General features: G+C 40.6%; 1 protein-coding gene across 3 annotated transcripts; it reads left to right on the plus strand.

Moving 5' to 3' along the window:
• The first annotated feature begins 24,361 nt into the window (after positions 1 to 24,361).
• On the plus strand, positions 24,362 to 106,098 carry MINDY4 (MINDY lysine 48 deubiquitinase 4). 3 transcript variants are annotated; one of them, XM_054192667.1, is made up of 18 exons: positions 24,362 to 24,569; positions 26,600 to 26,719; positions 27,900 to 28,108; positions 31,588 to 31,846; positions 32,927 to 33,345; positions 47,855 to 47,913; positions 48,267 to 48,376; positions 49,514 to 49,630; positions 54,934 to 55,022; positions 59,260 to 59,361; positions 60,339 to 60,402; positions 61,783 to 61,848; positions 62,110 to 62,177; positions 78,857 to 78,920; positions 81,255 to 81,416; positions 92,564 to 92,744; positions 97,043 to 97,115; positions 102,491 to 106,098. In XM_054192667.1, exons 1-18 carry the CDS (start codon positions 24,507 to 24,509, stop codon positions 102,537 to 102,539), a joined length of 2,274 nt encoding a protein of 757 aa, XP_054048642.1. In that variant the 5' UTR covers positions 24,362 to 24,506; the 3' UTR covers positions 102,540 to 106,098. The 3 variants fall into 3 exon arrangements, with proteins under 3 accessions (XP_054048642.1, XP_054048644.1, XP_054048645.1); XM_054192669.1 differs by having other exon boundaries at positions 24,362 to 24,545; XM_054192670.1 differs by lacking the exons at positions 81,255 to 81,416; positions 92,564 to 92,744; positions 97,043 to 97,115; positions 102,491 to 106,098 and adding an exon at positions 79,270 to 79,362.
• Positions 106,099 to 144,179: the final 38,081 nt, after the last annotated feature.

Genomic DNA, 144,179 nt, shown 5'->3' on the forward strand with positions numbered 1-144,179 from the left:
TGGCACGAATCACTCTCTACATGCCACCTTCCTCATGCATTGGCAAGCCAAGCAGAAACACCCAGAAGTTCAGCACATAGTTCAAAGTCAGATGATCCCTGTTTTGAGCATCCAGCTCCCATCCAGCTCCTTCAGTTATCTGATGTATTGTGATGCCCTCAATCCATTGGATTCACCTTGCAGAGAAACTGCAGCATTTGCTTTCAGGGTAGAAGCTCTTAGTATAAAAGCTCTCTTATTTTGGAGGCAGCTTGGTTTTGGTGCAGATTTAGTGGATGTGCAGAAAAGCCCATTATTAGCTCTCCCAGCATCTCCATTCTGCAAACAACATGAAAAAGTGCCTCTGAAGTGATTAAATGCAATAAAACTATAACAACACTGGCTCAAAGCTAAAATCGCCTGGCTCCAGAATCCATTTCGATGTGTGTGATAGCATTACTAAAGACTGTAAGAAATTTAGCTGGGTGCTATTCTGACTCGGTGTCATTGCTGGGTATCATTATTCTGGCTTGGTATCCTTGGTTTCCCAGGAAGGGACAGACAGGGCAAAGACTTGGTGTTTGATTTACAACTGCCATTATGACATTGTACAGTTGGGAGGAGAGCCAGAAAAATGCTTGAGCAGAACGAGACAATAGCAAGACACAAATTTCCTACAATTTTGTATTTTATTATTTTTTTCCAACATAGGTGCTTTTTCTAGACTACTCTAGAACTTTAACAGCCCAAAGGGGCCACCAGTCAACATGAGAGAGGACAAAGCGCCTTGCAGTAGCTGCAGTAGATTAAATTAATCTCAGGGTCAACACTGCTGGAATGAGCAGAGCTGTTTTGAATAACTGAAAGTGGAGAAAAAACCAAAAAAGAATCTGATTTAAACCCAGCTTGCTGACTGGCATGAAGGATTCATCAAAGCCCTTTCATCATTTTTCTGGACCCTCTTACTTGTGTCCCCCCAGTAGTCCTTCACTTCACCCAATTCCTTCTCTATGTACCAAGGGGTCTCATGCTTCATGCATCTCCAGTTCCTCTGTGCAGCTTCCCAGGAGCTGGGTTGGCCAGAGCTTCTTCCTCAGTGACAGGCTGGACTTCAGAGAGTGTATTTCTCAGCTGTTATTCAAACACATTCAGCAAGACTTTCCTTTTCAAGACATGATTTAGATCAAGTAATCTTTGTTTTCAGTAGTGCTGCACCATAAAAGTGGGCAATTACTCTTGTAAATCTGTCAGGGCTCTAAGTAATTATCTAATTTAGAACATTTAAAATAAAAAAAATGAAAAATTCCACTCTCTCGTATGCGTTGCTTAGAGGAATTAGCCTGGAGGGTACTGGGATGCTGATCAAGTCTGTTCTTTTGGGTGAGTTGGGTCAGCAGTCAAAAACGTCCATGAATATATGGTCATCTTAACATAAGTATTCCTTTGGCTGCATTCATCCTCCTTTTCTGTTCCAATTGCACCAACTGAGAAACGTTATTGCAAGGAATTGAATTTCTGCCTTCAGCTATTTAGTGGAAGGTTAAAGGGAAGACAAACCCAGACTGTCCTCAGAGGTGTATGCTGAAAGGACAAGAAGCAAAGGACACAAACTGCAGCCTTTTGGGAGGATGTGAAGGAATAGCTTTGTTCAACATGAGACTGGTGCAGCACTGGGACAGGTGCCTGGAGTGTTTGTGGAATCTCTGTCCTTGGGGATTTTCAGCACCCAGCTGATGAAAACCTCAAGCCACATGATCGGACTTTGAAGTGAATCCTGCTTGGGGCATAGGTTGGACTAGACACCTCCAGAGATCCCTTCCAACCTAAATGGTTCTATAATTCCAACAAGCAGAAACACAATTCTGTAATTCTGTATTTCTAACAACCTTGCCAAGCAGAGGCAAGGTTGACTCAAGCAAGATCCCTTCCCCCTGTCAAGCTGAAACCACCTGAACAGGGTCTCTACGTGCTGGGATCACAGAAGCTCCTTGAGCATCAAGTGGGTGTAACTGAGGCGAAGCTAATGTTGAATCAGAATTTATTAAAAACCTGGGTAGAGCAGCTCTCCAGTGACATTTTAGGCTTGAAGGCATTGTCCTCTTAAATCGCTAGAAAATGAGGAAGAATTACTAAAAAAATCCTTAAAACAAATTATGCACGCAAACACGTTCTGCTGTTCCCCCTCCCAGTGTTATATCACTCAGAGAGGACAACACCTGGGCTCAAATCTCACTGCGAATACAGCATCTGACATCACTCAGAGCTTGTCTTCAACAGCGAAGCCTGCTGTTGCAGGAAGGCTGCTTTCTCTCCCAATCTATCATGGAAGCACCATACCCAGCTCCACGCTAGCATCCACACATATCTCAAAACGTCCCCGTTTTTCACAAAGCAGATGTACCGTTTCCCAGCCAGTTCTACTTGAGAGAGTCCCTATACCCCCCTCCATCTGCTCCCCAAGCCTACGCAGGCAACAAACTGTGCAACCTTGTAATGATGATCTTGGCTTTATGCCTCCATAAAAAAAAAAAAATAAAAAAACCCCTCCACTTCAGCTAGTTTTAGTATCTATAATTAGCTTCTATCAAAAAACATGAACATAGGACCATAGATATTTTTGATAAAGTTTGAGTGCTGATCCTAAAGAGGGCACAGGAATATTTCAGAGCCACAAATGTTTCAAAGCAATCTTATGGACATTTGTAATTTATAACAAGCTTCTAATATCGAAGGCATGCCTTCAGTAAGAACGGAAACAGAAAGATAAATGCTTGCCAGGGCTGATGGAAAGGCAGGATACAATTTCCATTGGAATTTTACCTTTCCCTTCCCCCGGTGAAAAATTTTAATGTTTCTTCAGAATAGCAAACTCCAATACCTTTGATGGTTGGACAGACCTCAAGGTCTTCATTCAAATTAGATGAACATGAGAAGTAGGAACGGCCCTCAGGCATAAAACTTTTTAAATCCAAATTTTAAATACCTCCGAATTTTGAAAGAGATTCAAGGTTCAGGGACTGTCTGTTATGGGAGGGAAAAACCAAACTGACATCGGCAAAATAAAAGTTTGATATTACAGAAGATGAACACTCTTAATATCTGAAAGTTTTGACTGTAGGTTAACTGTAAACTACAGGCTGTCTGAAGTGGAAAGATTTAGCCTTACTTTTTCTACAGAGTCTCAATTAAAAATCATTTTTACTTCCCCCATGTTCTCCTGAATTTCACTGTGCCTAATTTCAATTGAACGTTCCTGTTTTAATCAATTATTTAATCCCTACTCCACTTTCCAATTCAGTGCCACTTCTATGACGGTTTTCACCAAACAATCCTGTAACACAAACAAAACCTCCCCACACATCTGCACGAATGCTGGGGGAAGCAGAGGCTCTAACAATTAGATATTATTGTTAAATGACATAACACTAATGAGTACAGTTGTTCAAAAAAGGAACAGCATTGTTAGAGGGAAACAAATGCCCCGAAAAACAGCGCAATCAAAAGAAATGACATTCAAAGATATGTTAGCAACAACTGTAACCTTACAGCCTTTTATCCATGCTGGAGTAAATAGATAATTGCTCATGCATAAACATAAGAAGGGCTTAGGTCTTAATAAATAAAGGATTAAACTTTGAGAACATCCAATAGGAGAAAATAAAAAGACTACAGACACCTCTTCGGGTGCAAGCACGCAGAATTACGCTCTGCCCTCCTGCCCTCACAGCCCACTTCTGTGAAGCATCTATCATTGAAAGCCACTAGGGTTTTTCCCTCAGTCTGATTTAAAACGTGAGGAAATTAATTGGTAAAATGCTAACAGCCAAACTAATCGTCTCTTCTTGAGGGTCACTTATGCAGCAAAACCTGCGTGACCCATGCTGATGCATGTGAGATGTAGACAAGCTGTAACTTGATTCTTCGACTCAAAACACTTGCCATTCATGGACTTCATTAAATTCACTCCTCACTCAATTTCTGTGAATCTTTCTTTTTAAACTCTTTTAGGCCTGGACAGATTTCCCCACCGTCATAACCGTTGTTAATATAAGACAGAATCCAATCAAAGTGAGGTCTGCTGCGTGCCATGAGAAGTATATTTAAGGACAGAAGTAAAGTTTTGACAGACCTGTCCACTGCAGATTTTCTTGTATCTCCTTTTGAAATATTCAGTATGGCCTGGACAGATCTAGTCTGAAAAACAACACAATTTTATCCTATTGGTACTCCAAATTATGGAATTACCTCCAAAGCTTGGACTCCAAACCCTGCATTAGGGTCTGGATCAGTTAATCCCATTCTGAGTCAAACGTATTTAACAGGACCGTTTGGCAGCCTGGCATAATCCAGGGTTGTGGCACAAATATACAGCACAGTTGCCTTATGTTTGATGTCAGCAATGCTGAGGACTGAAAAAAATGACCAGGATGGCAGCCAGAGAAACCATAGGATTGTTCTTTACATATGCACATACACATGACTCCGAGTAAATGCCTGCAAACTACGGCTAACTTCAGCCTTATTTTTCAATCCAAACATTAACCATTTTCAATTATTGTGTCGTTTCCACAGATCTCAACAAACTTAATTTTTCACACGGTCTGGGTACAAAACCCAACCAACTTTGTAAGCATCTGGACTGGAATTGATTCAAATTACAGCGTAACAAATGCAACTAGGCTTGAATTCCTGCAGGAGCTTGGGACAGAAATCCTTTTACATTGGCTCTCAGCAAATACCCGAGCATTCCTTTTTTAGCAGAAATACTTATAAGAAATTAGTTCCAAGATCTCCTGGGTGCATATTTGAGGCTCCAAAGACTATATCTGTACACACACAAGTATGTTACTCATGCCAGAACTGCTCATCCAATCAAGGAACGGAAATGCTACTACTGTTTGTGGTTCATTTACCCAAATGCTCCCGAATACCGCAACGGAAATTTAGAATAGTTGGGACCACTGTGACAGTGAAAATATTCAAAAAATGCATGATAAAAATTCTAACATTACACTAAAAATCCCGTGCTGCTCTCAAAGGGGGAAAAAAAAAAAAAAAAAGCCCACATCAAACAGGTTCCAAAACACCTGGAACTGTTACTGGCCAAACCCCTCCAGTTTTTGGATAAGAAGTGGATGGGGATCTGTGAAAAATAGAGTTTTGCTAATTCATTATTGAGAATATAATTTGTCTTGTATTAAATTACACTTCAACTTCAGGTAGCCAAAAAAAAATTTGCTACAATATGGAATATAAGGCAATATTTTGTTTAAAGTTTCTCCTTTATTTATGGTTAGGAGAACAGGAAGAGGCTTGGCTCCCCAGACAAGCTTCTGGAAAAAAAGAAACCATGAATCATGAGCTCGCCCTAGTGTTTTAAAGTAAGACTGCAGTGAGGAACTAAAAAATCCTTCATGTTATACTCAGCATTTCCATAAATCTTTTTAGTTGTGTACCTTTTCCATATTACAGCCAGAAATTACCTGCCTAAACTCTGATTTCTTTTGTTAGCATTTAACAAATGCTTACTTATCTGGACCTCCCATTCTGCAACAAACTGAACATACGAAAATGTTTTGACGTGCATTTTAAAGTCAGTTAATCAATCAAGGTCAGTGAGTAAACTACTGTTTATTTTGCAAGGTATAAGCATTGCAGCCTTTATCATGGAGAATCCCTCGCAAATTGTTAGTTAAAATTTTACTCTACGGCTTCAGCATAACACGCAAGAGAGAAAAAAGGAGAGGGAAAAAAAAGCAATACGTAAAAATCTGAAGCATTTCACATGGGATTTATAAGAAATTCTCAATTCATTCATGACCCGGTTTTCAGAAACTAGTCCGTTTACACAAATACAGTCTGCACGCAGCCACATGCTGTCTTTCTAATTTTTCCTGCTCTTCAGCCTTTTTTTCTTTTAATTCCCAATAAAACAGTACACTTCAAGCATACAGCCTGATGCCATTAACGATAACGCACTCCAGCTTAGAGGAAAACAAACAGACATGGGGTTTTTGCAAAGCAATACCTGTCACCTGTAAATTGGCAAAGTGACCCTCTTCAGGCTGCCTACGAATAGGAGGACAGAAAACACAAGGAGTGGGATGGCATGGGCTTCACTTTCAGCAGAAGCGTGCAGTGGGCTGTAAATTGTGGGAGAAAAAGAAAGGAAGGAGATGTCAAGCCTTTGAAAACTACAAACCAAGCCTTTCAAAACTGCAGCAGGAAAAGCTTTTCAAGGACAGATGCAAAACCTTCTGCAGTTTGCTCAGTGCTGAGAAAAAACCCAGCGAGCATGTTGCCCACAGCAGGTGAATTCCTTAATAGTTAGAAGCTGGTTGCGCATTTTAGGGGAAGAAAAGAGTGTTTGGCAGCATGTGGAGAATTGTTCTTAAACGGCCACCCTGCAGAGATGGCGGCGGGGAAACACTGTCATTTCCCTGAGATGGAATTGTGCTCCAAAAACATGCAGTTATTTATGGTATTTTCCCTTGGAAAAAGGGACAATAGGATGACACCAGGAAGAAAACCGCTTGACTGTGCCGATGCGTCAGGTAACTGTGGTTACCAATCACAGGTAACTTGTATAAATGAAACAGAATAGCACTGATTTGGTATGAGATGATGGTGATCACTTCATACCTGAAGTCAAAAACCACTGCAAACATACAGCAGGAGGAGAAGCTTGAGATGAACTGGGAAATTTGAGGGCAAAAAGGAAGTAGAGCACTTCTGTTTATTCTTAACAGCTTTAAAGGTGTCCGAAAGGAAGGTAAGGCAGGGCCTTCGGTTGCTCCACCATCTTCCGAACCCCTTCCTAAAATCCCCTCCCAAAGTAAAAAAAAAAAAGTAAAAAAGGGGATCTCAATTTCAAATCAAAATCTCTTATTTCTGTCTAAATCGGAACAACTAGATTCTGCAAGAAGTGACTACTCAAGCATAAAGATTTTAGAGAGGAGATATTACAGCAAGGCTAGTAGTCTGGAGAGGAAACCCTACAGAATCCATAAAAACAAGCAAAAGCGTGATACAGTCAAGGAAACAATTTATTTTACTGACAATGATGCTATGCACAGAAAAATGAAACATCTCCTGCATTTTTTTGATTCATGTTCTTGCATTAAACATATGTTGTATCTGAAGGGAAAAAATCTTAAAAGAGTAAAACAATTTTTGAAAACTGACTTAACAGTCAGAGCATGTATTTTGTGCTCGTAATTTTATTCTGCATTTTGTTTATTTCTCAGACTATGTGCCAAAGCATATTATTGTTTACTACTGGACTTGAGCTAATTATTTTCCTGACAACAGTGCCAATTCCTATTTAAATAACAAGATCTACTCTTGTTTTTTCACACAGTCATATTGCTGTTCCTAGGCATAATTTAGAAGGACTGATATCTTCCCACAAAGTTTATCAGTTTCTCTGGATCTTTGAGAGGTAGAACATTGTAGAAAAATGTTATTTGAGCCACTGAACTTGCAGGTGTGTCTGTTCGGGTGTACAGGTAGATGACTGGGCACTGGCCTGAGCTTTGCTTAACTGAACAGACCATAAAAAACTACTGGACACAACACCAGAAACTGCTGAAGGTAAGTAACAGAGTGAAAAGCTGAAAAAAATTATACAAAGCCCTGTGAGGGATGGCTGGGTTTCACACATGATGAAGGGGGGAGTTATGTGAGAGATGGCCACATTCCAGAGGGGTGCACTGGGGACCATTTGGGGACCAGGATCTCACAAAGCCAACATGACCCACATAAGGCCCAGATGACCTAGGTAAGAGTATCAGAAATACCAAATTTGCATGCAGATATAGGAAAATCATGACCATTGGAGAAAAGGTAATTAAAGATGGGTTGCTCATTTAGGAGTACATAGGACCGGAGAAAGGAAGGGATCAAAGTGCACGGGGAAAGGAAAAGCATGGGAGAATAGAGAGAAGGGGGAATAAATGGGGTTAGGCAAGTGTAAGTAGGTCAGAACCCTTGGCTAACTGACCCTGTGCCCGACCAATACAGTCTACCCTATCTCCTCGTTAAATCCTAATCTTCACTATTTTGCAGGAGATCTCACTCTGTTCCCTCTGTTTGTGGGTGACCTAAACGTCAGCAACTGAAGAGCAGACTGTCAGCCACAGGGGTCTGTAGGTCTTGGTGTAAGCAACTGGAGGCACGGGGGCTGTGGGTGGTCCACCAGGGAACATCAGTTCTCCATGCATGTTGAGTGAGACTTGCTAATGAACTTCAAGTCGGAATAGCTGGTGAGTAGAAGATCCACATCTGGTAAAGCCCAAGGTCTCAACTGACAACTTGTTACGGTCCTTGGGCAAAGCCCAGGCACGGATATTAGATGAAAGGGCCTGTGATAATACTTGAGAGCTCTGCCAAGGTGGTGTGCTTGTGAATCTAGAGAGGCAAGGCATGTAAATGTCTTTTCACTAGTGAACTTCAATCCACATCTGATGGAGAAGGGTAAAAGCACTGAGCCATCTACGTTTATGCTTATATGAATGCTGCTGGTGTTCCCACGGGTGCTCTTAGCAGCTCCTGTATGCTGTCTTAGGGTACCCTAAGATGCTCTGTGCTTATCACCTTCTGCCAGCTGCCCTCTTCTGCTGCCATTCTTCTCTTGATGGAATCCCAGAAGAGGAAATCCCTTATGAATACCGGAGTATGCCTTGGAGAAGAGCACCCTCACTGCTTCTTGTTGCTTAATCCCAGAAAGAATGTATGGATTTGTTCAGGAGACCTGGTGCCCTCTGTACAGTGGAGCAATTTGAGTCACAGCATCGGTCACAGCAGTCCATGAACTCCTGACCAAAAATAGGTGCCAGCAGCTTCACTTACTGCAATACTAGGAGGGACCAGATGCCTGCACCTTTTGGACACAAAGAGTAGCCCTGTTCTGATTATTTGACTTTTGGGATGTCGGCAGGTGGACTCAGCATAGGAAGAATGGGCATTACCAAAGCACTTCTATGCAGGAAAGTAGCAACAGTTCCTATGAAAGGTAGAGAGAGCACCGTGAGGCTTGCAAAGAGGTGTGAAAGATGCATTTACTGAGAATGCAGCAGCCACCTATATGAACATTCCCCCATAAGGACCAGAGGAATTGCTACCTTTATATGCGTTGTTCACACAGCCAAGAAAAATGGGCAATGCTTTAATGTAATGCACTTTGTAATGCGCTTGCAAACACTGCACAAGAGCGTGATGCTTTCAGGATCCTAAGCAAGCCACCTATGTTACAACAGTATCAAGCCAATGGAGCTTGTTTCCATGGTAGTATGGGCTCAGGAGTACTTCTACGGCCACACAACTGCTCCAGCAAACAAAGAATGCGTATCACAAAAAGGAGAAAAAAAAAAACCAAAACAACTTGGCTGAAGTACAGTCATCTAAAACAGACTGCAGTGAAGAGAGGTCGGCTGATAGGAAAGGCATCCATACATGGCCTCTGTCTTCTCCCTCTTCTCCTGCTTTATAAATTGTAGGACAACAAAGTTCTGTACAAATCAGGACATTCTGTACAGACATCAGGACAGTTATCCGGTAAGACAGGATCAAATAAAAAGGGGAGAATACAAGAAAAGCTATCAATACAATACAAGGCTATCGGCTACCATGGAAGAGCTGCACAAAGAATGAGCAACAAAACCTACTGTTATCAGATGCTGCATGAATCCTGCAAGTACAGTCCCGCTGTTAAGTTGTAGGTTTCCATATTTCCAACAGGATAATGATGAACATTTGTTTAGAACTATTTCGAAGCATTAAGGTAAAACTGCTGTCTCTTAACTCCTGCTGCTTAACATCTTGCATTAGCAAATAGTCCCAGAGATTTTGACTAAATTAGTTTTTAACTATTTAAAATGCAATATTCACAGGAGTATGACAACCTGGTATTAGAAAACTAATAGCAGCGTTGTACCCAAAAGACACACGTGTCATTACACACATGCATACAGTTAACAGTGAAGCATCCTTAAGGATATCCAGCAGTCTCTTAACAGCAGGGCTGATGAAGAACAAGGCATCCATCACATTTCTATATGAAATATTACAACAATGTTAAAAATTACACAGCTGCTTACTCTCAAGGCCTCAGATGCAATTATAAAACTCAGTGGCAGAAAAGTGCATAGCGTTTGCTTTCATTAGTGTGCTTCTAAGGAAATTAATTCTTACCTGTTTCATACCTTTTCTATAACAGAAAGTTGAGGTTCCCAATAAACCAGTACTCCTTTCTCAGAGAAGCAAGACAAAAAGACGGATGAAGTTCCGGATTGAAACAATGCCATAACTCACGCTCCATGAGTTATACAAAGGATTACATTAACTATATTTCAAACTGCATCTGGCACCTCTGTGATTACTTGCTCTCTGTTTCTAACTCTGAAATACACAGTACTTCACAGACCTTTAGAGAAACAGCCAAGGCTACCATGCAGTACAGAAATAAAGGCTTTTTTGAAGCCTTATCCTTTGTTCCCAATCCTCTTTAAATTGATGGGGAGTGAAGAATGCTGGGAAAAAGGCATGGTGCTGTGCCTTTTCTTTTTACAAAATGAAACACCTTTTCAATCCCACATCAAAAAAGTTCTTTAGAAAATATTAGCGGAACCACATTGGAGGAATCTAAACCATCTCCAACGGTTATTAAAACAATTCTTTTGATTTAATATACTTGTTAAAAAATACATAGCAAGACGTATAGCAAGGGAAAATGTGGGCCCTCTCCATAAGGAAATGGGAGATCTGGTCACCCGGGATATGGAGAAGAGTGAGGTACTCAATGGCTTTTTGGCTTCAGTCTTCACCAGCAAGTGCTCTAGCCCCACCGCCCAAGTCACAGAAGGCAAAGGCAGGGACTGGGAGAATGAAGAACTGCCCACTGTAGGATAAGATCAGGTTCGAGACCATCTAAGGAACCTGAAGGTGCACAAATCCATGGGACCTCATGAAATCCAACCAAGAGTCCTGAGAGAACTGGTGGATGAAGTTGCTAAGCCACTAGCCATCATATTTGAGAAGTCATGGCAGTCCAGTGAAGTTGTTGTTGACTGGAAAAGAGGAAACATAACCCCCATTTTTTAAAAGGGAAAAAAGGAAGACCCAGGGAACTACAGGCCAGCCAGTCTCACCTCTGTGCCCAGCAAGATCATGGAACAGATCCTCCTGCAAACTATGCTAAGGCACATGGAAAATAAGGAGGTGATCAGCCACAGACAACATGGCTTCACCAAGGGCAAACTGTGCCTGACGAATCTGGTGGCCTTCTATGACAGGGTTACAGCATTGGTAGATAAGGGAAGAGCAACAGATCATCTGCCTGGACTTGTGCACAGCATTTGACACTGTCCTGTTAGGGCACATGGGTTAGACAGATGGACCACTTGGTAGACATGCAATTGGCTGGATGGCTGCACTCAAAAGAGTTGCTGTCAACAGCTCAATGTCCAACTGGCAACCAGTGACGAGTGGCATTCCTCAAGGGTCAGTATTGGGACTGGTGCTGTTTAATATCTTTGTCAGTGACATGGACAGTTGGATAGGGTGCACAGTCAGCAAGTTTGATGATGACACCAAGCTGTGTGGCATGGTCAACACACTGAAGCACTGAAGGGAAGGGATGCCATCCACGGGACCTGGACAGGTTTGAGAGGCGAGTCCATGCAAACCTCATGAAGTTCAACCGCGAAAGGAAACCACATCCTGGGCTGGATCTAAACCAGCATGGCCAGCGGATTGAAGGACATGATTCTCCCCCTCTACTCTGCTCTTGTGAGATACCACCTGTAGTACCATGTCCAGCTCTGGGGCCTCCAACATAAGAAAGACATGGACCTGCTTGAGTGGGTCCAGAGGAGCCTACAAAGATGATCAGAGGGCTGGAGCACCTCTCCTGTGAGGACAGGCTGAGAGAGTTGGGGTTGTTCAGCCTGGAGAAGAGAAGGCGCCAGGGAGACCTTATAGCAGCCTTCCAGTACCTAAAGGGGGTCTACAGGAAAGACAGGGAGGGACTTTGTGCAAGGGCATGTGCTGACAGGATGAGGGGTAATGGCTTCAAACTAGAAGAGGGTAGATTTAGATTAGATATTGGGAAGAAATTCTTTACCATGAGGGTGGTGAGGCACCGGAGCAGGTTGCCCACCGAAGCTGCAGATGCCCCATCTGTGGAGGTGTTCAAGGCCAGGCTGGATGGGGCTTTGAGCAGCCTGGTCTAGTGGGAGGTGTCCCTGCCCATGGCAGGGGCATTGGAACAGGATGATCTTTAAGGTCCGTTCCAATTCTAACCATTCTATGATTCTATGATTCTAAGGTAAACAGAATCCACTTGTGGACCAGGCAGATTCTGCTGGTTTCAGTCAACAAAACATCAGAGAGCTACCTTGATACTGAGGTGTTCAGAGGGTGGTATTTTAGTGTGTTTTTTTTTAAGAATGCATTCTTCGTGTATCATTTTTGACAGGCTAATTTTTGCAGCACTGATTTACAGCAGTAGTCTTGAGCAGTGTAACAGCTTTTAAGCAGCAGAATTTAACATCTCATCCTTGAAAAGCTTTTCAAAATTTTGTGCCATTATTGTTTTACTCTTCCAGTTATTTCTGCCTTTGATTTCTAACAGTTAAATGAAGATAGTTTCGATAAACACAGGTAACAAGATGAATGCTTATTTCAAATCTCCTTCTCAAATGACAGATACTCAATTCTCAGGAGAGAGATGCCAGAGCAGAATCCCATCAGACCTGTTACTTAACTTATACCCACAACTACAAAATGGCCAGGGTTTGCAAACAGGGACTAACTGGTTAACATAGCAGGTGGCCCAGAGGTGCACCCCAAGAAGGTATGTCAGTGCAACGGTGATGTTCTACCTGAGTCATAGAGGTCTTGACCTAGACAGGAAAGATGTGACTGCAAGGAGTGCCAGGTCCCTCTGCCTGCAACAGCTTCCATCCGTCAGGTGTGCTCCGGTCTAACTACTGAATCTGGAGACCTGGTAGGGGGTGAAATGCAATGCTGGACATCTAATAACCACCCTAATAGCAACACAGTTTTCACAGGCCCAGTGAAAACAGGGTCTTTCAACAATGGGATGACTAATACTAAGTTATCAACTTTGCAAGAGTAACAGAGCCACATGTATGGGTGGGTGTGTTCTAATATAATTAAGGAATTATATATGTTTGTAGTGCAACAGCATGAAGATGTTATAGGAGAAGAGAAGCACGTAAGAATCCTTGAGGTTAGGAATCTCATAATCTAATTCCAGTTTAGCACTGGAACTGGACACTACTGACTCCCATCAGGGCAATGACAGTGATCATGAAATGCTGAGCACGGAAACTGTAAATTTTTGACTGGTAGTAATAGGAGGAGTTAAATTAGCTACATACAGAAAGGGTCGGCAATTCACCAAGATGAGAGGCAGAAACAAAACTCCAGGAGAACCTGTATAGGAATCCACATGACAGATGCTATTTTGGATTTAGACTCAAGTGGTGCTTGTGAGCCAGTTCAAGTGGAATCACTGGCGGAGTTGTTCTTTAGAGGTGATCACAATACAATTAGGTTACTATAGAAAAGAGCAGGTGAGTGAAGAAAGCACTAGATAAAAAATGTGAAGAAATGGAACAATGTAAAAACAAGGCTATTAGTCAAGAAAAAGATGAAAAGAACAGCCCCCAAAGCAGGAACAATCAAATCTACAAAGAATCTAAGAACAATACAGAATACTGGATTAGAAGCCAAGATAAAACATGGACCAAAAGGGAAAAAAGGAGAAAAAAATCCAACCAATTAATTCTTGCTTGGCTCAACAGGGAGTTGAGTAGGCTGTCAGAAGAAAAAGGTCAGAATTTTAAGAAATGAAAAGTTTGCCCACATGTAGAGAACAGAAAAGCCATACAACATGGCAGGTCAAATGTAAACAAAAAATTAAGAGGATGGAAATTAATCTGAACAGCATCTTACCCAACTTCATAGTAAAAAGTTATTTAAAAACATTAAGAGTAGGAGGCCAGCTAAGGAATCAACAGGATTGCTTAATAGGAGCACTCGAGGGTAGGCAAAGACACTCAGTGAATTTCTTGCATTGATTTCTTCTGATGAAGACCTTGGGAAGATTCCCACACCTTCAACATCCTTTATAGTCAATCAACTCCAATACACAAGAAATATTGAACTAAACCGATAATGCTAATAATACACCAGAACTGGGTAGCAGTCCCTCAAATGTGAATCTGCAAATCTGCTGGCAAAGGCATGCTGCCCACCCTTACAAACAGCTGCTCTGCCGGAGGCCTGCAGCGCTGCTAACACAACTCCCATCTACAAGAAGACCTCCAGAAGGTATCTGGGCTCATGAGTGACCTCCTTGACAGTGACAGAGTCCATAATAAGGAATAAATTCTGAGCACATGGACAAATACACTCTATTTTGAAAGAACTGTTACAGATTCGTAAAGGGAAATCCAGCCTCAGTAGGGAATCCCGTGGACTTGATGTATTTGTATTTTGAAATAACTGCTCATCAGTAAGCTACATTGCCTCAGGGTCAGAAAGAAGATGCCACATCCAGGACATGACCAAAGAGCATCCGCGGTCAGCAACATGCTAATACCACCTCCAGGTGATGATCAAAGCGCGGTACCGTGTTTTCTAGAGTACCCCCAACCACCCTGGGGGCATTTCAAACACCTTTCAAGTTTCCTTGTGCAATACTGTTTCCTATTATGGATTTTAATAGTTTTCCAGCTCACCAGCAGAAATTTCCTATATTCCTGTTCACAGCAGCTCTAGAATATAATACAGTAAACACAAACTACTTTACATTTTTTAAAAAAAACATCCAATTGCAGAACTGAAATGAAATGATTTCTAATTAATACCTGCACTAATGGGCCAAGTTCAAGCTAAGTGCATAATTTTGCTCAAATCCAAATTCTATAAATTGAAGTTGGTGTCAAAGCCTTCAAGAGCTTAAGCACCGCTTTAAAAGAATCTGACAATTATTTAATAGAAATCCTTTCCTAGTACAATGTTGCGGATCTACGTCTCACATCCAAGGTTAATTTAATGCTTAAAATGTAGCATTTCAAGTACTGTTGCATAAAATAATTTATCTTGGAAAAAACGTAGAGAACAAGGGAAGACAATTATTCATGTGAATATGAGAACATGAATCACAAGGGAGAGAAAATTATGTCTATATAATACAGACATGCAAAGATCAATCCATTATACCAGGAGACACAAAGAAAAGAGATTTAAATTGTAGGGCAAAATTATAGCTACATACAGCACTTTTTCTTTTCTTTTTTCTTTTTTTTTTTAAAAGCAGAAAGGAATCTAGTTCACCACGGATTCTGGTCAAGTCAGTCAAGGTGCTACGATGCCATCCAGAAAACCTCTTTAAACCCACCCAATACATCTGTACTGTCAGCACACACTCTTCCTTCCAAAGGTCTCAAATGATAGAGAACACACAGACACTTGGCAGTTCCACAGAGGAGCCCACACCCATCCCATTTAGACAAAGTAGCAGGGTATAACCAAGGAGAGTAAGAATCAGGGATAGGACCTGCTTTCTCAGTAGGAAGAGGACCAGACACCTGACTATTTAACAGTGAGCCTAGACACTGATTAAAAAAAAAAAGAAAAAAACCCCTGAGACCTTCCATGAAGTCTCAAAGGCCCATTTCCAAGGTCATTTCGCTATGTAGCCAAGAGTCAAACCACTCCTCTAGAGCAGGTTGGAAGAGCTGCCCATACTAGTTGTGACCAGGACTCCATTTCAAAGCCCCTACCTCGGGGTCTGGCACCTAAATGTGGAGAACCCCAGAGCCAGATGACAAGACTAAGGACCACCTCCCTGTCCAGGGAGATTTGCGATTTCCCCTGGGCTTGGATCATGGATGCTGAGGAGAGACTGCCAAGGCTCATCCAGCCCTTGGACACCTGTTGCTCATTCACATGGTTAAGAGAGACCGTGAGCGCATCAAAACAAAAGGCCTGAATAACCAGAGCTCTGTGATAGACAGATACAGGTTAAAATGGAGGAATTTAGAAACATTGCCAAGGCATATGGAGATGGTGTTAGAAAAGCCAGAGCTCACCCCTAGTTCATGTCTGTAGGAGACTTACAGGGCTAAAAGAAGAGTTGCTTCTCTCACTTTAGTGGTGAAAGGCTGACCAAAGAAAATGTGGGCCTGTTGCTTAACGGGGCAGGTAACTTAATGATGGCAAAGACACGTAATATTCAGTTAGCCAATGCCGTCTTTGCCTCATTTCCCACCGGCAAGGTCTCACAGGTCTCTGATTCTAAGGAGCACTACCAGTAGCCGATATAGTCTTGAGTCAGGAATTACCTGTGAGAGCCTGACTCATCCAGTTCCATAGGACCAGACAGCTGTCACCCATGAGTGCTGAGAACTGACTGATATATCTCTATCATCTTTGAAAAGTTGTGGAGATCCAGGGAGGTCCTCAGTCACTGATTACAGGCAAATGCTGAACTTGTCTTCAAAAAAGGACAAAAGGGCTACCCAGGGACTTACAAGCTAGTCAGCTTTCCTTCAGTTTGTGGGGAAATGATGAAAAGAGTCCTCCTGTAACACAGTTCTGAGTGCATGAAGGAGATGGTGGTTATTTGGAATAGTCTGTGGAAAACGATGTGGTCTTGACAGTCAGCAAGCCGAACAGCAGCCAGCAGTGTGCCCTGGCAGCAAAGGCAGCCGACAGCCTCCTGGGCTGTATTAAAAGGAGCATGACCTGTTAATCGAGGAAAATCGACTGAAGGAAATTATAATCCCCCTTTGCTTTGTACTCTTTAGATCACATCTACATGACCACGCACAGTTTTAGGACCTCTGGTACAAGAAAGAACTGAGTTCAGTAGAGGGTCACCAAGGTGCTGGATCACATGTCCTGTAAGAAGCAGCTGAGGGAACAGGGCTCGTTCAGCATTGAGAAGAGAAAGCTGCAGGGAGAAAGAGATCTCTTAGTTTGTGTGAGAAAAGGTTCATCTTCACAAAGAATCATAGACTTATAAAATATCTCAAGTTGGAAGGGACCAATAAGGATCATTGAGTCCAACTCCAAGAAGCACAGAGAAACAGCCATAAATGGGAGAACCTGAATAGTACCCTGCCCCAACTACTCTGGGCTATTACAGGAGTCATCAGCTTGAAGAAGCACAGAGGAACAACAGGCAAGGGAACCCCAACAAGTCACCTGCAGGGAAAAAGTCCCTGCCACAGCTCCTCCAGGGGTTGTCCCAGGAGAGCCATCAATGAGACAAGGAAAAGACCCTCCTGCGCATCTTCCAGACTCAAGGAAGAGCATTACAAGATTGCTCAGAACTTAACAGTAGACCTAACAAATGCTTTGGCAACAAGGAGCTCAACCAACTTTCTTGGTTAGCACCCCAATACCAGTCAAGTCCTTTCCTGTACAAATCAGTCACTCTCCAAAACCCTTATTTACAAAAATGCCTTTTGTTCACAGTTTATGCATTTCACATTTAGAAAATCCTTATGCATTTTACTTTATCTTTTAACATACAATGAAACATTCTGCATTTTCGCAAAAAACCACAGGAACATTAACTAGACAAATAAAGGTCACCTTAAACAGCATATAAAAGATCAGCCTTAAGTGCAATTATCTTCTCCACAGCACAGAGCGGAGAACAAGAGCAGTAAACAAACTGCACCACATACATAATTGTGCACAATTATACAAGCAATACATAACTTGTTCTAATTACTTCGCATTGATATTAAACTCTATTGTATTCCAAATCCTGTACCAAAAAGATGTCAGCTAACTCTAGGTGCCTTTTAAAAGCCAAATTTATTCTACTCATTGTGCATTACTCACTCTGGAAAATAATGGTATTTACACGCACCACAATGTTCAAAGAGTATTTTATGAAGCCTTCCCAGACCTCACATTTGCTGGATTGCTGGAACTGTCACTCACATTACTGACAGTATTTCCCTTAGCCCCCAACCAGAAGAATGTTTCTAGACCGCATACATTCAGTAGGCAGTGGCGCTTAACCAGCCGAATTAAACTACATGCCATGCTACCCCAGCTGCTGCGTGCACAGGCGGTGAGCTCGGTGTCTGCCATGACTGTCACCGACTGGGATTCTGAAATCTGGGGTGGCGATATTTGTGAGTTTGAAGACTAATTAAAACCAGAAGCCTGTAAGGCTGTAAGAAGCTGTGGGACTCTAAATTGGAACTTTGCCTCAAACCCTGCTTGTGCGCTGTTTGTGCAACAGAACCGTCGTGACCATGGGAACCTGTCTGCTGGCGGTACGCGGAATGGAGTGTCAGTTTTCGGTACCGCGCAGGTGGGGCTGTGCTGACCTCTTGGCCGCTGTCGCTGGGGGAAGGTGGGCTGTGCTGACCTCCTGGCCGCTCTTGATGGGGCTTTTGCTACAGAGGGCACCTGCGCAAGCTGAAAGGTTAAGTAAGGGACACTGCAAGGTAGGGGTCGAAAGACTCCTGAGTGACTGTGGCAGTGTCCTCTCCCCCTTCCCTGGCTCCTGCTCAAGCCATGACTGTCAGTGGGAGTTGAGATGGGTTGTACCTGGACTTTGGGGGATGGCTGGCTACACAGCCAAACGCTGTCTGGAATGGGGACCTGGGCACTTCGTTGCTATGCAAATACGACTATAGGTCATTTATCTTACTCTGTAAATCGTGGACAGCCCAAGAGCCCACTGAGCTCTCCTGCACAGCAGTGGGCTGCATGCCAGGATCTCCCTTTGGGCTGGGACACCCGCTCAAGGTTACTCCTCGAGGTATAGAGATTCCTTGCTGCAACAGATTTTCAGTAAGTGGTTAATAGCATGCTAACTTTGAAATCTTAGCTAAGTGATATAAAGAATTGATTGCGCATGTATAATCCTTTAGACATAAACTGTTGACCAAGTCTGGGACTAGGATTGGATCCAGCCACACCTAGACTCCTCTCAGAAAAGGAGTTCCTACGAAAGGAAGCCAAACAGACCAAAAAGTGAGCTCTCCCTCCCACCACCTATGATACCCTGGGTAAAAAGGACCAATGAGATGTCACTGGATCCATGGGTGGTGACTATCTGCTTGCATTTTCTCTTTCCTTTTCTCTTTCTCTCTCTCTTTTTCCTACTTCGACCACTTAAATTGTTGTTAAATAAATCATTCTGGTGAGTTTTCAACATCTGGCCTCGTTTGTACCTTAATTCTAACTAGGCGATTGAAATCTAACTTTAAACTAATGTTTGTGGCCTGGCCACGACAGAAGCAGTGGGCTAGAACAGCGACCTGTGGGGGAGGACATCACCAACCACCGTGTCCCAGGTGACATCACTTCCAGGCTCCCCTAAGACAAATGAAACAATGGCGGAAAGACCCATCGTGTGCCAAAACTTAACTGAATCAGAGAAGTATTTGAGCTTAAATATATTTAACAAATCATCTGGAACAGTTTAAGGAACTCTCAAGGGGAAAGACTCCACCATGCCAGGTCAGGTATGCTCCTGAGAGAACTCCAGCCTATGGCCGACACCATGCTCTAGCAAGAGCCCCTATCTGTGCTTATTGTCTCAAACTCCCACATCGCCCAGCTATTCATCAGAGGCATTTTTATGGACTCTGCATATCATTTGGTGAAAATAAGGGAATAAGAGACTGGGAAAGGGGAATACAGAAATGTTTCTCTGATTGGTTTCCCTTCATTTTTCTCCTTAGTGCTCAAATCATGGTCGGAGCTGTGGACAATTAACTAGCTCAAGTAAAACACCGCAACTTTAGACTCCTTCTCCTGCAACACTGTTTCTCAAATTTGAGGAGCACTGTGTATGCAGAGCTCCAAACTCTGTTCTTTGATCAAACTAGGCTGCAGAGCATGCCATGCGTAGTGGTGGCACAAGATACTGCACTGATAACAGCAGGGATGACCCAGCTTGTCTTGCTGTTGCAGAGAAACATCTTGGCGTTACCACTACTAACTACCATGATCAAAATATGCAGTTACAGAGATCCAGAAGGCTGTGGCTATTGCACTCCGGACTTGGCAGTAAGTTTGGAGAAACACAGCCTAGCTAATGCTTTTAAGTAATTCTTTTTTGTTAATATAGCATTTGGGAACAGCACTTCCCAATGTCTGGACTACATGTCTATAGAGAGTGCATTTTCCAGACAGATCTGCCCTGCTTGGGCAATGTGGGACTGCACCAGCCCTTACCTGTGATGCAGTACACCATGACACCCAGCTCACCTTGCTCTGCCTAGCAGATCTGCTCTTGCTGCTCTCCGACATTGGGAAAATGGATAACATCATCAGAGGCTTCTAACTGAATGTTCTCCCAGCTATGCTCGTGCTGAGCATAACATACACATCCCCAGCAGGTGCCCTCCAACGCCTATCACTGCTGATCAAGAGGAACTCGAAAGACAGAGTGAGGGCTTGACAGCCAGTGTCCCTCCAAGTTGCACAGAAGTGATCCTTCCCAGATCCAGAAGCACCAAGACAAGTTTTGGTGCTTCTGAGTATGTGGTTAACAAGGTTACTAACAAAAAAAGTACGTAAAGCAAGAAAGATTTTGCATAGTAAAAAAAATCCCTTGCATATGATTTCAAGTACCCAGTCTGTGCAACAGGTATGTTCACTGTATACTCTAACCAATCCAGTGGACACACTAAGAACCGTAGGATCACAGAATGGTTCGGGTTGGAAGGGACCCTAAAGATCATCTAGTTCCAACCCCCTGCCATGGGCAGGGACACCTCCCACTAGACCAGGTTCCTCAAAGCCCCATCCAGCCTGGCCTTGAACACTTCCAGAGATGGGGCATCCACAACTTCCCTGGGCAACCTGTTCCAGTGCCTCACCACCCTCACGGTAAACAATTTCTTCCTAATATCTAATCTAAATCTCGCCTCTTTCAGTTTAAAACCGTTGCCCCTTGTCCTACCGCTATGCTCCCTGATAAAGAGGCCCTCCCCATCTTTCCTGTAGGCCCCCTTTAAGTACTGAAAGACTTAGTGATAAAGGTAAAACCCATAAAATCAGTATTATAAGAAGGGTATTACTGAAACTCTGTTTCAGAAGCCCACTATTCTTTGGCATAGCTTAATGGTAAACCTTCCCCAGCTTTGAAATGCACTTTCTTGATTTCTTTCTGTTTGTATCCCAGCTGAGATTGCTCTCTGTGTCCTTGCTAGACCCTGCATCACAGCACATGTGAATTCCCACTGTTAGGAGTACCCAAAGTGCTACTGCAGGGAAAATCAATCCCTGCGTCACCACCTCACGTAATCTCTTTGCCAGGTTATAAACAACCTACTTTAACTAGTAAGTGTTAAATGAAACCTTGAGAACACTATCACAGCAACAACCAGATGGTACAGCAGGCACCAAAGTCACCCTCTCTGCACCCAAGTCGGTAGCTGCATCGACAAGAGCTGCTCTCGGTGCTGCAATACGGACCTGTGGGCGCCAGAGGGCATTCCTGGCACTTCCACTTCAGCTCGGGAAAACTAACAGCTGTTCCCTCTCTTGTAAGGAGATAGAGGTATCAAAACCGTGGAGCAACCTGGTTTAGCTGGAGGTGTCCCTGCCTATGGCAGGGGGGTTGGAACTAGATGATGTTTAAGGTTCCTTCCAACCCAAACCATTTTATGATTCCAAACCGTGCTGTACTTTTTGTAAATCCATAACAATATCCACGTTTTCTAAGAGAAATGGAGGGTAAAAGACAGTAAGACATTCAAAAGTAAAAGCTCTTAAGACCTGAGCTTTGCCATTGTATTTTATTACACTACCACTATATTTCACTATCTGCACCTACATTTTTCCCCCCAGACACTACCCAGGGTTTTGACATAACTTTCTCCACAGACCTCCTGTGGCTTCCCACTGCACTAACACTTGCAGGACCTCCTTCTGCAATCTGTTACTCTCATTTGATTAATACCAGTTTCCTACCCCTCTTTTTTTTTTTTCTTCCTCCCTTCTCCCAGGAATTAGGGAGCTCTTCCTGCCCTACAAACCCAGGTCCATAGGGAATCAGCTTGTGAGCAGAAATTCTGCCATATTTACAGACATTTAATTCCAAGTAGCTGAAAATACTCTGTGCAGTGATTACATTACACCATCCCTGTTCCATCCTGATCCTTCCAGTGATCAGTGTATTGGGTTCACCTGGCAGGAGGGTGGGGAGTGGCCACAGGGGTGGCCTCTGTGAAAAGAGACCAGGGGCTGTCCCCATGCTGCACAGTGTTGGTTCCGGATGGCTCCACGATGGGCAAGCACAGCTTAGCCCATCAGCAAGGCCGGTGGTGCCTCTGTGAATGCATTTTTAAGAAAGGAAAAACTGTTGTGCGGCAGAGTGTGAGGAGTAAGGAAAAAAAATGTGAGAAACAACCCTTCAGGCACCAAGGTTAGTCAAGAAGGGGTAGGAGGTGCTCCAGGCACCAGAGCAGACGTTCCCCTGCAGCCCCAGGGGACCATGCCAGACCAGCTCTCCACAGGGCAACCCTGTGCCGGAGCAGAGGAAAGGTGTGAAGAGACAGGAGCATCAGAGAGAAGCTGTTATGGACTGACTGCAACCCCCATTCCCCATTTCCCCTGGGTCACTCGATAGAGAGGACTTAGAAAAGTCAGGAATGAAGGAGTGAAGTTGAGCCTGGGAAGGAGGGTCGGGGGAAGCGTATTTTCGTTTCCCACCATCGTGCTCTATTTTTTTAAATTGAAAATAAATTAAAAATTAAATTAAATTTCCCCAAGTTGAATGCGTTTTGCCCATGATGGTAGCTGGTGTGTGATCTTGCTGTCTTTAATCTACATCCACAGAACAGCACCTTTACTGCTAAATTGTTATCAAAATCACATTCCGCTTTCATTTTGGAATATTGTTTCCTGGAATGAAGGGGGAGACAGGGACACGTATACTATAGCAAGCATTCTTTCGCAGGCTGTATCAGGCTCTAGACTAACGTAAAATGCCACTGCATTAATGCACAGCAGCCAGCCGTAACTGACAACAGTAACGAACAGTCAGACTCTCCGCACGTCCGATTTTCTGAATGGATGGCAAACTAGCTCCCCTGACAACGGGAAGGCACGTGGTAAGTTAAGGTCCACCACAAGGCTACCTTCTTTTCCCCATGGTGGCGCACTGCAGCCGCTGCATCCTGAATGGGTGCAGACCACCATGCAGCCCCCACCAGTGGCAGAAAAAGGGAGGTGGGACCCCTGGTCAACAGGCAGGGTTCCCAGACAACGGGACACCTTGGGACCATGACCAGTATATGACCACAGTTCTGATCCGATCAGGCTATAGAATGGGATCCCTGCTGAAGAACCCCTTGGAGTGGTTGTCCTTGGAGCAGCGGGTCTGTGATTGGAAGCCCTCCCTTCGCATCGAGACATTGTCCAACGTAACGTCCCTGGACTGAGTGTCCTCCTCCCCCCCCTTCCCACTCGGTGAGTGAATACGTCTTCTGGATACACTTCAGTGAGTCCTCACCCCTTTGGGTGAGCATCTTCTGGGCACCCCTGAGTGAGAGGCCAGCCTTCGTGAGTGAGTGTGTGTGTGCACGCTCTGGAATCATCATTCTTATGTGCCACTGTTCTTATGAGTTGTTCTGCAGTGACAACTTCCCCAAGGGGTACACTGAACCTACGATTTCTGAAATGTTATCGCAGCATTATTTTGGTTACCCCTGTTGTCTCATTGGGTTTGGGTGTTTAGATTTAGTTGCAAATTAAAGTTTATTATGTGTGAAGTCGTTTTGGGGTGCCTCCGTAACACCACCTAAGAGTGGTCCGATATTGGAAGAAGTTGCCCAGGCTGCGGAATCTCCACCCTGGGAGAACACCCTCCTTTGAGCAGGGTACCCTGCTACATGACCTCTCCAACCTAAATCAGATCCCCAACCCGAAGCGTTACTCACCACAGCCCCCCCCATTAGCACATGACGTTACTGGCAATCTGAAGGTGCAATCTGAAAGGAAAGATTCACTTGATGAATGCTCCTTCCCTCCAGATGTTGCCAGTATAAGATTAAGCTTAATTTTACAGCTGCAATTTTTGTTTGTTTTATACAAGATTGCAATTTTACTAATGAAACATACATGATTAAAAGTTGCTTAGCACAGGAGTAATAGGTTGCAAATGTATGCTTCTTAAAAAAAAAAAAAAATCAGAAAATTGTCTCCTCTCTCATATTTGAACATCCCTTTCTCAAATGTTATTATTTAAAGCAATTACCGAGATGCGCGCTGCAGTGTTACACCATGAGCTCCTTCAATTTTAAGGCTATCATCGGCTTCCTTCCCAGGGGGAGGAGTTCTCCCTGCTTCCGATGACATGGTCTCCAGAGCAACATACCTCCAGCCCGGCGCCACTCCAGGGCTGCAGTGGTTAAAAGCCGCACCGAAGAGCTGTGATGCCGGCAGACTTGACTGATATGTTGGATGGAAGGAAAGAATACGCCCCCTAAGCACACTTTGGGCTAAAAATGGACAACTCCTTTGTGGAAGAAGTCGCTGCATCACTGGTGAGAGAATTTCTCAGTAGAAAGGTAACTTGTCTCGATTTTCTCCAGCTAGTACAAATGAGAATGACACATGAAAAATGTCAGAGTCCTAAAAGACTGAGGAGTGTTGGGAGGGGGGGACTTCTTTCAGCCTGAAAGCAGCTAGACCCGAACCGTACCAAGCCTCTCGGGTAAGTATCAGCACTACATTTCCCACAATGCCTTTTTATTGCTGAATATGGAAGCCAGCTTCCTCCTTGTTTGAGAAAGCCTTAAATCAAGCAAGGCAGTTTCAGTTGTTTGTTTTTTTGGTTTTTTGTTTGTTTGGTTGGTTTTTTTTCTCGTTAATTACCTCTCTTGCTATTGTCCTTGTGTTTACATGAGGCATACACAACTTCCCAGGGCAAATACTTTAAAAAAAAAAAAAAGGGCAAAAGGTAGCAATGCTAGAGGAACCAGTAACGTGCTTTTTTCCCTCCTTTTCAGTAACAGCTTTGCACAGATTTATCTGGGGGATAGGGGACAGGGAGTAGGGGAGGAAAGGGGCCATTACTTCTCACAAACTTAATGTCATAAAGAAAACTTTGTACTGTACATAGGTGTGGGGAGCATGGAATGGAGTAGAAGGAAAGGCACCTTCACATTTCCAGGCAAAAGTAGCTACTGCCTTGTGTTTATGTTAAATCGTAAGGAAATATTGCGGATGCCCAGCCCAGTCAGCCCCCCAGTGTCAGGAATGAGTTGGCTTGTAACAGAAATTAAATGGCCAGTGCCTTACTAAGTGCTACACAAATCTCAATTTTCTTCATTTGTTTTGCATCCAGTCTCCAAATGCACATTTTCAATGTTTGTGAACCAAGCTGAAACACTGGCCAGCAGAATTTCAGATGCAGAATTCGTTATTTGCCATTTACTGCCAGAAGTGTGAGAGGCTCAAGTCTGTCTGTTCAATTGCCTGCAACAATTTTTCAAATGAAAGACATTTACATTTCTGACTTAGATACGTGTAAATGGAAAACTAAATAAAAGCATAAAAGGAAAGGGTATGCCCTGCTGGTAAAACAGACCATAAAGCTTACAATAGTAACTTATACTTGAATTGCCACATCTATTTCATACTATATATTCTGAAGTCAAAAACAATGGGCACCGAGAATCCTTTATGCTTCTGCACAAGTGTCCCCCTGCTTCCCCCAAATCTTTAATACACATCAGAGCCAACTTTGAGAACCATCCTTTATTTGCCACAACTTCTCCATAGTTCCCTAAATCTGAGCCAGACAATCCATATGCAGGAAAATACATCCTTTCTTGTAACAACAGCCTGTCAGAGAAGAAATCATGACTTTTTCTCTCAAAATGGTGGTCTGGTATTGTACCACTTGAATTAGTTTGGGATCTGACTCTTGACACTTCACAATAAACCAGCCTCTCCCTCCAGAAAGTGAGATGCCCATACATTTTGTCTGTGAAGTGCCCATGTATGCTGACTACAAAGTAGCTGAAGAAGTTTGAAGACCACAAACCAGCTGATGTCACAGGGATCCAACAGATTTCCAACCTGAGACTGACTGGAATAATTTCAACTCACGATAAAGGTTCTGAAACCTGTTCTGAACCCACTGAGACCTAGGGTACATCTGATGTTCGGACTTTGTAATTACTCAAGTCAGAATCACATTTACAGAAAGCTACATCACGTCTTGATGGAAAAAAACAAACTCGGTATTTCTGGGACTGTTTGGACCAGAAGCCCAAGTATTAGCAGGGGGCTTTGTACAGCCCAGTCTGTCCTAGGCGGCTGTTTCGCAGCTTAAGTCACCTGCATGGAAGTCTTTTTTTTTTCATGTTCAGTAATTTCCATCCACAGACAACACAGCTGCCTTGATTATTTTCACATCTGTGGACTGTAATAATGCAAGATAGTACCATTAAAGTACAAGTTCTAAGGGTTAGCTTGCTACTAATTACTGCCATCCAGAAGTTTCATACTACATCCAACAAAGTCACAAATAAAAGCTCTGGTAAACTGCACTGTCTCAAGTACTCTGAAATCTGACACTTTTCCTTCCCAGGGTTTGAAGAAAACCATCACTACCATGGACCGGGAGCTTCCACGTTCTGCACTTAGCATCAATAACAGGAATGAACTTCGAAATGTCCTACATCTGCACTCCTTGTACAAGCAGAACAAGGTAAGGAAACAGACTGTGCTCCCCAAAACGTGGTATCAGATCCCAGGAAACTAGGCCAACCAGATCAAGACCACAGTGTATGTCCAAAATGCTGAGGACTCAAGCTCGTGTCTGGTACTGCATTGCTGTGGACACGCTGTGAGTTCTCTGAGGAATGGAGAACATTTAGGTGAGATTGGAGCTCATGGGACAAAGCTGAGAACCTGGCAGTTCATGAACCCTTGTCACAAACTGCAAGCTCCAATAAACCAGGAGCAGTTATTCACTTTAACACCTTTTCCATCATTATGGCTGAATTACTCAAATTTGGAAGTACCCATACATCTCCATTTCTATTTGCAACTTTATATAAGACCTGGCAGATAAAACTAGATTTCTAGCATTTATTATTCTTTGAAATGTAATATAGACAGCAGTATTTGATGACAGGGACATTGATGGATAATTTCCATTTCCAGTTCACTCATGACTTAAGGCACCATGATGCTTTTGGTAAGCAGCATTGAGGCCATCCTGATGTAAGTCGCTTCAAAAAAAATCTGCCAGTGTAGTTGCATCACTACAGCATTTTTTACTTAAGCTCTGAACTTCTGTGGTGTGATTTGTTTTTTTTGTTTTTAATTAAATGCTCATGTGCACAGGACACGCTTTCCAGAGTACTGTTGAAAAACAGTATAACAAGCGGGATGGGGTGTTGCCCTACACTGAAGAGTTATCCCAAGCACATGAATAGAGTTCTGGAGTCCATGCTTCCCACCAAGTTCTGATAAAATAAACCACAAATACTAAAGCCAGGTACTAAAAATACTTGCAGTTCCTTCTACATCCCTCTGAAGTTGACCAGTTAACATGAGAAAAGGTGTATTCTAGCATAGTCACTATACTTTGCAATATTTATCTGAAATGCAAATAAAGAATGACTGAGACGGGTTGCTCCTGTATCAATGCTTGCTTCATGTAACACAGCAACACCTCTGAGCTCCTGACATTCCCTAACTGACATCTTTGACCTTCCTAAATTGCTTATAGTCACATCTAGGATAAACCCACAAGCAGGTATCTCTAGAAAGCAGTTAATGTGTTCAGCTACTGCACAGTACAAAAAGAATATCCTATTTTAGGCTGCAGCAAGACTAACAAAGTTTCAATGGTCATCAAGAACTTTTTCTTTTTTGGATAGGCAAAGGAGAACCCACTGGAAACACTTCTTGAAATTATTACTAATTACTTCCTTGAGCACCGTGGGACTTCCAAAAGCATCAGTTCACGTTCTGCTCTGTCAACTCTGCAAAGTAAGAGCTCAACATCTCATCCACCCAGCGTCTCGGATGAAGATCACGTGCGTGGGAGCGCCACTACGCACGATGAAGGCGAAACTCAAGCCTACAGGTACAGTCTCATTTCCTTCTCTTTGCCCTATCTAGTCACTACTTTTTTTTAATTACATAAGGGAAACTGTTAAAAGTTTTATCATTTATATCTGCTATTCTGTTATCCTAGTAACACAAAGATTAAATTTCCCAGATTATTAAAATCTCCCTTCAAAAACACTTTTTTACGTTCCCTACCAATTACAAAGATTTGATAACCTCAATTACATCTTTCAGTCACTGAAGCACGTAGAAATCTGAGCTTTTATGCCTTGTAAATTGGAAATACTCAAATTGAAGCATATACTGATGAGAAACTAACCACCTGTGCTCAAACTACAGGTATATTCATGCCTCGCATAGTCAAAAGCAAGGCCTACTACCTTAAATTCAATATTGTTACAAACAGTATAGGTTACTTCCATGCTGCAAAATATCTGAAAACAGCACGTACCCAAGTCTTTCAATTGCACTTATTAAGTGCCTCAAGGTGGAGTAACAGCCCTACCTGTGCTTCAATGGAAAGCTTTTAAAATTGGCACAAAAGAGTAATTAATCTTCCCAGCCTTGCCTCTCAGGGAATTAATCTAATTTTATTCCTTATTCTAAACACAGCATGCTCAAAGCAGCTAAGCCTGAGCATCAGTCCTTGCAAAACCCCAGCAAATCCTTCCTTACAGGGGAAGAAAGCCAAAATTTTGAAACTGGATGCTACCAGCTGAGAAGCAACACTTGAAACGGAGGAAAAAGAGGAATTAGCTGCTTCTCTTTTTCAGACATGGGAGCTTTTAGCATATTATCGGTCATCTTCTCTCCCCCTGTCCGACACAATTCCACCTCACGCTGCCTCAAGAGCTTCTACCCGCCTCATTTTCTCTCCTTGCCCTCGACATTGCAAGTCGTTCCATTCCCCTTGCGAGCCTCCCCAGTGCCTGCAGACCTTCCTTATTACAGCAAAAAGTTTTTTCTTACGGAAGAGTCCACTAACACCCTGACCCGGCACCGCAAAGCAGCGCCCAGCAGAGTTAACTGCCACCCTGACTCCCCCTATCGACCCCCAACAAAATGGCGGCGGCGCCGCGCGCGCCCTCCGCTCCCGCAGTGCGCATGCGCGCTGGCAGCCCCTGAGTTGGGGGGGGGTGGCGGCCAAGAGAGTGCTCGGCTGCGGGCCCAGAGTGGCCGCCGTCGCTCAGGAAGCGGTGCGTCACGGGGCCGCTCTGCCCTGCGCTGGAGGGCACTCTACGGTTTTGGTCCTCCACTGGCGGGAAAGGGGTGCGCAGTGCGGGTGTTGAGTTCACCCCGCCACACAAACACCCCACCCCTCACACATACACACTCATTATACACACATACACGAACACACAAATGCCAAAAGGCAAAGCCAAGCCCCACACGCCGAAGCGACGGGGAGCGGGGCGGTGCTGTGAGGAAGGGCCCCCCGCCAGCATGGCGCAGGCACCAGCCCTCAAGGGGTGAAGTATCCCCGGCGGTGCCCCAGCCGGTGGAGCAGGGAGGAGCCAAAAATGGCAGATTAAAGGAAAATCGGAAAGTGAAAACTAGAAATGTCCAACCTTTGTTCTGTGTGTGAGCTTGGAAACGTTACCCAGCCACACACTGACCGCTGCCGGCTCCAGAGAGGGCAAAATCCTGCATTGACTCACAGGTTTCTGTCTAAATCCTGTGTGGTTCTGTATGTATTTTCATGCACCAGTCTCACTAGTTATGTCTTCCTAAGATGGGGGAGGCTGAAGTTGGTTGGAGGTGCAAGGAAGAAAAAACATGCCAAGCGTGTGTGACAGGGGAATGTGGGTTTCGGGGCCTGTCCTGTTATAAATCAGTATTTGTAACTGATTTTTCTTCCGAAAACAGTTGAGAGACTCGGGGACGTGGGTAGGCGCTTTTGGGGGGTTGGCTCCATGTTTGCCTTGGATCAGGTCCTATCCAAGCTGTGCCACTGGGCCGTGTGCCGGCGGCACGGCCGTAGGGAGAGGCTGCAAAGCTGCCATCGCAAGGGCTGGCCTGGGCAGGCTGCCGGGTCAGCCTGGCCACCTCCTGTTTCAGCCCACAACGTGGACCGGTGAGAGAAACCCTGTGCCTCTGTGCTAATCCCAGCCATTTCCATCCCCTCCAGCCGAGGAAAAGTCAGGCACTACCAGGTCAACCAGCCAGTGCCTGAAATTGGTTTTAATTTCAACTACCTGGATAATTTTTAACGACGCTTTCAGGAGTGGAGAATATAATTAGACTCTTCACTGGTTGCTTATTAAAGAGTCCTCTTTCGTTTTACGTTACCTCTTGAAGTTTTTATGAATGTCTGAAACTGTTAAAACAGTCTCTGAGCTGAGCCCTTTGGCAATGAGGGGTTACGTGATCAGGAGTAACAGTCCTTGGATTTCCTAATGCTCCCAGAGATTGGCCCTGTTCCCTTCAGTTTGTATATACAGCGTGCTTTCACACCAAGAGACATACTACTTCAAAAATCAACTTGTAATTAGTTAAATAAGGGCATATTTTTGTGATACAGGATGCTTCAAATCATGGAATTGCTTTACTATGAAATAGGGTGGAGAAAAACATCCTGGAGTGAAAAACAAAATATAAATTTATCAACCGACGCAAAAGAGGTCTCAGTGAAGTGGGAGCTATTCACTAAAAGAACTTCCATTTAACAGTGACCTAACGTGCAGACAGCGTCCTGATGAAAAAAATCAGACTCGATTTCTTACAGGCACAAATGATGACTTTTTTTTAGTAAGAACGTGATTTGTTTAAAAATATTTTTAAGAAAGAAATGTGTATAGTGTTGTACACATTCAATCACAGATCCAGGTGAATCTCACTTGCTTTTCAGAGAAGTTTTTTGTAGCATTATATATGTGTAATAAAAGAGATGCAAACAGTGAATTACACTTTGCGTTGCTAGCTGGAGGAGCAGGATGAAGAATATGGAAAAGGTCAAATAACAGCAGTGTAGCAACCTATTGTCAATAAAAAAGCCCAAATACAAAAGTATCTATCTTTTTGAACTAAAATAACTGTTCTACCTTTGAACAAAGAGTGAAAGGGGTCCGTAGAGTCAGTCTAAATTATATGATAAAAGAGAATGTTAGCAAAAGTGTTAACAAATTTTCAAACTGCCAACCAAGCAGATGGAGAAGGAACGGGAACCGCTGATGGTAGCTTATGACCTGTCTGGTATGATATACGTAGTTTGTCTTCTGTTATGATATGGTACATATCAAGTAAGTATAAGTAAGCATAAGATTAAAGTGTTACACATCTCATAGCCAATTGTGGCACATAATAATGATACTGAAATAACGTCCTGAAGACCTACATCTAGATATTTAAGTGAAAAGTGATTGTATTTGAGTGCCATGGCTAGATAACAAGTAATTTACTTTCACAGCAGGGCTTTAATAAGGCAAACATATGTTTTCATTTATTTCATTGTGCATCATTTTGCTGTTTGAAGTTTTGCCTTTTTCTTCCTTGTAGATATGATGTTGAGAATCCACTAGATAAAATCCTTCCATCCAGAAAACATCAGCACAAGAGTGAAAAATGCCACACAGGGACAATACACAACAGCCACTTACCCTCTGATGGGGATAAGAAGTTAAAAGATAGTCGAGAAGATATAAAAGCAGCAACAGTTTCTGAGGAGCTGAAATCCACAGTGAAGGAGAAGCCAAGGCTCAGGTCTGGTCTCATTGTCAGAGGAATGATGGCTGGACCAGTAGCAAGTTCACCAGAGGTGATTTCCAACACTTACAAAATATTTGGCTTGGCCATGGATTTTATGTCTAACCTTCTGCGACAGAGTAATTTGTAAATAATATTTCAGTGACTGCTGCATGCTAATCCGTTAAATCTGCAGTCTGAAAATACATGGTAAGGTAGGGCAACGGTTCTGGTTAATTCAGAAATTCAAACTGTTTCAGAGACAACCACTACATGCAACTACACCCTGCATGTCTGTGATCTTAGGTTACTGAATTTCTTTATAAATGCTTTCCATTTTTGATATCTCTTATTTCTTGACAGATGGTATTTTCCATTTTCCTAGGAAAATTGCTTTTTTTACCTTAGCAGTATCTTTGAAAGTAGCAGCTTTCAAAGTTTTCTTAGCTATGGGTATCTGATTTACTCAGGTTTATCTGAAACCCCATGTTGAATTAGTAGGAGTTTGGAACTGAACATTACTTTCAGTTAAAAATGTGTTTCTATATTGGTCCAATCAAACCATGTTCCATCAGTAGGTGTTTTCCAAACACAATTCTAAAATTCTTGCCTCTTTTTTTTCTTTCCTTCATGCTGCTTTTATACAGACAGGAACTTTCCCTGTGTAAAATTGGGTTTGTAATAATGAGAAATTGAAATATTTTAAACTAAACATATCATTTAGATAATACTGAAGAGAATATGGAAGTCAAGTAAATTAGTTGGAGTTTTCTAACTATCTGTGATTTGGAAATAAAGACTAGGTACCTGTAGTGGGCCGTCTTTCCAATAAAAGGTCTTGTATGTCTTGGTTTCCTCTGAGTTGGGTACAACCCCAAAATTAAGCTTTTAGGAGGCATTTTGTTGATCTTGGGTAAAAGAAAGCAGTTTTTTAAAGGTATACATCTTTAATACTGTTCAAATTTTAAGTAAAAGTATACGTCTGTTCTTATTTATTCTTTTTTTTCCTAAACTGACTTACTGTTTAACTTGATTCCCAATAAAGAAGCAATCGCTTAGCCCAGAAATTAGTAATAGACCTTTCCTTTGCTTTTCATGTTTATTTAAAGATGCTTAAATTTTAATCTATGGTTTTAATGGCACTTATTTCTAGGATCTGCAAAAAAGGAGGCTTTCAAAACGATCCACTAGCATAAGCAGCACGGCACAGTTCAAGGGTGAAGAACATGAAGAAAATGACCTGAGTGTCCCAAGTACTGATTTTCAAGAAAGTAAAGGATCTTCAACACAAGTAATTATGAAGTTTTCATCAAAGACTATGTCAGGCTCACACACAAGTTCAGCCTCTGAAAAACTAAGAAACATCCCCAAAGATACAGATGACTCTTTGGCCAAACCGCTGTCTGAAAGAGAGAGGACCAAGACAGAAGAAAGAAAATCAGTTCCAAGCTTTGGTATAGACAGCAATGAAAAAAGCCTTAAAGTGAGTGCCCCTCACAGGCATTCAGGGGCTGGAAGAGAGAAGAGAGAAAGGTCACTCAAGAAAAATGAGAGTCATTTGTCAGGCCACAGGTAAGAATATTTGTAAGAATATTATATTAAAACATCGATGAAGTCTGATGCAGGACTTGGAGTGACTGAGATACACCCTCTGATTTCATTGAGGGGAAGTAGCTGGAAGAGGTGAAGATACTGAAAGGCAGAGAAGTTTTAAGTGTTAACTTCCTAACTTTTGACATCCCAAACCACTCAAGACTCCTTTCTTGGTCAGCGGAGAGACCCTAGAGGTCGTGTTTGCACTTTACTGCTTCAAAAGGGAGCTAGTTACTAGCTCGTACTTAGACCACTTATACATCTAAGCAGTAAGGGGGCTCCCATCTGCAGAGGTCATCTATTACCTCTAAATGTTGCAGTGGTAAATCCAGTAAATCTCAGAGAAAAAAATTCTCAGAGGAATACCAGCCAAGTGCAGAGCTGTCCACATGGTTCAGTGCAGTGCTGCCTCGAGATATCCAAGCTGTACCCAAACAGGCTGGTTTAGCCACCAGCACAGTGCTGTACTATGCAGAGACACCGTGGTGTGTCTTTGAAGCAGGATAGCCCATGTCATTGCAGTATTTAGACTAGGCCAAATTAGCGTCCCCATGCACCATGATGCTGCAGACACAAGTCTCAAAGTATTTTACTCAAAGTTAGTTCAGATAGTTTTTTTTATTGTGTTGCATTGATATAAAAGGTTTAGAAGAGCCACCTGCAAGCTCTGAGTGTGTATTTTTGGCTTTTTTCTGTCTTGTACTTTTAATTGATTTTTTTTTTTTATTTTACTTTTTTCTGTGCAGAATTTGAGAAGAGTAGAAGGCATGGGATTTTGTTTATTTGGGGGTTGCTAAAACAGTAGGACCCAGACCACCACATCTCAAAGCTGGTTTCGTAGTGGGGCTGTGACTTGGGTTGGGTTTTGACATGCTTCAGGTTGAGTCTTCCATCAGAGTTTAACCAGTCTGGAATTCTGAACTGCTGAAGGTGCTCGAGGTTTGAGCAGTGCAGGGCAACTGTGCCCTGTCCATGCAGATAGGAAATCTGTATAATAAAAACTGCTGCCTCGTTATCTAGCGCTCCTTGTCAGCAGGTTTCAAACAACTTTAAGCAGGGGGTGAGTATTGCTCTGCCCATATTACAGATGGGAAAACTGACGCAGGTGAAGAGAAACGTCCGTGCTACAGGTCACACAGCATGTCAATAGTAAAGTCATGCACAGGGCGCAGGCTCCTGAGTGTTGGTTTTGAGGTGCACTCCCAGTGCTGGAGGTGAGCGTGGGTGATAAGTTGTAGAAATATTTTCGAGTTTATATCGCCTCCTGCTCTATAAACTAAGGCACATACCAATATCACCTTCTGTGGGCCATAAAGTAGTATTTCTGTGGTACTAAATTTAACAGCAGCCAGGATTGTTGCTTTTTTTTTAAGTGCTGAAAAACCTCATTGGTATGCTAAAACTGCAACCACAGATTTTTAAATTTTTTTTTTCTTTTTTTCCTGTTTAATTTCTTATAAATCTTGAGACACAGTGTGTTGAGGTCCTGTTGAGGTCGTCAGGAAGCAATAATATATATTAAGTCTTTCCACTTTTATGTTAGGGGCGGTGGGAGCTAGCAAACTGGGGATGTACTGGAGTGGCATTTGCTTCCTGTCTGGAACCAAAAAGCAACTGAAAATAGTCACTAGCATTACAGTTATTTACCTGTGTTAACTAACTTAATTTGTAAAAGATTATTGATTAACAAGCCAAAGCACTACAGTCTTAAGTCTTAAAATCCACAAGAGGTCAGTTACTGTCATTATGTACTGTACTGGAAATCTGAGCCATGTCAGGTAATCGCTCAACACAGGCAGTACAGGTCCAACTTCTGCTGAACGGGAACTGGTGCTTGCAGATCCACCTCTGATATTCCGGATCCATTCTTTGATATGCTTCCAGAAGGATTTATTAAGTCTTGCATGGCTCTGTGTGAACGCGGAGAGCCAGCTCATAAGTCGCTGTTGAAGCAGAAGCAACGGGGTCTGACTCCATACAACTTTTGTTTCATAGAGCTTGAGAGAGCATGTAAGGAAGGTAGTAGTAACCCGTCACTTCATCCTTTCCAGTTTCAGGATGGTTTATTACGTCACATTCAGCATATATTGAGGTAGAGAATACAGCTTCAGTGGGCTTTTGACAGCTCCCCAACAAAGCTGAGAAGAGTAAGTGTATTCCTGGTATTTGATAATCAATGAATATATAGTACGTGATTTTTAAGTATCAAAGGCATATTGGACTGTATAAAATTCTTTGGGAAGACCGTGTGTGACCGAGAAATCTCTTGTACTGACTTCACTCAGCTGTAGTTGGATGTGCTGACACTTCCCAACCTTATGCAGTAACTGTGGAGTGAGCAGAAAAGGAGAAGCTGGGCTGAAAGGGGACTGCCCGGGTGCACCGTTTTGTGCAGTGTACTGCGGTACTGGGCTCCATCGCTCTAGTAAGTGATTTGAAATAGTTTCCTTCCTTCAGAGGACTGGTTTGGTTTCAGCAAGAACAGGAGAGGGAGCTATTTCCTAAGCAGAGCCCACGTAATCTGTTTCCAAAGCAAAACAGGGACATTCCTGCCAGATGATCTGAATTAAAGCCAGCAAAGCATTTGAATTCATGCTGAGCTCTGAGCTCCTGAAAATTCTCACTGAAATCAGCAGGACTGCTGATACTCCTGATGTTAAGTGGAAGTAACAGAGGGTGGAAGTGAGATTCCAAATAAACATCGACCATTACAATATATTGCCTGGCTCTTTTATTTCTTTGGCCAAATCCTGCAGTGTATGAGAGCTTTTCAGGATTTGGCAAGAGTGCTTCAGCATTTTGAGGGAAGAAAAATGGCAATATTGGAGCAGATATTTGTCTGGATTCTCTTCCATTCTCTGTTACTTCTACCTGATGCCATTGACATAAGTGCTAATCTAAATATTTAAATGAGTAGCTGAAAATCTATATAGGATTAACCACGGCTACTTCGTTCACAGGCATCTGCAGTTCTGGCTTTGTTTCCTTCAGAAAACTAAAGACATACAAATCTTATTTTTCCTTCCATTTGCTGTACTTTTTCATTCTCTTTTCTCATATACAAAAAATACATTGTTGCAAGCAGGCTGCAGCCATCCATTGTCTACATAGGAGAAAAAACCAAAGCAAACCCACTGGCAAGCTTCAAAAGACAAGCTGAATGTTATCGAGTACGTGCTTACAAATTGAGTGGGCAGAAATACCTAGCTATAAAAATATCCTGGAGAAATACAGATCCACAGTATTTTAACTCATACGTTTTAATGAAAGAGACGATCGTGCCCTTTTTTCATTGTCTAATTTTTAGCTACTGCATGAAGTGCGTGTGGGGTAGCTGTGTCAAGAGGCCAGACTTGTGACTTTATAGTTCAGTCTTACAGTATCAACATGAAGTTAGACCTCTGAGTACCATATTTTGCATAAAAGATTGCCCTAATTAAGACTTGGAGGTCCTCTCTTTGTACAAATAGATACATTTTTGCCATCTTGACAGTGAGGAGGCATTTTGATTTCTGTGATGACCCAAATTAAATGCTTACCTGCAAAGCAGGCTGTGTAATTCAAGAGTGAGTACTAAGTTTTCCAAAATGACAAGGCAACACACCCACCACAGATAGGAAAACACCCTGCAAATTCATTTATTTGCATTGCTATTGCTGTGATTCCTTGTTTCTTTTTAGGAAAATGGAATCAAGCTAGTGAATCAATCAAGTGGAGACTAATGATGCAGATGTAGTCTTTGCTTGTTTGTTGAACTGCCACTGCTGAGAGCATCTGCTTTCAAATTCGGTAACTCTAGTGATGGTTTGAAAGGGCAGTGCTTGACTGCAGTTATTTCCTAATTGCTCATAGCTGTAATAAAATACCTACTTTTAATGGAAAATCTCTAGCTATGTTTTCAGTATCCTCTGGAGTTAATGGTGATCCCCTTGCAGGCGTATTGTCGTTACATAACGAGTGCACCACGTTCCTTTAATCACAGAAAGATAGAGGTGAAGAACAATTTGTTCACCTGCATCTTCTTTTATCTATATAGTACCTGGCAATATGATATCTGAACTCTTCTCCAGAAAAGAGAGAATACTGATTGTAAAGATTTAGAACAAAAGGATTCTTCTCTTACTTGTATTACAGGGGGAACAGAAATTTTTGTTCTGTTGGGCTATGTCGTGATTGTGTTCTGTTCCAAGTCACTAGGATTCATTCCATAAAGAGAGTATAATATGCTGTACAGTTTGGATACCTGCTTAGGTGTAATTGTGAATGCAATCTATGTGCCTTTTTTTTTTTTCAAAATTCATTTACTTTTAATTAATCCAGAAAAACAAAGCAATATATAGGTGGCAGCAAATCTTCATGTATCCTCAGCTGTAAACAAACAGTAGCTAATCTAATTTCTCGATTCATCTTATTTTGTTTATTGTACCGTATACATTGTGGTGTTGGTAATGGTGCTGGTTCCTGGAAGCTGTAGGTACGGGAGGTTATCATAAGGACAGTATTTCAATCTGAGTTTTAAACTTACTTTTCTCAGGAATTTGATGTCTGACTTTTCATATTGCATGGCTTTAGCTTTTAATAGTTTAGATAGAATGCATCAGTGGCCACAGTAAATTTCTTCTTTCCTGCCTAAACTACGTAATAGTAGTGCAGTCATGAATATATGAAGTAAATAAGGAAACGTAAAGGTTTGCTTTGACAGGGAAATCATGCAGCAACTGATTCAGTGAATCAACTTGTGATACTTTCCTATGGGACTTTATCATGCAAAGGTAGATTGTTAGTGAGTTTTCTTGTTGTGTAAACTAATACAATGTATACAGCACTCCTGTTATTTTACTGTAGAACCTTCCATTTTAAGGAAATGAAAAATGTTTCTTCAAGGACATATGGAGACTAATTCCTCCATCCTCTTTCATAGCAATTTTATTTAACTTAAATTAAAAATGACATTTCTGTCTTACTGACACTTCAGTGAAGAATTTGAAACCCATCTGTCTTTCAGGTCATTTTGATGACATTGTTTATAGTTCATTCTCAAAGGGATATTTCTCACTCTTCTCATTTTTGTTGAGTCCTTGTTCCTCTTAGTGTGGATGACTCATTACTTTTAAAATTTTATTAGTTTGAGATTTTCAAGGGAATCAAAAATTATATATTTAAAAATACACAATTCAAATGAATGATCCAAGATTCCAATTAAAAAGTTGGAGTATCTGTAGTTATTGTTTGTGTTAAAATGCTTCAAATTCCACAGGAATTTGAGAGAGACAATGTTGAAGGAACATATTCAGATCAAAGGTAGCAAGCTATTAAAGACTTTCCCGAGTCTTTTAACCTGGGCAGAGCCTTGAATGACAGTGAGGAAAGATCCTCTGCCACTTTTAATACCTTGAGGTGGGGCCAACTATCCCTTGAGCCGGGGGGTTGGACCAGATGACCTCCAGAGGTCCCTTCCAATCTCAACCATTCTGTGATTCTGTGATTCTCCTTAATGCTGAGTCCCCCGCAAAAGGAAGTATTTATCACTAAACTGAGCACACGGAATAAAGAATGAAGGTCTATAGAGGAATGGAATTCATGATCTTTAGGAACTGTAGAAAAATAAGTAGCTTTTGAAGCCTGATCTTGGATTAAATTCTTTCTATTGCTTTTCCAGAAAAACCATGGTGAATAATGAGTTATTTGGGAAGCTTAAAGGGTGTAAGAAGGTCAAGATTTCTCCATGTTCCATGGCTTGAGCAAACAAAATTGGGGAAAGGCAAGCAAAACCACTTCACAGCAGTTGAGAAACAGTTCGTTTGTGTTAGCTACAGAGAGATACTACAGTTGTTCCTAATGCAGCCTCTGAAGTTGAAGTGCTCTCCTAATTTTCTGTGCCCCATAATTCTGTCAATGTAAGGTGTGGTGATGATGTGGAAACCCTCCAGTTCTCAGCTGAATAGTTTCTAAATGAGTAATTCTGAGCCGGCCAGCTGCGTTCTGACCAGGCAGTTCTGCAGTATAGTGGAACCACCTTATGCTGAGTTCGATGAGCAGATATTATCTCTAGACCTCAGTTTCACTTAAGAAGAAGAAAAATATATTGAGATGTTTGAACTTCTAGTTTTCATGTATAAAGCCAACCGCTCTCCCTGCCACAATTCCAAGAAAAATAGCATAGAAACTAAAATCAGAGCAATAAAAGAAGAAAAAAAGTGTAAAACTGGAATCAAAGACCCAAGGGAACAAAAGGATTTAGCAATCAGGACCAGAAATTAAAAGGGAATGGCTATCAGGCAAAAAGAAATGGGAATATTGCCACATCAGAACAAAAATTTCCTCCTGCCATTAGTGAGCAAAAGGATACGGCAGTGGATTCCATTGTCCAAAGGTAGAGATCTATAATACAGTTTCAGTAGGAAGGAAGATAATTGATTCTCCACTCATCCTTTCATTGTCAACAATCACCCTACTTATCCGGTTCTTCTAATTGCATCTGCCATACCCTCCTTTGCCTTGCCATCAGTCTTGGCTACAAGATGAATGTGAGCTACTGGTTTCCTTTCAGAAGTCTGCCAGTACAGATGGATATTTCAGACAGTTGGGGCTGTTTTATGAGTGTGTAGCTTGGCTTCAGATGCCTTTTCCAACCAAAACCTAAGTATCTCTGATGCATTTCATCTCCACCACCAGGAAAGCAAGAACCAGTGCGTCCAGAGACAGAATTTCTTCCTGCCATAGTCCCTCAGGCGAGTTCACCTTCACTGTGCGCTCTTTAGTGATTCCCAAAATCTCACTGATTGTTTGGTAATAAGCCTTTTTCTAGCAGTGCTCTGCATTCTAACACATGTAGGGCGGGGTTAGTGAATTGCCATAGATACCAAGTCCCTTAGCGGAACATTAGTCATATTTCATAGAATCTTAGAAATTACAGATGGAAAAGCCCTTTTAAGGTCATTTGTTTCTATGGCAGTTTATTCATTACTATATATATATATATATATTTGCTGTAATACTTTTTCCAGAGTTTTGTCTAGTCCAGTCTAAACTCAAGGAACACCTCTCCCCTGACAATATATTTCTAACAGTCCTTACTCCTGGGATTTTTTCCCATATATTCACCTTGAATTTGCTCTTCTCTGCCCTGTTCACTGTAGTTGAAGTTGATTTTTGACTGCCCTTTCTGTTCCTTGCTACATATTCGCCTCTGTTGAAATATTTCTAAGTATTTTTCATGCTCCTTTAGGCATTTTTTTGCCTAAAACTTGTATTGTCTGCTTGTGTTTTTATCTTTCCTGCTCTGAAATTTTGCTGTTGTTTTTGTTAGGTTTTATTCATTTGTTTTATATTTTTTCTATGTATTTGAGGACTGTTCTAACTTTGTCATGCTCTGACTCTCAATAATACAGGGTAAGAACACTCACCTGCCGCTCATGGCATGATTCTCGGCATTATAAAATGACATTAGCACATTTGTCACTGCAGTTTTATCACAGGAATATATCTGCCTTCTTACTTTCAGTTTCAAGCACATTGGATGCAAAATGTTTCCTCAGTGTTTTGGTGTGGTTTTCCTCCAAAATGGCCTTTATCATATAATTATGAAGTCAGTCTAATCTTCTGTGGTAAAGCAATAAGTGTTCCTATTTATTGATAGAAGAGGCACCTCCCTTCAACTCCCTGCATTTCTATGTAAGACTGCAAGGAGTTAATGACTTGGCTTTGCCTTCTGGACCAAGTATGGCTTTCTTCGTCCTGGATGGAGACCAGTACGGGTGAATCCACTGTGTTACTGAATATTCCTGCCTCTTCCCTTTCATATGCTCCACAAAAAGTACCTGAAAATTCACTTTTATGGAGCTAGGAGATCCTTGTAGGAAAACAAAATACTAATCTTCTTCAAAGAAATCCTTTAAGTCCTTTAAAAATATATGCAGGGTTTTTTTGTATGCTTTTAGCTATCTGATACTTTCAAAATAATATTTTGAATATTTCAAAATAATATTTTGAAAGTGTTATAGTCCTTAAAGGATTGATATTCATGCTTTCTGTTATTAACGAGAATAAATCAACTTATTTTCTATGTGAGGACCAAAGCTATACCTGTCAGTTACACATGACTGAATGCCTAAAACTGCCAAGATCCACTGACACGTTTTTATCCTGCATCATTCCTGGCCACAAGCTGTGCTGATTTACATTAGGGCATTGGCAGAGAATGTTGGCCATGAGTTTCTGAGCAAGTCCAGAGCAGGATTTGATGTTCCCTCCGTCAGCATAAACAACAATGCCGAGCGCAAGCAATCCAGGAGGTTTCTGGACTGCACTGATGAGATGGGATCAACCCTCCCTTGAGCAGGGGGGTTGGACAGGATGACCTCCAGATGTCATCTTTCTGACACAAGTGGTTGAGGAACTTTTCCTGTGAAGGTGGAAATGCTGGAGGAGGTTGCTTAGGGAGTCTGTGGTGTCTCCATCCTTGGAGACACTCAAAACATGGACATGGCCTTGAGCAACTTGCTGTAGCTGAACCTGCTCTGAGCAGAGGGTTGCACTAGGTGAGCTCCAGAAGACCCTTCCAATCCCAGCTATTCTGTGATTCTGAGCTCATGACAGAAATAAGAGAGCCAAAGCAGGTGCCCTCTATTAAATATGGGCTACCACTGAAACAGGAAAATACAGTGCTACACTACAAGTACTTCAGTACTACACTGAAACAGGAAAATAATGAAGGTTAATATATGAATGTCAGATTTCATAAAGAGTGCTAATTAACATTCCAGTTTTAATTGTATTGTTAAGGTTTAAAATTAAATTTCCATCTCAAAGGAAACATAGTTCCAGCAAAGTTATGTAATGTACATTATTTACCCAACAGTTATGATTGGCTCTGGTCTTTTCTACTGTGCACTTTGGTATAAAAATAGGTTTTCTAGGAATAGTGAATGTTTTTAAGTCTGTACTGTTTGCCCAGTGGGCAGTAATATTTCACTGTTATATACAAAATCGGTGTGTCAGATGAGGTGATTGCTTTTTCTAAAATAATATTTGGCATTTTGGTAAGTAATAAGGTTTTGATCCTGTGCGATGTTGAGCAGTTCCTAAAAGTACCCATCACCTTGGTAGCCTATTCTGTGAAATGAGGTCTGAGCTCAGGTGGCCGTATTGTTATAAAATAGAGCCTGTTTAAAATCAGACAGAAAAAACCAACCGAGTTCAGTACTCAACGACATGCAGTGTGTATGAGCAACATCTGAGGAATTCATTAAATTTTTCCCACCATGGAAGGAAGAGGATGTATTGGGCAATGGTGGCATTTCTAGGGAATGGGAGTTTAGTCATAATGCAACATTTCAGATAAAAGAACGGAAAGGAATGTGGGGTTGGAGCAGCCTAATAGTAAATTACCTTTTCGCGTTTCCTTCCATCTTTGTCTGTTTGTGATCTCTGTGTAGCACCAGGCATTGTCCTTAAACCACACCAAGAAGCGCATGGTGTCATCTCAAGCTTTCGTTAATGCTTCGGTGTGGCTTTGTAGGCAGGAAGCACAGTAAGAATAGTGCAGTTGGCACCTTCTCTGAGAGACTAACAAGCCCTCCTGGAGTGTGCTCAGCTGCCAGCTGGGGAATAAGTCTCTATTTGACTCTTGCAGTTGGCAATCAGAAGAATGGCTGTCAAACAAAGCGAGGACATCTTTGGGGAATATGGATTTAACTAGCCCTTATACAAAGAGAGAGAGAGATTGCAGTTGCCAAATCACTCAGTAGTGAAAACTTTCAAGAATCTGGAGTTGCATAACACCTTTTATAACATAATACTTGGACCGGAAAAAAGAACCTAAAATAAAAGTAACTATTGTGACTTTTGTTTTGTGCCAATGGATTTATGGCATCAGAGCCTTCGACATAACATCTGTGTGTGCTGCCATTTGCCCTTTTAGTATTTTTCCAGCACTCCATAGGAAGAAGCACTTTGCAATTACTGGAAATGGCAAATGGCTGCTGTATCATTTCTTTATTTTTGGAAAGGATGTAAAACTGGAAACGTCCAGCTCATTGCCTAAAATGCATTCAGTCAATTGAGAATTTGCCTTGTTCATGCAAGCATAGAGGGGCTCCAGGTTTTCTCAAACGTAAAGCAAGAACAGACAGTATACATCCTATTTTGCTGGTAGCGCTTCACATCATGTCCTTTCCCTGGGTCTACATACGAGCATCAGGGGGAGCACAGTAGGAAGCAGCATAAGAAATTACCTGCTACTTAAAGCAATCAGTTGTTTGCAGGTAGCACAAGGAATTTTTGTCCCCCTTTTTGTTACTCTCCCTGTGATTACAAGGAAGTAAAATCTCTCTGTGCAGTACGTGTGTTCACCAGTAGGCTGTTATCTGTATTCACCTTTTTTTTATAATAAAATGAGATAAGAGAACTACCCCACTCCTCAGTGTAAGCCCTTGCCTTCTTCTAATTTAACGTTTGATATTAGCTTTCAGGAAGATAATTTATTTTGCTAAAAATTTGTCAGGTTACAGTGGTTTGGACTGTTAAAAATCTGAGGTTTCTGACAGGAAAATGTAAGGCCACGAAAATTCCACATCTTTCTTTAAAAATAAATGGCATAAAAGTTGAAGGCCAAAACTAGACGGAGGGCGTAGAGAATGGAGGGGTGTATTCATCTCCAGTGATGTGAATTGATTGTGTGTTGAAATTTAGGAACCCTTCTTAATGCTTTACAAAGAGTCTTTTAGCTGGTGTCTTGTAAGAATCTTAATTTAATGGAATTTTAGCTCCCTGTTTTATTTTACTGATACTTGTTTATTTTGCTGGTGACTGTTTTGAGTTGCTGAATGTAATGGTCAGTTCACACGAGTGGTACCGTGCTCCTTGATACTCCTTGTGTGCTGCTTCCCGTGTGGGGGTGTTGCACCAGAAAGTCTTTGAGGGAGTGCAGAATGAATAAAGGAGCTACACTTTTGTTATAGTAGGTCTGGTTCAATAGCTGGAGAGAAATATTTATTCACTGCCTATGAGGGAGCACTCTGTTCACGTGAGCTTACTCATAATGCCGTTCAAACCATTTTGTAGCTCAACCCATGACTATCATCATGTTTTTTTCATGTACAGACCTTCCCAGCAAAGATGTAATTTTCCCCTGAATTGTCACTACAGTTAATAAAATTCAGCAGGATGAACACAGATACTTGTGGGAGCTTAGTAGAAACGACCCTTTCAATGACAAGTTTTTCATTTACATTTTTTATATCAGTCAATGAGCCATCTGATCATTAATTAATTTTTCATACTGCTAATGTGCCAATCAAACCAGATTCAGGTCTTAACTAAAAAGGAAGTTCATAGAAATTAAGTGTATGAGCTCTGTTGCCTTTGTCAACCAGACTTGCAAGCAAGGCAGAATTTATATTAAATATTCTTGATAAGGTCCTTTTCCCATAGAAATATATTGCCTGGTATTGGTTATGACAATTTCCTTTGCATCTTTACAATAGCTTTTAATAAGTCTGCTTTTATAATTTTGCCCCAAAGCAGTGGCAAGCTACATCACATATAATGACCTTGTTTACCCTTTTGTAAATAGTAACAAAGTCTAATTATTTTCTTATCTACTCACCAGATCTTACTCGCTATCCCAAGAAGATACAATATGTATATCTCTGTATATGGCATAACAGCAGAAGACCGTAGGATTGCATTGTGACTTCTAGGCATCCTTCTGACACTAAATTATTATGCAGAAAAGATATATGTCCAGTAGAAAAACTGTTGTAATCAGGCTGTGAAAATAAGTTTTACCAACACAGTCACCTTAAAGCCACTGGTGATTAGTGTTTATTTTTTAAGCCCCTTTGTTTATTTGACCTCTTGTGTATGTTAGTATAAATAGGAAATGGTGGAATGTACATGCATTATTGTGCCGAGAAGTGCTTTCTCTGCGAGTTCAGCTATTCTGCGTAAATTCAGTTTTCTGCAATGCGTGGAGGTCAGATAGGAATGTTCAAATATTTAGAGAAAGTACTGTATAGTATGTTTATAATGAAACATATTTTCTTCCTGTCCCATTTTTCTGCCATGACGGATGACTTCCCCCTTCCTAAGTATTCTAACTGTATGGTTTTACGTGTACAATAAATTTTCCTGGAACTGTAACCATCTGCTGACATGGAAATTGCAATAAATGTCTTGACAGTGTTTTGAGAAACACAAGTTCCCCTTAAGGAGGGAACCTACACCTGCAAAAATACCCCACTTAACCAGAAAACACCCTACATCAATCTTTGATGTCAGCACTTTCCTCAGCTTGATGGGAATTTCCTTGTGCCTTGAGAATTCAAAGCACTTTGCATCCCGGGCTTGGTTCTTCCTGGAATGGGTGTAGATCCAAAATGTTTTAGACTTTCCAGAAAGCAACACTGTTGGTGCCAGGTGAGCTAGATATGAATTGTACCGTAGTTGACTTTATTTTCATTTATAGATCTTTTCAGATGAAACATGACCGAGGAGAAGTGTTTGGGATGACAATGAACCAAGGGTCCTAATTTGATGTAGGGATGATTTATGTTCTTAAACACAGACGTATAGTGCTCTTTGAGACTCTAAGGTATCCGAGACATCAAGTGAAGCTAGGAGATATGATACAGTACCTGCAGGAGACCCAAGCCCTTCTGAAGGAGCAAATGAGGACGGATAGGATGCTGTAACCTGTGGTGCTGCATTCTTAAGTGTTAAGAGCTCTGTTTTTGCAAAGCTTGATCAAAATGGGTTGGCCTAGGAAGAAACACATTATTCTCTAGGAAACAAGAGACAATAGTGTGCAATCTCAGACAAAACAAAGATGTGGACTAAGTACAGTTAAGTGACTTGGCTGAAAAACGTTTTATGGGCAAATTTAGTGTCATTGAGCCCCTTTCTCTGACCAGGAGAGATGAAAATACTAGCAAGTAGCTAGCAGAAAGAAATCATAGCTGAAATTCAGTATTAGCAAAAAGCAAGGGGAGATCTGATTGTATTTTAAACTATACAACAGTCAACAATATTGAACTGTGTATCACATTAAACGTACTGTTGTATTCACTGAGAGCTCAATGCTACTTATGCCAGTATACAAATTTGCTCTCAGTCCTCTTTATTTATACTGACCTGCTGGGCATCCTATTTATTTTTCCCTCAAGTCCCTAGTAACATGGGTGATTCATTTCCATTCTATCTTTTCTGAAGTGTGGCCATCCACATTTCATTGCATAAATCCTTTAACTTGTTTATAGAGAAAAAGAGAAGTGTTTCTTTTCTTATGGTATCAAAGACTATCAGCGAGAAAGGTGCCAAAAGGCTTTTAAACTGGAAAAGTCTTCAGTGTGATATGTGTATGTTCTGGTTTTATTCATCTTTCACACACCGAAAAAGGAAATTAAGTTAATGGAAAGTATGTGATATGACAGCAGTTGTTGCTATAATAATACAGTACATACAAAGAATGTTGCTGAGGAAATTATTCCATACTATTTTTGAAAGGACTCTCAGTGTAATACCTTTTTTCCAAAGCAAAGGCCATTGATGCTGTCTTTCTCTCTTGGAAAAAAAAAGGCTTTTTACAGTAGTTACTTGAAACTTTCCCTTGGTTCTGAATTCATTTTGATACGAGTTCAACAGGAAGAATAAACTCATCTCACCTCCGAAAATCTAGCATCCTATTTAAGTTCAGACTTCACAGACAAGTTTAAATGCTTAGTCCTTTTAGTAGTTGTTCATATGAATTTTTAACCTGTTATTTATGTAATATACAATTAAATCACAAGGACACTGCTACCTCTTAGTGGATTAAAAATTTACCCTGGTAAAGGAAGCCAGTCTAATATCTATTCCCACTTATATTACTTAGATAAGTCAAGTGATTTAATGACTAATTTGAACCTCATCTTGATCACCATCAGGGATATAAATTGCTTTTTGTGTTCTGATCCTTCGAACTGAGAAGCAGTCACATAGACGTGAATATCGTCACCTGAAATTCAGGACAGTATAAAATCTGCCCGTGTATATGAGCTTGCAGGACGTGACATACCGAAATCCCACAAATGAAATGAAACTGATGTTGAAACAGGACTGAAATCCTAAATCAGTTTCAGTGGATTGCTCTGTGCTGGCTACTTTTCCCGATGAACTCCTGAAGTTCAGCTTTCTTCCATTGAAAAAGTTTTTGCTCTAACACCATTTATTTCTTTATACAAAAATGTTACTGAGACTGAACTCCTTTGTGTAGAACATTTTAAAAGCTGAGGATGAAAGCCATTGAATATGTTTATCTATGTGCATCTTTTATTATCTCCCTTTCTCTCCACGCCCCTCCATATATATATATGTATGTATACACACATGTACACGAAAAATTATCTTTGTGTGGGCATACTTGATATTTCTTCTTGTTTTATTCAAACAACTTTTCTCATTAAAAGTGAACATTTGGTCATGCATGTTTTGATTAATTTTAATATAGGAAGTCTCCAACATCCAATTGCTATAAAGAAGACCAGATGAAAGATGTCCTAGAATTAGGTAAGTTATGTCACGCTTCAGTTTGGCTTTTGCCATCATATTCTTCAGAGCATCTGTAACCAAATAGGTGTGAGTTGCTTCTTTTGTAACTCTTAGTTGATTCAAAGTAATTGCATTTTCTATTAAATTCTTGGGTAAGACTGTGTAAAGAAGTTAAGAAGTAATCAAACAAAGAGTGACTGATACATTTTTTATCTGTCCTTTCTGGCTAAAACTATATTATCTTTTTTTATAAAGATGGACGACAAGAAAGTATTAATCTTCATATTGATGAACCCCTGGCACTAAGCCTGCTGGGGGAAGCAATTTTTTTCATTCAACACATTATATGATTTATTTTTTTTTTCTTTCAGTTGATGTTGAGGATGAAGAAAGAACTGGAGAAGTTAGTAAGAATCCGGATCTTTCAACACTGTATATGCTTCAAGTAGTATCAAAGGCAATTGATATTTCTCTTGCAAAAGTAAGACTAACTATGATGGTAAATTCAAATAGATGTGTGAGAGTGATATTTCAGTTAAGTTGGCCAAAACTGCAATGGATTCCTCTGTGTTGCATGTTTGCGTGGGATTTAACACGTGCTGTATTCATTCCTGAGTATATTCCTTATTCGGTATTCAGGTGAAAAAGTAACGTAGGGATACCTGTACAAAGTTCAGAAAAATACCAGAAGAGCATGCCAGAATGCACTTGAAAAACAGATAATAGCTTTAATTAATGAAGCTTGTATTATTTTATTAATGCCTATAATCAGTTACTCATGTGCTTGTTGTGCAGTCCTTTAAATTAACAGTGGTTCAGAACAAGCTTCTTATTCCCCTATCACTGTTTCTCCCTTGCATATCTTCCTTATTTTGAGCAGAAATGGAACCGTTAAATACTTTTAATATTTCCTTCCCATTCTGCCAGAGGGGGAAAAAAAGCAGAGAAAAGATAATGAGGGTGTCTTCCAATTTCACCTCTAGATCAAAGAGGTCCGAGTAACTATACAAACACTGAACAGTCTGTTCTTATTTACTCAGCTTTGCTTTAGCATGAATGCAATTTCATCAGTTTAGCTGTTCCTGAATAGTAGTGCTCTGCAGTGTGTTCAGGGCCAAGGTCTGAATTTGGCAGATGTGCTGATATGCCATCAGACGTAAAACAGTCGAACATTTGGGTAACATTTATCTCATACCAGCAACTTTGACAGGGAAAGCAGGCTGCCTTTTCTCCATACTGTGCCCAGCAGGGTCCTTTCTTCCCTACTGTAACCATTGGTAGGCGTTCCTCTTCTAGCTGTTAAATTTAAGGCAATATTCTGTAATGCTTTCCTGAGAAACTCTGCCCCAGACAATATGTATAAACGGTTTCCTATGCTGAGCACACACAGGATTATGAGTTGAAGGAATATTGCAGGAAAAGGAAAAAATTGCTCCTTTTCATTTGAGCGTTGCTATTTACAGAATGTATAAAACAGAAATGGGTGGTTATAGTGAATTAGTCATTACCCTTCCACACTCCTCCTTTCTTTTCTACAAATTACTGCAGGAAAACATACCCGCGTTTTGGATTTGTTTTTAAAATGAGAACTTTTTTCTTTCTTTTTTTTTTTTTATAGGAATTAAAAAATCTTTTGTTTGGCTCTAGTCTTTGTTGCTTCAGTGAAGAATGGAAAATACAGAGTTTTACGTTTAATAACATACCTCAGTTAAAATACGGCATTGTGCAAAAAAAGGTACTGTAAATGACTTCCTTAAAAAAAGTGATCTTTGCTTTTTACACTGAGTTTACAAAGGCTGTGTGTTTCAGCAGTAAAAAAAAAAAAAGTCTTCTGACAACTCTTCTCTTTAACTTCTCTGGTTACCACTGGATGATGTCACCTTGTCAAGTCTCGTTAGGAGACTTGAGATGGATGGAATATTTCTGAGGGAAACTTGAAGTAGCTATAGAAAATGCACATATGTGTGTGTGTGACGGGGAGTTACTCATAGGGAGGAAGACAAACCACTTCATCTGAAAGCTAATGGTGGTAAGAGAATAAAAAGACAGAAATCGAGTGGAGTTTAAGAGAAAAAGGATATGTAGGGGCAATTTTTAACAAGTTTAAGATGGAGCTTCATCTGTCTCAAAGCAGGGAGATGTAGCAAGAATTGCCTGAAGTGCCTGGGAAATCACAAGGAGATTTTTGCCTCTTAGATATGCGGGTCACATGCTGAGCCTCATTCCTAAAATAAAAGGGAAGAAATGCCTCTGCAGTGTCGCTGGGACTGCTGATGGGACTTCTTTTGCAGCCATGTTTCTGTAATTCTGGACTGCAGCCACAAGATGCCAGCTCCTCCCTAAAACAAGGTTTTAACCAATTGCTAGGCATCATCTACCAAGTGTCCCTTTCTAAAGTTCTTGATGGATCCCTGTGGTGACCAGAGCTGGTAAAACCACCATGCCATGACTAGGAGCAGCCTATACCAAATCCATAGAAATTTTTTGTACTAACAAGATCTCTCTGGTCAAGGGTATTCAGTGGGAGATTCCCTCATCTGTTGTTTGTCTTGTCGCCCTTGCCTGGGCACCTGACTCTTGCAGAGACTGTAGTGCTTCAGACTGTCCTTCTGCTCTGTGTGCTGATGCAGTTGGTCAGCCTGGTTTCTCAGCTGGCCGATGCATAGACTCAGACCAGGGACCACACGCAAGGCACAGGATGTGTAGCTGCCTCCAAAACCAAACAGGGCCATCGTAAAAATGCATCCTTCTCAGCTGCAGCTTAATTGTTTTGTCTCTGCCCTGTGACTTTGTACATATGCTTCTGTGATATCCATGCACCAGGTCTCTTCTTGTAAGAGCAAGGATCTGAGGACTTCAGTAAAGACTTGGGAAGGAGTAGAATCCTCTTTACAAAACACTCATCAGGGTTCTGCACTGATGCAGAAAATCTTTATCTGTGCTGAGAGAAGTAGACCATTACGTACCATACACAAATGAGAGGAAGAGAGGCTTTGGGGCAAGGGGAATGGCTAATAAACGTGTCATTAAGTTGTTTAATTTACTTACCTTGTCTAGCTAAATATTACATTAGGCTGATGATCTCAGACAAAAGCTGCTTATGTTTAAATAAAACCTAGCAGAAAAAAAGATATTAAATGTTAATTTAAACTCCAAAAGGCACCATGGCAGTAATGTTCACTGGTCCACAGTAAAAGTTACTTTGGTGTTTCCAGACCCTGCTGCTAGCGAAAGGATGTCTCATCACTTCTAGCGACTCACGGGCCATTAAATTCCCTGCTGTAAATTCCTCAACAGGAACACCAGAGTGTTCTGCTTCGAAGTGTTTATTTCAGATAGTTGATACATTCCTCCTTGCTTCCAAAATTAATTTCAGCTGAACAATTGTGATGCGTGGTATTGCGATATCTGTGATGTTAGTTTTGTGTCCTGCATAGCCTGCTCTGTTCATGCGTAGATGCTCCAGACGACTTTTCTCTGTCTCCTCAGCAAACTACTTGAGTAAATAATATGATGTGAGGCACCTGGGAGAGAAAGAGTGACAATGGAAGGAGAGTTTTGGTGGATGAAGTTTTCTAGACAAGAAGAAGGCATACCATTTACTTCTCAGGACAACTTGTACAGCTGTCTCTGCCATATAGTTAACCCATAGGAAAAGGTCTTGGTCGTGCAATGGGGTCAGGAGGGCTAGATGGCAGGGAATAAGCAAGGAGAAGGAAATACATTGCTACCCCATCCCAGTCTTTCAAAACAGCTATGAATCTATTTTCCATAAAGTTTAAAGTTAATACGGTATTTCTTGATATTGTGATATTATTTTCCAACATTCCAACAAAAAATCCTTCATTTTCTTTCTCTTCCCCAGAGAGATAGCTGGTGCAGAGGGCTATAGATACAACTGAAATCTTTTAGTGATGTGAGTGGGAACCTGGGGGACGACATAGTGCTCAGAGGAAGTAAAAGAGCAAGACTTATTTTCACCCTTTGGAAAACAGTCAGATTTGATTTCTTTCTGGAAGTTAAGGTAGCCTGTGGCTCAATCGGGATCAGGAGCTCTTTCATTGTTTGCATAATCAGAGAACAGATTTGAAAAAAAACTTAACTTTGATGTTATAGATGTCTAGGCATTTTCAGAAGAAATAGGTGGGAAACACAATACGAGTTCATAGAATCATAGAATCAGAATTATTAGGGTCGGAAGGAACCTTAAAGATCATCTAGTTCCACCCCCCTGCCATGGGCAGGGACACCTCCCACTAGGCCAGGTTGCTCAGAGCCCCATCCAGCCTGGCCTTAAAAACTTCCAGGGATGGGGCTTCCACCACCTCTCTGGGCAACCTATTCCAGTGTCTCACCACCCTCACGTTGAAGAACTTCCTAACGTCCAGTCTGAATCGATCCATCTCTAGTTTTAATCCACTCCCTTTAGTCCTACCATTTCCCAACATCCTAAAAAGTCCCTCACCAGCTTTCTTGTAGGCCCCCTTAAGATACCAGTAGGCCACTATAAGATTTCCTCAGAGCCTTCTCTTCTCCAGACTGAACAATCCCAACTCTCTCAGTCTGCCCTCATAGGAGAGGTGCTCCAGCCCTCTGATCATCCTTGTGGCCCTTCTCTGGACACATTCCAGCACATCCGTATCTCTCTTGTAGTAGGGGCTCCAGAATTGGATGCAGTACTCCAGGTGGGGTCTCATGAGAGTGGAGTAGAGGGGGAGAATCACCTCCCTTGACCTGCTGGCCACGCTTCTGATGCAGCCCAGGATACGATTGGCTTTCTGGGCTGCTAGTGCACACTGATGGCTCATGTTGAGCCTCTCGTCCACCAGCACCCCCAAGTCCTTTTCTTCAGGGCTGCTCTCAAGCCAGTCGCTGCCCAGCCTATATCGGTGCTTGGGATTGCCCCGACCCAGGTGGAGGACCTTGCACTTGGTCTTGTTGAACTTCATGAGGTTGGCATGGGCCTACCTCTCCAGCCTGTCAAGGTCCCTCTGGATGGCATCCCTTCCCTCCAGTGTGTCAGCCGCCCCACACAGCTTGGTGTCATCAGCAAACTTGCTGAGGGTGCACTCTGTGCCATTGTCCATGTCGCTGACAAAGATGTTAAACAAGACCGGTCCAGTACTGGTCCTTGAGGGACTCCACTTGTCACTGGCCTCCACTTGGACCTGGACCCATTGACAGCCACTCTTTGGGTGTGGCCATCAAGCCCGTTCTTTATCCACTGAATTGTCCATCCATCAATCACATATTTTATCCTCTTGGAGACGAGGATGTCACATGGGACAGTGTCAAAGGCTTTGCTCGGGTCCAGGTAAATGACGTCAGTTGCTCTCCCCTTGTCTATTGATGTTGTGACCTTCTCATAGAAGGCCACCAGGTTTGTCAGGCACGATTTGCCCTTGGTGAAGCCGTGTTGATTGTACCCAATCACCTCTTCGTTATTCTTCTGCCTCAGCAGTGCCTCCAGGAGGATCTGCTCCATAATCTTACCAGGCATGGAGGTGAGACTGACTGGCCTGTAGTTCCCTGGTTCCTTCTTCTTTCCCTTTTTGAAAATGGGGATTATGTTTCCCCTTTTCCAGTCAGTGGGGACTTCACCAGACTGCCATGACTTTTGGAATATAATAGAAAGCGGTTTAGCAACCTCATCCGCCAGTTCCTTCAGTACCCGTGGGTGTATCCCATCAGGTCCCATGGACTTGTTTACTTTCAGGTTCATCAGATGGTCACGAACCTGATCTTCACTTAAGATGGGCAGTTCTTTCCAACCCCTGCCATTGTCTTCTGTGACTCCGGGAGTGTGGCTGGAGCCCTTGCCAGTGAAGACTGAGGAAAAGAAGTCATTGAGAACCTCGTGCTTCTCCATATCACTTGTCACCAGCTCCCCTGTTTCCTTTCTGAGGGGGCCCACACCCTCCCTAGCCTTCTTCTTCCCATTAATGTACCTATAGAAATTTTTGCTGTTTCCCCTGATCTCCTTGGCTAGATTTAATTCTAACTGAGCTTTAGCTTTTCTCACCAGGTCTCTTGCTGCTTGGACATCTTCCTTATATGCCCCCCATTCTAGCTGTCCTTTCTTCCACGACTTTCTTTTTGTGAGACAGTGTGTCCACGAGCTCCCTGTTCATCCAGGCAGGTCTCCTAGCATTCTTTCCTGCCTTCCTCCTTGTTGCTGTAGTTTGCTCCTGGACACGGAGAAGGTGATCCTTGAATACTGACCAGCTGTCCTGGGCCCCCCTTTACTCTAGAGCTTTGTCCGACAGCACTTTGGCCAGCAGGTCACTGAATCGATCAAAGTTTGCATGCCTGAAGTCCAGGGTCGTAAGCTTAGAATACATCCTCCTAGTTGCCCTGAGGATGTTAAATTCTATCGCTTCATGGGCACTGTAGCCAAGGTTATCCCTGGGCCTCATGTTGGTCACCAGCCCTTCCCTGTTGGTGAGAAGGAGGTCCAGCATAGCACCTTTTCTTGTTGGTTCCTCTACCATTTGGAGCAGGAAGTTGTCATCTATGCATTCCAGGAACATCCTGGATTGCTGGTGCCTTGCTGTGTTGTCCCTCCAGCAGATGTCAGGGTGGTTGAAATCCCCCACGAGGACCAGGGCCTGTGAATGCGAAGCCACTTCTATCTGCCTACAGAGGGCCTCATCTGCTTGGCTCTGCTGGTCAGGTGGCCTGTAGCAGACCCCTACTGTAACATCGCCTTCCCCTATCTTCCCTTTAACCCATACACTCTCGACGAGCTCCTCGTCCTTCTCCATGTGGAGCTCCATCGATTCTAGCTGGTCACTGATGTAGAGGGCAACACCTCCCCCCCTCCTACCCTGCCTGTCCTTCCTAAAGAGTTAGTAATACTGATTTTCATTGGCTTGCAAAAAAATAGAGCAACAGAGACCACTACAAAGTCATGGATGGAAAGAGAGAGATGAAAGAGTGGCTTAAGCCTGAATGGAAGCACATGGCTTGTGAAAGTTTTCACTGGCATCAAACAGTGCAAATTGGTTTGCTCATGGAGTGTCCCATTATTCCCCTCAGGGTGGCCCATGTGGAGTACTGGCTGCGGTTCAAGCTTGTGTCCTACAACAGCTTATCTTCACAGACAGTAACAGGAATAAAGACACTCGGTAAGTCAGCAATTAACATCAGAAATATTTTCCATACAGAAGTGAAAAAAAATTTTCTCTGCTGCAGCCACTCAGGAGCTGTTTGAGTTTGAACTTGATGAACTTCTCTTTGTCTCAGAGAGAGAAAGTAAGTCACATATGATGTACTTGTATTTACTTCCCTTTCAACTGTGGTAATTTGGAGGTTGGTGTTTTATTTGTAGAATTATTTGCTTGTGATTAACCCAGGAACCTCTAAAATATTCAACAGCTTGAATTGAGGCCAATGAAAATTATTTAACCTTGAGATCCCATGGAGATACGATTTCAAAGAAAATGTAATCAAGGTTTGAAAGACCATGAAATTCATGCGGTTGTTGACACTAAGAATCTCAGGAAGGGTGAAAAATCAGAGTTATAATTTATTTTTTTTCTTGTTACTGTGTTTGATCTTTCACAGTTAAACTCCTTAATACAATTTGAATTTAAATTCTGTGTGTGTATTTTCTACTTACTTAAAAGGAATATTGTTAAGTATTGCTAGTGTCAAGGAAAATTGCTTGGACTGCTATAATATTAACTGTTCCAAAGGAACAGAGGTAATTCAATGAAATACTGGAAAATAATGTCTAAAAAATGTCTTTATCACTAGACTTGTATTCGTCTTTTGTTTTCCATAAGAAATTAAGTCCATTGCAAAAGAAAAAAATCACAAAGATTTCCTGTGCTTTATAGGTACAGTTTGTTGAATAGGGATAACAATATTTTACTGGTTTATGCTGCCACCACCTTGTGTTATTTGTGGGTGATGCACTGACCCAAATTTAGTCAGAAGAAAAGCTTTCATGCTGAGATTCTTCTTGAACTTCGTGAACCAGGCTTGGAGTCTAAATACAATATTGAAAGTTTTACTGTTACTACTACAGTTGCTGTTGCCAGTTATTATTGGCACTGATTGCTTGAAGACCCTAAAACAAGGGCCAAATAAACAAGATGCTATGAATTCATCACTTGAAAATTGCCTGTTCCTTGAAGTCTCTTAAAGGCAATTAGCATGGACTGATTAAAAGGTGGGGTCAGTGGTATAATACATGTGCAGAGCATAACGTCAAGTTAATTATACGTTATGCAGTTTAGCTTTTTTCTTCCGTTCTGTGCTTTCAGTCTGTAAGTCACATCAAGAGCCTGCTGTTCAGAGCACAGTTTTTAAAAAAGTGCAAAAATTAGCTAGCAAAACTAATTCGGATTATAATGGGAGTGGACTTTTCAAGGCAGAACAATGCTCTTGTCCACATAAGAGAAAAAACTCAGAAACTTCCATGGAAGAAGATCAGTAAATATTTAGATTTTATGACAAGGCATCTCCACAGAATTCACTGAAGAATTATTTCTGGTTGTGAATACCAAGAATTTCTTTCAGCTTGGAGGACAGCCTTTGATCATCTGCTCCTTGGTCCTTTTGAGTCTCAGATCATCCTAAGTAAAAATAGAGATGTTAACCTTTTCTTCTTTCAGCATGGTTCAGTGGTCGTAAATGTCATAAAATTATGTGGCACCCAAATAAGTGGATTGAGGCCAGATTGTTTAAACTCTGTGTCCCAACTCATGCCAGCTGCAACCTATCCTGTTTACTTGGCAATATTCGCCTCTCCTATTTTTCCCGTCCTATTATCTACATGGTTTTAAAAGATTTTGTTTTTACATATTTTGTATATGAAAAATGATGCTGAAGTATGCAGAAAGTCTCCAAGGAATTTCAGGTTAGCAGGTGAGCTCTTTGTCTTTACGCACAGAAATGCTAAAAGCCTGCAGGCTCCTAAAAATGAATAGCAAGGTGAACTGTTTTATTCATGAGATAAACATATTTTTCTTATGATTTGTTTGCCATGAGGAGAAACTCTTAGTCAGGCAGAAAGAAAGGGAAGTCTCAGAGCTTGAAATGAGAGGATTAATATTCCTTTATACTTCCAACCTGAATTTTCAAATTATTAGCCACTTCACAGTAAGTGTTTCACTTCAGGCTTTTCAACATTCAAGAAATAATTATCACGTCTCCTTCTTACTCCGCTACCTCTCTCAGACACATAAATTAGTTGCTATGCTTCCCATAAATTTCCGAGTGTCTGTATTAGAACACAGGCAGAGATAAGAGAAAGTTGTGATTACATTTTTCTTACTTGAAAACTCTCACCAATTATTTCCCATATCTCACATCCTTCAGAGAGGGAAACATTCTCTGAATGAACATTATATTCAAGGCAGGCATGGAACTTGAAAGTCTGTTTAATTTTTTGATGTTTGGTGTTTCTTGTTTAGTCTTTTGAATTATTAGATCTTTTACTCAAATGCTGGGAACAGGTTTTGACATCATCTCCCATGCTGGTAACACTCTAAGACTGATAATATCTGAATTTCAAAGACTGCCATTCTTGAAGCCACTAGAGAAAATGCCCATTCTGTGCTTCCCAGGGGCATGGATCTGTTGTCCACCCCTTTGGGCTCATGGATGTTGGATTTTATTCTTAAATCTGCCAGTTTCCCATTATCTGACTTTTGGCCTCATAGTCTTTTGGTTCTCCATTTGCATCTTGGAAGTCAGAGTAACAGGATGTATTAGAAGACTTCACAAAACACAATTTGTAGGAAATGTGTTGGCAGCGTTGCTTGCATGCTTGGGATCAATAGACTACTGTAAACATTCAATAGTTTTGCACATCATTGTCTAAGTTCCAAGCCAAGCATTTAAGTGAAAATATTTCAGAAACAGTAGGGCTGCACAGACCAATGCTGAGTCAGTTACCGTAATGTTTTAGGTCACCTCTTTGGGGCATACCTTATTATAAAAAAAAAGCAAGCATAATGTTAATTGCAGATGATACTTTAGATAAAGTTTAGTAGTAGGTAAGAACATTATGGTGTAGATTTGTATAAAAGAGTTAAGAAATAAAAACTTAAGAAAGAAATTAAGTAAGAAGGCCTTTATAAACTAAAGATCATATTAAATATTTTTTAAAAATTCTGTTCAGGTATATTAAAACTATTTTATTACAGATTTAAAAATGAATTAGCTTCTCGTGTCCATTATTTGCCAATACAGTATTGTTCCCTAAGTAAATTTACCTGATTTTTGTCCAAACAATTATAAAAATGTATTCTGAAAGAGCATCCACTGTTTCTTTTAGAAGATTAGTTTTCAGGGTATGATTATAGATCTGTGTATGATCAGTTCCTGTTGCTGATCATACTTCATTTAGTCTTCTCTTGATTTTGGTCCATTGCTCTTAATGATAGTAATAGTTTTGTTTTGATCATTCCTTATAACTCAGACATCATATTAATCTCCTAGAAGCAGAGGTTGTGCATAACATCTCTTAGATTCACCTGTACGACAAGGGTATTTCACAGAACATACAGACGTAGGCTAGCAGGCTTACAATTGCGGAGCTTAAGTCTGACCATTGCTATGAGCAGCATAACCCCATCCAGATCCCTCAAATGAAACACACTGCTGTTAACACTTCACCTAGGTGAATTAACTTCCCTCAAATTTCTGTTTTGCTTCTGACTTCAGAAGAGACCTATCCACTGTGCCCAGAGTTTGTTTTGCTAGCAATCTAAAGAGGAAGTTGTTCTAGATACAGCTCTGTTCACTGGATCTGATTATCTTCAGCAAGATCCGAGGTACTTTCTTAAATGCCTAAAATGACATTTAAGATGATTCATGTCAAAGAATGTTTCCAGAAAGCCCATATTCCAGTGGCAACTTCAGTTGCATCTCTCTCTTTAGAGCATTTTAGGTGCTGAACAGCAGCACCACATCCTCCTATCACCTCTTCAGTCCAGTGCTGAGAAGTCTTCATACTGTGTGCACAGCGAGTGCTCTCATGGCAATTCAGTCAGATGGTTAATCCTCAGAGAAAGGTTGGATTTGGATGTACCTTTATACCTGGTGTGTCAGTTACAATACTAGCTCCCTGTTCAACTTAAAGGACTTTTTTGAGTTGGCCATCCAAGTTGTCTCTTCACTATAGAAGGAACTGAGATACCTAAATGAGAATTTTCTGAGGCAACTTGCCAGAACCTCATTATTAGGCATTGCAACACTTAAATAGTCTCTAAAACAATTATTTTGTTCTTTTAGCTACAAACCTGCTATGAGTCTGCCTATACTGTAATTGGAGCAGTTTGCCCTCTAATGCATAAGCTTCCCAATGCAAATTTCGGTACTTGTCTGTTTCTTGCATTTCCTGGACTGCAGTTGTCTTCAGCCTTCAGAAGTTCACAGGACCAAGTGCCTCACCATGGCTATTGCAGACATACTGTGGCGTGCAGGAGGCAATGAAAAAGCAATTGTGGCACTGTAAGTAGGAGAAGCAGTTTTATTTATTGTACAGTGCTCCTGTACTTCTCTCTGTTATATATGTACATAGTTCACAAAATGAAAGTTTTGTAAGATGTATTTATGCAGTCTAAAATGGCTTAAGGAGAAATGCAAAATGTCATTTCTGCCGTCCCAGTAGCTGGGACAGAATAGTCAAATTCTTTGCAATTGCTGCAAAAGATCCTTTCACTGAGTCTAGGATTCCTCCAAAATCTTTATCGAGAGTTATTATTCCAGATGCAGCATTTTACTCCAACAATTTTGTATGGCAGGATGTTCTATTATGGCTGGGATTAGTTTCCTTTTGCTGTAGCTGCCTGCTAGTTACTGTGTTTATGCTATGCAGTTAGGCTGCTTGTACGCAAGACATCTAACTTTCAGATAGCTAGCTTTGGCTGTACTGGATCCTACGCGATATTTTAAGTGAGCCAGGTTTTGTTAGAATAGGTCATTCCTTTTATTACATCAGCTAAGATAGCTGAAATATAACAGAGCACAGAAGTCATTCTTCAAACCTGAAATAGAAGCAGCAAATTCAAAGTCATTTCAAATTATATTTTGCATATTTTACATCTATAAAATGCTTCTGTGCTGATATTGTACATATGTTCTTCTGCTTGTTTTTATGTTATTGCTCTAATATTCTTTTCTAATAAAAACTGTCAGTAACATCTTAAACTTGTATTTATCCTCTTTCTGTATAGAGAAACTTGTAATTCACATTAAATAGACTGAGAGAGCACAGCACAGATAAAGTATGTACTCTATCGATAAAAGTTTGTTTAATATGCAATATGAACTTATTATGGAAGAGGTCCTTTTTAAAAAAAGTGGTTAAAAATTATAATACAAAATCTTTGGCTCATCATTCAGTTGATATAACATGTTGATTTCTCTTTAATGCCATTTTGTTCCTTTTAACGTGAGCTTTGGTTTTGTCTGAATATCCTCTTCAGGCCCTCAGGAAGACAGCAGTTCACTCCTGTAGGAAAATACAAGGCGGATGGAATCTTAGAAACTGTAAGGCTCTGTGTAACTCACAGTAACATTCTCCATATTTCCTATTTCTAGCTTTTCTTATTTTAGTACAATGAATCTGATTTCCATTGCTCTCTTAGTGTTTTAAGGTCTTTTATGTCAAAGTAGTTATTTGTGATCCAAAACCCAATAGGAAATAACAAAATCCTGTAGTCTGGTCTGGCTCTGCGTCGTCCCACTGTCTGTGGGCAGTTGGTCTCTCTGAAGTCCTTTTTGTTCCATCTACCTGTCAAACTTAGAAACTCTGCCTGCTTTTATTGATATGCAGTAAAAGTGAACATGGATCATTTCAAGTTGACCAGCGTGGCCATGAGCATCAAAAGATAGTATTTTCTTCTTGTCTTACACAGAATTCTTTGCCTTTTGTTTTTTTCCACCAGAAGCTCCAAATGACAAAATACTTTCCAGTTACGCCTTTATTTCCATGTGAAGCTCTCAAATGGCTTTGCAAACACTGGTGCCACAAGCCAGGCTTTAGTGGTTTAAGGAAATATTACTGGCCTCCTAAATGGAGGAATGGATGTATCAGCAAGTTTTCAGAACCAGACAGTTTGGGAACAACTGGAAGTGAAAACCCGTATAAATAGGGTGAATGGAGCAGAAAGCCTTGGCTATAACAGGCTCTTCCAAGAGACAAGATAGATGATTTAATCAATACGTTAACACAGTTCTGAGCTGCTGGCTATTTCAGAGTGCAGCTGTCACCATTACGCTGCCTCTAAGTCCCTGCTTATCAAAGGTCATGTGGACATAGCCACGGTGAAAATGTGATGGAAAGGAATATAATCCAGACTGCTTGAGCTTTCCTCACGCAGTGGCCGCCAGACCATCATTTCTGTCAAACCCCGAAGATGGAAAAATAGACAGTGTTGAAGTAAGGGCCTGGATCTGTGAACTCTCCTGAACTTCACGTTAAATAGGGGTATTCCTGGGAGTATTCTCAGACTATGGTAAGAAGGGCTCTGACACATGCCTGCTATAGATGGCTCCCCACATAGGTGCAAACTCCTGAGCTACTTGCCCATTCTCTCTCTTGTAAAGCTGCAGTATTCCTACGTTTATTCTAGGAATTGTTTTTCATTGTATAAACAATGCTTAAAATTGAATCAAACTGTCTGGTCAATGAACTTGAAAACAACAAGAAGCAGTATTTAAAAATTCAGAATATACAAAGTGCTCAGATGCAATATTATACCAAGTATCAACAGAAAGAGGTAGATTTCATTAGATCCTTATTCCATTTTGTTAGTTCAAATCTTTCCAGTCAGATTTAGTTTTGCCTACTTTAGTTCAACTTTCAGGTTATAAAAATGAGCTGTTATTGTTTCAGTTACTTTTTTTTCTTCTTACATTTCTTCCCAGCTAGTACTACATAGTGCCACAAGATATGAAGATCTGATTGTGTTTCTTCAGCAGAATATTCACCAGGTACTGTGTATAGAGAAGATACTAAACCTGCTATCTTTCAGCTACCAGTTTTTCTGTGTTTATCAGACTCATATGATGTCTTCTGAACATGGTTTCAGACGTTATACGGGCATGTCTTGTGTCTGACAAACAGAGCAACAAAGTCTGTTTTAGCATAAACAAGACCTGTTCTTTCTGCTTTCAATTTGATTTGCATTTCTTTAGGATTGGGCAAAAAATGTACACAACAAACAAAATAAAAACGGTCCTTTTCTTTTTCAGTTTGAAACTGGTCCGTGTGGATGCATCCTTCTGACTGTGTCTGTCATCTTATCAAGATCTATCAATCTGTGAGTGGCTTTGTATCCCTGCTTCATAAACTGCAAAGCAAACAAGCTGTGCAAAGTGAGGAGATGGCCACGATGTTCTTAACTCTGGTCTTTTTAATCTATCTTGATGTGTACTCTGGTTTACTGTTAAAGTGGCAGTGATCAGTCCGGCATACCTGATATAAATGACTCCATCTAAACGTTAGGCATCAGGTCTGAGGCAGTTGCCTACGCTCCCTGTCTTGAGAGTTGAAAGCAAAACTCCTTTAGAGGGTTATTTATTCACATACTTTAGGTATCATTCTTAGATAGGGATGAATAACTTACTTGTGATGCCTCAGTCTCTCCGTCAATGAAAGACTATTATAAAATGGATCAGGCAGCTAATTTTTAGATGGTAAGATATGACAAATCTGGTCTCAGTTTATTATTATAATATATATGCTGAACTCTAACTAAGGGATAGTCTTTATAGCCTTTTTTAAAAGTCATCGAGGTTTGCCCAAGCACAGTTGCAGTTAATTGTGCTTTTATAGATATTAAATGCTTTTCTGTGGTACTGTGACTATCAGAGTGGGGCAGAATATAAAAGTTTTCTTTTTTTGTCAAATTCCACTTTCATAAAAATCTCCTAGAGTTATCTGCAAATGAAAAGAACTGTTCCCTGACAACTTGCAATAACAACTGGCATGACAAGAGCAGCTGCACTTGAAAGCAGCAATGGTTTGATTTATGTAAGCTTTTATTTTTTACATCTCTGCATTGCCTTGAAAATAAATAGCAACTTAGTCCAAATTTGTGATATGTATTTGGTTGCTCACCTACTGAGAGACCTACAAGTGTTTACAGATTGATTTTTGGTTTTGTTGTCATTTCTTCCTTTCTTTTGCTGGCGGCAACACTACAGGCCATTGGCTTAACTCCACTTTTGCACTGTAACACAAATGATGCAATGATTTTATAGCATATGTTGTTTATTCTCATTTTTCTGAGCTAATTACAGCAGAGAGGTCAGATTAGTAAAGGTATTTGAGCAAGTAACGATACATCAGGCATTTGGTAGGATCACCAAAATCAGCAATGTTACTAATTGTTATTGATTGCATTGCTTTACTTGCTATATAATGGTAAACATTTTTTAATAATATAAGCAAGAAGCTTATTTTTCCCATCACCTCTCATTTCTTAGCAGATGGATGATGGCAAGGCCAATCAATCATCTCTGATTATATTTGGGGGAGTTAAGTGTCTAAAGTGAACATGAAAATTCCTTCTGCTGTCTATTTGCATTTTTAGGTATCTAAATATTTTTACAATTCTGGTCCACAACATCAGAATTGTTTATAAAATGTAGCTCTGTTTCAAGGAAGATTCATGACTTTCTCACAGAACTTCATTTTAAAGTACTGTTACTCTTCTAGCTTGGTACTGTGCAATACATTACATTGGTACCTATCTTTTATTTATAGGAAACAAGAATTTTTCTCTGCCTCTAGATACAGTGGAATGTGTTTTCAGACCTTTACATACTTTTTTTTAGAAGTGCAAACTAAATTTCGTTTATGTGATTTTCAGTAATAGATTTAACGACTATGTCATAGTACTTCTCTTAGGATATTAAAAATATCAAGACAAATAACTTGCTGCTCATATCATCAAGAAATATGTACCATTTAGTGAGTGTTACAAGCATGGTAAGTAATTATTTACATAACTGGCATAGTTCTGGATGAATAGTTGAAGACAAATAAGTTGGTTTAGGTAATGGAATTTTCATCCAGTAATAGAGCTCACTGGGATTTTGTTTTGTCTCAGTTTCTTAACAGAAAATCAGTGGTTTTTTGTTTGTGGATTTTTTTTAAATGAAAACGCCAGAGGAGTTTCAATTTCCCTGATTTTTGTATGCGTGTTCTATTGAAAAAGCTAGACAGATTATTTAATTTCAGTTGAGAAATCGGCATATTTTAGTATCTCAAATCATACTGAACTGTTTCTTTTTGTGTCCGTTCTTCACCATATGCCTACAATGCTGACTTTCTGGGGTCCTTTGGTCAATATCTCTATAACTAATTCATGTTTCTTGTAAGTAAGTTGAAGACTGAGGATCCAAAAACTTGGGTCCTGTCATGGAAATTCTCAAGCTTCAATTTTAAAGCAAATGACAGTCCTTTCCCCTCCCCCCACCCAGTATAAGTAATTTTCAGTACTGGGAGTTGAGCAGCCCAGAAGTATGAAGGAGTTCAAATAAATTTAGACAAATGACTGGAAAGTACGTGCTTCAGAACCTTTAAACCCACCTGTCCAGCTGTAATCTCCATGTGCCCCATTTTTGTGTTCTGCCTTGATGTGTGCTACTGCTGCTTCTGGCTGGATGTTGGGATAGGCTGACTTTCGGTCCTACTCCATAACTTTCACATTGTTACTGATTTTTCTTGTAAACGGAAAATCCAGATTTCAGCTAGGTCTGTTGGGCAGTTGTTCTAAATCACTGACGATCCAAGTATTTTTATTTAATGGGAACACATGCCAGGAAATGCAGGGTTTTGCACTTCTTTGTCGATTTTGGTAATGAGTTTATCATACTCCATGCGCTAATGATCATCACTGTTAGAACTGATAACAAATGGCCAAAGAGGAGTGAGAATTCCTGAGGAAGTCGCTGAGAACGTGTTGTTGCTTCTGGTACAGGAAGGAATGCTAGTCACTAACAATTGTAATCTCTTTTTTTTTTTTACAACCAGTGTAAAATTAAAAAATAGTGGGCGTATTGTACTAGCTCAGGGGACTAATCTTCCTGAATGTGCAAAATGTGTACTAAAAATCTTCATGTTGGTAAGAGCCACAAGATATTTTCCATGTACCTGGGAGAGACTGAGTTTAAAGGTGAGCTGTGAGCCCCCATGTGGGGCTTACCATCGCATCCGAGAATGGCACATTGCATGTAGGAAAGTTATGGATACTCAGGAGTGGTTTACATTGAGCCAGTCATGGCAGCTTCACTAAACCCAGCTCCTTAGTGGAGTTACAGCATATACTGGAACTGCAGCACAAGCTTTTCCTGATAGATGCTGTCATGTCTCCTCTAACTCTTGGCACCTTCCTCACTGTGCTTACTCGTGTAAAACCATTGCTGTGTTGGGAAGTGGCTGATTCTGATCCATTCATTGTAAAGCCTTCTTTAAATTCTTACCCGCCAGTCACACTGTCTGTTTTCGTTGCTGTATTTTTCTTAATCACTGCAATAACTTTATTGCATGAAATCATCATTACTAGAAGCTATTATAGCAAAGAACATAGTGATGAGGCTTTGAGCAACCTGGTCTAGTGGGAGGTGTCCCTGCCCATGGCAGGGGGGATGGAACTAGATGATCTTTAAGGTTCCTTCCAACTCTAACGATTCTATGATTCTATGAATGAGAAAATTCCTTAAGTCAAATTTCTTTGTGGAAAAGCAGTGTATTGTTGTTTTCAAGATACCTGGAGAAAATAGCGAGCCTCATCTGAAACACAGACTCGTTGTGTTACTCACAAATTTGCTGACCAATAGAATCAAAACACCAGTGTTTGCAACCTCTTTTGTCGACTTTGGCATACTTTATCACGTACTGATAGCAGATCACAAATGTAATTCTGCAGTCAGCATTGGTCATTTGAGTATCTTTTCAGTTTTTTCTCTGAAGTGTTTGTGTGAAAACAATGGCTTTATCTGTGGGAAAAAAAAAAAAGGAGAGTGATGTTTGCAAGTCAAGAGGAGGATGTGTACTTCATTAAGGCTGGCCACTTATAAACCTTTTCCTTGTTGTGGTCCCACAACACTAATAACTATCCTTCTGTAGTCTTTACTGCTCCAGAAATGTGCACAGCCCTTTTTCAAAATTATTTGTGCAGTTTCCATTTCTGAGTTCGGGAGTTTGGGTTGGTTGGGGTTTTGGAGTTTTCTTTTTTTTTTTTTCCTTTTTTTTTTTTTTTTTTCAGCAGCCAATGCCTTTTTATTAAATGGAATAAATCACATTTTGATTCCTTATCAGTCTAGGACTTATCACACCAGTCTGCCCTTAGTTATTAGTAATTCATTAGTTCTCTGCAACCTTCTATCAATTAACAATTTTTACTAAGGGGACTCAAATGATTAAAACTATGTTGTTCTGTGCCCTCAAGCACTTACTCTTCATTCCCGTGGTACTGTTTTACTGAACTGTGGAAATTAAATTTCCTTCGTCTTTCATTCTAATCCATTCTTGAAATGAACACACACATCAAATCATGCTAATAGCTTTCCAGTATTCCTATTCCATCTCAAAAAATATCCTTCCTGTAATAAGTGAAGTTGAGGTGCACCTGGCGTGTTATAGAGGAGAGAAGTTTTGACTTGTTTGATCTTAATCTAAGAGGAAAGCCTGATCAGACAGCCTGAAGGACCAGTGGCTACAATCCCTCTCTGGCTGTGCAGAGCATCTAGCTCCACCATTCCCAGAACTAGTATACCTTTCTGATTGAATAACTTGCTCATTTGAGGAATCTGATTTTTAAGTGCTCTGAGGATGTGGGTGAACTGTGGATGCTTTGTTATCATTATTATGCCCCATAATATGCTCAAATATATCCGTTTGTCAACTTGTTTTACTTCTGTAATTATTTGTCTGGTTGCAAGCCATATTCCAATAATCTTCCTGCTTTGATCCATTGGCAAACTATTTTTATCAATTTAAAAAAAAACAGTTCTGTCTTTACTCATCTCCACAGGAAAGCATTTAAATGTGAGACGCACTGTTATATATGTACATTATATATTTATAGTACAGTAATACCTATGGGCTGTAGTAAAGATCAGAAGCCCTCCTTGCCAAAGAGTCAGAAGGAATAATGCCACATCCAGAATCACCTCAGCATGTGCTGCCTACTACTCCCCGGTAGCTCTGACCATTGACTTAGAAGGCAAACAGATGTGTTCCTCCTTGTTTCACACAGGAGATGTTATCTCAGATTTGCTACAGGGTAAGAGCATATATATATGCATTTTGTACAGGTCACACTTTGCCTGGCCTCAAGAGCAATTGTTTCCCCGTATCCACACAAGAGGAATATGTGACAAATGGGAAGCAGAAACCTGTGGGAATTGATTAATCAAAGAGCTTCCAGACACGTATAATCTGTTGGGCGTGCGCTGTACCATGTGAGCACGGTGTCTCACTGTGGCCAGAATGAGGTGTAAATTGACTACTGAACTTTGGCGTCTCTAGCCATGACATTGCCTGCCTTTGCGACATGATTTGCTGGTCCATTTTCATCTGGATTATTTCATATTGCTGCAAAGACAGATTAAAAACTCTTAATTAACCATAAATTTCATTATGAAGAATAATCTTAAATAATCTGAAATAACCATATTAAAATTATAAAATATTAGTGCAATTGAAACATATTGAAAGCCAAGCTCTGGGAAGACTGTCTTTACTTAATAAGACATCCTTTTTTCATATCCTCTCTGTATCCTTTTCTGTATACTTTACTGTGAAATAACCCTGATTCTGACGTGTTACTTGACTTTCAAACTCTTTCAGTCACTTAGGACGTTTGAAAAGAAAGTGGCAAATGAATTGCGGGTAGAACAATGGCTCCTCCACCCCCAATCCACTTTCCTTAACTGACACCTTTTCCTGTCTCAGAGCCAATCTCTAATTTAGAGTTCCCCTAAAATGCACCTACTCTCCCCATGCTGTTTGGCTAGTGAAGAAAGGCTTTCTGTGAAATTACCATTTTGGCTTGTCCAATGGTAAGAGCAATTACAACTTCACGTAAAAGATCCGCTCACATGGGGCGTACACAGTTCTTGATGGAAAGATGTTTTTCTATGAGCTGGTTTTCTGGGAAAACTTTTTCAGAGGTAGTTCCCCCCCGACTTGAGAACGCCTGGGAGAGCAACAGCAAGGGGAAATTACGTGTGTGAGTGCTTTTCATTCAATGTTTACAGTTATGTAATATAAATACATGTCATCATGTATTTTACAGCTTAGTCTTTTGGTGTTTGAAAAAGATAGGGAAGCAGCTATTTTTAAGGGGAAACAGCTGTCAATTACGTTACAGTGCTAAAAAACAAGCAGCTTGACCTAACTGAAAAATCCATATTTGAGAATCTCAGACCTCTCCAAGACCCATTTGTGGTTTTACAACATGGAGGAAGCGTGAGATTAGATTTACCAAGAACAGTGGGAGGAGAGCAAATAGGAGAGTTTGTCTGGGATCCGGTCCTTGGCAGGGAAGAGTTGAGCCCTTGTTTGTTTGGGTAAGTGAACTTCTGTGCCTCCTGCTTGATTTGCATGCAATTCATAATCTTCAGGATCTTCCTTGTCTTTGAGGCTCTGTTACGTGAATTAGACAGAGGCCCCTCTGGCTGGAGTGTTCACTGGGCAAGAATCGCTTCTTACATTAATAGATATATTAATAAACGTAGAACCTTAATGGAGTACAGATTGCAGCTTCAGCTGCTAAAAGGCAGTAAAGGGAGTTTGCTTGAAAGAAGTTAATGGTTTTTCCTTCAAAGAAAGACAAGAAAGGGATAATTAGTGAGACAGCCTTAGCAACATTCAAAGAAGGATGTGAGACCAAGATTTGAAGCTATGAGATTTATGTTCTTTTAAAAGTGGATATGCAGTGGAATATATTGATGTATGAAATGTCACACTATAACACTTGAGAAAGAGGGGACCCTGGGACAAAAGAATAAAGCTAGAGATGATGGTAGAATGGGATTTTGAAGACAAAATACAGGAAAGGAGGGTAGGGTCTGACACTGTACATATATGTAGGCATCTACCAAATAAGATCTGAAGCTAAGGAAGCTATATAGCCTGCTGGATAAGGAGTGTGACCCAGGTGGAAACAAGACCACAAAGAAAAAGAAGAGGAAGAGCTGAATTAGATTTGAAGACATTTGCAGTGCTAAAGAACAAGGAACAAAAGTTAGTGGTAAAGGAAACTGAAAAAATGAAACCAAACTCGGCAAAAAAAGGGAAGAATCAAGAAGATAAAGAGGTTGTTCTACTGATTCTGTTTGACATCTTTCTAGGTAATAGACTGGTATATTGGGAAATAGTGCCAAAAAAAAAATGGAGAAAAAACTGTGATTTGCACAAATAGTGGAGGCATGTGACTGGTGTCTCCCTATTAAGAAAATTCAGGAAGCCTGTCATCAGCATGGGTCCACAGAACGGAGAACTGGATTATATATTGGGTGATAGCAAATTTGGTGTGGATATGCAACAGAAAGACTTCTTATGGCACCAGGGGAAAAAGATCCAGATTATTCCCCCAATACATCCAGTTCCTTCTAGAACAGACCAGGATAAATCATAAAGCTGAGGAGCATGCCTGAGGAGAAGGAAGCTTATTAGCTCACCCTCTGGAGAACTTTCTGATCTCCAAAGGAGTCCAAAGGAGTGAAAAAAGTGTGGTGAGCAACGAATAGCTCTAGTTCTCATGGTCTGAGGCTTGGTGTTGGAAAACACAGAAATAACGAGATTCAGATGAGGTCAAACCCAGACCCTGAGTTACAGAAATTAAGCAACAGGGGATTTTCTTTTCATGTCAATATAAAGATATCAGGAAAAGATGTGAAGTTTCTGTGTAGAGTGGATGTGGCTGCTCTTAGGAATAATGTAAAGAATGTTCCAAAGCTAAATTGATATTCTGCCTTACATTTCAGTAAGGAGAGCAACGTGGTGCAAAGTCGGGATGGATAATTGGAATGCATGCATAGAAATTTAATTCATTTTGCGGGAGGTAGAACTGAACCTGGAAAAGTGATGGCTACACAACAGAAAGGAAAAAGTAAACCAGGTATCTTTTTGCCTGGATCTCATTCCTAAACTTCCATAGAAGACTTTCTGAGCTCTCTTGCTGTGTCACATTTTATGAATGGAGAGGCAATAAGAGGTTTTTGTATTTGATATCATGCCAAATGAGAAGTCATTTGCTGATGTGAAAATAAGAGAACTTTTAAGAATTGTAAAGGTGATAAAGGAAAGGAACTCAGAAAGAAGTTATCGCCATGGGGAAGGTTACTAATAGAGTTTCTCAATGACCAGTCTGAGATTAAATTTAGTTCGGAAGAAAGGGAGTGGTCTGCTAATGAAATGTACGGATGACTCAAAAGTTGAAAGGCACTGTCAATACAGAGAAAAATCGTGTTGTACAAAAAGAGTTGGCTCAGTTTCATGATGAGGGTAATAAAAAAAGAATTTCTTTTAACTACAGAAACTACAAGGTCATGGAAACAGAGACTACTCACTACTGTACTGTGGGGGTTCATAAATTGTAAATGTCAGGATGGGGAGTACTGGAGTACACAGTACTGGAAAGTGTACTGGAGCACACAGTGACTTTGAGCCAGCATTATCAAATAGGATTGGATCTACTCTTAGGGTGCATCAGTATAAATGGTTTCAGGAGGTGAAGAAATATGAATAGATTGTGCAAGGCACTGATGTGGCCTTATTGAAATACCGTATCAAATTGGGTTCACCCATTACATCTGGGAGAAGCATAGGGAAAGGGAAGACCAGGGGAATGAGAAATCTGACTTATGAAAAAACAGCAAGTTTTAACTTTTCTAGCCTAAAAAACAAATTATGACAGGGAAGGTAACTATTTTCTAAAAGATGGGAGGGTAACAGTTGTAAGCAAGGAGGACTGAGAAGAGTTGTTTAAAGAACAATATTAGTACAAAATGAAAGTGTATCAGTAAACTTAGCCTGTGACTCAATAAACCTAGTCAAAGTGTGACTAAATTTCAGGTTCCTAAGCTACCACAGGAAGAAGTATGGAAATCCAAGAAAGCAACAAAGAAACGTGTTTTTCTGTGAAAGAGAGTAACTGGGATGGCTGGGGTTTACCTGCCAGATGCAGAGAACATCACCTTCCTTTCTCCCCCCTCACCGTGACTCTGCTTTGTCCCCCCCCCCATATGGCTGTAGCCCACACCAGAGTATTGTTCTGACAAGGGTCCGAGATATGTGGATTTAATTGCCCCTCAGTTGTCAGATCAACTGACTGCGTGTAGGATCAAAGGAAAGGTCCATCTGGCCTATTGGCCTTTGATAGTGGAAAGATGTGGCTGCTGAAGGAAACAGCGTAAGAAATGGGGTGTATATAGAGCAATTATTCTACTGGTATCTTCTCCATGTTTCCGATAGTCAGTAATTCAGAGACTTCCTAAGCTGGCAGTTGTATCCGGGCTGTTGAGTTTATTAGCCCTTGATGAACCTGTCCTCCATGAATTTTTCTAAAACCTTTTTGAACCCTTTAATTCTTTTGGCCTTCACAACATCCTGTGGCAATGAGTTCCCCAATGTAGTTATGTGCTTTGTGAAAGAGTTTTTCCTTTTGTTCGCTTGAACCGGTTGGCCAGTAAGTTTACAGAGTGTTGCCTAGTTCATGTTATGAAAATAGTAAGTACATGTCCCTTAATCATCTCATTGAAGAGTTTTTGAACTTCTGGTGCAGTCCATCAGTTGTGTCCTTTTGTAGTGAAATGGTCCTCATCTATGTAGTCTCTTCTGGTTGGAAAACTTCTCCATATCTTGACAGTCATTTCGTCTGACCATCTGAACTTCCTCTGATTCTGTTATACCCAAATGCTGAAATTCTGGTACTGTTGAGTTAAATTTATAACAAAGTGACTATATGAAACCCAGTGTTCATGCATTGCTTTTAATTGGCTTGTCCAACTGAGGAGTCTCTTTTCAAGACTCACTACAAGGTATCATTTCTGTAGCAATCTTATTTCTCAGTTTGTAATCTGAAAAAAAAATATACTCAGTCTGTCTGCAGTGCCAGCATATTTGTGAGTATGATTTACCTGTCCAGTCCCTCGTATATAGCAGTTAGATGGTTATACCCCAATGGCTCCCTTTACTTTGTGTTCCTCAAATGGAGAAAAGGCAAAACTCTACTCCTGTAGAGTTTCTTCCTCTACTGTTGTCATGGTTTCCCCTGGGATGGAGTTGACTTCCTTTCTAGCAGCTGGTGTACTGCTGTGTTTTGGGTTTGGGATAGAAATAATGTTGCTAGTGCACTCATGGTTTTGGTTGTTTCTAAGCTCTCAAGGCCTTTTCTGCTCCTCACACCGCCCCCACCAGTGAGTAGGCTGGGAGGGCACAAAAAGTTGGGAGGGGACACAGCCGGTACAGCTGACCCCAACTGACCAAAGGGATATTCCATACCATATGATGTCATGCTCATTATGTAAAGCTGGGGAAGGAGAAGGAAGTGGGGGATGTTCAGAGTGATGGTGTTTGTCTTCCTGAGTAACCGTTACGGGTGATGGAGCCCTGCTTTCCTGGAGGTGGATGAACACCTGCCTGCTGGTGGGAAGCAGTGAATGAATTCCTTGTTTTGCTTTGCTTGCATGTATGGCTTTTTCTCTTCCTATTAAACTCTCTTTATCTCAACCCACAAGTTTTTCCTCACTTTTACTCTTCTGATTCTCTCCGCCATGCCAGCTGGGGGGAGTGAGCGAGCGGCTGCATGGTCCTGGTTGCCAGCTGGTGTTAAATGACAACAGCTCTGCAAATTATCTAAGCAAGGTCACATAAATTACCCACAGGACAAACCGGTTTATCTCCATGTATGAAAATGTAAAGAAGCCCAAAGTGATTAGCTGATGTTTATGTGGCCATCTTCAGATATAGAAAAATTAGTGATATGAAGGGCATCTCTAAGTGATTGATTGGCTTTGTTGCCTTCCCAATCTTGTTTTTTCCCTTTCCTTCAGGAAATTAAAGCATTTCATAAATGAACTATTTTGATTTTAGTGGCATACAGTATATTTATTAAAAAGACTCCAAAGTTGTGAAAGAATAAGTGCGATTCTACTACTAAATAGAGCAGTAACAAGAGCATTGTCATATTTTTGCCAAATTTCAGCTAGAGTACCGTCATACTGTGTGCTATTCAGCTGTTTGCTAAACGTAAGGTCGACATGGTTAAGCAGATTCTGGTTTAGTATCTTTGCTTGAAGTGTTGTACTGAGGAAAACATCCTGCATTTAGTAAGAAACATAATGTATTTTGAAAAAATGAAATAGTGGGTTGAATGTGCCAATAGTTTAATTACTTTTCAGATCAGATCTATCCCTCTGAAATATAAATATCTCCTATATATGTTAGGACCCCGTAGCAGCAGAGCTGTTGAATTAAGTCTGCATGATTACTTGCGTACATGTACCTTTTAAGAACTTGGTGAAATTAGCAGGTATGTGAAAAGTGATAAAGAAAGAATGAAGCCACTTCCTTACTTTCACTGGTTTGAATCCCAAACAACAATCTTTTTCTTTTTTCTTTTTTTTTTTTTTTTTTCAGAAGGGCTCTTCCTTTCTCTTTTGAACATTCATTTGAAACCTTTGCAGTGTGCCACTATAAAAAAAAATAATATTATGGAACATTTACACAATAAGCCAGTCACCCATCCTGTCATTTTCCACATCCCCATTGTAATTATTTGAAATCCTTATGCCTGAAGACAAGTTTTTCTCCCTCCCAACCCAAATTCTATTTTCGGAGTAGACTTGTAATTGTGTGTTTGTTAATGTAGCTGTCTGTTGCCATGAACAAAGTGAGGTCACCAATTTTCTATTACAGCTTTGCCACAGAGTTAAGGATTGTAAAGCAGATAGCACTTACTTGAATGCACCATTTTTTGGTTTGTATTGTTTTATTTTGTTCTGCTATCAATCCAAATGATATCTAGGGTAAATAACTGACTTGAACTAACTCATGTTTTGATAGTCTGGAGTTATTCCTAGTGTTAGAGTTTGTATGTGGCTTTTGTATTTAATATTTAATGCTCAGATCTTCTCCATTTAAGACTTGGCAAGAATTTTCCTGGAAGTAAATTGAGAATTAATGTATATGAAGCATTTTTTAAAAGTCTTATTTATCGAACTCAGTGTTATTTGCTAAGAAAAAGTTCACCTGATTACAGATTATGTTATATTGTAGCATCCAGTGCTCAAAATATTTATATTCTGCATTTGAATTTATGTCCTGTTTAGTAGATTCCATAGAGATTGCTGTAATTTATTTTATCAATACACCATCAGTGCTAAGGTTTGTACTACAATTACAGTTTCTTCTAACTCTGATATTTTTCTCCATCTGTCTTAAACTCTTAGAATATTTTCTTTTATAATTTTTACATCCCAGAATGGATGAATGAATTGAAAACATAAGGCAGATTCATAATAAGAACTGTCATGGCCATGTTGAAGTCAGCAAGTTATGTCATTATGGCTGTGACAATTCAGAGCAGTGAAAGGTTTGGCTCAGAACATCCATACATCTTCAGCTGGGGACCTCCAGGCTTCCGTTGTGAAGTCTACTGCAATTGCTGTCCCCTCTCCCCACCAAAAGCTGGGGCAGGGACACCTCACCCCACCCGTCCCTCCAGGGGAAGCCCTCAAGCCCGGACTTCATCCCCACCGAGGTCAAAGCCAGCCAGCAAGAAGCTCTTATGGTGTCTCCTTTGGGACCAACGCATCCCTCCGTCCCAGCTGGACCCTGGGGAAAAGCAAAGGCAGCAGGAGGTTTGGGAGAAGAGAGATGCTGCTCGCTGTCCTGCTCTGCAGATGAGACCCCAGCCCATAGGAACCCTGCCCAGCCCCCCAGGAGCTGCCTATCGTACCCTAGGGACCGTTTCCCCATCAGCTCACCCTTCTCTTGCCCCCCCCTGCATGGATATCCTGCCCAGGGGACACGGCTCTTCCCATCCACCCACTCCTGGGTGGCCATAAAGACCTGCAGGGTCAAGGACATGTCTCTGCTCATTGCAGAGGGGTTGGACTAGATGACCTTTAAAGGTCCCTTCCAACCCAACACATTCTATGGTTCTATGGTTCTATAGTACTTTGCATCCTTAATAAACACATTATTTATAACTTGAAACTAGCGGTTTCAACAAGGATGGAGATTAACACAGAATCACCAACAGGAACATGGAGAGAAAATGAGATTTATAATACGTCACGATGTTTTTTGGAAAGGCTATTTCAGGCGTTCCTGCCCTAAAACCAGCAGCATTAGAAAACATGAAAAATGTGTATAATTCACATGAGATGTATTTTGTTGATTTCTGTCATGATGAGATTTCTCCCATTTCTATAAAGTAGGTATTTGCTCTGAAGCCACCTTGCACATCTTTTGATTTTGCTGTTCGTTTTATGTGATAATAATGTGAGAAAACAATGTTTGGTTGTATGCTGAATGAAAAGACAGTTAAGCCCCAGAATATAGGTGCCTCACCCTGACCACCCTGTTATGGAAAAAATAATTAAATAGAAATATTTTTTAAAAGAACAGTACAAAATTAACAAACTATGTAAAGATGTGGTTTTCCATGCCATTTAGGTTCTGTGAACACATTCACATTTTGTCAAGATATCAGAAAAGCTGGACTAAGCAATTCCAGCACTGCTGAATGGAGAATTCAGCAATTCAAGGGTCCCAGGGCAAAAACTGAAACACAGTAAAAGTTGAAATTATGACTTTACACAAATTTGTAAGAACGTTAATCTGAGTGTGTTTGCTGCTGTCCCGCTCTCGTCTCACCAGGCTGCTTCTGCCGTAGCAGAAGCTGCAGCTTCACTCGCTCCATAGAGAATCCAAACTCTCTCCTCCCTGCTTGGAGTGCAGACGTAAGCCACGTTACTTCACACACAGTACAACTGAAAATAAAAATCAAGCTGGGACATCTTGCAGAGTGATCTGAAATTTAGCAGATCTCATTGTCATCTTTTTGATTATGTATCAACTCAGGAAATGATTCCTGCTGAAGATTGCGCTTCAGCGTATTTGAACACGTGCTTAATTTTAAGCATTTGTCCAGGAGATTTTAAAAATCAGTATCTTGCTCTCTGGTTGAATATTTATTTTTCACAGACTTCACAGTATTGTCAGGTGAGGCAAACACCAGCATTCTGTGCCAGCAGTCAGCATACTCCTAGCTCACTCTCCAGGTAGAATTATGTCCTACCATGACACTGGAAAATACTGATAATACAGCATGAGGAAGAAATCATAGAATCATAGAATTGTTAGGGTTGGAAGGAACCTTAAAGATCATCTAGTTCCAACCCCCTGCCATGGGCAGGGACACCTCCCACTAGACCAGGTTGCTCAAAGCCCCGTCCAGCCTGGCCTTGAACACCTCCAGAGACGGGGCTTCCACCATACCATGATGCTTCCATACCATACCATGGGGCTTCCACAACACTTACCATGAACACTGTTCTCTTTGGCAGTAACTTTTTACTGACCTCTGATTCTGTCAAAGCAGTGTGCAGAGCGTTGCGTTGTAAATTAAGAAGGAGGGATTCAGTAGAGTCAAGCATTTAACTCATCGTTTGATGATGACTGGGATACTTAAAAGTCTCCTGGCTTAAAAATTCATGGGGTTTTCTTTTTTAAAGGGATTTAAAAATTATAAATGGAAAAGTCCATGCAGGGTCAAAGCAGCATTAGTAGTAATGATTTATTCATTACATCTGTTTTGACATCTGATAGCCAAGACACCAGAATGAATAAATGCTTCAGATTTGCATGTCATCAATGAATGTCTTCACAGCCCGTCAGAAAAGAAAACACATTGTTACCGTTGTCTGATATTTTTACAATGCATGAAGTGTACTTGCACTTAAAAGCTGACGCTTTTTGTTATAAGGTGATAAATTCACCTGCACAGAAGCTGGTAAGTCTTTGGCAGGTATCAATAATAATCTTAAACCCATTTAGAATAGGTGTAAATCTCGTAGCTATACGCCTGATGTTTGTTTCCTCATTAGCAGAGATGATTTGAAAGGCAGATGTTCTTCTTCTTGAAAATCTGAGATACACCTCTAAACTCCCATATTGTTTGTACCTACAGATGAAATTAGAACTTCCTCCTATTGTCTTTGTCGTACGTCCCATCGTCCCTAACTGACGCATATTGTATAGTCTACTCCTTTCAAAGAAGGCTATGGCGTTTTCAAGATGAAACTGTTTCTAAAACTAAAAAATGGCCAAAATCCAAAGATTATTATCGCCTCATCCATTCCTTGCAATGTTGCATGAGAGAATTTTCCATATCACAGGCACACTTTCCACGATCTTTTCTTTGATTTCACACTAGCAAGAGACGTTATTGTGGCACTTTGTTATGATTGAGACTAACTTGTAAATTTTCTTTAAAATGCATTTTAAAAAAGGGAATTGTGATTCAATGGCTATGACTTAAGTATCATAAGGGCTGGAAATCTTAGAAATTTTATATTACATTCTGAGCTTTGGAATGAATGCAAGGAATATCCCAGCTTTTTACTTAAGAAATCGATTTTTTAACAGCATGTATAGCAATGTTCAAGGGAAATGTCTAGCTAGCTCTACTCTAACCACATCAATTCAACTCTTAATTTATCACAAACAAAATCTTTTCCTTTTTTAAATAATTGTCCTAATTGCCAGAAATCATGAATAATTGGGTGCATAGAAGATTTTACAGGTCAAATGAGAGTGAGAAGGCCAGATGTATGTAGAGTAAGTGTTAATTGATGATCATTCAGACATTATCTCTACCTTTGTAACAATACCAAAATATGGATGTAGCCAAAATAATTGAGAACAACATATTTTATACTAAAGGGAAATAGCTTTTTTATGAACCATCAAATGAATCTGTGGAGTTTATTGCCATAGATGTCCCAGCATATAGTACGCTGTTTTTTCTCAAAACTAGATTAGACATTTATTTATGTATAAAATGTTTGCAATTACGTTATATCCGCAGGACAAAAATGGTCACAGTTGCAACCTTTATTTTTTAGGTCATCAACCAATCACTAATTCAATAATTCCAGGAGTTGTGAGAGAGGGAACTTGGTTTGGGGAGATATTACTCCATAATTATCAATAATGCAATTTCATGGACTTTTATCTTTGATGTCATAAAATAGAAGAAGAGACCACACATCAGTATTGTAAATACTGATATAATACAGTGCACCGAGAGTCTTTTAGTTTTTTTCCTTTTCTTCTTCTTTTCGTGGACAATACAGTGTATAGACATAATCTTCAGCTTGTGTGTATTCCAAGTATTGATGATAGGAACAACAAATACGTGCATTTGTGAGAACATCTTATCTGAATACTGGAATAGGTTGCCTGGCTAGGTTGTGGAGTCTACCTCCTTAGAGATATTAAAAAAATATCTAGACATGGTCCTGGACAACTGGCTCTAGGTGGCTGAGCTTGAGTTGGGGGGGGCGAGGGGGGGATTGGACAAGGTGACCTCCAGAGTTCCTTCCAGCCTCAACCATGCTGTGATTTTGTAATTCTGTAAGAAAAGTGGTCCAGTAGTTCTAATTTCTAAAGTCCTAACTAGTAGTGACAATGGCTTCTTTTCTCCTCTACAGCTATTTTCTTTAGTCTAACAAACTTTTGCTTGCCACGGGTTTAGTTGATATATACACCTTTTTTTGCCATGCAATAAATCACCTTGAAAGGATTCCAAAATGTAGAGTTGTATTTATGATTGAGAAACAGTTTGGTTTAGGGTTTTTTTTTTTCCCGCCAAGATTTAGAGATGTTAAGTCTAATGAAAAGAAGCAGTTGTATTTAAATTTGATTACACTCTCCACTCCTAATTTAATTGTATTCTCTACTCCTTTTCAGGGTGCGCAATGATTTTGATGTGCTTACAAACCGATTGATTGGCAGCCATGGCTACTGTACTCAGGTGAGTTGTGTGTGCGATCTGGGGGAGGTCATATGCCTCTGCATGCAGAGCTGTGGACTGACCTCTGGGAAGAGATGGTATTTCTTATTTTCAGTTCCTTATGTTTTTCCTTTTTCCCCATAATGTCAACCACCTTCATCCTTTTTGGTTTTTTATTGTGTTTTGGCATATTGTTTTCTTTGCTTTCAGAGCCTCTGCTTTTTGGCCTGGTTTTCTGGTCTGTGTGTGTCTGTACCTGTGTGTGCATGTGCTCTTACTCCTCTCATCTGCCTCTTTTGAACTCCTTCGTTGATTTTAGTGCTGAGATACTGCTGAGACTGCACGCTGAGTTTTCTCCATGACCTTTCAGAAAGGTGACTGAGATTGCATGTCCAATCATACAGCTCCTCTGTAAATCGTCACTGTTCGGCTAATTGACCTGATGCTGACTGAAGCTGGTGCTTCAAACTGGAGACACTGACTTATTATATACGTGTCTAAAAGGCAAGTGGTGCTTGAAAATTTCACCTCTCCTATGAAGACAGGCTGAGAGAGTTGGGGTTGTTCAGCCTGGGGAAGAAAAGGCTCCAGGGAGACCTTATAGTGGCTTTCCAGTACCTAAAGGGGGCCTACAGGAAGGATTGAGAGGGACTCTTTATCAGGGAGTGTAATGATAGGACACGGGGTAACGGCCTCAAACTGAAAGAGGGCAGATTTAGATTGGCTATCAGGAAGAAATTCTTTATCGTGAGGGCGGTGAGACACTGGCACAGGTTGCCCAGGGAAGCTGTGGATGCCCCATCTCTGGAGGTGTTCAAGGCCAGGCTGGATGGGGCTTTGAGGAACCTGGTCTAGTGGGAGATGTCCCTGCCCATGGCAGGGGGGTTGGAACTGGATGGTCTTTAAGGTCCCATCTAACCCGAACCATTCTATGATTCTCTGAAAAAAAGCAGTCTGAATTGCTGTCTGGCACTCAGGACAACAACTGTATGTAGTCTAAACTCCAGCTCATGTCCTGTACCAAATGTCTCCTGCTGGCTGGCTTGAGGCCTGTGGAGGCATCCACTCAGTTAGAAATTCTTTGCCTTGGACACGTAGGTAGAATGTAGATCCCAAGCTTCTGGGACACACATTCAGCCAGAACTGGGACATAATCAGTTGTGTGGTCTGGTTGTGATCCACAGCCATTAAATGTACTGCTATTTTGGCTGCAAAAGGCAAGCCTCATATTCTTCTCTTCTATTGTTGATGGAAGTTACACGGTGATTCCCCAAGAAGGTGGTGGAATGTCACTGGTGGATTAGAAGTCCTAAAAATATCAGTAAGAACCCATAAACTTTGGGGAGTCCTTCAGGAGAAACATGGGGCTATAAATGTGTGTAGTATTTTTAAAATCATACATCAAGTCGAACTGGCAATACCAGTGTAATTCCTGTCTTCAAGCATGGTAATTTGGACTCTTTTTTCTGGAAGCTTTTTTCTTGTTACTTCCTCTCATGTTTCTCGACATATGTTATTTATTAATAGTTAGCTGCTTCATTGCTGTAGCACAGTCTGCTGCTCAATATTATTACGTGCTGTTACATCCTAGCTGGCCCTTGTGGGATCTTATGCTAAGCAAAATGTCTAGCGTCTCTCTTCCTTGAACTTTATGCATACTCATATGCACACACGCACTCTCTCACGTGTATTTAGCCTCTGACACAGCCATACTTCTAGTTCAATCGGAGAGGAAATAATCAACAATCTGCTATAGTAAATATGAGTATATTAGGGATATGGACCAGATGTGAAGCCATATGCGTGAATGTCTTGCTGAATGAGACTTAAGTTAATCCAGAAATAATTAGTGGAAAAACAATCTTGTAATAAGTCTTGTCCAACAGAGCATATAGATCACTAAGCACATGCAGAAATATCAGATAGTACTGTACAGGCGTCTAGTTTACATCGTTCATGCTGTAGCTTTCATTGTAGAGAAAAAGGGACGCCAAAATGTTTTAGTTTAAAAAAAAAAAACCCAACACAACTGATAGGAGGAAGTTGAGAGTTGGACATAAGAGTAAATTGATTATCAACAGTTTGCCTCTGGAAAGATGAACGTTGAAAACTCCGATAATATTTCCTCATTTTAGTTTGGGAATGGGATTTCCCCAAAATATCCAGAAAAAAATTTTGTAAGTAATCCTAATCCTAACCCTAAATGTAAAACTACTACATAAATTAAGGGTCTGGTACGTGTGTAACTTTATCAGTCGTAAATCGATCTTGTACTGATGTCAGTTAGAGACAAGGCATTTAACTACTCTTTTTTTTTTTTTTTTTTCTTTTTTTTTATATATATCTCACAAACAGGAATTGGTGAACTTGCTTTTGACTGGTAAAGCTGTGTCCAATGTTTTCAACAATGTGATAGAGCTGGACTCTGGAAATGGCAACATCACAATTTTGAAAGGTATCACAAGCCGCAGTGATATCGGTTTGCTGTCTCTCTTCGAGCACTATGATGTTTGTCAGGTATGCTTTCCATTCTTCTGATTTTAAGTAAAAAGGAAACAATTAAATTTAAAATTGGCTTGGAGTGAGCGTAGCAGATAAGAAAGTATGGGCTTGATTTAGTTGCTCACACAGAAGCATCTTGTGCTGTTTTTGACGCACCAAGGCAGAGCGTGGTCTCCCTTCTGGATGCAGGTTCTGCGTCACAACTGCCACCCCTTGGTAAATGACTTGGGTGCTCTACAGCAGCTCAAATCTTACATGCCTGTGTCCTTTTCTAACTGATCTCCTGAAGCTGGAGTCAGCTTACAGACTAAAACACTTCTATTTAACTGGCTACTGTATAAATCCTGTGGAGGGTAAAACTGTTCAGCTGACTAAACGTAATTGTGTACTCTAGGCTGAGCTGAACAAGGTCCCCTGATTTTGTTCACTGTATCTCCATGACTTGTGGCCCAGCAGATGAGGTCCATTAGAAGATCTGGGCTTAGGGTCTGATGGTGCTCATTGATCATTTGGACAAAACAAAACAAACAACTTGCCAAACAATGCCATAAATCCACTAGATATGAGAGAGAAGGACTCACTGTCAGATTCACAACTCAATTGATGGGGCTTTGAGTAACCTGGTTTAGTAGGAGGTGTCCCTGCCCATGGCAAGGGGTTTGGAACTCGGTGATCTTTAAGGTCCCTTCCAACCCGAACCATTCTGTGATTCTATGGTTCTATGATTATAGTGGAGTTGAGACACCCAGGTCACATGTGGACACCTCTACCGTAGTCATGTATATATAAGCAACTGAATCTGAAGCTGAAACCCACTCTAAGCATTCAGTTTTCCTTGAGTTCCTACGCGATTGGGAGCCAGATGCGTTGAATCCTCTACTCCATGCTGTAATGGTGGTCGTATTGTATTAGTCGTATTGTATTAGCAGTAAAGAAGATAATAGACAATTAAAATAGCTGTCAGTATAATGCAAATGTTCTCTTTAACATGTCTTTGAAATTAGTATTCTAATTGTAGTCATGATGAAAATTAAAAGATAGTGTAAAATGTCAAAGAAGTGACAGCCATTAATTTGCCTCTGGAAATCTTGTATAAGGATTTCAGTGGTTCTCCCTCAACAGACATTGTTGTCAAGATGGACAGCTTTCCTAAAGACCTGTTCTATCTTAAACAGAGAATCTTGTGTTTGATGCAAGGATACTATTTGAAATTCTCTTCCTTGTGTTAGATGGTAGGTTAGGTAATTGTAACAGTCCCATCTGGATTTGCAGTCAGTGCCTCTATAAAAATTTGAAAGTGATTAGCAAAGAATTTGTTTGTACTGATCTGATATAAATGTGTGACTGAAAACAAAGCTTGGTTTTAACTGTTTTCCGTATGGCTAAAATCAGTTACATTTTCCTACTACTGACAAATTATAATTTTTGTTATTTTTAATTAACACAATCCTTTATGTTATCCACGAGATTATAATAAAGCTTAAATTCAGTCAAGACAGCGTATCAGCGTATCCAAATCAGATTAACTCAGAAAAAAGTAGACTAAAAATAAATTAGCTTCTGTGTCTAGTTCAAGCTCCTTGTCCTTTTCTATAAACAATGTAACATTTAAAACCTAAAAAAATGGTTATGCACCACTGTAGCATTTTTTCCATTCTCTAGTGAGGAAAATTACTTCTAAGCAGCAAAATGGTAAGTGAGGTCAGTGCAGGTAAGAGCTATTTCTTTCCCATCTGCCCTCTAAAAATAAAATAAAAAGTTACCCAGAGAATCAGACACTGTCTTCCACTTATTCTGCAAATTACACGGCGGAGGGGGTCTGTTTCTTCTGCTACTGTGCTTGCTCTTGCATGGGGGCTGGACTCGAGCAGTCATCTGTGCTCCAGCCCAGTGACTCTTAATCAGTTACAGAAGCTCCAGCAGACATAGTTTACTCTTTTTTCAGTCTATGCTAGTGAGGCATCTGATGCAAATTGTCTTACTTTTGATTAAGAACATCTGTGAGGGCTCTGCATTTCAGCTGGTACGTCTCAGCACGAGCTGCAATGCCTGCCTTAGGACTAGAGCAAAACTCAGATTCTGGTGGACTTTGCCCTCAGGTCTGGGGAGTCTCCACTGTGGCTTCAGCATGAGGGGCCAGATTGTGCTTTCTGTTACAAAGGTATTAGTTTAGAACAATATAGAAAAAAGAAATGTCACTGACAGTTTGCAGTACTGGGACCGAGAATAGAATTTGCCTGTAAGTCTTTTGAACTGACTCTTTTCTTCCTCTCAGTGTTTCGGTAAGTAGATTCAGCATCCAATTACACTGTGGCTATGAGGATGGTAACTGAAGCCAGTAATGGAAAAGGACTGTCAGTTTTGGATGGTGGGGTTTTTTTTTTGTTTGTTTCCAAGAGTAAGAAAATCCTGAGCGTGATATATGGTGAATCATAGACATGAGAGTTGGAAAACTCCTTTTAGGTCATATCCAGCCAATCTCTCAGGGGATAATTCAGGATATTTTTATGTCCTGTTATATAGCAGGCTTTCTTTTAAAAATCTCTATCCATGAAGTTCCTGACTTTTTGTTCAGATGGCCATTTATTAGTTGATTTTAGTGCATATAACTGTGATCTTACCTTTTTTCTCACACATCTCTACTTTAAAATATGAGGAAGTGCAAATACAGATTTGCAGGTACCTGCGAATGTGGAGAATTTAATATCTACTACACAGCTTGTGCTTTGGGTGTACTAATATTAAATCTGACTGTTCATTTACTTAGTTTCCTCTGATTATCATTCCTACTTCTAATCCAGCCTGCCCCCTAAACAATTCATCCCCATCCGCTAGACATTTGCAAGCTGATGTAACAGTTCCTCCCTTTTTCATCAGTGCATCCTGTCCAAAGCTTATTTTTATTGCTCTACTGTAGACTTCTTCCAACTTACTGATGCATTTAGGAAGAGATATGCAAGAGTCCAGGCTAGATGCAGTAAATCCACATAGAGAAAGATTTCTATATCATTTTATCTCCCTTATCTGATATGTGGAGTATTTGTATATAATCCACAATTTCCTTGGCATTTCTTTTGAGGTGAAAATATCATGAGGGCATGAGAACTGAATAAATCCTTCTGTCAAACTTCAACAGTAGCAAATCAAAACAAAATGATCAGTACCTTTTTTCCCAGTGATTCCCTGAAGAATCACTCTGTTGCTGATCCAGTAATCTCTTTCAGTGGATCATGACGAATGTGTTTATCTTGCCTGATTGTAAAAATGTGTTCTTCATGTAATTTGTCTGGAATTGTTAATGTCTAATCGTCGCTCTTAGTCCAACTTATCACCATACTCAGCGTATTTTTTGTAATGTAATTGCTTGCTTCGAATTATTTCACAATGACAGATGGATTCATTCAATCTATTTCATATGCAAACATTTAGTTTCATAGTGAGATTCCATATTTTGATGCAAAAAAGCTAAAAGTCCAATTCTGTTACTTTTTGGTCGATGAGTTACACGTCTTTGCATTTCTTTTCTTTGTGCTAAACCCATATTTAAGCTATATTCATTCCATCTGATCTTACACATTTAACTAAGAAGCCTAAAGTAAGATTTTAGGTTTCTTGGAATTTCTTTAGAGCTCGTAAAGCAATAGAAACATTTCCGAAAGCTGGTCAGCCCACATAAAATTGGTGCCCCTCTGTTTGCTGGGCTGCAGCATCCAGCAGTTTAGCAGTAGGTTCAGGGAAGCTGAGTCATTTCTGCAGCGGGACAAGACCTCAGGGAAAAGGGTGAGGCACAGAAGTTGGGCAGGGCCAGTTATAGAATTTCTGAGTGAGAAAGTCCCTAAAATCAGAGTCTTTGGTCTAAAAGCCATGTTAAAATTACAGGTGAACAAACTTTGAATGATGAAATGCTCTTTTCAAAACTTTTTGCGATGCTAAAAGTAGAAACAGATGGAACGAGATGCTCCTCATATTTATACCAGATCATTTAAGAGACTAACAGCGACAAAAGGGAAGAATAATCTGCATTCTGATCTGAAGAATTTAAAAGATAATACTATCATTATTATCATTATTAATAATGATAATAACAATAACAATATCTAGCATTTATGTGTAATTTCCTGTGAATAGATCTGTACTTTGCAAAAGGGACAAGTATCATTACCATTTTATAGGAGGGGTGACAGACAAACAAAAGTCAAAGTGCTTGTCCCACTAAGTCATCCAGTAAGCTACTGGCTGAACTGCGAAGAGAGTACAGGCATTCTGAGTCTCTCGTTCTAAAGTTAGTAAGATACTGCCTGATGAGTTTGGCCATCCTTCTGAAATGCTTTTTGAAACTACTTTAGGTATGTGCTGTTGTACATGAAGTAATGGAAATATTCAAAGTTGTTTGTCTCTTGTGAACCTTGACTGATTCTTCGTCTTCACTGATTCTCTCCTGCTTTTAACCTGTCCTGCTACAGTAGTTAAACCTCCTGTCATCTGACCTCCCAAACTCACCCTGCTCACTAGGTCCAAGTCTCTGCCTCAGGTGTCAGCATTTTAGGAGACGGATGCTTTTTACTTTTTGCATTTCTGAAAATGAAGAAAGAACATAGCATTGACAAAGAAGCTATGCTCATTTTTCCCATTTTTTTAAAAAAGAGGGAAACATAAATAAACATAATTTATTCATTAAAATTCCACAGATGGGAAATATTATCTGCGGTCCTTTTGATGAAACCAGCACACTCTGTGCCATAACAAGACCCACTTGAATTATTAAATTCAGCACACATGCTCTGTCTTCTGGCACCTCACCTGTTTATTTGCCCTGCGGAACGTCCTTCCTATAACCTTCTTCGCTGGGAAATATGTCTGCTAAACAGGCTCCTTTCTCAGTCAGATGGACTGGATTCAAGCCAGGTCACTGGTGGGGTTGCGGAGGGGGAGGTGGAGAAAGAGGTTTTTAACCATCTCGTTTAAGAAACCAACAACAAAAATATGCATGTGCAGAATGGAAACTGATGGTTGGTTTTAATTTTCCATTTATTTTTCAGTAATGGGTGTGCGGTAGATACTGTGCTGCACAAATGCGTTCGGCAAGGGACCCTGCTGTTTATGTAAGACATTTGTGAGCACCATTGTGGGCAAAAACATGTGATACATACAAGTTTGACTGAAACAAGGCTGACAAAGCATTGGCCATTGAAAAAGTCTGTCCTTCATTCCTTGTTTTTACATCTCCCTTTCTAGCCTGGAACTGAAGTTTTCTTTAATGAAGCCCTATTGTCCTCCTACTTATCCATGGACAGTTATTTTCCCAGAGGCCAGTCACTGTGGCTGGGATATTGGCATTGACTTCTTGTCAACGTCCATCCAAATAAAACAGAATCACGGAGTTTTTGTTTAAGACAATAAGAATAACAAACCCCACATATTTAAAAGAGTTCTGCATGCTTTGCAAACAGACAAAACAGAAAATGATAAGTCAAATATTTTCCACATGTCTCTCTACATTATAAATAGCTGCATTTGGATCTGGATTTATCCCATGTAACTTTAGGTCCTTTATAGGCTGAAAATACTTCAGGTAATAAGAGTCCAGCCAACTCCCTTTACACCTGATGAACAGAGGGGTCTAAATTTCTGACAATACCCATCTCTTCCTTGTTTGATTTTACAGATAGCCAAAGCCTATAGGGGCCAGCCTAAGTTAGAGAGCCTCGAAATTTATGCTGAAGAGTTAAGTGGAGTGAATCTTGACCTGTCTTTGTCATTGCAGTGATGTAACTTACTGAACTGAATTATAAACTCATGGGAATGGCAAAGTGCTGAAGTCTGAGTGAGGGCCTGAATCTTCCTCAACATTTCTTCGCTTGATGGGACATACCAGAAAAACAGCTGAATGGGACAAGAAAGGGACAATAAAGAAAAGATTCTGAGGCTACCTGGCGCCCTGACATCTGTTTGCTTTGCCACAACTGCTGTCTGCTTTTGTGTTGTGGCAGCAAAAGAGAACTTTACTCAAAAGCCAGTGCTTTCCAGGAGCCTTTTCTTTGGTTTGGTAGTCCTGGGACTGAACACACAACTCTTTCTGTTCTTCTTCATTTATGTTGCCCTTTTTCCCCCCCAATTCATCATCATAAGGATTTAATTTTCTACAACAGAAAGGATTCAAAGCTGCAGAGAAATTATCTAGTGCTCCCACATAGCAGTAATGTTTGCTACTACAATTTATAAATATCTGGCTAAAAGTTCTTCAATTTCTGCCTAACCTGGCATAGTCATTACATTATGCATACTCGGAATGTCAGATATTGTGAAAATTAATTTTGTTTTTCTTAATCTGATTGAAATGAAATGCATGTTAATGGCAATAACTTTACCCTCACAGTGTCCCTTAACTATATACAAATATAATAGTAATATGGCTGACCTGGTGTTTGAATAGTGCTGGTGGAATAGGTGAACTGAGTCACTGGTGTTCTTCATCACCCAGGGGCTATTGCAAGGGTATCTGTTTTCACACCATTGACACTTCAGCCTTAACACTGTTGGAACATTGTTTAATATTAATTCACTAGAGGTCATTGCAGTTGTGGGGAAAAAAACATTGACAGAACAAACAATAGGCTGTGGCCTGTAACTGTGGAAGCTTGGTGTAATTATCCTTTTGTCTATCAGTCCAATTGTATTCAGTACAACTGGTAATTACTTGACAGAACCCAGACCTTTGTGGAATCACATGGGTCTCAGGACTGCAGTATATGATTACTTTGGAAAATAAGCACCTATTCAGGCAAATAAACATAAAGCAAGAAATGACTGAATATAATTTTACTTTAAAAAAAAAAAAAAGAATTAAAGTCCAACGAGCAAGGAAGTGAAATTTTATTCAGTGATAACAAAAATCCTGGAGAAAAATGCCATCACAGTAGCCATATCCAGTGATCGCCCTTGTGTTTGATATCATCTTCTCTTCTTTAATCATGGCCACTGCATAGGAGTGATAACCTAATGTTTGTTTCTTTTCAAGGTAAATTGTGTAATGGACTCCAAGAAACACAGAATCTAGCTAATATTTCTTGTTTGTTTCTTTTGGTATACACATGGCAAAAGATAGCCTTGTTCAATGAGCAAATTAAATCTGAATGGTGAAGTACCATACACCCGTTCTGGCAGATATATTGGAATAATTCTCCAGCAATAAATATTCTTCTGTAGATTTAATTTCACCATTGTGTGAATACACGCTCAATTCACATGTGGAAAAAGACCGCCCGTCGTGTTGAAAATGAAGCCTTTGAAGGTGCTTGCTTTTGAAAGGCTGACATTTTCCAAAGATGAGAATTGTGTCCCTGAAATTTATGAGCATTCTTGAGGGATTTGTAAGGGAGAGGATTAGGGTTAGTGCAGTCTCCACAGGAACTGAAAACATGCAGCATGAAAGACACCTAATTCATTCCCCGTCTTGCTTTTTTTTTTGCCTGAATAAGATTAATGTGCATGCTCGAAAACGAATATTTTAATTGTATTACATTATTACTTTTTAATGCATTGCAATACTGCAAAAGCCCTTAACAAAAGTAATGACATTTAATAAATGGATTCTGATTTGCCTTTGGAAGTCAGAGCCAGCATTACACAGGGCAGCATGCAGCAGCTGGAAGGAAGGGCCCCATTCTCTGGCAAGCACTTGTTGGATGACATGCTCTGCGTTTAAAGGGTTTCCTGAGGAGTCAGAACACTGGGTGTCTGTGCTTGTTCTTCCCTGTCCTGCTTCAAGATCCTGTTATATTCCAGGATCACTACCACCAACCAACTTGGTCAGTCAATTGAAGAAGCATTCAGATAAATGAGTCCAGTTAAATGAGGCCATACTTTTAGTCTACTCAACAATTGATGCTTGAAGAAGTAGGCAAAGGAATCCTCACAATGAGGATTGTCCTTACTTTGTCAGTAGCATGGTTCCATGTTGTATCATGTAGAGAAAAAATCTAGACACGTTTTGGGGAATGCTATGGGAGCGAGAAGTTCCTTGTAGGAAATCTAGACAAAGTTTTGGGGGAGGAAGAAATTTTAGCCTTATGGATAAAAACCATTCCATGCCGCTTGACCTTAAAGCTGAGGAACAAATCCTGGACCTGTTTAATCTACTACTGTAGCAATTACCTGAGGTATCTGGAGAACCAGAAACCCCTAGAAGGTGATGACAGTGGGACAGAGAGACAAGTAGTTTTGGGGATAAGCACACCTGTAGTGACTAGCCAACATCTGGAATGCAATTTGGTGTTAAAGGCAGCAGCTAATCCTCAACTAGTACAATTGACATAACTGTAATGAAAACTCCCTTTTTATAGGAGATGATAATTTGACCTGCATGTATTTATACTTTCCTTATTGTCTTAAAGTTCATGCCCTTGCCGCCTTCTACAAGCATTGTAATTGAAAGCTAAACACATTTGGAAAATGTTCCTACAGACCTTACTCGTCTGAACAATTTGTCCAAACTTCAATAGGTCTGTTCATGTGAGTGAGAGCTGGAGTGGATGTGTGGTTTGAAACAGTTCTGTATCTCTCCAATCTTGTTTTGTCAAATCTCGTTTGATGAAGCTTGGAAGTCACTTTAGCAGACATACGTAGGAAGAACGCATTTTTAGGAGAAGACTGGCTGTTCCTTTTTGGCTTTGATTTATCTGCATACTAAAATATGCATGTTTGTGAAACTGAATCTTTTAATCCGTATCCTTCCAATTTGCCATCTTTTGTTAACGTCTGCGTATTTCCGTTCTTGATAACTCCTGTTACGAGTATTTTTGTAAACTTGTAAAAAAAATTATGTACTTTTAAGCCAAGAATTTACATAAAGAGCAAACCTGTTGTATAAAAGGCTGTTTTAAATAGATATTAGCAAAATAATGAGTCAGGGAACAGTGACTTAGTTAGCTATAGACTTGTTATCTAACATCTGAAGAAATTCTCAGTGGGGAAGATAAATGATTTTGTACTCATGTAACACTTCAGATGTAAATTCTAAATCTCAATAATAAAAACCCCAACACAATCCTTATCACTTAGGATGATCTTTAAACTTCTAATTACAACAGCATATATGTTGGCTTTTGCCTTTTAGCAGTATATCGGCTGACATTTGTACCTGCGTGCCCAAGGTGAAGAACTGAGGGCTGTACTGTAGAACCTGTATTCACAAAGCTGTATCTAGAAAACGTGTATGAGAGTTTTTCTGTTAAAAGTCTTCCAGTTTCCACTAGCACCCACTGCATATGCTGAAGCATGATTTAAATCCCATAGTGATAAAGTATCAATAGGCAGAGATTATTTCTGTACATTATCTCACTAGCCATGTAACTATGCAAAAACTATTCAAAACTTCCTGAGCTTCTAAACTAGCAAAGTTTCTTCGATCCATGTGTCTGTATTATGGAGACAGAAACTGATGTTGTATTTCTGTGCACATACATTTGCACACTTGGCTGCCATCCCTTATTTTGCAGATTGGTAGCATACCAGCAGTGCAACATCTGTTTAGCAGAGGATACATAAACCTGGGGATAAAATAAAGACGGTTATACCCAGCATCCTGCACAGGAGTGATTCTGTCTACTGTAAGAATATTAAGCAGAGCTGTAGTCAGAAACATTCCACTGAAGGCAAAAAGTTTTATTTTAGTTTTTAGTTTCCCTGGGTGATTTATCAAAGATACAAAAAAGCAACAATTTCAAGGCAGAAAAAAAAAAGTATTATTTTGAACTTATAATACAGCTTTCAATGACAGAAATATAGCGAATAATAAATATCTGTTGTAGCTGAATATTAAAATCCCAGCTAGGAGTAATAAGTCTTCTTTTCTACGTTAAACAATCTAATCACTATTTTTACTCTATTATTTACTACTGAAGGGGCTAAAATCATTAACTGATACTTCAGCTCTGAAGCAGCAGATGCACTCCATGCAATAGGAGGATGGTATCTGTCTCAGAACACATTAGTGTGAGGTGAAGAAAATACTACAAGATATTCCCTGACCTCAGGGGATGCGGGAAACTTCCATGACTCATTTTATATCAGCATATATTAAGTTTCAAAACCATGGAGACACTCCCCCAGGTATTAAAGCATATATATATCTGCCTTCGAAAGCAAATTCCATGAGAAGTAACAGATATGAGCCTAAATGTACATAAAACTAGCCTCAATCCTTTGCCAGGCTTGAACCATAAAGACTATGGGATGAAGCAGCAGAAAACATTGGTTAAGGGAAACATAGATCAAAGCAGTTACTTACAAATCCAAAGAATTTTTGTAGTAGCCCGCATTTTAAATAGCTGGTAGATTTAAGAGTAATACTTAAAATCAGTAATGAGTATGAAAATCATTTGTGTGCAATTTTGTACGGAATATTTAGGATATTTATAAGTATACTTTCAAACTTTCAAAAGGCAGGCAAAAGCTTAGAAAAGGCATCTACTACAGAAATTGTTGATTTTTTTTTCATAGAATCATAGAATCATTTAGGTTGGAAAAGACCTTTAAGATATCAAGTCCAAGTGTTTCAGCTGAGAATATTTCATTTGTAAGAATAATGAATCAAAAGAAGTGCTTCTGTTACTGCTTTCTTCTAGTAGCTGAAAATATTTTGCATGAAGGGAGTGTGAAGCTAGAAGAATATGCTAAAATGAAGGGAATGTGTTGCATTCTTAATCCAAGAAAAGATGTTGGTCTCAGTTTATTTGCCTGCACAGGGGTGTCTCGTCATCTGAGATCCTACGAAGTCTCTTGCCTGGCTTCTGGGTACTGTTGCATAAGAGCACGGTCTCCTATTGATCTCCTGTAGTATTCCTGACCTAAACGCCCTGTGGTTTTATAGCTATTGCAGAGGATAGGCTTTCATTTCGTTCTGATCATCTGGGATATGATCTTTTTGCTGTGAGGTTACTACAGCTGGATTTCATTACCTGTCCATAACTCAAGGCCAGATACTTGGTTTATATGTTCAATGATTTACCAGAGCTATCTTGGTCTGCTTCATCAGCAGTATACAATGAGCCTTCATTAGTGTTTGCAGACTACAATAAATAAGTGATCTTATACATCTTATGTGTTCTACAACGAATTCTTTCTCCCCTGTGATGTTCTAATCTTTTGTATCTTTCTTTCAGGTTGGCTGTTACTTGAAGACCCCTAAATACCCAATTTGGTTGGTATGCAGTGAAAGCCACTTCAGTGTGCTATTTTGTTTGGAAAAGGATTTACTGGGTGACTGGAAAACAGAGCGGAGATTTGATCTATATTATTATGATGGCTTGTCCAACCAGGAAGAAGAAATACGGTTAACAGTTGGTAGGTACAATTCAGTAACTCTGCGTTTCATCTCTGGTGGTGGCAACAGCATCACATCAGAAAAAAGAATCCAATAGTACAAACAATGACAGTCTCGGGCATTAAAGATTATTTGTGTGCCTGCGCCCTAATTTCCATAATTAATTTTGGTAATTAACTGGGAAATTAGATTTCACAAGGAAATTTTGAGGATAAGCTTTTGAAAGGGTTAAAAGTGAGCATGTGCTACTTTATACAGACTGGTAAATCTTTCAGTGACGCCGATTTCCAAGGAACAGATTGTGATCTGGTCTGTTCATGCTCCCGGGACCATAAACCGTATTTAACTACTCTCATTCTCCTTCACAGCTTCGCACAGTGTTTCTACAGGCAGAAAGTGTAATTCTCCTGTTCCCCAACCCTACATGCCTGTAGTAAAATGAGCAGAGAGGGTGAGGAAGTGTGAAATCCTTGCCTCCCAAACCAGCTACTTCAGAAGGTGGCAGGAATCTGCTAACAATGTCTAGTGTCTTACCTACTTTTAAGCATACCTGGAAACACAAACATGCAAAAAATCTGACTTGTTCACTCATTCTTTCAGGAAACCATGCCAAATTATGCAGCTGCTTTTACAGAAATTATGTATTTCTCCAACTGTAAGGCATTTGTAAGAGAAGTTTCTGATGCTTAGAAAGCTCCTACTTATTGCCATAAGATATTCTTGACCACTGAATACCTATTTGCTAATAATATCCTACTTATGTTTTCTTTCCTTCAATATATTTATACAATCTTATCAAATTCCTTCTGAATCTTAAGGAGCCACTTTGTTGTAGTCTCCTCTTTAAAAATAAGGTGTCTGTATTCCTTGTTTGCACCTACATTCTGGTTCTTGGACAGGATTAGTTATACACGGGTGTTTTATGTTCTAATTGAGGCTATGGGGCAAAGCTGTTTGTGTTGTGGGAGTGCTGGGGGCTTTAGCATCTCCCAAGATTTGGTAGTGAATTCAGTTGTCTTTCTGCCAGTTATTTATCCTCTTATTTTAATTAAAATCCCTGTCATTCTATTGTAGTGATCATATTATATGTTATCTCAAAAAAACGCGTAATGTTTACAGGACTATAGTTACCCGCTGGTTCCCACATGGTCTGTCGGAGATAAAAGATTATTTGTAAGTGACACAGATGATATAGTTCAGCATAGGACTAGAGAGATTGAGACGCTTTTTTTCTATGTGTTGGACCATGTAACACACAGTTCAAAACAGATGTCCTTATCTGTCTTTTTATCATAAATAAATCAGGAAAAGTTCCAAAATCCAGAGCTACCAAGCACTCTGAAATCCCTGGATGAGAAAGCGCTCAGTTTGTGTACATTTTTCTCTTTACTGTTCAACCTGTCACGGCATATCTGTATATTTCTCCTTAAACACTAAACTTGCATTGAGAGGTAGATATCTTTTTGCTCTGGCTGTAGCGTCTTCCAGGGATGTGTCCTTGTAAATCCTTTGTTATCTGTGAAATTCTGCAAAAGGCTGTAAAATGCAAATAATTTCATCATTCCAGGGAAACGCTTTCCTAGTTTGAACTAGTACCTTAGTTCAAAGGGTAAACCTTTGTTAGGTCTGGAGAAAAGCTGGAATTACTTTACAACAATACTGCTCCTCCTTTCTAGTATATACAGTTAGTGCCTGCCTGTGTTGACATCTACAATATGTCATCTCCAAGTGAAGATATAGGGAATTTTTGTACAATTTCTTTTAATAAATCATTCTTCTGTCTCCTTGGTACATACCTTCAACTCAGTATCCTTTTAAAGGTGTTTTCAAAAAGCAGCTGAATAATTGCTGAGAAGACTATAACTGAATTTCTCAGAAGATTCTTCCAGAGCCATAGACACCATCCTCAGCCCGTTTGCAGATCCCACAGAAGATAGCACAAACAGTGAAATCAGCAGAAGTTCAAACACTGGAGACACCTTCTAGGGAACAGTTTTTTCCCTGTGGTTAAGATGAGATTATTCCAATGCAAAAAAGTCTTCTGAAAAGGTGATTAATAAAACATCACTTCCTAAGGTTGTCCTTTAAAATATGAGCAGTAGCAGTATTTCTTCTTTCAGTAATTGTTTGTTCAGATTCCACTGTTCTGAACCTGTGCTCATCAAATCTCCTGAATAGCAGGTTTTCCTATATCTGTGCCGGCGCTCGGTTTCTCACTACCCTTAGCTTAGAATATAAGTGAAGATATAAGAGATCATAGAATCATAGAATAGTTTGGGTTGGAAGGGACCTTTAAAGTCATCTAGTCCAATCCCCTTGCCATGAGGAGGGACATCTTCAACTCGATCATGTTGCTCAGAGCCCTCCAACCTGACCTTGAATGTTGCCAGGGATGGGGCATCCACCACCTCTGTGGGCAACCTGGGCCAGTCTTTCACCACCCTCATTGTAAAAAGTTTCTTCCTTCTATCTAGTCTAAATCTTCCCTCTTTTAGTTTAAAACCATTACCCCTTGTCCTGTCACAACAGGCCCTGCTAAAAAGTTTGCCCCCATCTTTCTTATAAACCTCCTTTAGGTACTGGAAGGCCACAATAAGGTCTCCCTGGAGCCTTCTCTTCTCCAGGCTGAACAACCCCAACTCTCTCAGTCTTTCCTCACAGGAGAGGTGTTCCATCCCTCTGGTCATTTCTGTGGCCCTCAATGGAAGAGTGTAACATCAATGTGCCTTGCTCCAAGTGAGTTATACGAAACACTTTGACACAGTTTGTTAGTTTATTATTGTCGTTAAAAGTTCCTAGAGGGGTCCAAATACCCCTCTAGGGTAAAAGAGGCCCTTTGAAACTTAAAAGATTCCTGTGTACCTCAGTTCTTGAGGATCTAGGAGAAACCTGCCTATACTCTATGTACTTTCAAATATTGTCTGTTTCCTACTACTCCACCCCTTAGAGTCATTCAGAGTTTTCTGCATGCATTTATACCAACAAGATCAAGGCAAGGGAGAGCCAGGTCCTCTCTATGACGCGAGGAAGCCAGATATATCTGAGACTGGCATCTGGGAATGTTAAGAGCAATTGCCTCCCATCCTGTCTACATCAGTCTCAGTGAAGCAGACCCATATTCTACACCCTGTCGTGGCATCATTTGTTTCTTTCAACCTGCCCATTGGCTGGATGACGGACAGAAAAAGAAAAAAAAGAAAAAAAACCTAGTCTGCTGCAGTTTAAAATGTTATACTCCAAAACAGGAAACAGCTGAGCAGACTGACATCCAAGCTGGTCTCAGGATGTTTTCTCTCTGGGAAGTTCAGCGACTACTTTCACTGTTGACAGATCCAGTGTCTGAGACACTGACCTCTCTGTTTTCCCCGGAACAGTGCAATTGCCTCTCCGTCCCAAAGGAATGCTCACAGCCTGTGGTAACTCTCTTATCCAACAAACTCTGTCTTCTCTCGTCTGTGCTTTCTCGACAGTCGAGGGACAATCTTCTTTTCCAGGGTGAAAGAATCTTAACCCAGTTTGGACTGGACCTGGGATTTCCTATTCAAGGGTAGGACTCCCCCTGTCCTTAGTATCTGAGTAATGAAAATTGCTTTCTTAGTAATTATCATCATTTGTACAATTAACAATTGCAATTACATTAACAAGTACAATTACAATTAACATCAATTGTAAAATAAAAAACCTCATGACAGCCCTCCAGCATATTCTTTCACTTTCTAATCCATGTTTTCCTTGAAACCATTTCTATATTAGTAAACTAACCGGGGTCGGGGCATGAATCTGAACACTGTCCCATGGTCATCCTTACTGTTAAGCAGTCAGCACAATTCTGAGCAAGTTTCTGGCCCAGAACAACTCATACTGGGCACATTCTGGGGACCGTTCCCAACAGCAAGTTTGTATTCATTTCCCCCCTTACAGCCTTTAGCCTGCCATCACATCAACAGGCAGTAGACCTTGAACTAAACGGGTTCAAGAGAGGACGAAGCCATGAGTGCCACACTGTCCACGCTAAGGTCAGCTGTAAAGCCCGTGCCATTTGCAGAGCCATAGTCGTGGTAGCCGCTGGGAGCATTCCTGGCCCTGTCTGTGGTTACTGTTCAGATGGTGTGAACAAAGGCATGAGATTGTATTCAAGTGCCAGAAGTGCTCACCTTGCAGGGTGTTTCAATCCAAAGCGGATACGTGCCTATTGGGAGCTGGGAGACTTACAGTGGGAGTGGCAGTCCGTCACTTCCATGGGTGGGGTTCCTAGAAGTTACTGCGATATTCTATATGAATAGAATAGCCATTAATAACATTTGATATGTCTCTGCAGACACAACTCAAATGTGCGCTGAAGATAAAGAAAATGATCTTACTCCTCCACTTGAGCATTGTATTAGGACAAAGTAAGTGAAAACTACATTTTTTACTACAGATATTTTCAGTTATTGATATAAATAATATATATAAGGCTGGAGTGTGATAAAAAATATTACAGCCAGTAATCTTGCAAAATTACTGCTCGAAAATCATAAAGGATCTCTGTAGACCATGCTGTGATAATATGTATTCCACATTTTATTGTGTGCTCTTGTAGTTAATATCAAACGGGCTAAGGCGCTCAATTCATTCTTAGAGGAACCTTCATTACACCACCAAGAACTGACAGAACCAAATTCAGTTTGAGAGCGCAACTCGATTTCAATAGATCTAAAATTGGTATTCCTCGAAGTGATTGGTTCCTATTGCAGAGGTATAATGAGAAAAGGAGAAAATTTCTTCCAGCTTCATCAGTCTTTTCTGAAAAATATGATTGCACTGGGGGACTTGATGCATTTTTGATGCATGAAGCTCCATGGTCTCAGTTTTCGCAAACTTTCCTTGTGTCCATGGGCAGCACAGAATTTCTCAAGGTCACAAAAAACTGTGTTCTGTGAAGTCAGTCTTGACAGTTCTTAGGTCATATTCTCTTCTTAAATACAAGGCCTGTTCCTGTCATGTTAGGATTTTCATGGCCATTTTGAGGCCTATGTGTTATTAAATGGTGGACTTTTAAGGAATTTATCCAAGTCATACTGAGGTTAATGAGAACATTTTCAGTTTAGTGAGAAAGAAGCAAAAAGGGGAAAATTAACTGGGTAAAAAAGTCAGCTTTATATCAACAGCACGAGTAGGACTTTGAAAGCTGCTATCTCAATATCTTTGGAGCAAGAAGTAAAAGCCTCATTGTCAAAGACCGTAACATTTGTTAAATCAACAAGCCAAACAGCTTCAGATTTCTCTTGTAATTGCCCTCCTTTCCTTGCCACAATTCTTCCTGTAAAAAACACCTGCAAAAAATAAGGACAGTGGCTGCCAAACAGTGTGTTCATGCGGGGCTGCCGTTATAAAGTTACAGAAAAGCAGAAGAGACATCCTGTAACATGACAGCAGTGACATTGGTCCAGGCTCCCTGCACGTACAGATTCCTCTGTTCCAGTGACACATAAGCATGAGTACAAACTAAGATAGGTAATATATAGCCTCAGAAACCCACACAGTGGGGTGAATAATGCATGCAACTACTTAAAGTTGCTCTTAGAACATATTCCATTCCTGGCATTGCATCAAAGTTATACAGTTTTGGTAGTGTTGATGTTTGTTTATTTTAAATTCCGTGCTTTAATTCCCTGGAGAATTAAATTACCAGCAAATTCCAGTGTCAATTTATTTTGTTTATACCATTCTCAGGACGTGTCTGATTTACCCTGGTCAGTCTGGCTCCTTGTTTTCACTATTCTCCGTTTGCTTTGAGTGTATTTATTTAAGCATGGCCTTGCTACTAAAGGCTTTTCATGTTATATTTTTCCTCTTTGTTTTAACAACTTTTTCTTCCAAATATGAAAAAGTATATAAGGAAAAGTAAAAACAAACTAAACTAACCAAAATTTTAACAAACTGGGAGATACGAAACAAATGTTTTCTGTCATACAACCATGGAAGGCACTCCTAAAGTAATTTTTGGTAAAGCCACAAAGAGCTGATACTTCTTTTCACCAAGCATTCATAATGAAGCTCCGTATCAAACCTTTCTCATCAAAAAATGCAGGATAATTTCTCAGACACTGTGGAGAATTTCAGTCTGAACAATCAGAACTGGGAAGATTAATTGTTGTTTCCAAATGTTGATTGGGGTTTTTCCTTTCGTTCGCATGACTCAGTTCTGGTTTAATCCATGAAAAGCCTTACCCGTTGTTTGCCTTACCCATTGTTTACCCCGATACCTGGACGCCATCATCCTGTGGTGCATTGAGTTACATGCCTAACATCTGCCTGCTGTTTGTTCTCTTATCCTCTCCCAAAGGGAAAATTGCATATGTAATAGACTGTTTCTGTATTTATTTTTTTTTTCATTATTATTGATATTATGAGGGGAGAAGAGCTGGTTTTGTTTCTGCAGGAGGGGGAGGCTCATGTTTTCAGCCCCTATTCTATTAAATGTCAGAAGAGTGAGATTTGATTTTAAAGCAGGTCACACTTCAGATAGCTTGAACGACTGGTCACCATCAAGTATCAGCGTAACCTGCAGGCTCCCAACCAAAGTGTCAGTACAAGTACATGTGCTTTTATTGTGGCTTTCAGCCCTAGACATCTGTAGAAGCAGTCAGATTCTGACCAAGAGATGTCTGGAATGTGCATCCCTGGGTTGTTTGGGAGATGCCGTGCAGACGTCTTATCCCATTCTTCCCTGAAGAATACTCTTATATCACAGTCACGATCCTCGGCATCTCTCTGCACTGGCGGAAATAACATCTGTTAGCTCTCCCTGAGGGGAATAAAACTTTGATCTGATATTATAATCTGAATTCAGCAGTATATTGTGTTAACCCTCCAGCATCAGCTTTCCTCTGTGGTAGTGAGGCTGTGGGATACATTGGTTACCCTGTTTGGCTTTGAAGTGAGACATCCAGGGTAAATTCAGTAGATAAGAGGAGAGCATGGGCATTTCATCCCAAATTATTGGTGTGCTCTAAAACAATACCAAATGATTAGTACAGGAGATACTCTTTGAATGTTATTCCAGGCGGAGCGTTGTTCTGGGCCTGAACCAGTTCCTCTTGAGTTCCCGTTAACGCCATGACCCTTGGGTGAGGTTATAGTTGAACCAGATGGGTCAAATTTAGTTTTCATGTTGCTAATCTGATAAATTATAATTGAATCAGCAGCTAGAATCTGGATCACATCTGAATTACATTGTGGCAGGATAGTTTGGGGAAATGGTCATGCTGCATTGTCCGGACAGTTTTGTTTCTGTCTGTGAAGACAAGACTTGTTCAGCACCTGTGAGTGATGTTCCTCACTGTTTGACACCTATTCTTGTGCACATTCAATAGGTGAGAAAAGTTTTGAATCCGTCTCCATAGGAACAAACAGACGAAGACTGTTTCGGTCTACAAACAGCTCAGCAAACATGGTTTGAAAATAAACACAGGAGACAGGGCTTGTTATCAAAGTTACCTCGAGTCTTGCTTCAAAGTATCATTTTTTATTTAAGCTCTTTATTGAAAGCCCTTTGTAAAAAAGGCCAGTTCCTCACTGCATAGCACTTAGCAACATCTTAAGCTGTAACAGCAAAAAAGCTATCGGCACATGGTAGTATTTTCAGAGTCGAGTGTAGCTCAGAGCAGATTTCATTTGGTGTCTTTTGGCCTCTGTGGGGTCTCTGTGGATCCCTCTCGAAGCTTTAATCACCCCGGTCGTGCCTTGGCAAGACTACACAAAGCTAAGGGATGATCTGATGGCATCACTTGAAAAATCCAGCGGGGACAGAAGGTGGCGATTGTCCCTCCCACTTTCATTTGGTTGTTTTGGGGGTGATATTCTGAACCTCTGGCAGGGACAGCTGTCACCACAGGTGAGTGCCGGACTCAGTAGAATATCCCCATCTAGAACATATTCTGCTTTTAGCTTAAGATGTGAGGCTGTTGTGTATTCCTACTAAGTCTATGTGTACATAATGTGTATATACTTTTGTGTATTCCTACTAAGCTCTGGAATGAGGACGGTCTTTCTGCAATTTTTTTAATTTTTATTTTCTCAGCAAAATAAAAAAAGAAGGAAAAATTTCACAACAGCCCTCAGATAGTCACTTCCTTTGTGCTGAATGCTGCATGAATTCATATTTTGGTTTTGTTTTACACTTAATTGACTTGCTCAGCAAAAGGACTGAGCTGCCGTACCTTTGCTGACACATTATTTCCTTGGTGACAGAAAGAATGTGGCACTCGGGCAACTAATTGCTGTCTCCTCCCCCTCACCAATGTCTTACTACAGTGCACATGCATTCTGAGACTGATTTTGAAAACAGATATAAATAGTTTACACTGGAAATGAAATAGCTTAGTTCTCAGAAGATGTGGGCCATGAACTTGCAAACCTGAGGAATGCCACCGACAAGGGTGCAATTCAGGCAGTGAATGACTCTGACTGTACAGTAAGTTGACTCACTTCGGCCCACTGAGGTCACTGGAGAGCATCATCCTGATTTCACCACGTCATAGAGTCATAGAATCATAGGGTTGGAAGGGACCTCTGGAGATCATCTAGTCCAACCCCCTGCCAGAGCAGGGTCACCCAGAGCAGGTGGCACAGGAACGTGTCCAGGCGGGTTTGGAATGTCTCCAGAGATGGAGACTCCACCACCTCTCTGGGCAGCCTGTTCCAGGGCTCTGCCACCCTCACAGTAAAGAAGTTCCTTCTCATGTTTAGGTGGAACTTCCTATGCTCAAGTTTGTGCCCCTTACCTCTTGTCCTGTTGCTGGGCACCACTGAAAAGAGCCTGGCCCCATCCTCCTGACACCCACCCTTTAAGTATTTAGAAGTGTTGATAAGATCCCCCCTCAGTCGTCTTTTTTCCAGACTGAAAAGACCCAAGTCCCTCAGCCTTTCTTCATAAGAGAGGTGTTCCAGTCCCCTAATCATCTTGGTAGCCCTTTGCTACACCCTCTCCAGGTCTTGGTCCAGATCTTTGTCATCTGCCTTGATTCGAAGACACATTTGGTGGCAAATGCAGGATCGATACCTTCTTTGCATTCAGTGTTGGTCACATTCCTGGAGTGGGCAGCTGAGCAGTAGCAGCCAGTACACAGCCAGGAATTAAAAACATGAATTAAAAATGTGGAAGGGTTTTGTGCACATGTGTGTGGACTCACTTGGGAACATTGTTCTCAGTATACATCTTTAGTGTTATGCTGAAGAAAGAACGAGGGCAGAGAAAAAACAAAACCTCAGCACAGGAGGAGCAAAACATTGCCGTTAAAGCGAGCCATTGAATATTTCGAAGGAACAAAGCTCAGGAGCAAAGATAAATGCTAAATGAAATGATTCAGTCTCAGAGTCACAGAGTTCCTATTCAAAGGCCTGCCTGTTTAGGAGTGTGCAAATTGCCTAGTAACAGCTGCGACTGAGCATTCTGGTTATATAGGGTTAATTTCCTATTTTGGGGATTCCCTGCAGTCTTTACAACACAAAGGTGCTTGTTCTGAGTCAGCTGCTTCTGAGGACTCTCTGTTGCCTCGAAGGGACTGGAGGAAGGGTAAGGAGACTGACCTCCAAATTGGGCACCTAAAATTAGGGGGCGCAAGTACCTCAGTTCCGTTCCTTTCCCTTTGAGAAGATGTGAGTCCCCCAAATGAGTCCATCCTAGTCTCTCTAAGGTTCTTTGGGTGGTTGAGGGGTGTTGGGTTATCTTTCCAATGACCTGGTTAACTGATGGATGTAAAATGGTCACTTTCATTTCTAGGTGGCAAGGAGCTGTCATTGACTGGAATGGCACAGAACCAATCTTGTGACTGACCTGACCTGCACTTTATTTGTAAAGACAAAAAGGAAATGACTGAATTAGCACATTCTTATTCCCACCAATACAGGAAATAGGACAAGAGTTGTGCAGTTTACGATGAGGAAGAATGACATGGTTTGCAGGCTGGAAGAGTGTCACCTCAATCACCTTGTGCTTCAGATATTTTGCTTATAATATAAACAACACTTACGTAAATTCCTTGTAACTGCCTTTAACATACAGCTTCTGAGAGCAGACTGAGTTTCCACCACCAACTCAAGGTTACAGATGAAGCAGTGAAGTCGTCAACGTCCCCTTGAGGTCTTTTTCTGGACCCACTCTGTATCCTGCAATTGTTTCAAAGCATCTGATGAAAGATGCTGAACCCAGATTTCTGACACTGTACATGCCTTCTCTGTACTGCCTAGTTCTTCCCCTACAAAACTCCAGTGCAAGTATAAAATATCATCCAAGAAACAAATATTCACTTCTTTACCCGATACTAGTAAGTCTCGTTTTGCGCTAAACAGATTGGTAACCGTATGGGCTTTTCAGATAAAGCCTGACCTATACAAAGTTCTTGTAGTGTCATAACATTTGCAGTCCTTGCAGTCCTTATGGTTTTGTGTTACCAGAATAAAAATAGTACTAGTACGTTCCTTATACTGGGTGCCACTGGTGCCTCACACTGGGTGCCTCACACTGATGTAGCTCATTTTTCTTTCTGGATGAGAGAAATCTGTTTCAGTATCTTTACATTTATACCATTGTAACTACTTATACACTATGTTTATGTACACCAGAGTAATAGATAAGACCTGTGGTTGGCTTCTTCAAGAAAACAGAAGAGCTGTTAGGTTTGAAATTTAAACGGTGCCTATCTGTGATAGATACCGCTTTTCATGATTAAGTAAAGTCCATGTACTAGAATGATGTATTGTGGAGATGTATCACGAGGTATCGAAGCAGCAGTTTGTACTCTGAAATAAATTCTTTAAGTGACATATTTTGACAACAATTTACCAAAATTGGAACAAGTTACTGAACTGAAGATTGGAAAAAATGCCTTGGAAAAAAGGCAGATAAATGGTATTTCAAGAATTATTCCTCTCTCTTGAGAGTGAGTATTTCATGAGACTTTATTTAATAAAGAACTTTTACTTTCTGGTATTTATCACCTTCTTCCTAGTCAGTATGCAAACTCCGCTGAGTCCTGATAAACTAGTTGCTATTTCCAAAATCAATTTCCAACAAAAATTCAATGTCCTACTGTGCTTAGCGTGGAGATACCAATCTGACTGTGCAAACACAAATCTCAGGGAATTAGCACTTGAGCTAGATTTGGAAACCAACCTGAATATAAGCCACAATGGAGTACCAGGAAGGTTTAGATAGTCTTTGAATGAACATCTGTCTCCCTCTTTGCTTCCCATTCACATCAAACTATATGCACTAAAGCATCTCAGAGTTTCAGTCATTTTAATTTTATTTAATTCAGTGTAATGTAATTTGTTTGGTTTAGATCAGATAGATAGGCAAATTTCTTTAAACTTTGTGAGATTAAGATCTCCCATTCAGCCTTGGAGGCATGAGATTTGAGCTCTGCTACAGGGATGTTACGTGGCCTTTGGCAAACTCTTTCGTCTTCGTGTGAAAAGGAATATGTTTGTACTGTACAGCTATAGGTGGACTCAGTATACTGCCTTTTAAGATACACTCGTCATCCACGCTTCAAACACTGCAGTTTCCCAGGAGGAGCTCAGTGTGAGCTTTGGTGCTTCTGGCAGTGGGAGATCCCAAGCATCCAAAGGTCCCCCCAGATCCAAAGCCTTTGTTCCTCTTGAAATTTCTAAGAACTGTAGTCCACGCTTTGTTTCGTGAAGCAAATACAGTTTGATTTTCCCACCTACCTCACAGGGCATCTATAATGTAAAATAAGACTTTTTGCAGAAGACATTTGGACAGAAAATAGTGTGGATATGAGAAATGGAGGAAGGTTTTTGGAACCAGGTTTAACAAAAAATTCCTTTCTGGATTTTTCAGTCTAGTAAACCTACACCAGTTACTTTAAAGCACTGCTTTAAAGTATGTCAGTTTGGAGATAACCTTCCACCCCCTGATAAAAGAGCAGCAAAGATAAGTGTTCATCTGGGGAAGGAGGGAGCTGCCTTGTGACAGGCCAGATTTCATCTGACTAAAATACAGATATCTACGGTGCAGATGTGTTCAGAGGAGCTGTTTTCTGTTGAGGAGGGTAATATCAGGGTGTGATGTATATTTGCTTTAGGATGAGAAGAACTGTGCCCCAGACTGTGGGTTGAGACGATGAGTATAAAGGGAGCCCAAGAGGATTGTCCCAAATGGATTTCACCCATGAAGATATTAGAATTTTTTCAGGATATAAGAAAGAGTATAGATTATTGAATAGGTCTTGGAAATAGATTGTGTTTTATGGTTTATCTTGGAGGGTAAATGAAGATGAGGAGAGACTGAACTCTGACCCTCTCTCTAAAACAGGCTGCAAAGAACTTTGAGACTCCTTCATCACTGGTTATGGAGAGTACTTTTGTTGAAACTTAATTTCTATGACAACAGAACCTCAGTGAGACAGAACTTTTTTACCCATTATCTGTGATGTGCCCACGTGTATTTGTTCTGCAAAGTCCACTGCCCACCTGTTATCTATTTAAGGTGAACTGACTGCAGATTCATCTGTGCCCTCACTTGCAAAGGCAGAAATAAAGTACTTGGACCAGTTCACCAAACCACCACCTGTGTAGGGTATTCCACCAAGCTGGAGCACTGAGAATCTCAGCATTGCTCAGGTCCTTCCACCACCCTTGCTCCTGGAGCCTGAAAGCAGTATTTTCCTTCACCAGGGTTCAGTGGAAGTGCCCTTACTAGGCAAGAGAGATGTCTCTTGTGGTTTGGTAGGACATCCTTCCATAAGGAGGAGACATACAACCAGAACATCCATTTAGATCTAATTCTGCTGCAGAAAAATGCCAGAGCGTTACCTCGGCCACTGTCTGCATCAACAAGAAGACTTGCCTATTTTTGTTCAGTATAAAGTACTAGAAGTTATTTCCCTTAAGACGTAACGGGGCTTTTTGAGTCAATCAGACAAGGCAATGCAAAGTGTTATACGGCAATGCAAAAACCTTCGCACAGGACTGTGCAGAATCATATCCTCTTCCAGCAGCATGCATCTATTTTTTTAAATTATGTTTTCCTCTTCATTGTTTCTTCTTTTCTTTTTCATTGCCCAATGAATGCGACTTCCTGAAATGAACAAAGCAGCAAACATTTGATAATTGAGCATTAAAATACACCGGTGGCATTTAGCACTTGGTCTGCATGTATGTCTTAAAATCATTCTCTTTTCTTACATGATATAAAAAATAAACCCTGTGCTGAAAATCTACCCCTTAGCTAACAGCAGAGATGGCATGTTGTGTATGTAGATCTAAGCAGAAGTACTATTTTGGTAAGGTGTCATATATGTCACCTTTGTACAAAATGTATATTTAACTTTGTCTTGTACAGAATGTCCCGTGCAAATAAAACATTTAAACCTATGGTAATAGTAGCAGCTCAGATTTCCTCCTCTTTTTTTTTTTTTTTTTTTTTTTAATAATTCATTTACTAGTGTAAATTAATCTGGGAGGTTATATTATAAATGTTTCATGGACCTCATCAGGTAAGGGGAAGAATAACGAAAAGTTAAGCCTCCTCTTCTGCGAGCAGAACCGCGGTGCGGTGGGAGTGGGATGAAGTAGCCCACACTGACCTCAGTGGTGTTACCCCAAGGCAGCTACAGGTGCTTCAGCCAAGCAGTCTGAAGCTAGTTTAAAGGGTGAGGTCCTCTCTGACTCCATGTACACGCGTCCACCATGTCCTGCTTGAAGCCTACCCAAGCCGTATTGAAAACTGCAAAGATCTCATTCCTTGTCGTTGTTTAGTCTGATGTGAATCGCATCGTCCTGACGGAAATCAGGGGAGAGGCACTCACGTTGCAGAGTTTCACTGGGAGTCTGGGCAGGATGGGTACGTGCACACACCAAGTAGGTTTCTTATCCATCTGCAGGTCTACTCTACAGCAGAAAAAACTGTTTTATTATTATAGCAGCAACCACTTGGGAAAAATTCATCATTGCAGGTAAAATTCTATGATTCTAAATTCAGACTTAATTTAATGAAGCTCCTGGTGTTTGTTTTCCTACGTATCTTCCCTTATTATACTAGTCAAATTTGGGAAGACTTTGAGATATGCTGATTTACTATCATGAACGTGTCTCTGCTGTCACTCTGTGTTTTGTTCCCAGGCAGAGCAAAATTGTCGACTTGAGACCGTTGTTTTCAAGTCTTCGCTTTTCAGAGGCAGATGTCTGTCTGGTTCTGTTCCCAATATATCTAATGAGCTAATGTGAAATGGCAGGAAATGGTCACTTTAAAAATCCGAGGAAAGCTGAAGAGCTTGGAAAAATGACACAGCCATAAGCCAAGCTTTTCAGAAGTGCTAAGTGGTTTAGGAGGAGGTCTAAAGATTCAATTGTTGAAGTACTTGAAGAAGGCACGATTGTCGGATGGTGGTTCGGAGCTCCATTACACCACGAGGACCTCAAATCACTCTTTGTTTCTGAAAATGTTGGTACCAGTATTTTGAAGAAGTAAAATAGTCAGTTCTTCAGAGTGCCTATGTGATTTGGGGTGTGATTACAAAACCGTAATGTTGTACAAAATATAGATTTACATTGTTTTGGAAACTGTGTTTCATTTTCCTGTCCCAGAGTAAATTTACTGTGGAGGAAACTGCCCTGAATTATTTCACATTGACCACTCCTGGTGTATGGACAGTTATGGTGGAGTAGGTGACAAAAAGTTAAACCCACAACAAAGTTTGTCTCGTAATAATTTATCTCTTCAGTTCATGTTTGTAGATACATAAAACTTAGGAAACAAGCACCAAAGCCTTATGACTGATGTACGTTGTTTTCTTTCACTGTTCATCCATAAGATCATGCAGGAAACGGGGAGGTTTCTTCATGGAGAGAAAATGATTGCTCCTGCATGTCCATATGATCCAGGGCCCAGTCTGCTGCATAACCTAAGGAAAACTCATCCCATTAAGAACACTTTGTATATACTAGCACTCTTCATTTATTTGTTTTCATTGGCTAAAGATAATAAATTCAACATTTGCTCTGAAATGAGGAAGCAGTTTCTCCTTAGGAGCTTTGTTTATAAAACTAGAGAAGGAAAAAGGGCATTTTCAATCAGATATTTTTATTTGTCATTTCAACCAGGGTGGAGAGGCATTGTTGTTAGAGTGGAAAGCAACCTATTTTTTGTGCCGTCCCTCATTAACAATAGTTGTTGACTATATCAACATGGAGGCAAGCACCGATTTTTAAAAAGAAAAACCCTCTCAAGTATGCAAAGTGACCTTTTTCTAAGATAAATATTTATCAGTAGTCCGAGATTTCAAGTTTCTTCTGCGGTGGGTTTTTTTATTTTCCTTTTTTTCTTGAAGGAATTATGCTAAACCGCAACAGTTGACACTTCATGGAAGTTGTGCTAAAGGTACAACCGCTTACTATTCAGAAGAATGGAGACATTGAGATTTTTGTCAGAGCCTTGAACTGGAGTGCTATTTCTTTGACCTCTAGCTCTTGGCACCTAGGTGAGGGTTAGCTAGGTGTGTGGTTTCCATGGCACCGTACACATTACTTGTTGTTCACAGCATGCTTTACCTCGCATGTCCTCGCTCTGCACAGGTTAAAATGTCTTATAGCAACTCACAGATCTGGGTGCCTCCTTTTTAAAGGCACATTTGAGAAACCTGAGAGCATTTTTGAAAAAATAAGAGTATAACTAGTTGGCTGTAGACAGTCTGAGATGAGGTGGACCTGCGCAGAGACTAGATTCAGACACTCAGAGATAATAAACCTGGAAGCAGCAATGTGACATTAATAAGGCTCTGAAGCTGAACTTGTAAGAACTCATTCTTTTTTAGAGGCTAATTGGCTGAGATGCAACAAGGCTAATTCGTTCAGATGCCACACATTTCATTTTTGCACCTAGTCCCTGCACTGCTTACTGGGAGATGTTTGTAACACAATTAACTTGATGAACCAATGGCTATAAAGGCACTGGAAAGTAGTGAGCATACACAATCTCAAAATAAAGGTCTTTGGTGTGTTTGAAAGTGGTCATCCCAAACCAAAAACTTCCAACATTGTCAACTAGTCTCGGCAATAGTTCTTCTGCTCAGGTGGCCTCCTGCTGTAGGAAGTTTAGTCTCGTCTGCGAACCTCAGGCAGGATCCATCTATCTAGTCAGTGGTGTCTACAGGGTAGGTATCTCCATGTAAACCAGTGACCCAGGTCTATCTTTACAGCCAGGGGTGAGTAATAGGCACAATTTGACTTGAGCCACCTGACCTCTTTTCGGTGCCTACTTAAGCATTTTTCACTTCCCCGCCTGCTGCTGGCTGGATCTCCACTGGTTATACTGACTGCGGGGAGGCTGGGATGACTGCTTCAAACAAATCCCGTTGTGTGCGAATGACAAAGTCAGAAAAGAAGGAGGATGTGTTTACAGACCCACGTATTTGACAAAACAAGTGAATGAGAAGATGGGTTAGAGAGTCCTCCTAGCTCCTGCACCATTCTTACCCCTGTCTTGCACTTCACATCTTCCACCTGTGAGCTAGAGAAGTGTATACTTGTGAAAGAAATCACAGGAATGAGCAGCAGGAATTTGCCAGCGTTTGAAGAAGGTGCTGCTGATAAAATTTGGTTGCTCACTGGGGCGCACAGGAGGCATATCAGAGTCGAGGCCTGGAAGGTGTCCTAGACATGAGATTTTTTGTAAGCATGGATTTCTTGCGTAAAAGCACTAGGACCATGTCACAATCCTAAATCCTGATAAAGCACCCAAGATATCTGTACCTTGTGTGTGGGTTCTGCTTATTTTCTTATCATTATCTTATCATTTGGCAAGGACTTCCAAATTAATCTAAGAAATATTCTGGGCATTTGTAAAAATACCCTGTGCAATGGAATTTAGCAAATATTTATTAATTGACAAAACACCAGCAAAGAATGTGTAACCAAAAAAGAAAGAATAAAACCGTTCAGCTCCTCTCTGTACAATGCACAAAGAATATCAGGTTAAAAGTTACATTCCGCAAACATACCTTTTGCTGAGATGTACTTGGGTTGCTAAGTGGTGTGGATACGAGCCAAGGTCTCCAGACCTTGAATTCTGGATCATTGCTGCAGGGAGCGTGGAAAAATCTAGCTCCTGGCTAAGGGAAGGGAGTGGCCCACAGTCTCCACCTGTGCGGATCTGGGTGGCACAGTTCCCCTGGGGACGTCCGGGTTTCCGCACGGGTATTTCCAAGGGGGTGTTAAATCCCCAGCTGAAGATCGCAGCTGCCGAGTAACCACTCAGTCACCTGTGCGTGTGACATGGGTCACGTTACTGAAGTTTTGGTAGGGATTAAAACCTAAACATTAAAAAGGCGTCATCGTAAGTGGGGGTGGAAGGTGCAACAGTAAATTCATTTTGGTAACCCAAGTAAAAAGAAAAAATCCACCTTCAGCATGGAACATGAAAGAGCCTACAAGTCATTTTACTCTAGAGGTACAGGACAGGAATCACTGATTTTTGTTTTATTCAGGTTTTTTTATTCTTTGTGATACAGTTTTAGGCCTACACTTAATTTGCTTTATTAAGTCATAGAATCATAGAATCGTCTAGGTTGGAGGGGACCTTTAAGTTCATTGAGTCCAACCGTTAACCGAACACTGCCAAATCCACCACTAAACCATGTCCCTCAGCACCACGTCTGCCCGTCTTTTAAATACCTCTTCTGGAGAAAAACATACTAAAGGCCAAACACATGCAAAGTGCAAATCAGCTAAATACTGTTTTCAGTGTGTTCCATATTTTTATTTATCTCATATGGAAGATAACTGTCTTCCACGCTATTAAATTTTGGCTGAGAAGAAGGTTCACTGTTTTTGTCTTTATGTCTTATTGCCTATGATACATCTTCGTATTCCTGTTTTTAAGTGGCTGTAATATATTGTTGATATGATTTCAAATCTGCTGTCATATGTTGTTTGCGTCTGGTTAATAGAAGTAAAAGGGAAAAGGATCACAATAGCAAATTGCGGCTGGTAAATATCAGCCCTAGATAGTGTGACAAATGAGTAATGCTTTGCAATGGCGTGTGAAGAAAGCTGCTCTTTTACGAGCACTTCAATACAGCACAGTTTTATTATGACTGACATCCTTCTTAGGGCTGGATTCCTATCACGCACGATATCCTTCCTGAGTCGCTCTTGGTCAAGTCAGTCCTGTAAGAAACAATCGGGTTTTATTAAAGTTATGATTCCAGTTTGCAAACCTGGCAAATAGAATACACACACTAGAATCTGCTCTGCTTTCGTTGGTATTATTTTTCAGGAGTTTTCAATGTCAGTAGCAGACGGATATAGTAGGTGAAAAATCTGAAAATCAGGCTTTTTTTTTTTTGTTTGCAGTATGAAATATAGCTATGAATACCCAACTGTTTAGTCACCCAAGAGAGAAAATAAGTGTCTCGCAGCTGCATGCCGTATGCTTTGAGAGATACATGTGTGCATGAGTAGCAGAGGGCACAGAAAGAGGAACTAGAATGAAAATTAATACATTTCTTTTAATTTTGGGTGGAATTTTTTAGGTTTTATGCAATGGTGCTAAGGCAGCCTCTAATTTTTAGCAGAACAGTGAGAAAAAATACAGGGAAGCGTCCTGAAGAGTGAGAGACTAAACATCCATGAGACCAGGGCAGGAGCTCTTCGAGCCTCCTCCTTTTGCACCAGCCCAGGTTTAATTTCTTCTAACAACTTGTGCTTTCCGAATACACATTGCCCCAGTGCTTCCTCCTTGTGAGTTTTCTCAACTGTTAGGAGCAATGAAAGGCACTCCATAACTTATGGTAGAAAAAGAGCATTGATTTTTACTCCCTCCTTGCTTGTTTTGTCCACTTCGCATATCTCTAATGTGTAACTGAATTAGGAAGCCTCTTTGTTTTGTGGATTCTGGCAGCAAAATGTCAGTATGGCCTGAGAGGAGAAGGGTGATTTATGGGGTTTCCAGGACGCAGGGAACAGGTGACTTTTGCTTAAAGGAAAAATTATGTTCCTTGCTTAAAAAAATAATCAAGTAGAAGTAAAGCCAAACAGAGAATATAAGTTATCTACAATCGTTCCAGAAAGAGTTTCCTACAGAACAACCATTACAAGTCATTGTAAGTCTCTTGGGAACAGCAGTCAAAAACATCAGCAGTTAATTACTAGAACTTCCTAAATCAACCTTCTTTGGCATGACATGAAGTGAATGAAAGCAATAAAAGCAAGGAAGTGCATTGTGCTTTGTCCTGTCCAACTCCTGTTCGGACAGGCGTAGGTCACAAGCACAAATGTAACCAGGCATGAATTGTTGTTTTTTATTTTAATTCCTGGCCTTGGGTTAAATTAAATCAGCATGCTGGAAAGGCCAAGGTGAAATGTAGGGCCGGGTCTTCAGACTGCGTAAATCCTTTGACTTCACTTGAGTTGTACCATTGACACACCTTCAGAGCATCGTCCCTGCTCTAGTAAAGCATCAAAGGGTACGGAGAAAGCATGCCCTACAACGGCTGGTAAAACAGAAAGAAACTGAACAATCTGTTCTTATTGGGGTCTTCAAAGTATTAGTTTTGGGGAATATATGTTGGGGTGCTGCTGAATTTAATGATACACATCTCTGGGAGGTGGAGATCTTTCTTTGCCTTGTCCCTGTTGTGGTCGGTCCTGGGGGAAGCAGAAGGGTCGCGCAGATTCTGTGGCTGCTGGCATGAGTCTGGAAGGAAGAGATTATGTACCCACATATTTGTTACCGGGTTTATGAAAGGGAAAATGTTTCCTATGGACCCTGCTTCAAAATTGACTTTGCTTTAAAACCAATCTGCAAAATCTAGAATATCTGCTTGATAAAGCAGAGTTACTGCTGCTTTTCACCAATCTCTTAATTCTTGCCTTTATATCTCGCATTGGGGTGGAGAAGATGTTTCATCAGCTGATTTGGTGAGTCCTCCAGGGAAAAGAAGTTTTGAGTGGGAATGTGAATGGGGCAGAGTTGCAGGCATCACACATCTTTGACTCAGAGCGAATGAAAAGGAAACCCGGAGGAAAGAGTAGTGTCTTAATTGGAGGGAAGGAGCCAAGGGAAAGGCACACAATAACAAATGAGACAGAAGCTTACAGCTTACAGTCAGGAAGAGTTTTATAGGATCTCATAACCTTCACAGATGTGGGTGAGGAGAAGCTGGTGATTGATATAGGGTAGCTGAAAGGAAGAGCGCACAATGAGACGTTGGCCAGACAGGGTTCCCCAGACCTTGGGAACTTAATGCAGCCTGGGAAATGGGAAGCAGCAGAGCATGATATTTTTGGATCAGTGGGTGGGCAAATCGTGCGAGGTGCCATGCCAGGGCTGACCAGAAGAGCAATAAACTGGGCAGCAGGCAGGATGCTTCCCTAATCCATTAGCATATGTAATTAAGAGCTAATCACCATAAACACAAAGGCTCATCAAGGAGCTGAGGAACCACAATAGGTGGAGGAACCCTAATAACATTAGTGCCAATGGAATGAATACTCTGACTCTGTTGGTCCTGGGGGTACCCAGGGAGGATGATCAGCCCATGGTCAGGGCTGAGACCCACTGGGACAGCCTGGCTTGGCTTGGCTTGGCTTGGCCAAAGGAATGCTTCCCAGGTGGCCTTGAAAGCTGTGGGGTTCACTGCCTTCACAGGAACAGGACTCATAGAGGGATGCAAGAGAGGAGCATTGGAGGATTGTGTAAATCTTATTGCGGGATGTTTTTAAAGGAATTATGAGAGTGTGTGAGGCTTATTATAGGATGTTTGGGGGAAGGACCAATCAATGTGGCTTGGGGAGGAGCAAATGTGGGAAAACAGAGGGATAAGGGGATAAAAGCAGTCAAACGTATAAACGAGGGCTGGCCATGCTCTGTGCTTGCTCAGCTCATTCTGTCCTGTCTCCTTATTAAACTCCATTTCCAAACATTTTCCTGGGTGAGGGGGTCCCAATGCTGCATGCACGTGTGTGTATGAGGTCCGAACGCCAGCAGCCAGAGAAGGGGCTGTGGCTCGCAGGGCTCATGTGCTTGTGGGGCCAGGAACTGGAGAGATCAGGGTATGTGAGTGTTTCCCTAAGGAACCACAGTCCTCTGCACAGGTGGTTGTGCACTTGGGATTACCTAATTTGTTAGTGAACTTCAAACCAGACTAGCTGGTGAGAAGGGCAAGAGATCCAGGACCTGGGTGTGGGAGAGAACATGGCCCTGGGGCCAAATACTGGAGGCACCAGAGGGTCATCAAGTTGGCTACTGGAGGGTCTGTAGGTCTGGAGCAGCTACTGGAGAGATTGTGAATGTGTGTACACGCCTGTGGGGAACCCATGCCAAACCTCACAGCTGGCTGAGCCAAGGGACGTGGAGCTATGGCAGCCTTGCATCCACTGGGCTCTTGGGCCCAGCTGCCTCTACCATCCATCGTCCTGACCTGTGGTCTCCCCAGTTGTTGTCCATCTGATCCTCACTGAACCTTGGTGTTTATGGCGATTAGCTTTTAATCACATAATGTGACATAAGCCAATAAGAGAGAGACCAAACTTTTGGGTACAGATTTTAAGCTATTAAAAAAAGGAAATAATTTTGAAGTTAATACTTTTTGGGGATTTTAACAGCACTACTGGACACCTGCAACCCTCTGAGGCCTTTCTGTGCTCTGAATCTATGGGATGGGATCTTGTTCCTCCATCAACCAAAGTTCCTGAAAGGGGTTGTAGGACATAGTGTGTTGAGTTCAGCAACTGGGGGAAACCTCCTTTGGTCCTTCATTTCACTGTAGGCATATGTGAAAGTCACATGCTCACCACTCTTCTTCTGAGAAGGTTTCAAATTTTCCCTTCCATGAGGTTGTCTCTCTTACTTCTTGCTTATTAAACAATTCGGATGATTTTTTTCTCCATGTCTCTACAGATCTGACTTCTGTACAAAGGACCAATGGGTTTCTGATTTAATATTTCCTAGCATCCTTTCTATAATAAAGGTGAACTGTTATGAAATGCCATACCAGTGTGTTGTGCCTTGCATCCAATATTAATCACAAATCCAAAATTAAATGTCAGGTGCCTGAACTAGAATTTTATTATTGATTCTTAACTCCATGGCACCCCAGTGAAACTCTGGCTAATACCGGCTTCTGTTTTGCTGTGCTTTTTAATGGCATGTAATACAAAAAGATTCTCCTTACCAGAAAAGATTCAACATCTAAACATATCCAATTTATATCATGGATAACTTTAATCCGTGATCAAAATCCAAAGTGAAGCCACTGGCCATGGTCTTACAGTAATCGCACATCTACTCTTCTGTTCTTCATGTTCAGAAATTTTTTATGCTTAGTTGTGGTTACCTGCTGCTTACTCATCTGTGGTTTGTGCTTTTCAGTTTATTGCTAAGGATTTTGAAAATAAAGGACTTCGTTTTTGAATGAACAAGCTAAACGTCTAATGAACATCTTGATCATAGTTTCCTAGGCAGGCTCTTACACGCATGGACGGTTGTTGTGCTAAGTCTCTGCAAATCATACAAAAATTTTTAGTGTGAAAAGAGAGAAAAAATGGAGAAACAAACCATGCAGGTAGGGAAAGTGATAGTTATCCACAAGATTTTACCAGTTTCTGTGCCAAAACCATGGCTATCATGTTTCTTGTAATTGTTGCTATGTTTAAAAACAAATGTTCCTTCAGGTTTAAGTAAAATTGCATTTTGTTTACTGCAGAGCTAATCTGTTTTCCATTGTATATGAAAAATGGAGCAAACTGAGTGAAGGAAATTTGCTTTTTCATCTTCTCATGAAAGACATATGGTCATCTTGTGCTGTGAGTGTGTGTGTGAAGTGGCGGTCTGGTCTGGAGCACCCTTAACACAGACTGATACCTGAATGACATCATTTTGCTAAAAGCCATTTTCCTCTTGAGGTGGAAGCTGTAAATTTAAATTTTATTCTTGAAATGTTATGTCTGAACTAATCGCCTTACACATCTCTTAGGGTCAGATGAACAGATGCCTCCTCCTGACCTTTCACAGCTGCTTTAGCAAAACACAAATACACTTCTGAAAGTGGAGCACAGCACACAAGATGAATCATGACTTCAGAGGATGCTTCAAGGGATCCTCTACTTGCAACTGTACAGAGGGGTTTTTTAATTCTCCCCCGTTCTGTGCATGGGTCATAGCCGGTGGCATCTGTGTGCAGACCCTAGGCTGGTGGAAAAAAAAATAAAAATAAAATTGCAAAAATCAAGTGTAATCAATTTTCTGGGCTTTTTCTCCATCCTCTTTCTGAGCTTGCAGAGGGTTTAACTGCTTGTTCCAGCTTCAGGATCCACGTCATTTACGCACGAGAAGGCCTTTACGATCTCAGGCCTCAGCAGGCTGTTTTCCAGCTGAGATATTTGAGCAGTTCCAGTGCAGTGTGTAGGAAACGGCCTCTGGTGACATTATCCTGCTCTCAGTGCCAGTGCCAGCATGTGCCAGAATGATTGCTACTATAACAAATAAACTAAGCTGTGCTGCCGTTGCCCTTTGTGTAAATTAGGAGCGGGAACTGTGAATGCCCCTAACGTCCTCCAGAGCTGAAGTATAAACCTGCTGTTTTATCTAAAAGTAACCTGTGGCATCCCTACTTAAGATGGCGCATGTCTTCAGAATGCACCCATGTTGTAAGTGGCACTACAATTTATTATTAACTTTTTAATATTTGATGAAAAGGCCCAGTTTATTAAGCTCGGGGAAGGAAGCAAGAGAAAAAGGCATCTGAAATTAACAGAGTCCCAATATGAAGAAATAAGTAGATAAAAGCAAGCAGTTGTGCTAGGATAGAGTAACAGTATACAAAATTAATCATTTTGTTAAACGAACCCTGTGTACCCAAGAATTTCAGGGAGGACAAATCCTTTTAATGATTTGTTGAACACAACAAGTCACAAAGCAGAACAGCTCCGAGCAAACTGCATTTCCTTGGGGCACTGGAGCTCTAAGCTGAGGGTGAGAAAAGATTAAGTCTCAGAAATTTTTAAGCAGTTCCATACTACAGATTCAGGATCCCATTTAACATAAAGAGGTGAACAAAATGTGATGTTCTGATTGTTCTCACTCTGAAACTCACAATAAATATGCAAAAGGAGAGCCAAGTCCACGTTGAATATTTAGGAAAATACTGATATTTGTAAAAATAAAAAATAATAAAAAAAACCCAAACAAAATTGAAAGTGAATAACCAAAAATTCCTGGTTACACTTCTGTAATTTGAAAATGGAAGAAAAAATATAGTGACAGCAGCAATGCACATCAGTGCAGTAAGGTGAAGGGAAATTCAGAGAAGAAAGAACATAACTTCAAATCAAGGACATATAGAGTACCACTGTCCAATTGTCTTATGTTTATTTCTGTCCTTATATAATTAAGGATATTCATGAAAACCTTTGCTGATGGAGTTTTATTTTTCCTAATTCTTCCTATTCCTTTATTTTTCCTATTTCTTAACTACATGGACTTTGAGAATGAAACTGACACCTTTGTACTTTAACATGGAGGATCTCATTGCAAAATAAAAAAAATATTTCTCACGTGAATTTGAGTGGGTATTGCTAAATTAGAAATGGAATCTTTCTATAAGAATTATTCAGAGAACTTCTGACTTGCCTTTAAATACTTCTCAGTCAGTATCATGATGTCTCAAATACCTCCTGTCGATATTGGCATAAGATGTGCAGAGTAATTAATAGCAGAGCCTTACAGACCTACACTTTTCTAATGACCCACTTAATGAGGCTGTTGCATCTCTAGCCATATGCTTCTTTGAGAGAAAAACCCCGCACAATTATGACAAGGAATGAAGGAAATTAATTCCATTCAGAACTTCGCTATCTGATTAAAAGGCTTTAAAAGTAAAATTCTATTCCTGCTGAAGTCAATATAATTCCATTTCAAAATGAATAAGATTTCACTAAAAAAAAACCCAAACCCAAACCCAAGCTTTGAAATATATGGAATCAAATAAAACTCCATAATTGAGAATGAATTCTTAATTTGGTAGCTCCCAAAGCATTAAATAAACAAATTGTGTGTAAGCCAACCGAAGTCACAGATCTGTGTGTTAGTCCGTTGGGCTAGCCCAGTTCAGTGGCATTCATTGTTATAGCCATGGCACAGTGTCAGTGCTAAGTTGAGGATCATGGTCAGCGATGCTTTGTTCCCTACACTGATGATCATATGGCCACATGCAGATGGATTAACTGGGTGAGCATTTACAGATTCCTAGAGAAAATAAATATAGCCTTGATTTAGACAGAAAAAAATCTGTTCATTTGATGTAAAAAAAACTATGGCCATTGGACTACCTGAAAGGAGGTTGGAGAGAGGTGGGTGTTGGCCTCTTCTCCCAAGGGAATAATGGCAGGACCAGAGGAAATGGTCTGAAGTTGTGGCAGGGGAGGTTTAGGCTAGAAGTTAGGAAGAATTACTTTTCTGAAAGAGTGGTCAGGCACTGGAACAGCCTGCCCAGGGAGGGGGTTGAGTCACCATCCCTAGAGGCGTTTAAGAAATGTGTAGATGTGGCACTTCAGGGCATGCCCTGGTGGCAGAGATTGTAGGTTGTTTGGTTGGACTCAATGATCTTAAGGGTCCTTTCCAACCATGAAGATTCCGTGATTCCGTGATTCTGTGATTCTGTGATTCTGTGACTAAAGAATAAGCAACACCAAGATATCCTTTTATCAGTCAATTAGAGTGAAAACTTTTGCAACAGGGAATAAATTGCTACATTCATGTAGTTTTTACCAAAGAAGGAAAGATGCAGAGTTGCCTGGTGAAAATAATCAGTCAGGACCTGACAAACGAAGGACTGTTTACCAAGGTTCGTAGGGAAAAAAGAAAAGAAAACATTAAGAAAACTTGGAACTGAAACAACCAAATCACTGATTCAACAGAAAATAGGGATATGAAGAAAGCAGTGCTGCTACCCAGGCAAACGTGCTGAAAAATTAGTCTGGGCCAGAGCAAACGGGACCTTTCCCTGCCCAAAGAGACACAAGAGAATCATTACTGCCTAACCGCTCACTTAACATTCCCTGGGAAGCAATTTATAGAGTGCACCGCACACTCTCCTCCTCTCCTTTTAGGGAAGCTCCGAGGAGTGAATAATCCTGGAGCCTTCTCATGCCAAGAAGCAAAAAGAATCATTACTCTGTATCTGCTGCCTTTAATCAACTCTCCCTAGGCTTAAGAAGAACTGAGAAGAAGAACAGAAATCTGTCCCACACGGTTCACTGTAATACCAGAATCCCCAAGATATCCCAGCTCCTCCCTTTTTCAAGACATTTCTGGAAAATTTATGACATTTTTTAATGCTTTTCACAATTTTAGAGCTGTCGAGATAATGAGAGCTATAGGGACTGTTGTTATAATGACAGGACTTCCTCGCTTTCTACCTTCGTGCGTGGAAACAATGGACCAGACTGATCCTATTTCATTTAAACATCAGATTGAGATGTCTAAGTCATGGAATAGCTGCCTTATGCTTCCAATAATATCCAGAGAGATATTATTTCAAAAAAAATTATTCAGATTTCACATTCTCCTGTAATGATTTGTTCATGTAAGCAATAAGAGCTTGTTGCCAGGTAATGGAGTCCGAGTGATTAATCCCAACGTCCCGGGTTTTCCTCTACTAACGACCAAGGTGAGCAAAACGTTTTGCAGAATTCGCTTATTTCTGCCACCTACAGCAAATTGTGCCAGGGCTGTCTGAACAATTTTCTTAAAGCACACTAATATCTGAGGGAATCCTGCAAGTTAAATTGTAAACATCCAGTTGGAGATTATAAAGGAAAACATGTTTCTGCTGCATGAGAAATATCAGAGAAGAGTCCATGCAAGTGTTAAATCCCCAGTAAGAAAAAAAACCAACAAAACTACCATGAAAATTGGACTTCTTGAGTTTGATGCTTTATTCCAAACTCAAACATCTCAAGAAAAGCGATCTGATTTTCAGAAGTCTTTTTCTTCCTGAACTTTTAGCTACCCATATATATATAAGCATCTCACTTGAGATATATGATAATGAAAATATGGAACCCTTCTTTGTAATTTTGAAGCATTAAGGGTTAGTCAGTAAATAATGGTTAAATTCATTATGGTTACAAGAAATCTTCTGGAAACTCAGGGTACAGCAAGCCCAGAAGATTGTTCCTTTTCCATGTCTTTCTGCTGATAATATATAATAACCAATATTCAGTAACCACAGTCTAAACTGTACATCATAGTATCTGGCACAGGTCATTCCTATCCCTTACTGGCTCCACAACAGTTTGGAAATGAAATAAAAATAAAATTCTCCTTCTTTTCTCATAAATCCATGGTAACTTCTCATTAGGTTTTATTTTACATGTCAGAATAAAACACGGATGAGACTCTAGGGTGCACATAGACCTAGGCAACAGATTAGTTTTATTAAAATTATTCGCATCTGTTAAGATGCATATGAAGCTTACTTGATTTTTATTTTTTTTTCCTTTCTGAAATCCCTGGCACTACACCAAAGTGATGGAATTTAGAGTTCTGACCCTTAAGACTCCTGTCGGCAAACTGAGAATGTAATTTGCTTTGGGGTTATTATAGCTCTGAAAAGGCTGAGTTAGATTGAACCAGATATTGTTTGAATGATTTTACAATCAAATAGAAAACCAAAGATAGAGTAATGGCTCCTATTTTTTAGTGCAAGCATCTGAGATTTTTTTACGTCAGCATAGTTCATCACTGTTGCAATATTGGAGAGCTTTCAAGATTATTTTATTTTTCATTTTCTTAACAAGCTTGGTCACAGTTGTTGAAGCTTTTTGCTGTATTTTTCTCTAGAGAGTCTTGTTACTGCTGAAAATATTAATTTTGCAGGGGGAGAAGAAGATCTTGCAGGGTGGCCTGAAGCTAAACAGAACTCTGTACAGAGAACATCTGTCTATTCTCAACAGGTAAGTCTTGTCAAAGACCTGGAGGTTCAGCTCAGATGATTCCTCAGAAGTTCTTATTTGGGTTTGAAACCTAGATGTTCTGGAAATCAGCCTGGAACTAGTATGATTTAAGAACAAAACAAAACAAAGCAAACAAAACTTTCTGGAAGTTACTTCTGAGGTGATGGACATGTTCTCTGAATTTAAAATAGAACAAAGCTTGCTTAATTGTGTTGACTGTGTCTGAAATACCACGAATCCTACGCCTTCCGCATAATTCTGGCAGATTGATGTTCTGTCCTAGCCAAATCTCAGTTGTACCAAAGAAAGAAAACATGTAAGAGAAAACATTATTTCATGGAGTCTGTCAATTTTTCACTTGTCAGGAAAGGTACAGATGAAAACTTCAGTGGTTTTTCATTTGTTCAGAAGCAGTTTGTCATTAAAAGGATAGAGCGGAAAGGAAAGTCTGTTTTTCTCTGGGACTGACTCTCTACCTTGTGAATAAACTTTTGACAACATTTCAGTTTATGTTAAAGTAATTCAAATCCCATGCTCAAATCCTATTCAATATTTGGCTTCCAGAAAGAGGGAGAGAGTGACTGTGAGTGATAAGTTGACAGACAAACCACAGACTGCACCTAGACGTACAGAAGGTTTCTTCTTGTGATTTCTGTCAGAAGAGTAGATGAAATTTCCTGCTATCGAGACCGTGTTATCTATGGGTAATTGCAAGGATTTTCTGCCGAATTACTAAATTAAGAATTTTGAAAATTTCATCTGGGTTTGGGGAAGAGTGCTCTCTGAGACAGATTGAAAATACTAATTAAAGAAAACAAAACAGCAAAAGCAGAGCAGATTGAAAATAAGAAATGTAGCCCAACAGAGCTCTAGCAAAGTGTTTTCGGCAAGCCTTCAGCCAGACTGTCTCTGACAGAACACTCTCCCAACTGTTCAGCAACTATGTGCTTTTCTGCCAAGGCACATGAAATAGATCGTTATAAATAAATGCCTTTATCTATTGGCAAAGCTATTGAGAATGTAGGTGGGGTTATGACACTATGTCCAACAAGTCAGAAGGGTCCCAGCCCCCATGAGAGGTGAGGCTGAGGTTGTGTGCATGTCCTTTCTTGCTCCTTGCTGAGCCCTCCATTTTAAAACCTACCTCCTTGACCTCTCCTGGCCTTTTTCCCTTTGGAAGTCACCTCCAGCTACGTCTCAGCTGTAACCCAATCTGCTTTTCTGGTTACACACCTCACACTACATAGCAACATTTCATCAAAACACATTTCTAATTAATATGTTCTGGATCTGATCCCACCTTAGAGAAAAAGTCCAACTGATTTAAGTGGGAGGAGGATCAATCTTTGTTATGTTCTTTTCTGTTAAGAATGTACCAAGATCTTGTGAAGATTAATCAAATAAAGTGATTTGTCTCTGACAGTCCCTCAGTCTCTCATGAGCCTTTAAGAGGCTGTTCAGTTCATTAAAAACACCTTGGAAAATGTTGCTCTTGGAGACAATGAAAGGCGCAAAAATGATTAGATGCAGATGAGTAATTTGTTTTTAAAAATCAGGAAATTAGAATCAAGCTTTGGAAATATTTTTTGCTTTGTGGCACCAGCAGTTCCTTCTCACTACACTTGGGAAGGATTATCTGAGAGATGTTGCTTTCACAGTCGTGTGTTTCAAAGATGCCAATGGAGTGCACCATAGCCAAGCCAAGCAATACGCAACTCCATCGTTCTGTCAAGACAGTCATGTTCTTTAATGGCATTTTCTTCTCACACACTGGTGTAACATATTGTGCTGATTTTCCAGAGCTGAAAAACCAGCACAGAATGGCTGTGAATGCACAAGAACCTCTGCTGGAGGAGTGGTTGTGTAGACATTGCATACTTCCTTCGTGTCGGTATTTTTATATATATATATGTATTGTGTCGTATAACACCCTTTCAGAGGGGTGCTCATGACTAATGATTTGAATTAATAGAAGCCAAATCAAAAAGTGAATTGGAAAAGTATGGGTTATTCATTTTTTTTTGTTTGTTTTATGGTAATACCTACAGAACATAATCAACCTTGTGGCCTTTTGTCTTGGGCACTGTACACTTAAATTGGGTCTATGCTGTTAAAGAAGAGCAGGGCTGGACCTGCAATCTTCCGTAGTGATCAACTGTTAGCAGCCTCCCTGAAACAGTTTTGCTCCATGTAATTTTTCTCTTTCCCAATGCTCAGAGATGGTTCAAGTAATATCACAGGTCAGAGGCTGCTCCCAATAGGCAGTATGGGTGAGGCCACGCTTTTTTTCACATGGAAGCAAGTTTAGCCATATGGCCATGAGATGAATCATGCCACTTGCCTTCAGGGCCAAGGAACAGGTCCTGACCTGTTTGTCATACTTGTGGTCATGTAGCCTTGTGTAATAAGAGAAAGGGCTTGCCTTTTAATACTTGTAATCTCAACAGAAAAGAAAATCAAAAGAGGAAAATCGGAGAAATATTTTAATTTTCCAGATGGTACAGAGAGATTAAAGACATGTTTACTTAGTGCAACGGAGCATTATTCAGACATCCTCAAGCTAGAGCTGCCCTGTGATTGATACAAGTTCACCACAATAATGGATAGGATATCTTTGTTGGCCCATCAAACTTTAGAAGTGGGCTCAAATTCCATATAACTCAAAGACCACTGAGAAAGCCGTCAATAAGAGTAGCAAAAGGACAGTTGACGAGACATAAAAGGAGGGGGCTTTACTACAATCCTTGTATTAAATCTGAAGCATGACTATATTAGGTTTGGTTCCATGCAAAACCTCTACTTCTACTAAGTAGTTCCCAGTGTCATTTCCTGATGGCATCTCCCTGCCTTGGAGATGTGAGTCCCTTCAGTTTTTGACAGAAGGACCATCAGACTGTAGTAATGCCTGCATCACCTTCAGTTTTTATCTCCTTGAATTATGAATTTCTTTTCCCTTTTAAAGATTTGAAGGAGTTTGAGTCTTGATAGTATCGGAACATGAACTCTTTCATATGATAGAGGACATCTCCTCTTAGGCTTTCTGAAGATTACACATTTATACTCATTATGTGCATAACCCTTCTACACAGGGATTTCAACCATGTGCATACACTCTCTACACTCTACACCACATGTACCATCTCTTCTACAGAAGGACACCTCAAATCAAAGCATATCGAGGCATCCCAATTCAGCTTCCTTTTTCCTTGGGTGGATGAGAAGACACACAATGAAAGTATGTCATTGGCTTCATATGCTCAGGAAGCAAACCTCAGGACCAGTTTGCAGGGCTCACATTTTATTCTTTATCTATTACTTAAAACCTTGGACCATGAATTGGAAAGACACGGGAGCATCTGATCTCCCCAGTGAAAGTCTCCAGCTTCTTTTTTGCAGAATACAATAGGCCTCTTAAGAATTGAGTGCAGCTTCTCATAATATAACTTCAGCAAAGCTCATAGCCTTTCATATGTTGGTCCTAGCCATCTTCATGTTAATATCATTATGTGATGAGTGGAGAACTAAGACAGAAAAGCTGCAGTGACTCTGTTGAAGTTAGAGAGGAAGCCTAGATTGGTTGAGGAGACCTGGGTGGAACGCAGAAGCTGAATTCCATTGTGTTAACTACTGGACTACCTTTCCTTTAGAGGGGTTTATGACCTGGTTCTTTGGTAGTTTTAGTATGACCAGTATTTCCTTGATCTTTACCCCTTTGCCTTGACCACTGGTAGTTATTCCTATGAACCTACTGGCTGAAGACTTGTTCTATATCTCGATTGTCCACCCACTGGAATACTTGTGACTAAATTTATCTGCCTTTTAAGTTGTTTTTAAATTGCCTTTAGCTATGATGTTTCCTTATCTTGGACAAGAGAAAGGAAAAAGGAAGGAGTCTATTTCTGCCATCTCTTTCCTCCTGCAAGAAAGCCCCCTCCCCCCTCCCTTCTCCCTGCCTTACAAAGCTTTTGTTAATTTAAAATTAGCCCTTTGAGATGTTGGGAAAATCAGACTCCACACGGTGAGCAAGTCCCTGTGGAGAGGGCTGTTGCAGTAAACACAGGGTAGAATCTCAGTGAGTCACCTGGCTGGCGTTCCCCAACTGCGTGAGGAAGAGCAACGTAGGAAGCCCATAAAGAAACATGCCACCACCACCAGGGAATCCACGCGGGATACTTCAGCAAAATCATTTCCCATCCTATCCGGGCCTCCTACCAGCTATTCACTGTGCGCGTCAGTCCAGATAGTAATTAGCGGGCACTAGGTGCCTGTCTCTGATCTCATTGCCATTGTTTGACCAAAGGAAGGATTCAAAACAAGGCTTGGAGCCAAAAATAAGTTCCGAAATGCTTTTTTAATATTCAGGTTCTCTTGCTCCCATGCTTTTTTCTTGGGGTTTTTTTTGGCTTTTTTTGTTGTTTTTTTTTTCTTAATTTCCCTTACAGCTAATTTTTAGTGACACCCACTGGCCAAGGCTCAATTGTAATAAATCCCTGGTAGCCCTGGTTGGCTCGTAGAGAACGCATTGGCTCGCAGTGCATCAGAACAGTCTGACATATCTATCTGCACACACATGCTGTTCAGTTCAGCCTCCCAGGAATGCTTGGGAGTACTGCTGCTTCCAAAAATGCCTCTGTCTCAGCCTGGCCCAGTAAAAACATTGCAAGAGGGATGCGACAGACAAGCCATTCTTCGTCATCCTTTTGATGAAAAAAAGAAAGCACATAGGATGTTTTATTCAAACCGCCTGTCATGTTTTTTCACAGAAGCTGTGTGAAACAGGAAGAAAAAGAAATACAGAGAATAACCTTTCTTGGCAGCTTTATTATCTGTTTTGTTGATGTACAGTGGGACACATGGATGGAGGGTTTGTTTTGCAGAGGAGGACGATGACAAATGATAGCAGCCTGTTTCAGGGGCTTTGCTAAATGGAAGGTTTATAAGAGCTTCTGACATCTCTTTGGGGACAGAGGGAAAAGACTATGCACTCGTGAACAGGGAAGACAAATATATTTAAGTCAGGAGGTGATATGTGGGCAGCTTGGAAGATGAACTTGTTTCCCATTCCCTTTCTTTTCTACTTTCCACTATTCACAGATCAGTCTTCAGATTTTAGGAATCCCAAACCTCACCTTTCTAATGCTGCAGTCATGTAGATCTTCAGTGCCTGCTGTGAAATGCTGATTGCTTAAACCTCCTTCCAAATAAACAGCTTCCTTACATTGGTAAACCCCTGTTTGCAATCAGTAAACGTCAATTTAACTCTGAAGTCTTGCTGTGCACTGTAAATGAGACACATCTGGTGTCATGGCATGTATTTACACCCTATACACCCGGTATTGCTCGTACCTTCAACCAAGCCAGGTCTCATTCTGCAGGTGAAGCAGCCAGGGTAGCACAGATCTCAGCACCAGGTAATTATTCTGCCCGGGGATGTTTTGGTCTGGTACATGGGACACCAACACTACCGCCTGGCATTCGCTCCTCACAGCAAACAAGGGACGGCAGCAGGACATTGCTTTTATGGGCTGTAATAAATGTGTGGACTGTTTCTGAGCAAGAGCCCGTTACTGTGACGCTTGAAGTTTACAGCTTGTAGTGGGAATAGACACATGTTTTCTGCTCCTCCCCTACCCCAACAAACAGAATACTTTTCTTCAGCTAAGGCCAGATATTTTCTTGATGTTTTAGAATTGTGTGTCTTTATGGCCTGGACACAGTTATGAAGTAAAAGAAACATAAAATCAATTGTAGGTCTGATATTTCATCCAGAATAGGGCAATGGCACAAAACCAGGACATTTCATATTACATTTTCACCTTATGTTTTCATAGACATCTTTTACATTTACATTTTTAAAGCATCCATCAGTTCATTTTCAAAAAAAATCCCCAAACAAACAAACAAAAAAGGCAGATGTCACCTGTCAGAGCTATAACGATAAACAGCCTTTTCAAATAAAAGATTGTATCAAAACGAATAAATAACAGTGCTCAGAAGTGGAGCATAGGTACACTACCAGGATAGTATTTTCGGATTATTTTTAATTCCTTCATTTCTAAAGAACTTTTCATTAAAAAATAAATTTTGAAACTTTAACATTTCAGAACATTGATCAAATGCGAAGAAGAGAAATGAATAGAAAACCATGCTTGAAATGAAAGAGTATTGAAGAAATAAAGGACAGTGAATCATCACTATGAAGTAACCAAACAGGTTACGAATGTAAAGAAGAAAACCAAAAGGCTTTATAGGCTGAGACCTTGTGGTGATGAGGATATACTAATGTAGCACTCTTGCTTGGTTTTGAGTGACCTTTATAGACTTCTATATTTACGTGAATAACAAAGTACTCAAAGGCAGAGTAAAGAAATGCAGAACTCATGTGAGTATGAATGATTTACACCATATTTCCATTTTGATGACTAACAGAACGTGGACTTTTATCTGAAAGAAATTTCAACTCTACCCTAAAATAAGTCTTCTTCTCCTTCCCATATCTGGTGGAAAGAGGACAAGTAATATCTTGGTATTTCTTTTCCCTGAAAAGATTTTACATGGAAGTGCAGTTTGCAGCTATTATTCTGATGATCTTGATATTGTGCATGGAAAATGTTAAGACTGTTTAGGAATTTCAAAGGGAACTTTTCTCAGCTTTCTAATGATACGGTTTCCTGAGCACTGAAGTCTACTGTAATGAGATTTTGCTGCCCAGAACTGTTCAGTCCTGTACAAGGGAACAGGGAATTCCCTTCATTTTATATTTGGAAACAAGCAGGCAAACAAACAAACAAAAAGCAACTTCTTCCCCCTTTCACATTTTACTTAGGGTACAGTTTCCATAACCTTTTCCTTTCATGATGCCAAGGCCCAAGACAAACCAATAGATAACACTTTTTCCTTCATGTCCCTTAGAGGCGGTGTTCTGGCCCTGTACTGGGTAATTTAATGGGATGAACATTGCGCTTTTGAGGTTCAAGACAAAACACAGACAGGTTGCTGTTGTTATCTACATCAGAAAGATGAAGATGTGAGCCATGATTGGACTCCCTATGGCATCATCAAACGTTGGCAAAAGTCCTTGAAGGCTTTTAAAGTTGCTGTTCATAGCTGGTCTCTGGCCCTTGCCCATCGATCTCAACGCGAGTGCCTTTTTGAGGTCACTCTCTTGCCTTTGGTGATGTCTGAGTCTTGAGAGAAATGGCAGCAATCCCGTTGAGCTCTCTGACACCTTCTTGCTTGGTCCTGCCACACTGGTTTGTACCCCTTGGATATTTTTCCAGGCTACGGGAGCAGTGAATGTGTGATAGTTCAATGAACTGTAAGCCACCCACACAGATTACCTTCAGCGTATTCTGAAATGTATTCAGGACTTGTCTTTAACAACTTAATTTCAGTGTTTTTCTAAGGGGAAGAAAGAGTTTAACAAGCTTTTAGAGGATAACACCTTATCCAGCTATGTCTAGCACAGTCTTCATTTTCAAGTTGAGTAAACACAGGTGCATGCTGGAAGTTGGTTGCAATGATACATCATCTTGGTCTCCTTCCAAAAACACTTAGGTAAGAGGAACTCATTGTTTTAGAAGACCCTAAATATACCATCCCCATGCACGCCTCTGATGTTATGTATAACATGCTGTGAGCACACTGCCTTTGTTAAAGTGAAGAAGCAGGTGACATCTCCGTTCCCTGTCCGTCGTGATTCCTCAGAACGCTTTGCTATGCATGAAAGAAGGGGTGGGGAGAAAAAAAAAGAAAAAAGACCAGAGCATTCCCAGGAGCATCTTGAGGACTGTCAGGAAAAATCATATGGGGCATGAAATCAAGCCCTCTAGCTACAAACAATATTTATTGCTTTCTTTTTGGAAAATCATTACAGATGTTCAATCAAATTGAAGAAACCTCAGCAATAGCTTGTAGAATTAAATTACGTATTCCATTAGTGAAAATTGTTTGCTTTTTTTTGAGCCCCACAGACCATTTTAAAATGCTTTAAATTGTTTGCGTTGACTTAAGTCAAGATTAATTAAGTTTTGGCTACAATCAGGCATGTCGAGAAACTATGGGATGAGCATGAGATAGAAGCGTACACGGTAGGTAAGCAAGCTAACTTCATGTAACTCATAAATCCTGAGGCAGATCCCTCCAGATTGTAATATTGCCTTGAAAATTATTAATGGAAAAGGGAATCTTTTGTTCTCTTGACTCTTTCAAGCTTTTCTTTGCAAACACTTTTCTGAAAAGACGGTATAAATGGATATTGTCGCATGAATTCCAGAGAAGGAGTTAGCAAGTTCGATAGCTGCAAGGGTATGTGGATTTTAAAGCTAAAAGAGACCATTAACCATGTGGCTTGAATGCTTCCTAACACAGGCCAGCATATCTAAGACAGTAATTCCTGTGGTGAGTTTAATAACATCTGTTTGAGACAACCCAAGTGCTTCTTAACTGGGTTTCATAAGAGGCCTCTTCATCTCAGCCTTCGTGTCTTATCAGTATATGCTATTATATGAAATATTCCTGTTTTATCAATAGAATAATGGAAGGAATTTTCAGGGATGTCTCAGAGAGGTAAGCGCCTGAATTTCACCAGAGACATTGATTTCAGACTTGAGCAACATGAAGAGTTTTAATGTATGTTTATCACAGGGTGTCTCCACAATCCTAGAGATGAGGAGGTGGATAACGAGGAAGATCTCCTCTCAAGACTTTCAAACTTGCCCAGGGTGATTATTTTTCATCCCTTGGAAAACTGAATGCATGGTGAGAATATCAGCCTGGCTTGCAAAGCAGGAACGGTTTGTTCCGAGCTGTTCAACAAGCTGCTCCCTCTGTTTGCTTCATGTTATCAGCACACTGGCTTTGGTTTCAAGACGCTCAAAATTAATCACTTTGCAGGCAAACAGGCTGGATGTAGAGGTTTGTAGTGTTTTCTTCAGAGGGTGGGTTTACTTTGGAGGCCAATTAAAGAGTTGCCAAGCAGCTGCCAGAGCTGATGGATAGAAGGCAATTGCAGGAATGTCCAGAAATGTCTCATTGTTCCTTAGTTGTTTAAACAAATGGATACAGGATGAACTCCAGGTTGTGCTTGCTGGGTGTGGTCATTGGCCAAAAGGGGGGAGTTTGCAAATGTATGTGTTTGTTTTTCAAGTAATTTTGTTATTATTTCCTCTGGTTCTGCATTACTGATTGTTGGAGAATCCCAACAATATAATAACTTTATTTTTTTTTGTTGTTGTTGTTGAAAGAAATGATTCAAATTCAGAAATTAGTTTGAGAAAGGATTTGTATGAAATTGAGTCCTAGTGGGCATAAATTACTTCACTCTGTTATAGAGATTGCTGAAAGTGCTGCTGATACCACACAAAAAAAGTCTATTTCTATCAGGAAACAGGTACTACACATGTCGTGGTGTCTTTTATATTTGAAGATTAAATAGGCCGACACATAAAGACACACCACGTGAGCACTTTGTATGCCAGAATGCCAGGTATTTAAACATTACAGATATTACCAAAAAAATGTTGTCAGCTCAGAAATTAGGTTTCTAAATCTGTTTAGAAACCAGCTAGCTGGCTGTGCTGCTGAAACGAATGGTGTTGCACATCTGGAAAATCAGTCTTCAAGTGCCTAAAAATGGCAACTGAGTTATGTTTTAGCTCTAAATAAATGGTGAAACATTCCTTTACCCGACTGAGGCAGCACCAGGCCTTTAGGCGATTTAATTAAATGTTGTCAGGGGTACTGGCAGATTAAGAGATAACATGCCTATCTAGTGTTTGTTACTAATGGTGATAGCTGGTACCCGATATTAAAATTTTAGCTAGGTCGAGTATTAGCTAAATAGGACAGTGAGGTCCTACGTAAGGCGACTCATTCCCTGCTGCCTTAAATGGTATTTGCAAACTTTCTTGTGTGGTTCTGGTGTTGTTGAAAAGGAATGCAATGGCTCCACAACCTGCAGTATGAAATATTATTCTTCGTTCTGACCTTTTGAGAAGGTTCTGTTTTTTGAGATTTTTTTCTTGTGTGGCTTATTCTGTGCAAAAGAAAAAAAAAAAAGAGAGAGATTAGAAAATGAGAGAAGGAAACAGTGAGCATGAATAATTAGGTTCTCTAAAATATTTGCTGTGTTAGAGACAAGAGTCCCTTCTCCACCTCACTTTTTGTGATTCTGGGCCAGCTTGTTTTCTTGCATTGTTTTGTTATGAAGATGTTTTTGTCACATTTAGTAGGCACAGAAAAATCATCCAAATAAGGCAGAATCAAGTCTTGCCATGGGGGAAATGCTTCTTTGAATGTCTTGCTTTTCTGTCATCATGTTCATAGAACAATGTGCATCCCTCAGTAGCCTGCATAACCCAGGGGAAGAGAATTTGTACTCCTTGAAGTCTGGATTGGAAATTTCTATCTTCTATCAGGATTAAAATGTGCTGCCAACATTTCAAGTATTCCACACAACTGTGTCACCTGGATCACCATTTTCTTGATGGAAACACACTCTTCCACCTCTGTGGCTAAGGACCTCAAATTTCCTGGATTCTTATAACAGTTGATTGTAGCAGAGGCACTCTGGGGAGGGAGATATTCATATTACCTAATTTTAAGCACCAAAGTTTGACACAAAAGTCAGCAGTTTAGACTCCAGGTACTTCTCCCTATTCAAAGAAGAGGGATGAGTGTTCGGTGTCAGGCTCTGGAGGACACTCTCTTTACACCAATAATCTAGGAGAAAAATCACATAACTATTGTCCTCTTCCTGTAATAAACAGTCCCTAAGGACTAAAGTATATAAATTTGCAGCCCAGCAAAGGCAAATCCCGAGGAACAGATTTAGTGTTTGCAAAGATGGTGACTTCAGATGACGACCATTTTTCCTGCTGGCATCGGACTGGACACAGTCTCGCAGAACCAAGCACTTGTTAAATCAGGGAATTGTAGCTCAAAGATGCTTTTGAATAGTTTTCTACTTTTTTGCCCAGAAAGGTAGTAGATGACACACCCCTGGAAGTGTTTGAGGTCAGGTTGGACGGGGCTCTGAGCAACCTGATGTTCCTGCTCATTGCAGGGAGGTTGGAGTAGATGGCCTTTAAAGGTCCCTTCCAACCCAAATATTCCATGATTCTACATATACAGTTTTAGGGAGGATTTCTGACCTAAGTCAAGGATGTTACTTCTTACAAGGGCTGAGTAAAGAAATTCCAGAATTCTCTGTGCCTGGAGTAAATCCTTGTGGTTGATACACGAGAGCTGGTTATTTGGGTTGTGGTGCTGTGACTAGATTGTGTGCACTGCGAAACCTGGGTATTTGGTTTTATAGAGTGAAAGAAGTTTTAGAGAGCAAAAACTTTCCTTCTTCTGGCTTATGCTTAATGCAGCTGATCCTGTGCCTGTGATGGTGTCCTAAGGGCCCCAGTACTTTCCCTTCTTTCTACTTCCTCTGGCAAAAATATTTTGTCTCTCAATAAACTCCTCTGTCTTTAGTTATCCAGTAGGAGTGGCTTCCTTTGAGATTTATCCCCCTCCACATCTGCCTCAGTGACCATTGCAGTCCCACCTGGCCCAAGAGACTTGTCTAACATTCAGCGAAGTCAGCAGGATCCATTTCATGGCCTTCAGTGGCCAGATTTGATTAGCCTCTGAAGACTCAAAGACAAACATGAATAAAAATGCAAAACTACCACCCCATTAGCAACAGAACGTGAAGCATCAGGAAGGCATTTATTTCACATTAAGGACAAAACTGTCAGAGAAGCCAGAATCATTAAATCTGACAGGACATTAACAGCTAGAAATGATTTGGAGGAGGTTGTCAGGGAAATCCCAAGACTGAAATATAAATTATGTTGAAGCAGTGCCTATTCAGTGATAAGTTAATGCTTAGAAATACAACATCTGTGCAGTTTCCTCAGACTGATAAGTCCTGAGGCAATTCCATATGAAATTACAGCTTCTGCGATTGAGTCATCTTTCGTCTGATGTCCATCCCACTCTTGGAATGGTGTTTAATAAATGCACAGAAAAGAACTGGAACAACATCAGAAGGTGATTCATAGGCAAAACCCACATGTGGTGGGTACACAAGCTTGTCTGTTGAGCAAAGCCACTGCCTGTGGTTATCTGGTTGCAGACCACAGCCAGGAGATAGGTGGGTCAACAGGGGTGCACTGGAAAGAAAGCTTGGAAAAAAAGAAAAATAATGTTCCCTTGACTCTCCACTTTTGACTGTCTTCATCCTTGTTTTTCTGAATTTTCCTCTTGAAATTAATAAGGAGTTAATGAACAATGTCTTTATTAATGACAGGGCATAAGTCTTTACAGCAGATCAGTATGGGTAGCATAGTCAGATGTTATATGGTGTTGTGTCCAGAGAAGGGCTACGAAGCTGGTGAGGGGTCTGGAGGACAAACCTTATGAAGAACGACTGAGGAAGCTGGGGTTGTTTAGCCTGGAGAAGAGGAGGCTGAGGGGAGACCTCATCACTCTCTACAACTACCTGAAAGGAGGTTGGAGAGAGATGGGGGCTGACCTCTTCTCCCTGGTGACAAGTGATAGGACGAGAGGAAACGGGTTCAAGTTATGTCAGGGGAGGTTTAGATTGGATATTAGGAAACATTTTTTCACTGAAAGGGTTATTAAACATTGGAATAGGCTGCCCAGGGAGGTGGTGGATTCACCGTCCCTGGAGGTGTTTAAAAAAAGGGTAGATGGGGCACTTAGGGACATGGTTTAGAAGTGGCTTTTGTCAGGGTGGGTTAAAGGTTGGACTTGATGACCTTAAAGGTCCCTTCCAACCTCAGCAATTGTATGGTTCTATGATTCTGTGATTCTATTAATCATTTCCACTCTCTGATCTATCATGTACCAATGTGACAGGTTTCTTAGTCTGACCTGATTTGGAAATTGCATGAACTGCTCTAGTAACTCCCCAGCTGTTTTTTCACTTGTGACTGATAAAAAACTACTGGAAAGCATTGTCAGAATCTCTGCGGCTCATTTAGCCCCTAGAGATCTTCACAGAATCACAAACTGTAGAGACAGGAAAGGACTATTCCTTGCCAGTAGACGTTTTCTCCCCAGTGCACACTTGTTAGTTTTGAAAAAGCTCATGTTCAGTATTTCAAGAAATTATGTGCTCATCACTTCCCCAGGGGAGCTATTCTAGAATAGGTCTTGTGGAGACTTCTACCTTAATAATTTGTCCTAGATTTTGTCTTCCTGAGGAGATATACCTATATAAATTTATATGCATGGTTATATATAAATTTTCCTAGTTCTGTTGCTCGGTTTGTTGGGCGTTTTAAGTGCAGGTCTATGTTTCAGCGGCATTATTAATAGAAAATGTTTTCCAATTTCTAAGTTTGAATAGTAGAAAGCTGTCAGCAAATCACAAATAAATTCTATAAAATTATGGCAATAGCAGAAAAGGAGGTCTAAACCACCGTGAATGCTAATGACACAGTTTATTTCTCATGTATATAACACAGTTAGCAATTGGCTTCATATTCCTCACAGATTTCACTTCGATATAAATGTCAGGAACTGTGTCATGGCTGGGAATCTTAGATTAATATATTTTCCTGTGTGATGATTTGCATGAAATACCAAAGAGATAAAGGTTCAATAAGACTTAAATTTAAAGCAAAAAAGTACTTGTTCTATAAGCAGTGGAATAGATGAAGACTGGTTTGCACTGGTCATGTTTGTGTCTATTTTCCCTCTCATTTATTTTTCCCAATTTTCTCCAGGTTTTGTGATGTCTAGAAGCGTAGTTAAAGTTCACTAAGAGGACTTTTCCACTCAGCTGCCTATTTTAATAAAGGTTTTAGAAATCTACCATCTCTGAGTTTTCCATCCTTCTTTTAATTTTGGTTGAAATCAGCCAAGGTCTGTTTACATGAGCAAGAACAGAAGTTTATACACACTCTCACATGGCATCAAAACCACCCAAAGAAGAAACAAGTGAAAAGGGCTTAAAGGCTCCGTTTTGTCCAAATTGTGGCACAGCACAGTGCACAGAGCTGAAAAAAAAAAAAGATTAACTGAAAAAGTGGTTTCAAAGAATAATCCTATAGATTTTGTAATTAATCTTGTCTCATGATAGCGATGAAGGCCATGAAAAAAAACCAAAATTGGTAAGGGACTCACAGGTAAGAGAAAAGCTGTGTTCAAGCTTGTACATCTTCCGACTTGCTCTATCCACTCAGCGTGCTCCTCATACCTTGTCTGTTCAGCAAAAGACATGCCCATAAGGCTGCTTATGATGACTAACTTGAGTGTCACCTTTATTCATGGTGCCCTTCAGTTTGGCACAGCTGGATGTGTACCCCATAAGCTACACCTGCACCATTAAGGTGCAGGAGGCCAGCAGAGGGACTCAATAACCTGCTCACAGTTGTCCACACTGTGTAATTTTCTGGTACAATTCCTAATTGTTTTTTGGTCTGGAATGAGCAGCACCTTCCCAGTCTGAATATGTTTTGGGTGGGTAACACAGACCACAGGATCACGATGGGTGGTATGGATAAGGCCACTGGGTGAGCAGAACGGCAATGAAGATTTTAGCTGGGTGGCTTAAGAGTTTGACCATATCTTGTCCTCAGAATGGTCTCTAACCTCTCTGTTGTTCACTAGCATGGATGTGTCCAATGAAGACTTGCTGGGTACCATGATCCAGACAAATTCATGGGCTGAGTCCACGTTTGCAGGTTAGAGAGGGGCATACTGAGAAAGGTTTAAAATAATGTGAATGATTCAAATAAGTTCTTGATTGTGTTTTTTAACACATCATCAAGTGATATGATACCCCAAATCCCTATATAGCCTACAGCTTGGATAAACAATTGACTCTTATGAGTTGCTTATTAAATTAATTAGTTCCTCCAGCTTGCTTCTAGTATGTCACCACAGCCTCATGGCTACAGTAATAACCAGGTCTATGAAGACCTAAATTCAGTTTCTTGCTCTGCCATAGTCTTTCTGTCAGACTTTGACTATTCATCTTTAGTTTTCTTTGTTCCTTTTCAGTGCAAATGTTTAGGATGCTTTTCTTTTCCCTAGCTGTCTCAGATTTATCAAGATTGAGTTTCACAGTGTTATTTTCCTGTCTATATTCTTGTCCCTGTTTAGAGTAGTTCCTCCTTGAATTTACTTTTTTTGTGTTGATAGCCTTTCCCAGATTACTCTCCCCCATCCATACAACTGCATTTAAAGGCTCCTATTTGCTTTTGCCTCTCTGACTTTCTGGACTGAAGTTTTTGCTCAGCAAACATTGACAGTTCTTGCCAACAAGTACTGCTCTAGAGGGGAGCAAAACTTGCTTGTCTTTATTTGTAGCATGTTTTTCGTACAGGAAGTACCCCACTCCCTTGCTCCTCATCTGATTTATCCAGTGGTTTCAAAGAAAATAACAGCAGATGATTTGAAAGGAATGATGGCAATTTCTGCCTGGTGTGGTTGAGAAATTTTGCAGTACCTTTCCTTTGCTTTTGATGAAAACTCTAAAGGTTCCTGTGTGGGGAGAGATTGGCAGGTTGTTTTTGTTGTTAAGCTGAGATAGCAATGTGTGGGTGGAAGAAGGTTTTATTTAATTCAGTGCTGGGAGATGGGGGGAACTTAATCTTGACTCCAATATCCTGCTTCTCTGCTCAGTGGAAAACACTTGCTCCAAGTGAACAGCTAGAAGTCTCTGAGAGCCGCAAAGTGCTTGACAGTCTTGGTTACCATCTAAGGACAATGCCCAGAGCATATCTAAAAATTATATTCTGTATCTGAAAGCCAAGGAGAAAAAAAGGTCTGAAAGTTGTAGCTGCAAAAGTAAACTTTGTATTTCCATTATTAAGCTATGTAAATTACATGTAAATGGGGATATTTTAACTAACGGAGCATTAATGGGTCATCACCTTCCACTTTATCTTGCCCAGTATGCTTAGACTGTGCAGGTCCATATCTGGCAGCTGCCTCAAACCAGCCAAAAGGAATCTGCTCCTGAATCCCCCTGTCTCATTCTTATTAAACACATGGAAGTAAATTGAATTATTCATTTCAATACACAGTACAAGGTTAGGCCTGATACAGGCCACCTAATTTTCTTAGTCTGGGGCCAGGAAAGACATTATTGATAATTTAGTTTAACTGTCTAAAAAAGAAGAGAGATAAATACTTCTTTCATCTTCCAGCAAAGAGCGGCTTGGCTGGACAGAGTGACCACCTAAAATAACCATGCATATGGGCAGAAGAAGGAAAAAAGGAAGAAAATTATTCCTGCTAAAGGTACTAACCAAGCCACTCTCAATGTTATTTGAGAAGTCATGGCAGTCAGGTGAAGTCCTTGGTGACTGGAAAAAGGGAAATATTGCACCCGTTTTTAAAAAGGGTAGAAGGGAGAACCATGGGAACTACTGACCTGTCAGCCTCACCTCTGTGCCTGGGAAGATCATGGAACAGATCCTCCTAGAAGCTGTGCTAAGGCACATGGAGGACAGGCAAGTGAATCGAGACAGCCAGCACGGCTTCACCAGGGCAAGTCATGCCTGATCAATCCAGTGGCCTTGTGTGGTGGAGTGACTGCATCAGTGGACAAGGGAAGAGCTACAGATGTCATCTATCTGGACTTCTGTAAGGTGTTTGACACGGGCTGGACTGTTGGGTGGATGAGGAATTGGTTGGATGGTCCCATCCAGAGGGTAGTGTTCAACAGCTCAATGTCCAGATGGAGACTGGTGACAAGTGGTGTCCCTCATCGGTCCGTATTGGGACCAGTACTGTTTAATATCTTCATCAATGACATGTGATACAAGTGCACAAAATGGGATCAAGTGCATCCTCAGGAATTTTGTGGATGACACCAAGCTGAGTGGTGTGGTTGATACACTTGAGGAATGGGATGCAATCCAGAGGGACCTGGACAGGCTTGAGAAGTGGGCCTGTGTGAACATCATGAGGTTCAACAAGGGAAAACCCCAATATCTACAGGCTTGGCTTCAAAGAAGAGAGTACAAGAACTTGGCTAAAAGGAATGACTGAGAAAGACTTTGGCTGTTCTTTGTAATTACTTTGAGGGAAGATGGAGAGAAATAGAAGAATTGTTTAAGGTAAAGCATGGCACAGAAATAGTGGGAATTATCGGAAAAATAATATGTATGTATTTTGAAATTAAATGTTCCTAGCCATGCTTCCACTGAAGTTTGGGAACAGCATTGTAATGGGAGAAACAGAGGAAGGAGAGACAGAGCTACCTGCTTGTAAAATGGAGCTTTATTTATTTACTGAAGTGATAATATTGTATGGATTCTTTTTAACAGTGGTGAATGGAATTGATGATGGAAGAGGTCATGCGGCTCACTTCACTTCCAAGAAACAGATGCCGATGAAGCCACATGTCCTCTTTGCACATGGTCTAGCTAAGATAGAGGAAGCAGAGAAAGCACATGGAATGAAAATGTATCTCCCTGTTTTCTCTAACATTTGTGCACCAGAGTTGCAATGGTTTAGGAGATTAAGGACAGGATATGGAAGATTTCAGCAGAGGACAGCTTTTGAAATCAGACTGCAGTTCTCAGCAAATGAAAAGGCTGTTTTATGTTCAATAAAATTGTATAGTTATCTCAGTCTAATTTATGGGGATGCATATCTAAGACTATTCTTTCGTGGCCCAATTTATTGCATTCAGCAATATCAATGCCCTTTTTTCAATCAGTTTATGCATTTGAAATAGTGTAGTCAAAACTGGAAGCAGGTTATAATTTATGGCATTGGAAAATCACACGACTCATCTCTGTACTAGAGACTTCTGCCAGTGCTTAGAATGGTGGCTGTTAAGTTCAATTTGATGCAGCTGTTCCTCTTGGGGTCTTTGTTTGGTGTGCCTGAGGGATTTCAAGCTGCCTTAGACTTCATTGGCTTCCAATGCCAGAAAAGACTCTAAAACCACTTATTCCTTTCTCCTGTACTGCACAAGCCCTTTTCTGTCATCATGAGAATTTTTCTAGTGCTTGCTCATTATATTTCTACTCTTTAATAGTAGGCTACTACTAGTATACTGATAGGATACTGCTACTACAATATTCATCCAGTATCTGAGAAATGTCAAAAGTAGAGAAATTTTGTCTGCATTTTACAGTGTAGAAAGAATCTGGTGTCTGTTTCTTTTGAACACTGAACACAATAGGAAGATAAAGCATGTGGAAATAATATTTTATGCTCATCCCACCCCCTTTTTCCCCATCTCCCTCTAATGCTGTACAGTGACTTAGTTAATAAACCTAAAAGTGATGAATCAGCTAGACATCAAGCCACTTGATCCTACTACCTGATATTTTTGTTACATAAAAGTAAATGAAAATATGCAGAAGCCCTGTAGTCAAGCCAACTAACAGAAATGGAAAAACATAGCAGCCTCCTAGGAAAGATGAGAGATTATTACAGTGCATTATAGCAGAGCTTCTTCCCTAGAGTAGGTAGGTATTGTTCATTTGGAGCAGGAACTATATAATCTACCCTCAACTGCAGAAGTAACAAGAATCCTTCAAAGGAGGAGGAAGAATGTCAGGCACCAGTTTAGGTTAGAGGTGGACCTGCTGGAAAGCAGCTCTGAAGAAAAGGATCTGGGGGTCTTTGTAGACAGCAAATTATCCACGAGCAAGCAATGTGCCCTTGTTGACAAGAAGGCCAACGGAATTCTGGGCTGCATAGGGAAGAGTGTGGTCAGCAGGTCAAGGGAGGTCATTCTCCCCCTCTACTCTGCCTTGGTGAGGCCACAGCTGGAATACTGTGTCCAGCTCTGGGCTCCCCAGGTCAAGAGAGACAGGGAACTACTGGAGAGAGTCCAGCAAAGGGCAACTAAGATGATTGAGGGATTGGAGCATCTCCCTTATGAGGAGAGGCTGAAAGAGCTGTGACTCTTTAGCCTGGAGAAGAGAAGGCTGAGGGGAGACCTTATTAATGTTTACAAGTATCTAAAGGGTGGATTTAAGGGGGATGGAGCCAGACTCTTTTCAATGGTTCCCACTAACAGAACGAGGGGTGACGGGCACAAGCTGGAACATAGGAAGTTCCGATCAAATATGAGAAGAAACTTCTTTACAGTGAGGGTGACAGAGCACTGGAACAGGCTGCCCAGGGAGGTTGTGGAGTCCCCTCCTCTGGAGACTTTGAAGACTCGCCCGGATTCAGTCCTGAGTAATGTGCTACAGGCAATCCTGCTTTAGCAGGAGAGTGGGACTAGATGATCTCTAGAGGTCCCTTCCAACTCTGAAAAATTCCGTAATTCCATGAAATCAAATGTCTGCCCTGAAGATGTTCATTCATCATTTCTTTTGCTGATGATGCCATCTTGATCTTCCCGCTACAGCACAAATGCTAGAATGGGGAATATTTCATGTCATCCTAATGCCTGTCCAGGTGAACTAAAAGCAGTACTGAAGAAAGTCCACAGAGGACTTCCAGTGGCAGATCACACCACCTCATCTGTAACAGTACCTCGTAGATCCAGGTGACTAAAATGGCCTGTGTTTGTACTAGCAAACTGAATGGGTCCAGCATCTAGGGTATGTCTCCAGCAGACAAGCATAGTCTCTAGGATGGCGTGGCTGGATCCCCAGACTTTCTGCTGGGAGAGGCAGTCTAACAACTCTTCAGAAACACCAGAGAAGGTTTTAAACCCACCAAACTTCTTGGCTGAGAACATCATTGTTGCAGACCCTATCCATAGTTGTGAGAATGGACTGCTGTAGTTCACTGTTTTCTCACCTGTGTTGTTGGAAGGCATTTGCTAGATTTCTAATGATATCTTGGTCTTGGTTTCCGCACTGAATGTAGAGAAAAGTTGAGCCGATGTGGTTGTGGTTCACATATTATTCTTTTGAAAAGCAAGTTGAGAAGGAACTTCTTTACTTTGAGGGTGGCAGAGCACTGGAAGAGGCTTCCCAGAGAGGTGGTGGAGTCTCGTCCCTGGAGACATTCAAAACCCGCCTGGACACGTTCCTGTGCACCCTGCTCTGTCAGGGGGATTGGACTACATGATCTCGAGAGGTCCCTTCCAACCCCTATCTTTCAGTGATTCTGTGATTCTGTGCTGCAGACACTTGTGTAGGCACTTGATTTTAGTGTGGCCCTATAGTCTCAGAGCTGCTTTTGAACATGGACGAGACTACAGAAAAGTATGGAGCAGAAAGTCAAAAATATACTTTCTGTCATCACGTAGGGTCCATGCTCAGTTGAACACTCACTAACAATGGTGTACAGCCCCAGTAACCCGTTTCACAGCAGCACTGAATGAAAATAATAGAAAATAACAATAGATATCTATCATGTTTTTCTTTTTTTTGTTGACAATTGGTGCACTAAATGCTGATCTGTATTATTATCAACATGCATCAATGCATGCCATCTGTCCCTTGGCACTGATAACTCAACCAAGACTGATATCTACATCATCTATTTTCATGCCTTTTTATTTTTTTTTTATATGACTTTAAATGATTTTATTTTTAAGAATATTTCTCAGGATTGAATTCTCTATACTGAATAAATGCATTCATAAATCCGAGAAAACAGCGCTTGAACCCTTATTCATTTGAGCACGTCTGTCTTGTGCATTTGTTACTTAGCACGCTCAAAATGTAAACAGAACTTCTGAATGCTTTTACAGAAAAAGTGGGAGTGCAGAGCAGCGCACATGGAGGCTCTGGCTATTGCATCACCCAGGAAATGCTCTGAGAGCTCTGTGGCCCCCGTGTCCTTTACATCCTTAGACTTGCTTTTACAATAAATCATTAACACAAGACACGGACGGGTGCACTCTAGCATCCTATTCAGATGAGAGTTAAGAATGTGCTTCTGCTTTTCCCCCCTTTTCTTTTCCTTGTCTATACAAATTCCCAGTGGTTTGCCAACCCATTTGTATTTCATTTTAAAGCACAAGGCTCAATCAGTCAGTGACCACTGGAAGTCTTCCAAATACCAGTTAAACCCCAGTCTGAAGTATGCTATTTTTTGCTTCTATGAAACCTTCAAAACAATGCAAAAAATCTGCTTTCAGTCTGTATCTTCAATAAAGCCATGTATCACGGATTAATTTCTATTTCTCATTTTCTAGGATTCCTTTTTGCCTCTTTTCTCGTATTCTGTTTCCATGCATTGTCATCATGGAAATTGCTATTGAGACTGCTTTGCTGTAACTTAACTTTTTATGGGCCCTTTGTAAGAAGTGCAGCAAAATCGAAGAGTGTTTGCAAACCTGTGTCAGTTGTTATAGCAATAATTTTTAACAATGCTCTAGCCCCTGAAATTCAAAGGCTGGCTTCCTAAGCCCATTTTCTTGTGACACGCACACAATAGGAGTTCTGCTATGCTAGGAGACTTAAAGCAGAGGGTGGGCTTGCCACATAGCAAGGAAGGCCTTAGTATATTATTTGCATGCTGTGGTGGTGCCCTAAAGAAAGCTTAAATGTTGTTTAATCTGTCTGAATACAGGCTTCGCTGTGGACCATGGCCTGCTGCGGTCAGTGGCAGAACAGCTGACCATGAATCTGCAACGTGTAGTCAACGGGAGAACTGCACCAGGAAGGAGCATCTTTGAAGAGTACTTTTAGGCTTGAATCAAAGGCCCAGGGCCAGCCCGTTCACACTGCAGGCAGGGGGAAGCTGACAATCACTTGGAAAAGAACCAGGCCTTGGAGTACGTTGCCGTATAATAGCCCATTCATTAATGCTCTGGTTTTTAGAGAGTTGATTGCAGCATCACAAATGCATTGCAAGAAGCGTAGCCTTGCAAACCAGCTGCTTTCTCCAACAACAATGCTTTTTCTCTGTTATTCTTTTATAGCACACCACCATAGATAGCTTCATTGTTTTCTTCTCTTGGATCATTTCCATTTATTGTACTGGAAAAATCTATGCTGGCAATTAATATCACCTAGCGGTCCCAACTTACTATTGTTCCATTCTATATGTTCTCAGTTTACAACAGAGTTTTTGCTTATTTACATCTGGGTAAACAGCTTCAATATGGGACCCAGGGCAGTTAGCTTCACATTTTCAGGTGGTAAAGGAAAAATGCAGCTGGAAACTGTAAGTTCACCAAGTTTATATCTAGCCGATTATTTTATTCTAATTTTAACCTGTGGTAAGAAAAAAAAAATAGACTGGATATTTTGAGTTCACTGTGTTTTTGTCCTTATGAATAACTGGCATATTACTCTGCCAAACGGCACTGTAAATCCATGATGGAAAACGTTATGCAGAACCTCTCATTTCTCTTCAGAATAGATACAGCTCCTTACAGAGGAGAACACTTGATTTAAAACTAATATAACCAGAACTGAGACACTCAGAATTATCATGTTTGTCAAGCAATGAAAGATGCTAAGCATGCAGGAAATAGCAACATCATAATCCTAAAATACAAACAGACAATCCACAGAAAGTTTTTTTTCTTAATACTTACACATGGCATATCATGGCTGGAAAAACTGTTGTGAACAACAGTATTCTAAATGTAAAACATCTAGATGGAGACAGACTGGAATGAATTCAGAGAAACAGCAAAGGCTATGAAAGGACTAAGATTTATGAAAAAATAAGAAGTTCTATACCTAACCTAATCCCACAATGGTTGAGGGGCCTGAGAGCAATCTTAAAGTAATGAGAGGGATAAATGCAACAGAAAGGGAAAAGGGGTTCTGTACTGTTAATGCAGTGGAATATGACCAGGAGGATGGAACAAAATGGAAGAAAATAGTAATTTAAATTTAGTCCAATGAAAAACTTTATAACAGTGAGATCTTCCAGGTCCTGGAACGGTTTTCCAAGGGTAATAAATAACTCTTCACATTTAAGAGATCTAAATTCAGGTTTGACACAGGAGTATAAAAATACTGTAGTAAGCAAGTAGAAAATCGATATATAAACATTACAATTAAAAAAGACTCATAACAGTCTGAAGTGAATGTATTTACTTTCTTAATGTTTGCATCGAGGTACTATTTCTGAGAAGTTTCTTGGAACAAGAAATAAACTGACCCTTTCAATATGACTCTCTCAGTTTCATATATAATTGGAATCATCCGTAGCACTTAGCTGTTAAACAAAACCTAATATATACTGACTACACTTTCTTTGGAAGGTCTCCAAACCTTCTGCTTTCAAAAAAAAAAAAAAATCCAGCAGAAAATGTGACAAATATTTGTTGATTTTTTTTTCTTTTTTCTTTTCTACATGTGTTTTTTCCAGCTGTTATTTGAAACTGTGCCTTCTCAGGAAATATACTAGGACACAAACAGCATACTATGAATCAGGTTGTCTAGGAATGTGTGCTGGGTTTCACCTCAGAGATTAAGACACGTAGAAGTTTACAGCTAGATGTGTACATGGAACCGTGTCCCATTAACTGGAGTAAGGTGGGATGGCTAATGACATCTGAGTCTTTCCCAACAACGTGGAAATGTATGGATTCCCTATGAAACTTTGCAGCTTATCTCTAGTTCCTCGAAGGG

This window comes from Rissa tridactyla, chromosome 2 (assembly GCF_028500815.1).
Source record: "Rissa tridactyla isolate bRisTri1 chromosome 2, bRisTri1.patW.cur.20221130, whole genome shotgun sequence".
NCBI classification, from domain to species: Eukaryota; Metazoa; Chordata; class Aves; order Charadriiformes; family Laridae; genus Rissa; species Rissa tridactyla.

Excerpts from the sequence above, each read along its gene's own strand:
- MINDY4 (XM_054192667.1), top strand. The coding sequence starts at position 24,507 with ATGGACAACTCCTTTGTGGAAGAAGTCGCTGCATCACTGGTGAGAGAA. Across the intron at positions 26,720-27,899 it reads CCTTGTACAAGCAGAACAAG|GCAAAGGAGAACCCACTGGA; the intron begins GTAAGGAAACAG and ends TTTTTTGGATAG. Across the intron at positions 55,023-59,259 it reads AACAGGAATAAAGACACTCG|TTGTCTTCAGCCTTCAGAAG; the intron begins GTAAGTCAGCAA and ends CCTGGACTGCAG.